This window comes from Oryctolagus cuniculus, chromosome 3 (assembly GCF_964237555.1).
Source record: "Oryctolagus cuniculus chromosome 3, mOryCun1.1, whole genome shotgun sequence".
Lineage (NCBI taxonomy): Eukaryota > Metazoa > Chordata > Mammalia > Lagomorpha > Leporidae > Oryctolagus > Oryctolagus cuniculus.
Genome location: NC_091434.1, coordinates 124,010,515 through 124,154,693, shown reverse-complemented (window position 1 = coordinate 124,154,693; position 144,179 = coordinate 124,010,515).

Below are 144,179 nucleotides of genomic sequence, written 5' to 3'. Positions count from 1 at the left end.
TTTTCTTGACTCACTATGCTAAGGGAGTAGGCTATGTCGAGAGCTTGTCATTCTTAGTAATTGTCAAAGGGATTATTTAGAGTAGCATACTTACAGGGTTTTAAGATCTGGGCTGAGTGAGTTAAGACAGGTTTGCGAGTTTGTGACTGGACAGAGTTTATGGGTGAATGCAGTGAGGCATCCTCTAAAAGAAGTCTGGGAGAACAAATTGTTAGTCTGCATTAGGTAAATTGTTTTCGTGGGTTCACAGCATGTCTTCTAGAAGAAAGTGTTTCCTGGAGCAAATAGCAAAGCTATTTTGGCCTGATCACACCCCAGTCAAGCACCAAGACAGGAAAGTATTACTGAACCTGAATTGATTGATGCAGAAACAGGAAGGCAGATCACCGTCAGTGGATGGGGTTAGTAATGGAAGTTGCACACTGCTTATAAGTGCTCTAGGAAGGAGTGAATAACACCAGAAAAGTGATGATAACTGGGAGTGCTTGAGAATGATGGCAGCAGGGGTCGGGGAGTCAGCCAGAAAAAAAGGGAAGACAATTCTATCTTCAGGAAGAGTATTTTTTAAATAAAATAAGTCAAACACCCCAAAACTGCAAAACCCGGACTTCCCTCAACCCTTTCAGTTCTCTGCCAGTTACCTTACCTCCAGATCCTGCCTCTACTTGCTACAAACAGATGGACAAAATCTTAAAACAGATAATTCACAGAAGAGGGTCTGATACAAGGACATACCCATGGTACATCCTCCATTAAATGTGAGTTTTTCTTCTGTTTTATTTGGTCTTTTTGACCATCCTGTGCCTCCTGATTACACTTCAACCGTGAGACTCAAACAAACAGACAAAAAAGGGGCAATCAGTCTATCTGGTGTTCCTCAGACTGTCTGGTGTTCTACAGCTCAGGATTTTTGGTATTTTTCCTCCTACACTCAGGTGTTTATCAGGACCCTGCAGCTTCCCTTGCCCATTGACTAGACCAAGGAGATAGCTCAGTCTCACTATGCCTTTTGCACAATGGCTTCTGATTGTCACACCAAACTCTCCCAATACACCTTACTCCTCCACCACCACTTCCTCCAAACAAACCCCACCCCTTTAAATAGATCTTCCATTCTAAAAGGTCTATTATATACTCGTATTTCCAAGACTTTCCTGAACAATTTATATCTAAGATACTCTTGACGGTTGGGAAATATAACTTAGGTTCAATCTGGAATAAATAGCTTCTTAGAACAACGAGTAATTTATTTAAAATACATTTACATTATAAAGATGTCAAAACATATAAAAGCCTTTGGGGAAAGGCAGTATGATCAGTAAAGGACGAAAATGTCACGACTCAGGCACTTGTATGAGTTAAGTCACGGCGACAGCATAGGAGAGTGGGAAGATCTAAGACGCAAGTGACATACCAGAGCCAGTGTCCTAGCTCTACCACTCATTGGTGGTATAACCTTGAAAATACTTCATAAACTGTAGGTTTCTTATCTGGAAATTTGAGTTATAATGTCTACCTTCATCTAAATTTGTCCTAGAATTTTGGGGAGAACCGAAATATATATGAAAGTGCTTTGCAATAGTCATGTTAATCAAGTAGGAGCCATTGTCAGCTATAAGAAATCTAATTGCTCAATTTCTGATTTGACATTTTTGTTACATTTACCATGTTTCTAACTGGGATAATTTAGATGGAATACAGAAAATAATGAGAATCCTGACTTGAAATTCAGATCCTGCACTTTGATCTCATGCTTGTCATTTACTAGCTGTAGGACTTGCAAAGTTGCCAAGTCCCTCTGAGACCCAATTCCTGAACAAAAAGAGAGAGAGAGAGAGAGCGACTAATAACATCTATAGAAATATTTTTGTCGGTTTAGTTATAATTTATCGCTGGCACAGATTTTTCCAACAAGTAAACAGGCACATAGAACCTGGATATAAAAGCATGTCACTGTGACTAAGAAGAAGGTGATAATCCTCCCTCTTTCACTGCTTATAAAACATCATTGATGCCTAATTAAGGTGGAAAAATTCTCAAAAGGATTTATAAGAAAAGTAAAAAGAAATCGACATTTCCTTGGTGGGTCTCATTTTGCCCTGCACATAATGATTACTTCACATATATTATTTCATTATTGTATTTCATAAAAACTCCATAGACGAGTTAGTGCCCTTGAGGTAGGCAGGTAGGTAGCTGAGAGAGGAGCTGAGGTCTGATAGTCGCAGCTAACTGGCATAGTTATGCTGCCACTTGACAGGCCCAGCTGACCTATGTGAGGGCTTTGCCCACAGTGTGACAGCTCCAGCTGAGGTGTGGAGAACCCCTGGCTGGCCAGTGTAAAAGCTGGCCAGCCCACATGGCAGCCCTGCCCAGCCTGACACAGCCCATTCTGCATAAGCCAAGCCGTGTTTCTGTGCACTGCCCAAACCTTCCTTCTATACACTGCCAGTCACCCCCTACCATCCCTTCTTGTTTAGTGGAAAACTTCAAGCCCCACAATGTTGCAAACATAGAACCAGCTCCAATTGTAAACACATAATATGGCTGCAGGCCATGTCTCAACAATGACCTTTAGGTCATTATATCATCATCATAATAAAATTCCCATGGTTGGCACTCTCCCAGCACCTGTCACCATGATACTTCTGAGATTAAAAAAAAAAGGCACAAACATGTGTGGTATGCAAGTCTTGACACTATCTCCACCTTCTTCAAATATTCAACTAATCTCCACTTCAGACTTCACTCCCCTATGATTCCCTATGGTACAAAAGGACAGCCAAATCTTGTTGGGGTTTTTTTTGTATGCTTTTTGTCATTCTCTCTCTCTCTCTCTCTCTCTCTCTTTCTCTTTCAAGCTTTCCTACACTTGTTTGTTGAGTGTGTACATTTCTTTTGATCTAAGTAAACCCTACATTCCTGTATACTTTTGCCTCACCTTCTTCAATACCTTCTTTTTGGTAGAGACAAGAACTTGTACCAAGCTTAGCCAAGAACCATCTCTACAACATCCTCACTTGACATATGAGAAAACCAGGGCATGCATAAATTAATTGTGTTATCCATAGACACAGAACTACTGAAGGGAAGAGCAAAAATTAACAGGTTAATTATTTATCTGATCAAGACTAAAGCAAATCAAAACTCATAAAAGAAAAATAAGAAATCATGAAGCAGAACAGTAAAATAGAATATATATTTTCAGAAGAGAAAACAACACTCTCAAAACCCGATCCTTTGAAAATCTAACACTAATAAACATAACAATTAATAAAAGAAACAAATGTTGAGAGAAACCAAAAATTAAAATCAGGATTAAATTGTGATGTCAAAACAGATCATTAAGACAAAAATATGAGAACATATTTTTTTAAAAATGTGATTCCAATGAAAGTGGAAATTTACAGCACATGATTAATTTCCTTGAAAAGCCACTTACTACATCTGATGAAAGAAAAGAGCAAAGATTATGAAGAATAAGTACATAAAATTGAATTTCAATCAACATCTCAACAATGGAAATCCACCAACAAACTATTTAGGGGGGAAATACAGTACATTTGCACATTTTTATAGGAATATGCCCCTCAACAGAGAATATAATCATAGTCGGTAAAATATCTAGGAATGTATCGCTAATCCTCAGGATCCTGTGCCCTCTGATTCCCAGAAACTCTGAGTACAATGATATTTTACAACAACCCTTATTGTTGTTTAATGGGATTCAAAGCTATTATCTAGGAAAGGATAGAATATCAGAGTTAGCCTAATTAATTATAAGAGTTCTAGAAAATAGTTAACTTTTTTTCACTGGGGAAAGAACAGGAAGATAAAAAGAGGAAGGCAGAAGTAGAATGCAGAAGTGGAAATCAGAGGGATAAGAAGTATGAGGAGGTGAAGGTGAAGGGGTTAGAAGGGCTGTCCTCAGAACCTGGAACAGATGTCGCTGGCTAATGGAAGGGAAGATTGGGGACCTTAGGAGTAGATTCTTCACCAGACCCTGCTGGAAGGAGCATGGCTATGGAAACCCATTGAGCCCAGTCATTGCCAGGATTGTGTTGTGTTCAGACTCTTGAGTCATGAAAGCATGCAGTGGCCAGCACCGCGGCTCACTAGGCTAATCCTCCGCCTTGCAGCACCGGCACCCTGGGTTCTAGTCCTGGTTGGGGCTCTGGATTCTGTCCCAGTTACCCCTCTTCCAGGCCAGCTCTCTGCTGTGGCCTGGGAGTACAGTGGAGGATGGCCCAAGTGCTTGGGCCCTGCACCCCATGGGAGATCAGGAGAAGCATCTGGCTGCTGCCATTGGATCAGCGGCCGCGGCGGCCATTGGAGGGTGAACCAACGGAAAAAGGAAGACCTTTCTTTCTGTCTCTCTCTCTCACTGTCCACTCTGCCTGTCAAAAAAAAAAAAAAGCATGCAGCAATCAATCTCTGTTGTTTTACACCATCAAATTTGTGGTAAGTTCCTATGAGGAAGCAGAAAAGAATATATTGCACAATTTGTCTACTTACTCTGGAATAACTTTAATTACAAAGCAAGGTAAAGGTAATATAAGAAAGGAAAATTAATACCTTTTATCACCATAAAAGTAAAAATTGAAAGCAAAATACTACCAAACCAGTGGCAGATGTTTGGCCTAATTGTTGAGATATTGCCTGCCACATCAGAGTGCTTGGGTTCTATTCCTAGTCCTAGTTCACTTCCCTAATCCAAATTCCTGATAGTGTGCATCTTAGGGAACAGCAGTGATAGCACAAGTGGTTCTGCTTCTATCACCCATGTGGGAATGTGGGAGACCTGAACTGGGTTCTTAGCTCCTAGCCTTGACTTGGCCCAGTCCTGACCATTGTAGGCATTTGGGGTAGTGAACTGGGAGATAGGAGTTCTCTGATCTCTCTCATCTGTATCATCTCTATGTTTATGTCTTTCTCTACATCTATCTCTATCTCTATGTCTCATCATCTCAAATGAAAACATATACTACTGAAAATTTTCAGTATATAGTCATACAGTGACACATCAATTAATGACAGAGAAAAGTTTTGCAGAATGAGCCACTGGACATTTTTGTCATCACAGGTGCATCAGAGTTTGTGTTTGCACTCTAGATGGTATAGGTTGGTCACCCCATGTAGCAGTTTGTGATTTAGAGCTATTATCTAGGAATTAAGGGACACAGAAAGCACAAGAGGAAGCTACTTATGTAATATAGCATGATGTTGTATAGAAAACTGGCTATTTTTATAAGTAGAGGGAGTATATCCTAAAATAATGATTAAAAGTATAGCATAGTAAATGCACAAACTGGTAACATTATCATTATCAAGGATTTTTATGTACTGTCCATGATTGTATGTGCTAGACTTATACCTGATTAGCAGCACAGTATATTTATGTCAGCATCACCACCAGCACCAGAGATGCTTTGCTCTATGATGTCACTACACTTGATCTTAGCCAAAAGGCCGAGAAGTGATTCCATGATATCATAACAGGTACTTTTGCAGTGTATGATGGGAATTCTTCAGCTCCATTTTAATCTAAAAGGACACTGTCATACATGTGATTCATCATTGACCAACATTTCATTATGAGGTCTGCTACTGTATTAAAATTATATTATCATTCATTGACTAAATTAGATATTTTCCAGAAATTCAAGTTGATATGCCATTGATTAAATAATCAGTCAATTAAACACAATTCAGAACAAAACTAAAATGTCAATCCTGAAAGACACCTGTTATCACGGGTTCTGTTCACTCTCTCAATGCTCTTTGCCAGAATATTAGGTCAAAAAAATTAAACAATGGCATAGGCCTGCAACAAAAGAGTGAAACTTCTTTATTCACAGATGACACAATTGTGTAAATGTTGAAGCTTGGAGATAAATCTGTGTTAGATAAATTATAAATAATAAGTTACTATATGTAGCAGTTTGCTGAACATAAAAATCCACATGTAAAAATTGTTTCCACATAAAAATAGCAAAATTAAAGAAAATAAGACAAAATAAAATAAAACAAAACAATATTTAAGAAATTAAAAATAAGGTGCATCTACAATATTTAAAATAATTAAACTCCAACAATAGCTCTTTGAAAGACCATAAAGCATTTTTATACAGAGTAAAATATTTTTGGAGATAATGTTAAAAGACATACATAGGGGCCGGCACTGTGGTATAGCAGGTAAATCCACCGCCTGCAGTGCCAGCATCCTATATGGGTGCTGGTTTGAGTCTCAGCTGCCCCACTTCCAATCCAGCTTCTGCTATGGCCTGGGAAGGCAGTAGAAGATGACCCAAGTCCTTGGGCCCCTGCACTCGCGTGCGAGACCTGTAAGAAGCTCCTGGCTCCTGGCTTCAGATCGGCGCAGCTCCGGCCGTTGTGGCCAATTGGGGAGTGAACCAGTGGATGGAAGACCTCTCTCTCTGTCTCTCCTTCTCTCTCTGTGTAGCTCTGAATTTCAAATAAATAACTAAAACTTTAAAAATTAAAATACATACATAAATTAATATTATACTTGATCCCTGGATTGGAAGATTCAACATTGTAACAATGCCACATATATACACATACACATATAAAAAAGAATATGCTACATACCTCTATATTGTCCCATTCTGAATAATTATGTAAATTTTAATCAAACATTGTTATTATTTTACCTTTTACATCCAGGAGATGATTTGTTGGTCTATAGTCACATTTCTAAACTTAACGTGCTGTTTATGAAAAAAAAAAAAAAAAACAAACAGCAAACGATTGTCAGAGAAGGTGTTCGACCTACAAATTAAGGGGGCAATTGGAAATCCTACAACCTATATTAGAGTACCTGGTTTTGATTCTTTAGCAATATGTAGGTCTTCTACTTTTTCTTAGGTATTTTTTTATTTATTTAAATAAAAAATCCAAGGGTATTTACCTTTTGATTTACTTGTAAAATGTGTATAGTGTTTTTTTCCCAGTAATATGCTTCTTTAATTTTTATATTTTTATCTTAAAAATGTATTTAAACAAAAAACAGAAAATATTAAATTTTTCATAAACTTTGTTTTCTTATTTATAGTGTTACATTGTGAAGAGCTGTGGTGTAATATTTCAACACATATACACAATGCAAAACAACAAATCAGGCAAACCATTTCCATACTTTTTTGCTGTGTTGTCAGTCTACCAGCTCCTCTTGTGCATTTCTTTGTACAGGATATACTGTATTACTGAGAACTGCAGTTGTCCTACTATGCTATGGAACTCTGGAACTTGATGCTTCTGTCTGTCATCTATTATCCAACCTCCTTTTAGCCCCAACCCCTCTTCTCAAACTCTAGTAATCACTATGTTAAGTTCAGATCAACTATTTTTTATTTACTTCCATACAAAAGAGAGATAATATGATATTTCTCCTTCTTTAAATTTTTATTTTTGACAGGCAGAGTGGACAGTGAGAGAGAGAGACAGAGAGAAAGGTCTTCCTTTGCCGTTGGTTCACCCTCCAATGGCCGGTGTGGCCTGCGCACTGCGGCCGGTGCACCACGCTGATCTGATGGCAGGAGCCAGGTGCTTATCCTGGTCTCCCATGGGGTGCAGGGCCCAAGCACTTGGGCCATCCTCCACTGCACTCCCTGGCCACAGCAGAGAGCTGGCCTGGAAGAGGGGCAACCAGGACAGAATCCGGCGCCCCGACCAAGACTAGAACCCGGTGTGCTGGCGCCGCAAGGCAGAGGATTAGCCTAGTGAGCCGCAGCGCCGGCCCTTTCTTTAAATTTTTAAAACATTTTCATCGATTTTTTTTTACATGTTTGAAAGGAAGACAGACAGACAAAAAATGTTCCATCTGCTGATTCACTTTCGAAATCCACACAATGGCCAGGAGCTAGAGTTTGAGAGCAAAGCCTGGGACTCAATCCAACTCTTCTCCATGGAAGTCAAGGATGCAAGTATTTGGGCCATCATCTGCCATCTCCCAGCTTGTATATGAGCTGGAAAACAGAATTGGAAGTGGAGCTGGGTCTGGAACCCAAGAATTACAAAATATTATGCTTCAAGCAGTTTCAGTCACTGCTTCACATACTTGGCCCTTTCTTACATTTTGTGTGTTTCCTTACTTCTTTTAATATTCCAACAAAGACGTCCCAAAAGGTGGTGAATCATAGAAAGGATAGCATACTTGTTATCCTCTTTTTATGTAAGAAATTTTCTAATATTTCATCAACAATAGTGATATTTGTTAAAAATGGGCACTAATAAGTCCTGAAAAGTCCATTTTATCCATCATTTGTATGAGTGGTGAGTTTTGGCTCCTAGTTTGGAATTATGCTGAATAGGCAAATTTATTGAGGTGATAATATTTTCATGTAACATCAATATATTGGGTTCCATGAATTTATTCTCTGAAATTAAATATCTTTATGGCTCTGGGAAATCTAGAACTAGTTAACTGTCCAAAGACTTCTTTTGCTGTGTATTGATTGCAACTTCCCAAGATTCTATTAAGAAATGTTGCTCTATTTGCAGTTATATTTGCCTTGTCTTTTCCTTTTCCACTGGGAATCAATATGGCATTGGCCTGATAAAATGACTTATCTTGGTGTCAGTTTCTAGGCTCTGAAATAGGACATGTAACATGAATATTGTCTGTTTCTTGATGCCAAAGTATAAACTACTAAGACAAACTCCCTGGACTCCAGATATACCAAAACACAGACCAACAGAAGATTGATTAGGCAGTTTTCTGTGATTATATTTGCTTCATTGTGTGTAAAGTACTGTAAAACTTTCATGACACTATATAAGTCTGATAAGGTGTTTTACTTCTTGAGAAAAAAGTGATTTTTTTTTATAAAATGAATGGATTTTTTTAAACTTTTATTTAACGAATATAAATTTCCAAAATACAACTTATGGATTACAATGACTTTTCCCCTCCATAACTTCCCTCCCACCTGCAACCCTCCCCTCTCCCACTACCTCTCCCCTTTCAATGGAATTTTTTGAAAATAATACTTTAGCAATTTCTAACTTTTTTTTAATTTTTTGACAGGCAGAGTAGACAGTGAGAGAGAGAGACAGAGAGAAAGGTCTTCCTTTTTCTGTTGGTTCACCCACAACGGCCACTGCGGCCCGCGCACTGCGCTGATCCGAAGCCAGGAGCCAGGTGTTTCTCCTGGTCTCCCTTGCGGGTGCAGGGCCCAAACACTTGGGCCATCTTCCACTGCACAGTAGAGAGCTGGACTGGAAGAGGAGCAACCGGGACAGAATCCGGCACCCCGACCGGGACTAGAACCCAGTGTGCCAGCGCTGCAGGTGGAAGATTAGCCTACTTAGCCGCTGTGTCGGCCAGCAATTTCTCACTTTTAATAGTTTAAGAAAATGCTGACATATGAAAGCATTTCTTTATTCAGTATTTTTCCTTTTTAATTGTTTTCTTTTCTCTTTCTCTGTATTTGTAAAATAAACCATCACACTGTACTTAACAAAATTACTATTTTTTAGATTTTGCTTTTTCTTTAAGAATTTTATTCTATCCTCTTACATGGTTTTGTTATTTAAGTATGTATCTTCTTGGATTAAATTTTAGTTCACTAATTTTTTAATGTTTATATTCATAGAATCATTGTCAGGCTATACAGTTTCCTTAGATACGTTTTAGTTGTATCTGTGAGCAGTATAGTATTTCTCATTGTTATTTTTATCCAAATATTTTTATTCGAATTCATGTTCTTCCTTTAAATTAATAATTTATTAGAAGTCTGTTAGATAATTCTGGGTCCATGGATTTTTTGCAAACTTGTGCATTTCTGATTTTAATGTATTTTGATTAGTGCTTTTGGGTTTGAGTTATATCATTTGATAGTTGTGTGTGTGTGTGTGTGTGTGTGTGTAAGATGTGGTTGCCCACCCCGTGTTTCAAATGAAGTATGCTTCCTGTTGGTACATACATTTGCCATTAAGCTTGTTAATGCTGTTAGTCAAATAATTCTGTTTTTTATTCACCATGAATGGTTTCAACGCTTTTGTTCTTTCTTATCTAATAAATAATGTTGTTTTTTGAGTTACATTTAAAAAATTACACAATATGGGCTGTATACTTATTTCTTCCTCAAAACAATTTCTTGATTTTTCAAAGTTCACAGAATACATTAACAGAACATTGCTCTCTCTCTTCGCCTCAATCCTGGATGCTCAACCGGGGGAAACACTGTTTGGTACTCTCTGCCCTTGCTCAGAGAAATGACTGCTGGATAACAACCCCAGTGTACTCTCTGTAAGGTGATAGTCCACTAAGAACATGTTGTGATGACATAAAATTGCATTAGAACCTGCAGTTTCCAACACAAGAACAAAGTCCCCCTCCAGATTAGTCAGGACTCCGCCGCAAATTCAAATTAAGTATAAAATGGCACAAGTTCCTTGTTTTACAGTGGAATTTATCTCTAAAATCTAATGTTCCTCCTTTTATTTTTTTGTTATTATTTTTTGATTTATTTGAAAGACAGTGTTACAGAGAGTGGTAGAGACAGAGAGGTCTTCCATCTGCTAGCTCACTCCCAAAATGGCCACAACAGTGGAGCTGAGCTTATCTGAAGCCAGGAGCCAGGAGCTTCTTCTAGGTCTTGCACTTAGGTGCAGGGGCCCAAGGACTTGGGCTCTCCACTGGTGCTTTCCCAGGTGCACTAGCAGGGAGCTGGATCAGAAGTGGAGCAGCCTGGAGCAAACTGGCTTCCATATGGGATGCCAGTGCTGCAAGCTGGTGGTTTAATCTAAAGTGCCACAGCAACCCCACCCCACCCCACACTTTTATTCTTAAACACACACACACACACACACAAGTGTGTGTAATTAACTAGAAGAATATATGAACTGATTGGCAATGGGTTGTTAAACCTCTTAATCTCTTTAGACTCTTTGTTGTCCTTTGCAAAAGTGAAGGAGAATTACCCTGGAGTCTGTGAATTCTATGAGGATAATGATATTTGCATCACTATTCTCTCCCAAATATTAACCCGCTACATGAAATCAGAAAAGAAATACTTCAAATAATGTAAGAATGTACAAATGGGTTTGTTAAGCATCTGCCAAGTGGCAAAGAAACCGATTAACTGGCTTCTCAACTTACCTGGCTATGATGGGATTATAACAGCTGCAATCACACCACACATGCTATCTACTATATGGCTTTTGCAGACAATTCTGAACCAGCTAGGAAACACTGAAAAAATTATCGGATATGTACATTCAACAGTCAGCCTCTGAATAACTCTTCCCACATTCTTTCCTGCCAGAAACAAACCCCTTGCTTTCTCACCTCAGTGACATCATAAGACTACTACTGGGATGACTACTTGGGGAGGCATATAATTGCCCAGATTGGCTAGCATCATGTTCTTCACCACTCTCCCTGTTCCTTTCAGATGAGAAAATTTTCCTTGCATTTCTAAATACATTGTCACTGTAACCATCATTGCTTTCCTTGCTGAATACATGCATTGCAAGAGCAACAGGTTGCTGAAATCTTGGGCACCAGCATTGCACAATGTGTAAAAGCTGGTAAGTGCTAAAGATCAACGGTTTCTCCCAAAGCAAGAAATTTTAGTTACTCCTCTTTACATTTTGTGAAGATGTTCTCCTTTCTGATTCTCTAAAATAAACCGTATTGCAATCTCACATAACTAGAACAGGCTTAAAGATTTGGATTATTACCATGTTAAATTTGAAGGGGCACACAAAAGAAAAATGTAAGTATTTAAAAGTCAGTTTTATATTCTGAGTATTAAAGAGGTTGTCAGATGCTCAATTTTCTCTCTTAGAAATCAGAGGACCATAAACTAAGAAATTTTAAAGATTTAAGAAACTGGCAATTTAGCTGCATACAAGACTTGGAATGGGAAAGCAATGGAGCATAGCCAGGCTCCTCCACTTTTGGGCAGTTCCTCTCCTGGGATCAAATGTTCTTTTTAAATCTGGAAATACAATAACATTTAGTTATCATCCTCATAATAATAACTAGAGCTTATTGATTGCTCACAATTTAATTGAAAGAATTCCCTAAGGTAGGCATTATTAAAGCTATTTTTACTTAAGAAGAATGAGAGGCACAAAGCAGGTAGTAAGATGGTCTTAGACTATGCAACTCTTAATTAGTATAGCCTACATGCACTATTTATAGTGATTATTCTCTAAGAAGGAATAGTTTCTTAACTCATGCATCTGAGAACAAAACTGAAATCTTCAACTATGTTTTCAAATTGTTAGAGTATTAATGACTATGTAGGATATCCCCTGATCTCCTAAATACACAAAAGCCATTTGTGTCAAAGCCTTCCATGCCCAGACACAGCAACCATCTCTGTGTGTGTGTTTCCATGACAATGTTGTGGTTTTATTAGGGTAGAGTTAAGCAGGTTTCCTAAGCTGGGGCAATTTGTATCTCAGAAAAGCACAGGCTAGCTACCATGGGTGGTAAGTAGTTTAGCAAAGATTTTTTTAGAGGTAATATCATACATTACGATTTGATGGGGCACAGGTTCAGATAAAACAGGATGAGTTGCCACTTAGTCTGCCTATATCCCATATCAGGCTCACTGGTCTCCTATCTAGCATTCCTGATACTGTGCAGCTTGGGAGACAGCAGATGCTAGCTCATGTATCTGGATTCTTGCACCAGTGTGGGAGACGTAAATAGAACTGTGCCTCCTGACTTCAGCTTGGCCTAGCCCTGGCTGCTGCAGGTATTTGGGGAATGAATCCGCAGATGGAAGTTTTTTTTTTGTTTGTTCGTTGTTGTTTTTTTTTTTTTTTTTTTTGGACAGGCAGAGTAGACAGTGAGAGAGAGAGAGACAGAGAGAAAGGTCTTCCTTTGCCGTTGGTTCACTCTCCAATGGCTGCCGCGGCCAGCGCGCTGCGGCTGGCGCACCGCGCTGATCCAAAGCCAGGAGCCAGGTGCTTCTCCTGGTCTCCCATGGGGTGCAGCACCCAAGCACTTGGGCCATCCTCCACTGCACTCCCGGGCCGCAGCAGAGAGCTGGCCTGGAAGAGGGGCAACCGGGACAGAATCCGGCGCCCCGACCGGGACTAGAAACCGGTGTGCCAGTGCCGCAAGGCGGAGGATTAGCCTAGTGAGCCGCGGCGCCAGCCTAGCAGATGGAAGTTTAAAAGACATTTCTCTCTCTCTCTCTCTCTCTCTCTCTCTCTCTCCCTCCCTCTCTCCCTCTCTACCTCTGCCGTTCAAGTTGTTTTTCAAAAGACTTCCTTTCATTCTCTTCTTTTAAACTGTGTATTTGTAGGAGGAGAAGTACAATTAGAAATAAATGAGTTAAAACCTCCACAGGAGTAGAATTATAAAGTTTCAGGGTTTATTTCCTCAGCAAGTTGCTCAAGATGGATCCACCAACGTGGCTCACAACTTCTCAGGTATGCAAACCAAGGAGAACAGAGCAGTTTTCCATTAAAAAACAGAATAAAACTAATAACTGCACTTCCAAACTTGAAGCCTAAGAAAACTTTCTGGACACAAATATGTGGTTTCAACAGGAATGGTTTATAACTTACATTAAAGCTGTATAGTGATTAAATTACAGCTCAGGGAAGGCTTACTAAATTTCCTTTTTTTCCATTTTTATTTTCTATTTTAACGTTTTTTTTTTTTAATTTTTTTTGACAGGCAGAGTGGACAGTGAGAGAGAGAGACAGAGAGAAAGGTCTTCCTTTGCCGTTGGTTCACCCTCCAATGGCCGCCGCGGCCAGTGCGCTGTGGCCAGCGCACTGCGCTGATCTGATGGCAGGAGCCAGGTGCTTCTCCTGGTCTCCCATGGGGTGCAGGGCCCAAGCACTTGGGCCATCCTCCACTGCCCTCCCAGGCCACAGCAGAGAGCTGGCCTGGAAGAGGGGCAACCGGGACAGAATCCGGCACTTGGACCAGGACTAGAACCCGGTGTGCCAGCGCCGCAAGGCAAAGGATTAGCATAGTGAGCCGCGGCGCCGGCCCTATTTCTAACTTTAAAAATGATAATTTTCAATGATTAAATACATTTCAGTTTCCTAAAATTTTTTTTTTAAATTTTATGTTGTATTTTCATCTTCTGACAGTTGATAAATTAATTGCTATAAGTAGTTGTGGTCTGGAGCTAAAATTTTACAAAATTAAATATAATTTTAGCAGATGCCCACACACTCAGCTTCAGCACCAACCAAACCAATACTAAATTTATGCAATTAAGTTGACTCATTACATTGTGGCAGTTTTTTTACCTGAAAGCTCAGAAATCAAATACTACCACATATCAGAGTTGTAAGTTGCTGTTGAGCTCAGCATTTCAATTTTGTTCTCTGTATACCCACTTAAGATCTCAAAGGCAGCGCCAAAATAATGCAAGTTATGTGTTCAATTTCAAATGTTCTACTGGCCACATTAACAAAGACAAAGGGAAGCACTTGATACTAATATTAATATTTTTATCTAACCCAAATTTCAAAAGAATGATCATTTCAGCAAGAACTCAAGCTGAATCGTTAATGATATATTACATGTCTTTATGCAATACCTTCAGAGTGAGGTGTGTAATTGACACTCGAGGATCAGCTCCAATTCAAAAAGAATGATTTGGAAAGGAGATGCCTTTCCCGGTGTATTTTTTTTTTCTTTCCCAAATCCATTACAGATTCCAGCACCTAGTCTTAATGTGCAAAAATAGTGTATAATTAACTTACACAAGTCTGACACACTTGTTCTCGGCTCCATGTGCAACTCGCATGCAGTGTAATTGGGAATCAGTTTTTTTTGTTTGTTTGTTTGTTTGACAGGCAGAGTGGACAGTGAGAGAGAGAGACAGAGAGAAAGGTCTTCCTTTTGCCGTTGGTTCACCCTCCAATGCCTGCCATGTCCAGCATGCCGGCATATGGAACTGATCCGAAGCCAGGAGCCAGGTGCTTCTGGTCTCCAATGCGGGTGCAGGGCCCAAGGACTTGGGCCATCCTCCACTGCACTTCCGGGCAACAGCAGAGAGCTGGCCTGGAAGAGGGGCAACCGGGACAGAATCCGGCGCCCCAACCGGGACAGAATCCGGTGCCCCGACCGGGACTAGAACCTGGTGTGCCAGTGCTGCAGGTGGAGGATTAGCCTATTGAGCCACAGCCCTGGCCGGGAATCATTAGTTCTAAATCTCATTCTGATGCTTGGATCACTTGTGGAATAGAAAGACTCTGTGGGAACATAAGAATCTGAAAAGCTCTAGAAAGAAACACAGTGTCAACAGAAAAGCATCCGTTGAAGAGTGCAGTACTCATAAAATGTTCTCACTCAATCCCATATCATTATGCTTCTGCTGTCCATCACATCAGCAATGGTGTCAAAGTATACTAATTGATACAGGCTGAAAAGATTACATAATACAATGTACATTCAGATCAACCCATAGGAAAGGTTAAATGACAAATTTACAGAAATGCTGAAGCATGCAAAATTTTTTTAAATCAAAAACAATCCATATGTATACCTATATAAATTTATCTGTATAAAATAGATGGTATAAAATAGATAGTTCAAAGAATGATAGTCATTTGACTATCATGGCATTAAAAGATATTTTTGAGGCTTGAAAATCATAAAAGTATATTGTATTGCTGATCTCTTTGGGATGTGACCTAAACAGAAATGTAACATAAAGATTGTGATAGCATGTTCTTATCTTGTAAATTTTGATCAGAAAGACTGTATACTAATGGGTTAAAACCTAATATTCTTTACTAATTCTAGTAAGTACATAGAGGGGAATTTAATTGATTTGATTAAATATTTATAAAGTTAAAATTCCTTTAATAATTCCTTTTCTTATAACTTTAGTCTCTTTTCATAACAGAGAAAGGATTATAAAACTCTGTCAAGATAGTAAAAGCCATAACACCAAATGGTTTTCTCCTTTTTAAGTTTAAGTTCTTATATTTGCAAAGGCTATGTTACTTTTTAATAGGGAAGTTGATGCTCACACGTGTGCACTTAAAAATGGTTTATATATATGAACATCTGCTCTGTTCAATTCAGAATATCAACTGGGAAAGTGCAGTAGGATATTAAGTGTTGCCCACATCATTACTGTTACAATGAATAAGATAAATATTTGAACATAATAGCACACTTTATCATAAAAACATATTGAGGTTATTTGGGGAATTCATAATGTTTCATTTAATCACAGCAAAAAGTAAAGGGATGAAGTTTGCAGAGAATGGGCTTGCTGAATTGGGAGCAATTTCCCTTGCTCTGACATTCAGTAAAAACTTATTAAGTCAGACCCTACATAATTTGGAAATTAAGGTTATCCAGATATGACACATTTGATTCTCAGTTGATAAAAATTTTAAAATAATATATTTACTTGTGAGGTACCAAATTATTGCTCATGAATACTGAGTAATCAAAGCAAGGTTCAAACAACAAGAATCGTGTCTCAGTAAAGGGTTATACAGTTCTGAATTTGGGTAATAATGTTGGTTGGGAACAGGCTTGGGCACAGAAGACAAATGCAAGGGGCTGGTCTGGGTCCTCACTGCTCTCTGCCTGTCACTAGAATCCCTCTGCATCCGCTTCCTTGCCTCTAAAGTAAAAAGGTGGAATGATGATCATTAATTTTTTTTTATTTATTTATTTGGCATGTAGAGTTACAGACAGTGAGAGATAGAGATAAAGAGAGAGAGAGAGAGAGAGAGAGAGAGAGAGAGAAAGATCTTCCTTCCATTGTTTCACACCCCTAAAGGCTGCAACAGCCAAGCTACGTCGAACCGAAGCAAGGAACAAAGTGCTTTCTCCTGGTCTCCCATTTGGATGCAGGGACCCAAGCACCTGAGCCATCCTCCACTGCCCTCCCCAGGCCACAGCAGAGAGCTGGACCTGGACCGGAAGAGGAGTAACTAGAACCAGTGCCCATATGGGATGCTGGTGCCACAGGTGGAGGATTAACCCAGTGTGCCACGGCTCTGGCCCTGATCATTAATTTTATTCCCAACTTTAAAAGTCTGTGCTCCTAATTTTTATGGTCCAAATAATATAAATGTTTGGGTTTAGTACTATGTAATAGGGAAAATTGGACATTTATTTCTACTTAATAAATCACGATCGAGGATGCAGTCTCTGTAAGCTTTGATCATCTTTTCCCATTTTTCTTCTTCTTTGCTACTGGAGATCAGCTAACAGGTGGACCTTAGTTCTGGGATTAGGAGTTTGCCTTTCTCACCACTATGGTTTTCAATAGATTTCTTCAATGAAAGATAAATATCAGGTTTCATATTAATTTAGAAATTGTGCCAATTTAATATTTATAAAAACATGTGAGATACAAGTAATATGACATTATTTGTCAACTCAACAAAATTGTTAATAAGACTGAAAAAGTACTTGTAAGTAAGCATTTTTCTTGGTTTCTGTTTCTTCATCCTGGCAATGTCATCCACATGTGGCTGTGTGGTTGTCACATACAGAGAGTTGCATATACAATTGCTTTGTATCTAAATGGGGGCACCACATGATCTACTGGAGAGCTGAGAGACAGTATTCAAATGTGTATCTCAATTTCAATTTGTCTTTTTAGATGTTATATTTTCCAAGTATTTTATAAATATACTTTCATTTCATAGATAAGTGAATTTTCATAGATAAGTGAAAAACAGTTTCAATATTTGAAAATAAATATTGAAGATTCATTTAAATGCCATTTACATAAATAGGTTCATTTTCAAAAAAGTTGAACTCTCTAAACCTGTGTTGCCTGGTAGATATGCATAAACTGTACATACATATAATTTTTATTCATATTTAAATGGCAGCCTCATTAAAAGGAAAATAATCCTATATAGTCAACATATCCAGCATACAATTAAATGTCTGCACAATATAAACTACAAACTAAATATTTTACATTCATATATATATTCACCCAATTTACTAATTTTGGTACCCCAGTGTGTATTTTATTCTTGCATTTCCATCTGGACTGGCCCCATTCCAAGGGGTCAGTAGCTGCATGTATCTAATGACTGTCCTTGCAGACTGCTCAGCTTTCAAAACTCCATAAAGCATCCTTTCCTCTACTTGATTTGGCTGTTGTTTCTCCTTGCCCTAGAATTTCTTCTTGTAGCCCCATTTCCATAGCTGTCTCTGAACCGTGGGTTTGGACTACGTTCTGACTCATGCTCTCTGTCCCTGCGTATTTGGATTTTGAAGATTGTCACAAGCTGCCTCCAAGAAATTCCATGTCTATGGGTCTTTGCTTACTGGAAGTTCGGACTCAGATTCCAAACATTTAACCCTTTCTAATCACTGGTAATCCTACTCAGCCATTGAACTCCAGCTGACTTTGTACTTTCTTAACTCAGACGTTCTGAATCTAAGTTTCTTTCAACTGGAATATGGTCTCCATTAATCAAATCCAGTAATGAAAGTCATTTTCCAATTCACAGAAAAGAAAAAGAAATCAATAGATGGAATTTCGCTAATGCAACTTCAAAATGTTACTCCTATAGCTTTTCTTTTTCATTTTATAATTTTTATTTAATTATTTGGAAAGCAAAGACAGAAAGAGACCCACATATAGAGACCTTCTACTTATTAGTTCACTCCCCAAATGCTTGCAACAGCCAGGGCTGGAGCCAGGAATCTGCAACAGCTGGCTGAGGCTGGGAGCCCAGAATTTAATATGGGTCCTCAAGTGAGTGGCAGGGATCCAAGTACATAAGCCATCACCTGATGCCTCCCAGGGAGTTCATTTGCAAGCAGATGGAATTGGAAGTGGGGCCAGGACTCAAACTCAGGCATTGGATATGGGATGCAGGTATCCCAAGCAACATCTCAACCACTGTGACAAATGCCCACCCTGTCACAATTTATGCCTTACGTCTTGCCCCCTACTAATATTTTTCTTCATCTGGTACTAGTGGCTGGTGAAATACATTTGATACAGAGCAAATAATGTTAATGTCAAATTTTAGAAATTCTATTTTAGGAACATTGAGTTTTTAATTAAGGAAGTAGTGATTTTTTTTGCATTTTATTTTTGATATGGGGTTAGAGCACATGCACTCTCATCTGCTGATTCACTCCACAGACGTCTGAAATACCCCTATTCATAAGTGAAAATGGAAGCCAGGGACTCAACCCAAATCCTCTAGCTCTGTCATGGATTTGCATTAACAGGAAGTTGGAGTTAGGAACAGAGCCAGCCACCTGATATGAGACTAATGCATCTTAATGTGCGTCTTAACTACTAGGCCAATGCCCATTCTTAGAAATGTTATTTATAATTATGTTACAGTAGTGTTTTTGGCATCTGTCACCCCACGGATTCATTCAAATGTAAAGTTCCAGACTACACATTTTTTCCTTTTTCTTTTTGTTCCTTAGTGTTCCCAAGTTCTCATAGAGTGTCTTTACACAATTGACTTGCAATTTATTTTTATTAACTAAAGTAACTTCTAGGGGCCATCTTTCCTGGTTCTATGCATGTCCATTACTATTAGGTTCTTTATAACCAGCGCAGCAAATGCATCACTTCTGAAAAGTTCCCTTCTGTCTTACAGTTCTAGAAGTGCCTCACTGCTAGAAGAAGATCTGTAGTGTCTGCCTTCCGGATAACTTTGCTCCAGCATTTGATCTTTCTTAGCTACTTTTGAGCAAGAGAACTGCTTTTGCTCATGGTATGAGTATGCTTCTACGGGCTTGTCTTGTTCATGTGAGTCACAACTCCCAGGAGCAAAAGCAGAAAGAGAAAGAAAGCAGGGTGCTAAGCTCCTTGTCTGCATGAAAAATTCAAAGAATTTTTGTTCAGCCAACACTTTTCACGATATCTTGCAGAAATCATCCTTGTTTTGTTTTTCCCCAATTTGAAGAACTTATCTAGTATATTTAGTGTTTATTCTACTAGCCAATGTAGTATTTTTTGCATTTTCCTCTGACAGATACTTTTCATTCTATCTGATTATATCAAAGTGAACTGTATATTTAGACAGAAACACAAGTTATTTCTGCATATACTTTTAAAAAATTGTGATTTTATGTTGTGTTACTCCATTTTATGTACTGGAATTTATTGTATATTAATTTGTTCACTGGCTTATAATTTAGAGAATCATTGTTTGAAAAATCAGTGACATCAGTCTGGTGAAATACTTTTTCCCGATGCCTCTTTGACTCTTTCATTATATTTATATTTATATGCTTCACACTTGAGAAGCTTATCTGATCAAAGAAATATATTAAAAACAAATTCCGTTAGAAGCCTGATAAGAAATAAATGCATCCCTGCTCTGTATTCCACTTGCACACCCCCAGAGTAACTGAAGTCAATTATTCCTGATCAGTGCTTGAGGTCAATGGGCCAGGTGGGAGTTGGGGGATATGCTGGGTAAACCTGATTGGTTTATGGTCTATTGAAACTGAAGAAAATCAAAGGCAGAATGTTTTACAAGCAATTATTTTCCAGAAAAATGAGATTATGCTCAGGGAAACTCTGAAATGTGTGTGGTGGATTAGTGGTCTTTGATTGTCTGATAAAACATGGATAATATGTTGAAAGAATTTTAAACTTTTCTAGCTCTAATTTATTATTTATTTCCTTCTCCAAGCCCAGCATTATTCCATCAAATGTCCAGAATGGAAAACAGGCCCAATTCACCAACAGAGAATGCCCAGCCACTTAATCACATGCATTTAGAGTCAAGGGGAAAATCCAGAGTAGATTTTCCTCTGGCCTCACCTTTTTGTGCCACTGGAGCCACAGATGGACTATCTCCTTTTAACCAAGCTTCCCCCTCCTGTTTCTACACCTTTATCCTAGGCTCTTTCTACTCATCTGTGTCCCCACACCTTGTTGTCTGGTTCCTCCGGCTCCCATGTCCTCAGAGTTCTCCACTGTACGTGTGAGCACACAGTTCTCCATGGAAGGAGTATTGTCTATTTAGATTGGCCACATAGATCCTCTATGAGGAAATTATCTACTTGCTAGTAGTCATTGCTTCTCATAGTTCAAATTGTCAGGCCCATTGAATTAAAACACATCTTTTTCATAATTTGAGGGAGTGGAAGGAATAAATGGGTTGTGAGACAGAAATCTCCAAGTTACCATTCAATGATTAATCTAACATTCCATGGGCCTTGCCTATTTAGCCATCACCATTCGATCCCCTACAACATTACAATGAATCTGACATTATCTCTTTTCTTAGGACTCCTCTTTCTAAAGGAGAAAGTAGATGTATGAGTACATATATGCACTGCAATGTGTCTAAGTTATATCACAGAGTCTTAAAAACAATATATAGAAGCTAAATTATTTCAATGGGAAAAACTGCAAGCCAAATATTTTAGGCAGCAATTTACCTGGGGAGTCAGGCAACAATAGAACCATCACTTTTGACTTCGACTGCCTGCATTGGTTCTACAAAACAAAATATGATAATGGATCACTGTGTCCCCAACCCACTGTTTTAAAAGTAAGTCTATAGAGACCATCTCTGAATATAGAGATGATTTTGTTAGTACTGTTACAACTTGGAAACAATTGGAGGAGTAATCACTATGTACAGAATCAGAACTAAAATATGGTAGAACCAGTAGAACACTAAACTACATTCTGTGAAGTTCTGAAATAAAGCTGTTGGTCTCCAGGAATCTTCTGGGCAAGTTTTGTTTTTTGTTTTTTGTTTGTTTGTTTGTTTGTTTTTGTTTTTGTTTTTGTTTTTTAACTATCTTGAAGGTGTGTCTTCACCCAAGATTTAAAGTAATGCTGGGTCCTACACTGTGGTGCAGTGACTGAAGCCTTAACTGTGATGCCGCATCCCCTATTAAAGCATTGGTTTGAATCATTTCTCCCTACTTCTGAGCACATGCTAGCTCAAGTATTTGGACCACTGCCAATCACATGAGAGACTGTAGTCCCTGGCTCCTGGATTTGGCCTGATGCAGTCTAGTTACTTTCCATTTGGGAAGGGAATCAATGGATGGAACATTCTCTCTCTCTTTCTCTCTTTCTTTCTCTCCTATCTATCTATCATCTATCTATCTCTTCATTACTCTGCCTAGTTAAACAACCAAATAAATGGTCTGTAAAGTAGTATCTTTGCAGAAAGAAGTGCAGGTAGCAGAGCGGAAATATAATGATCAAATAGTTTACATTATAATCAACATTTTGTTTTTTATTTAAAATAAAAACCACTCTGAGGGAAATGTTTTATTTATACTTCTCCAGCCCACTGTATTTTTAGTAAGATGATTCAAACTAAGCTAAAGACTTTGTGAAGTGTCACATAAAATGGGGAATTACATTCACCGAATTGACATCATTTAGCTCCTGGACTCTTTTAAAATACTTTACTCCCTCCCCTACAAAGTAACAAATCCACATTACCCTGATGGCACATGAAAACAGTTGTGCTAAAGCCTGGACAGTCTATGTAACATCTGTGTTCTCAAGGGTATGGTGCTGTTGATCTAATTACCCAACTTTGTGATATAGTTTTATGTTTTTATTTGTTCAAAATCAGAGTGGCAGAAAGAGGGAGCGATAGAAAGAGATGGAGATCTTCCATCTTCTGGTTCACCCCACACATAACCACAACAGCCAGATCTGGGCCAGGCTGAAGCCAGGAGCCAGGAACTCCATCTGCATCTCCCCAGTGGGTAGCAAGGAACCAAGCACTTGAACCACCACCTGCTGCTTTCCCAGAAGCAGACAGAGGGCTCCAGTCAGCACTCTGCTATGGGATACCAGCATCACAAGCAATGGCCTAACCCACTGTACAACGCTGGGGCGGATCTCCTTAAATTTATAGATGAATACTGTCTGTGAACTAGGAACTTGTAAAATACTTTTTAATTAGTTGTTTTGCAGTATCTAAATGCATTTTCAATACACTAATTCTGCAATGAAATGATGAACTATAATTATATTAGTTACTATAGTAAATGTAATGGCTGAACTCACTGGAATTACTTTGTTTTCCTTACAGGTCTTTTCTTTGTAGATAATATTTTCAATTAGAAAATCCAAGTGGATGAAGATGCAGTCTCCTATATCCTTCATGACAGGGCTCCCCATAGTGCTGCTGTCAAACTATGGGCCTGGCTTGTCCTTGCACAATTTTCTGACATGGGATGCCCGTGTCACAGGATGGAGCTTAGCCCACTGTGTCCAGCAGCAGCTCCCTTATTTGATGTGTATTATGAGGATAGATTACAGTAATCGAGGCACAGTACCAGGCTTGGAAATTATCCGAATTGCCATAATTGGTGCCCACTCCTGCTTTCTCTGTTCTCAAAAGTTTTTAAGTAGACATGCAGCTATATTGAGTGACCTGGTAGTTGACTAGCTTGGTGCTCTTCAAATATTTTAATTGCACATATCCCTTTAGAGATGTTTAGAAAAATTGAGCAAGTTGGGATGAAAATTGAACAAGTTGGGAGATGATGCATTAGCACATGTTCTGTCTCCAGCATCTGATGAAACAGGAATCATTTAATCTTGATCTGAGAGAAAAATATCCCTCTGGGACAAGGCATTTCCTGTGGACTTAAAAAAAGCTTTATTTGATTGTTTTCAATCACATGTGTTCTTCTTAGGGCCAGGCTTGTGAGTATCTCAGAGGAGCACTGGTGCAGTGACCCCCGAAAACTAAGGAGGTGAGAGGGAGATGATATTCTGGGAGGTGAGAGAAGCAGGGTGAATGTTAGTCTCTAATGAATCCAGAAACTGGGGGATTTGTGGGGAATGAGAAAAGTCAATTGGGAACATTACAGTTGCAATGTGAATTCCCACAGAAGGAACTTACTTCAGACTCGCCTCCAGTTTAAGTCCTTTCCCCGTCCATGGTCCAGTGTGACCAGCCATTGTCTGCCAGAGATTACACAAGGAATCTGCTGCTCATGCTCAGAGCTGCATCATTCACAACAGCAAAGATGCAGGACCACCAAAGCATCCATCAACAGATGAATGGATCAGAAATGTGTGATATACATACACATGGAATACTGTTCAGCCTTAAAAAGGGATGTGTGACACCATGGTCAAACTCTGAAAACATTATCTTAATGATGTCAGCCGAACACAAAATGACAAATACTGCATGATCACACTTACGTATGGTCTGAAAAAGTCCAATCCATAAAGCAAAAAGTAGATGGTAGTTACAAACAGATGGGAATGGGAATGGAATATCAGGGAGATGTTAGTAAAATGCTGTGAAATTTCTGTTGGACCGAAGGGTAAATTCATCATACATCATAGTGACTTACAGATAATCACAATGTATTTCATATTTGAAAATGACAAAGAATTTTGATTTTAAGTGTTCTCACCAAAAAATTATACATATTTGGGTTTTTTTTAAAGATTTATTTTATTTTATTTGAAAGAGTTACAGAGGGGCCGGCGCCACGGCTCAACAGGCTAATCCTCCGCCTGCGGCGCCGGCACACCGGATTCTAGTCTGGTCGGGGCGCCTGATTCTGTCCTGGTTGCCCCTCTTCCAGGCTAGCTCTCTGCTGTGGCCTGGGAGTGCAGTGGAGGATGGCCCAAGTCCTTGGGCCCTGCATCCGCATGAGGGCCCAGGAGAAGTACCTGGCTCCTGGCTTCGGATCAGCGCAGTGTGCAGGCCACAGAGCACTGGCTGTGGCGGCCATTGGGGGGTGAACCAACGGAAAAGGAAGACCTTCCTCTCTGTTTCTCTCTCTCACTGTCCACCTTGCTTATCAAAAAAAAAAAAAAAAAAAAAAAAAAAAAAGAGTTACAGAGAGAGGTAGAGAGAGGTAGAGAGAGACAGAGAGAGAGGTATTCCATTCGATGGTTCTCTCTCCAATTGGCCGCAATGGCCAGAGCTGCGCCGATCTGAAGCCAGAAGCCAGGAGCTTCCTCCAGGTCCCCCATGTGGGTGCAGGGGTCCAAGGACTTGGGCCATTTTCTACTGCTTTCCCAGGCCATAGCAGAGAGCTGGAACAGAAGAGAAGCAGCCAGGACTAGAACCAGTGCCCATATGGGATGCCAGTGCTTCAGGCCAGGGTGTTAACCAGCTGCACAACAGCAACAGCCCTGAAAATTCTACATATTTGAAGCAATGCACAAGTTAGCTTAATTTAGCCACCTGTAATGTATATATATTTTTAGACATCATAGTTTACCTCATAAAGATGTACAGTTTTTATTTGCTAACTAAAACAAATTGATAAATAATTTTTTAAAAAACTAAGTCTACTGTCCTAGTACTCCTGCTTGAGATTAGATGTGTTTTGTTTCTGGGGTTTGCTCAGAAGTTCTGTGCCATGCTTCCCCAGGGCCTGGGTGTTTCTCTGTAGGTGTCCACTGACTGCTGTCACTCCTTCTCTCCAGGTTTCACAATCTTGATCTTGCAGTAAGCTAGAATAAGTTTTGTGGGAAGCCAAATCTCCATTTTCAGATGCTGAATAAGGGATGTAAGCCAATGGTCTTAAAGTTGTTACTCTAGTATATTCTAAAGAAAATGTGCAAAAATATGAATATCCTTGTTGCATTTTAAGTGATCTAAGACATTGCTGCTTGTGTTTTCATATGACCAATGCACGTGGTATACATATTGGTCCATTGATAGACTGACATTTGAAAGCAAAGATGTTATATAACTAATAAATACATAAGGTGACTATCAATACCACAGCAATTGGACAACAATAAGTATTCATTTAAGAATGGAAAAACTCTTTCAAAAGTCACAAATTTTATATTACATAATTTTCTCCTTAGCCTTGTATGAGTATATATTATTTCTTATTTTCTCACAAAATTTAACCCTAATATAATATACTTTTATCATTGTATTTTTCTTATCACCATTTTATGTATCTCTGTAAAAAAAATCTATAAATTTAAATTTATATGTTTCTATCTCTTGGAACCACGGCCTTTAAGCATGTATCTTTTTCTTTTGGAATAAAGCTGTCATTATAATTATTAGTAATATACATGGATTAAAACAACATTATACTATAATTTTGTTAAATGACTATTAAACATTAAAAGTAAAATTTTAAATTAATTGCATACTTTAATGACATGTATTTTTTCAATTAATTCATATACTCATAAATAAACATTACTAATTGCTGAAACAAGACAGAGCTCAGTGGAAATTAGCAGGGAAAATAAAAGTGTAGATCACAGAGAATCTTAGTTAAAAAGGTGAATTAATATCTCCTGTTATTGCATTATTTACAGTAAAATGAACTACATAGTTTAATTAGTTATTCCACGTTTAATTAGTTTATGCCAGAAATGAATAAATGAGCAGATAAACACTGGAATTGATAATGTGTCAGAGATTTGATTACATGCAAAAATGAACATCAAGTAAGAAAACATGATGATCATTTGGGAAAAGTTAATGAAAACATTTCTTTCATATTTACATAAATACCAAAGAAAATATAAAAGCATTCATTTATTTATTTTTTATGTCCCTAATAGTCAGATACTTACTGTGCTAAAACAAAGCAAACATGACACAGTAGACACAAATCAAGATAAAAGTAAATTAAAACTTGCACTTGTAAGCAAAATATAAAGTTTTAGTCAAGGTACATATTCTAGCAAGCAAATAATCTTCAGCTTGTTTTTCACATTTTCGAGTGTTTTATGTTCAGACATCCTTATGTCTATATGTATATACTAATAAGGATCGAGTTGTTCCATGAATTTGTTGTGTTAAAGAAAACAATCACTGCTACCTTGAACGTTTCTGTTAATGTTGTCTTTGACTCTCCAAAGCAATAAATTCTTGGACAAATGTTAGATAATGGAAGAATTTTATTTCAACAGTGGCATCTTGATTAATGGAGATCCAGTTGATATCAACATGTGGTACAGATGATTCACTGTCTTGGTATTCCAGATTAATTACAACTTGATTTTTTCCTTGCCAGTACTTACATATTTTTCTTGTTTTATTACACCATCTAAGACTTCCTGTACTGTGTTCAATAAACAGAGTGACAATACCAATCAATGAGATTTCTCAATGGTACTTGTTCATCAATTTTGAAAATTTCTAAATATTTGTTACCATGTAGAAACTCACTATAGAACAAAAAGTTACTTTATTCCTATTTTGGTGAAAATGTGTATTTTAAGCTGAATTGGTATTACATTTTATTATGTATGTGAAGAACTATCTGTAAGTTTGTTAATAATAATAATAATAGACTATTCAATGCCAAACATATTAAACTACTTTTTCTGCATTACTTGAGATGATAAATGCTTTCCATGTTTTAGTTAATGAAATGAATCACACTGGTTCTATCTAAATGTTAAACCAACTTTTTAATCTAGGATAAGCCCAATTTGGTCATTTTTGCTATTATTTTAACTATCACTGAGATAGGCTTTTAACTATTTTACTTACAGTTGTTCATGTGAAATAATGATTTCAATTTTCAATTGTTTCATTAGAATCCATGATCATGATTGTGCTTTCATAAAATAAATTAGGAATTTTCCCTCTTGTTATTATTATAGTTATACTCCTTACAAATTGATTTTTCCGGCTGGCGCTGTGGCTCAATAGTCTAATCCTCCGCCTTGTGGCACTGGCACACCAGGTTCTAGTCCCAGTTGGGGCACCGGATTCTGTCCCGGTTGCCCTTCTTCCAGTCCAGCTCTCTGCTGTGGCCCAGGAGTGCAATGGAGGATGGCCCACGTCCTTGGGCCCTGCACCCCATGGGAGACCAGAAGTACCTGGCTCCTGGCTTCGGATCAGCACGGTGCGCCTGCTGCAGCGGCCATTGGAGGGTGAACCAACAGCAAAGGAAGACCTTTCTCTCTGTCTCTCTCTCACTGTCCACTCTGCCTGTCAAAAATTTAAAAAAAAATTAAAAAAAAGATTGATTTTTCCTTAAATATGGATATATGGAAAACATTGTTAAAAGTTACATATTTAGAAGCTAAATATCCCTGAAGTTTTTTATTTTGTTGTCTTAGCAAGCATAAAATGCTCACAAAACAGTCATTCTCATTTCTTGTGTGCAAGATATCTTGGTTTTCTTTCCTGACTCTAGCAAGTACTTCTTTTATTTTTTACTATTTGACAATATTTATAAGGATTTGGCCATTGCATTACTCTTGTTGAAGAATCATTTTGTGTGTGTGTGTTTTATTATATCTGCATGTGTTTCCCTTCTATTTAAAATCCGTTTCCACTAGTATCCTTTTTAAAGCTTTATATTAACAGTAACTGTACATATTTATGAGTGACAGTGTGACATGTCAATACACATGTTCAATATGTACTGATCCAATCAGTTATCAGCATTTTCCTTTTTGACATTACTTTATGGTTGGAGGATCAGAGCTTCTTTCTCCTAATCGTTCATGAAATGTATGAGAGCATATCATGAACTATCATCGTCCTGCTATGCTTTGTAACACAAAGGACATATTCCCTTTATCTAACCCTGATATAGCACCAACATCCGAACTCCCTCTCTTCCTTCCTGTGCCTCCTGACCTCTGTTAATCAAAACTCTGTGTCCAAATTGAGGGATTTGGGTTTTTTGTTGTTGTTGCTGTTTCCCTGTTTGTTTTCCTTCACATTTAAGGGAGAGAGCACAGTATGTGCATTTCTCTACCTGGCTAATTTAACATGATGTCCTTCAGTCTCATCAATCTTTCTGAATATGACAGAATTTTGGTTTTCAGTGGTTTATTAATATACCACTATAAGTATATACCACGTTTTCTCTATCCATTCATTGAATCATTTCTACCATGGTTCATTGCATATCTTGGCTACATGTATTGTACTGAGATAAATACAGTGAAGTCAGGAAGCTCCTTGATACAATGAGTTCATTACTTCTAGATATACACACAGAGGTGGGATTGCTGGATTATATGGCAGTTAAATATCTAGTTTTTGAAGGCAACTCCATATTACTTTCTATAGTGTCTATGCCAATTTACTAACCCACAAACAGTGCATATGAGACTCAATTTTCTCCACATCCTCACTGATGTGTTTTTGAGGTTTTTTGTTTTTGTTTTTGTGTGTTTGATGATTGACATTCTAACAGAAATGAGTTGAAATTTTATTGTGGTTTTGATTTGCATTTTCTTGAAGGCTGGTGATACTGAGCATTTTTCCATATACTTGTTGGCCATTTGTATTTTTTCTTTGGAGAACTCCCTATTCAGTTCTATTGCCCATTTCTTAACAGAATTTGCTGTTCTTTGTTGTTGAGTTGAAGAAGTGTTTCCTGTAGGCAGCATATAGTTGAGTCTTGTTTTCTTTAATCTATTCATCCAACCTGTTTCTTTTCAATGGAGAGTTTAAGCAACTTACATTCAAGGTTAACATTGTTGAATGCAAAATTAATCTTGTCAGGGGCTGGCACCACGGCGCAGTGGGTTAATGTCCTGGCCTGAAGCACCGGCATCCCATATGGGCACCGGTTCGAGATCCAGCTGCTCCACTTCTGTCCAGCTCTCTACTGTGGCCTGGGAAAGCAGTAGAAGATGGCCCAAGTCCTTGGGTCCCTACACCCACATAGGAGACCGGGAAGAAGCTCTGGCTCCTGGCTTCAGATCGGCACAGCTCCAGCTGTTGCAGCCAACTATGGAGTGAGCCAGCAGATGGAAGACCTCTCTCTTTCTGCCTCTCCTCTCTTTGTGTAACTCTGATTTTCAAATAAATAAATAAATCTAAAAAAAATCTTGTCACTTCATGATTGCTTATTGATTGTTTTATTTATTTTTTCATTTTTGAATAACCAGTTCTTTGTTTCTTTTGACCTCTCATTATTTATCTTTGTGTTTTTGTAGCTTTTTATCATGATAAGGTCAAGTTCTCTTCTCTTTCTCTCTTATGTGTTTGCTTTGTTAGTTAAGTTTGTATTGCTGTGTGTTTTTATAATATTTAGTATCATCTTTTTACTTCTAAGATTGGACACACTTAATTCTTGTAGGGCTGATCTGATGGTGATTAATTCTGTTTGTGCAAGTGTGTATGTGTCTGTGAATTACTTTATTTCTACTTCACTTCTAAAAGATGTATTTGCTTGATGTATTATTCTTGATTAGGATTTGTTTTTCTCAAGACCTTGAATACATCATCCCTCTCTCTTCTGTTCTGCAGGGTTCTGATGAGAAGTGTACTGATAGTCTAATGAGTTTTTCTTTATATGTCTCTCACTGTTTCTTTGATTCTCTTTTTGCAATTAGCATTTGACAATTGGACCATAATATACCTTGGAGAAGATCCCTTTCAGTTGAGTCTCCTTAGGATATTTTTCAGCTTCCTGTACTTGGATGTCCATATCTTTTTCAAGATCTGGGAAACTTTCCATTATTATTATTATTATTATTTTTTTTGTAAAAGAAGCAAATATTTATTTTTTTATTTTTTTGACAGGCAGAGTGGACAGTGAGAGAGAGAGAGAGACAGAAAGAAAGGTCTTCCTTTTTCCGTTGGTTCACCCTCCAATGGCTGCCGCGGCCGGTGCGCTGTGGCCGGTGCATCAACTTTTTCCTCCTCTTTATAATGCACATATTTGTTCACTTAATGAAATTCTGCATGTCTCTTAGCCCTTCTCCATTATTTTTAATTCTTTTCTCTTTATTTTTGTTTAATGCAGTTATTTCAAAGCTCTGTATTTTTTATCTTTCTATTGGATCATTCCTTTTATTATGAAGAAGTGTTGTTATTCAAATTTTCTCATAATAAAGTTTACTTTGCTGATATTATCAATTATTTTCATACAGTTTACATAAGATAGGTTTTACTATCATCTTTAGCATTTGTGTATACTTATATTTATGGTACATTTAATAGCTTATTTGTTGTAGCTGATTTTTGCTTGATTTATTGTTTATTTTATTAAATCTGATATCTTTTCAATTTATTGTAACCCATGTTTCATATAATTATTGATGTATTTGGCTTTACCTACTAATTCATTTTTCTTTTAGTCTCATTTTTCACATTCTTTCTAGTCTTTATATTGCCATATTTTTGTTTAGTATTGTTTTATTATTTACATTTTATTTTAGTATGATAGTTATATACTTTAGTTAATTTTATTACTTCAAATTGTATTCACTAGATACTATGGGGATGCTTTATTCACAGCAGCTTAAAATATGTTGAAACCTTTAATGTATTCCAGCTAATCAGAGAGCCTTCTTGTGCTTTAATTCAACTGAATTGCTCCCTGTTTTACATATTTTAATTATACAATTAATACTATATAGGAAATAAATTTAATATCTAGACATAGGTTCCTTTTTCCTTTTGTCTGACAGACTACTTGTTTCCAAAGTCACTTGAATAAGTACCGTTTTCTTCACTCCCATCAGGGAGGGTCCTCTATATATTTGTAATACAATCAGACTATTTTTGTCACATTTATATTCTATCCTGGGGCCCTTTAAATATGTGCTTATTTTTATTTTTATTTGCATTTCTCCAATAGTTAGTGATGTTGATAAGCTTTCTATGTGTTTATTGGTAATTTATCTGCTTTCTTTGAAAACTATTTTTTGCCTATTTCTAAATTGGGTTTTGTTTCTGTTGTGGTTGCATCTCAGAGAATTTTACACTGTGGATAATAAATCTTCATAAGATTTGTGATTTTATTTCTGTATGTTATCTTTCATTTTCCTAACAATATCTTTTGATGCACAAATATTCTTAATTTTGATGAAGTCTAATTGATATATTTTTCTTTGGTTTTTCATACTTTTAATATCATGTGTTAGACACATTTGCCAAACTCATGACCATAAAGATTTACTCAATTGTTTTCTTCTAAGACTTCTGTGCTATATCTCATATGTAAATTTTCTATTCATTTCATATTGAGTTTTATGCATTGTGTGAGGTTGAGGTTGATGTCCAATTTCATTCCTTCATATGTAGAAATATTGCACTATCTATTGAACAGATTATTCTTTTCTCATGAAATGGGCATATCACCATTGTAAAAACAAATAGACTAGAGAAGTGTGGGTTTCTTTCTGGAATATCAGTGCTATTACATTATCTATTTGTCTTTCTTTATGCCAATGATATGTTGTTTTGATTATTGTAGCTTCATTGCAAGTTTGATTTGGGATGTCTAAGTTGTCTCATTTTTGTTTCTCCCCTTTTTAGAAGTTTTTTATCTAGTCCAAATCCCTAGTAATTCCATATAAGTTTGAGATTCAGTTTCTTCATTTCTTCAAAAAAATCATTAAATTTTAAGAAGGATGCCAATGAAACTATGGATTTTTCAAGTAGTGCTAGTGTTTAATCAATATTACATCCTTATGCATGAATTTTGAATGTCTTTCCATTTATTTAAGTCTCATTTTTAAATTATATAAACATTGTGATTTTTAAGTTAACTTTCTGTGTAAAATTCTTTTATCTCTTTAATTAAACATTTTCTCAAATATTTCACCCTTCTGGATAACATTTAAAATGAGATGTCTTTTTAGATTTCTGCTACTGTTAGTTCTTTGGTGCTATGTAGAAATGCAACTTATTTTGGCACTTTAATCTTGTACCAGAAAACATTGCTAAATGTGCTAAAGGTTTTAGTATCTTTGGGAAAATTTTTAAAACCTTATTCTGTATAGAGTCATGCAATCTATGATTAATGATTGTTTTAATTTTTTAATTTGATTCATTTTTTCTTATTTAATTTCTATGGCTGGAACTTCTAGTTTAATGATGAATAACAGATAAAAGTGGACTTCTTGTCTTTACTTATCTTGCAGAGAAAATTTTTCACCTTCCACTATTGTACATGATGTCAAGTATTTTCTTCTTTTCCAATATGCCCTACATCATGTTAAATAATGGACATAAAATATAGAAAGACCAAAAGGAAATGCTAAGACATAAGAGTAGTGTAATAAATATCCCTTTGGTAAGAGCATCTGCAGACTGCAGACAGATGAAGAAGCAGTAAGCGAGTTTGAAGACAGGCCAATACATATCTTCCTACATTTAAATGAGGACAGAAATAAGAGTAGAAAGGAAACCAGAATAGATCGTTGAAGAACTGTGGGACGATTTCAAAAGTGAAAAATTTAGCTAGCATATGAAAGTAATGAAAAATAGGAAACCGAAAAAAGTTTAAGAAACAATAATGAAGTGTAACATTAATGATGTAAAGCAAACCACAGATCCAGGAAACTCAGAGACTATGAATCTGGTTAAATATCAAAACATATACACCTAGACACATCATGGTTAAGCTAAACATAAAGACAAACAGAAAAATATTATTTTAGAATTATTTATTTCTCCAATCAATTCTGTGAATAGTTCTCCATATTCTTTGAGACCATTGCTTACTGCACACATGTTTATAATTTTTATGTGTCCTTTATTATTAGGCTTAAGTATCAATATATAATTGCTATTTCATGGCCTATGTGATAGCTTTTTATATTAAAGCTATTTTACTTAATATCAGTGCAGGTTTTCCTACTCTCATTTATTTATTTATTGTATAGAATTCTTATGTTGATTTCCAACCTACTTTGGGATCTTAGGATAAAAATTGAATCCACTGTAAGCAGAATATAGTACAGTTGAATCACATGATGTTTTATTTTATTAATTCATTCTTTCAATTTCTTATATAAATTTCCAAAGTACAGCTTATGGATTACAAAGGCTCCCCCCCCCCATAACTTCCCTCCCACCCGCAACCCTCCCCTTTCCCTCACCCTCCCCCCTTCCATTCACATCAAGATTCATTTTCAATTCTCTTTATATACAGAAGATCAGTTTAGCATATATTAAGTAAAGATTTCAACAGTTTGCACCACCATAGAAACACAAAGTGAAAAATACTGTTTGAGTACTAGTTATAGCATTAATTCACATTGTACAATACATTAAGGACAGAGATCCTACATGAGGAGTAAGTGCACATTGACTCCTGTTGTTGACTTAACAAATTGACACTCTAGTTTATGGCGTCAGTAAACACCTGAGGCTCTTGTCATGAGTTGCCAAGGCTATGGAAGCCTTTTGAGTTCACCAGCTCTGATCGTATTTAGACAAGGTCGTAGTCAAAGTGGAAGTTCTCTCCTCCCTTCAGAGAAAGGTACCTCCTTCTTTGATGACCTGTTCTTTCCACCGGGATCTCCCTCGCGGAGATCTTTCACTTAGGTTTTTTTTTTTTTTTTTTTTTTGCCAGAGTGTTTTGGCTCAATTTCTTATGTTTGATTATATAGTTTACTTCAATTACATATAAGGCAATAATTTATAAGAAAGTTTTGCTTCAGTTATCTTCCATTTCTGTTCTGTAAACACTCTTTCTGTCCCTGATTTCCTGCATTACTGCCTTATTTTTTGCTCAGTTGATTATTTGTCATGACATGTTTCATTTCCTTCTTATTTTATATAGATTCAAGTAATATTTTATAGGGGTTGCCAGGGGATTAAATCTAGCACACTAAATGTATGACAATAAAACTTGAATTGATTTGATTGTATTGCTGTGATTTAACTTCAGTAGGGGAACGGAACTCTACATCTTTAATATCCATCCTTCCTTCACATTACAGTCGTCACATTGCATTCCATTAACTAAGATTCATTATTTTGTGCACTTTACTTTTAAATCCCGTTGGAAATACAAAATGTAATCACAAATAATAATTACAATAATACTGACTTTTACATTTGTTCATGCATTAACCTCAACTGGAAATCTTAACTTATTTATGAGGATTTGAGATTCAATTCAGATTTTTTTTATTCTAACATAGTAGAATCCACCTACTCGTTTTTCTTGGTGGGACAGTTTTAGTGAAAACAGTTTCACTCAGTTATCGTTTACCTTGGAATGTCTTAATTTACCCTTCATTTATGCGGGATGGTTTTCATAAGAGTAGGATTCCCTGTTGATAGGTTTTGTTTCAGTTTGGTTTGGTTTTTGTTTAGCACTTTAATAATCATCCCATTGCTTTCTGGTGAAAAACTGAGGATTTATTTTTAGTGAGGATTAAATGAGGGTATATGAGGATTTACTTAATGAGGAAAGTGAAGATTCATTTTTAATGAGGATCAACGAGGATCATGTGTTAAATACGCAGAGAACATTTTCTTTTTGTATGGTCAAGATGTCCTCTCATACTTGCTTTTGACATTTGACAATTTTTTGGATTTGAATCTTATGCTTTCATCCATGCCACTTGTGTTTGTTGATTCCAATCTTTCATCAAATCCATGATGTAATTATGATTTGTGATTTAATTATGCCTCCAAGTATTCTTTCTGTTTCTTTATTCCTTCCCACTACTTGTGGGATTCTGATTATATGCATGCTGATCCAATTGATCAAGTCCCCAGTGTTCTTTAAAGTCTGTTCACTTTTCTTCACTATTTCTTCATCTTGTTGACTCATTAAAGTCAATTGTCTTATATTCTAGCTCATCAATTCTTTCTCTGCTCAAAAGTGTTTTCCAGATTATTATTCCAGTCATTATGCATTTCAACTCCAGAATTTCTTTATGATTCCTTTTATAAGTTCTGTTTGTTGATATTCTTAATTTTCTTGCCATAATTTCCCTTTAGCTCTTTGTCCATATTTTCCTTTGTTCTTTGAGTATATTTAAGTTAGATTTGTCTAAAGTTTACATTTTGTGACTCTAACTTTAATAAGTCCTATATTTGATTTTGTAATTCATTTTGCTCCTTTGAGTAAACTGATTTCTTGTATCTGTGGGTGATTTGTGAATTTTGTTGTGATAGTTGTTGTAAATTGGACATTTCATTACATTTGATTATTATAATATTCTAAAATCTCATCATCAAAACTAAAGTCACATAGATTTTCTCATATGTTTTATTCCAGGTGTATTTATTTATTTGAAAAACAGGGACAGCAGACCTTCCATCCACTGCTTCACTTCCCAAATGAGTAAAATAGCCTGGATCAGGCTGCAGCCAGTAGTCAGGAACTAGATCTTGGTCTCCTACAGGGAGTGAAAGAGGCCCAAGTACTTGAATTATCTTCTGATGCCTTTCCAGCTACACTGGCAGGAATTTGGATTGGAAATGGAGCAGCCAGGATTAAACTGACACTACAATATGGGATGTCAGCATCACAAATGGTGACTTAGCCCACTGTGCCATAATGCCAACTCCTTCTAGATTGTTTACAGTTTTGTCTTTTACTGCATGTCTAAGATTTATTTAGGTTAGTTTTTGTAAACATGCACATGTTTCTAGATTTTTTGAATACAGATGTCTAATTTTTCCCTCATTATTTGATGAAAGGATTACATTTTTATTTAGATTTTCTTCACTACTATGAGAAATATTTGTTCCCTAGATTAACACAGCTTTTTTTTTCTGAGTTCTTTATTGTATATAAGAGGAAAAATTGGCTTTTGTGTATTTAATTTCTCTTCTGACTTTCCTATCCTCCTTTATTGATTTCAGGAATTTTCTTCTTTTTTTAATATGTGATGTTTTTCATGGACAATAAGCACATCATTGTACAAATATAGCTTTTTTTTTCTTTCCCAAGGTTTATATATTATATTTACTTTTTCCTTATGATTGCATTAGCTAGGATTTTTAGTACAATGCTGTGTCAAATGCTATTTCTGCATCAATTATATGATCATATAAGTTTTAAAACTTTTTTGTCTGGGTCGGTGCTGTGGCTCTCTTAGCTAATCCTCTACCTGTGGCACCGGTATCCCATATGGATGCCAGGTTCTAGTCCCAGTTGCTTCTCTTCCAGTCCAGCTCTCTGCTGTGGCCTGAGAAGGCAGTGGAGGATGGCCCAAGTGCTTGGGCACCTGCACCTGCGTGGGAGATCAGGAGGAAGCTCCTGGCTCCTAGCTTCAGATCAGCATAGCTCCGGCCATAGAGGCCATTTGTGGGGTGAACCAACGGAAGGAAGACCTTTCTCTCTGTCTCTCTCTCTCTCTCACTAACTCTATCTGTCAAATAAATAAATAAAAAAATAAAAAAATAAAACTTTCTTGTCATGGCTTAATTTAATTCATATAAATTTAACTTATCATGAAATGTTGACCAAGAATCCCAGCCTCTATTTCTAAAATAAATTTGGCTGTTGTAATGTATAATTGTTCTTTTTTTTTTTTTTTTGCAGTGTTGAATTTTGTTAAAACTTAGTGAATGATTTTCACATTCACATTATGAGTGATTTTGGCCTGTGGTTTTCTGTATTATACTGTTCTAAGATGGTTCAGTTATTAGGGTCATATTGATTTTGTGGAACTAGTTGGGATATCTTCACTCTACTTTTATTTATGGGAATAAGTTCAGGAGGGTTGGTGTTATTTCTTCATTAAATGCTTGGTAGAATTCATGAATGAAACTATTTGTGTCTGACACTCTCTTTCTTGATGGTTTATTAAGTGTTGAATTTTTATGGTTGTGGGCCTACTTAGACATATTTAGGCCTCCTTGAATGAGTTTTGATTGAAAGGAATTTTTTTATGCTTTGAAAGTTCACATTGCTACATCAACTTTTTTAGATTTGTACAGATATAGTTGCTTATATATTCCTTCATATCATTTTAATAAAATTGACTGCACTTTAATTGCTGACACTCGTAATTTGTGACATTGCTCCTAATTCCATATTATCACTTATGTACTAATTATACTTCTTTTAAAAACAATTTAGTATTTCCCTTAATATCAACATGCATTAAAATTTATCTGCCTTATGCCACCTCAACATGTACTGCAAATATTCCATAACTGAATTTTCTCATTTTCTCTCTACTATCTAGATCTTTTGACATTGTTGTCAATGATTTCAATTACCCATATGATATAATTATTAGCATATTATTAACAGTTATATTTTAAGCATTTAATTTTAAATAAATTCAGAATAAAAATAAGGATTTTGTTTTACTTTCATTACTTCTCTTATATTTTAGTCCTTTGCATAGATCTGAATTTTTGATCTACATAATTTTCTACTCCTTGGAGGATTTTTAAACAGTTTTTGCCAATGATAAAATGTTTAAGTCTTTATCTAAAAATTAGTTTTCCTTTAATTTGTAGTATAATGCAGCTAGTTATACAACTGTATATATTAGTTACAGTATTTTGAACATTTTAGTCAATTAACTTCCTGCTTCTGTGATTTCCTACAAGACATCTGTTCTTTTATTAACATCTCATTTCAGAATAATTTTCAATTTACAACACAAAAATTGTGAAGTAGGATAACCAAGTCCACATGTATCTCTGACCACATTTTTCCTATTAACACATCATATTTGTTTCTTTGTCACAATTAATGAACCCTACACAGCTTCCCTTTTTTTTTTATAATTCTGAAACCTTTTATTCTTCCCATCTTCCCAACCTCTAGCAATCAACATGCTGTGTTCTGAAGGAGTTATTTTTATTTTGTTTTAGCTCTCAAATACAAGGGAGAACATGTGATATTTGCCTTGCTGTATCTGGCTTATTTTACTTAACATAATGTTTCTTATTTATATATTTTTAAAGATTTATTTTATTTATTTGAAAGACAGAGTTACAGAGAGAGGTAGAGACACAGAGAGAGATCTTCCATCCACTGGTTCACTCCCCAAATGGTCGCAACGGCCGAAGCTGTGCCGATCCTAAGGCAGGAGCCAGGAGCTTCTTCCAGGTCTCCCACTTCGGTGCAGGGGCCCAAGGTCTTGGGCCATCTTTTATAGATTTCCCTGACTTCACACTGTGCTCATAGTGTGAGAATGGTGGGTTCCTGGAGGTAAAATTCATGAAAATCTGGATAGACAAGGGATCTTGCACTCAAATGCTAATCACAGTAAGCCTCCAGTGGTTTGTCTTTAGTGCCACTGAGCATTCCCACAAGTTTACAGCTCCAGCATCTTCTGCTCCTGGTGGATCTTGTTTGTGACTCTGGATTTGCTGTCTCTGAATGTCAGAATGACTGTCTTACAACTGCTGTTTTCTGATGAAGCTAAGGAATACTGGCTAATATTTATTTTATTTTCAATTCTCTTTTGTAAGGTAGAAACAACTTCTAAGTTCTCTGTATTTGGAACTGGAACCAGAAATAACATCTTTTTTTTTTTTAACTTTTCAATTGAAGTATCACATTTACCGATATTTCATCTAAAGTATGCATATGATGGATGACTTGAAGCCAAGAACTGAAATGCAATCTACATGTGTCCCAGTGAAGTTGTTGTTTATGTGATTTCATTCATTGATTTATTTTTTAAGATTTATTTATGTATTTGAAAGGTAGAGTTATAGGGAAAGAGGGAGAAACAGACACAGAGTACAAGAGAGAGACAGAAAGAGAGAGATCTTCCATCTACTGATTCATTCCAAAAATGACCACGGCTACCAGGGCTGGACCGGGTTGAAACCAGGAGCCTGAAACTCCATCTAGACCTCCCAGGTGCGTGCAGGAGCACAAGCACTTGAGCTGTGTTCCACTGCTCTCCCACGCACATTAGCAGTGTACTGGATTGGAAGTGGAGCAACTGGGACTGGAACTAGTGTCCATGTGAGATGCCAACATCACAGGCAGTGGCTTAACCCCCTGCACCACAACACTGGCCTCTATTTAGTGGGTAACTTTTCTCACACTGCAGCTCAACATCATCTTAAGATAATTTGAACATGACCTTTATTCAATCACCAATAAAAATATCAGCAAGTTGATGGCAAGTACTTTCTTGCTTAGTAAAGTTCTATTTAGCATATTCTGGAATTCTACCTCATTTATTAAATGACTCTATAGTTTTTGTTTAATTCTCCTCTGTCATGAGAAACCATACATGATGGAACTCAGAGACTGTGTTCCTGGTCTGCTGTATTTTTTATTTATTATCAGCTAACACTAACAGTCAAAATATTAACAGAGCCATACTTAATGCCAATTATTATCATTTGCTTTACTTTCAGTATTTCAATTCCTAGTAGCAATTAGTTAGAACAAATTCTATCTCCTGTTAAGAAAAGGGAATGAAACTCGAAGGGATAAATATCACAAAAACTGTAGCATCACTACGGCGCAGAATGGAATCTAATCATTTGTGTCAGCAAAACCTTGTGTAAAAAGCTCCTACACTGTGTCAGCACTTCCCAACATGACATCGCCAGGGGCAAAAGCATGCCAAGTGTCTAAGGGCACTCAAGAAACTTGAGTGTGGTCTGGTTAAAATGACTACTGTTGTGCAGTCAGTCCACATGAGGAGGTGTGGTGCCTCCAGACCCTTGAACATCCTCTCTGCGTCCTTGATAACTTCTCATCCAAAGACAATGCTCCCTGATCCAGTTAAAAATGCCCCAGGATTCCCCTAGCTTTTCTCCATACAAATTCACAAGACACTGGATTTTCACAAAGTCTCTGTTCATTTTAGGTTCAACATTTCAAGTCCCACAAACCTGCTTCTTTGAGTTACAGATACATTTGAGATTCATAAAAGACCCCACCGACCCCATCAACTCCTCACACTCCCTGCTATTTTGCATCCTATAAAACTGACAAGTACTAACTTCACCATTCACAAAAATAAATACGGAAAGAGAGAGCAGAGAGGCTAATCTGTGTTCCTTGATTCCTCTTGTTAGCTTGCTTTACTGTTGGAACATAGGTACACTGCTCCACCTGGCAGCCCTTCTTACATGGCTATGAATGTCATTTACTCTGGTGATACCCACAATCCCTTTTTGGTGAGAGCCACCAATCACTGCTAACCCCTGGGACCCTCAATATCCATTGTTGCTTCCTGGCTCACATTTTCCACGTCTTTCAATAAGGCATTGAATTCTTTTGACTTAAACAGGTTTGAAGGTGCTATTTAATTCCCATGTGAAATATGACACCACTTCCACAGCTTCCCATCACATTCAAAGAAAATATAATGCCTGCCTTTCACCTGAAGACCCTGCATGTCTGGTCCTGCCTGTTATATAATCCTCCTTGCCCTCTGTACCCTCTCTCCATGTCTATAATATGCCAACTTCCGTAACACCTTATTACTTGACTCTGGATAGTGGCTGACTACGATAGTGTTCTTTCTTTGAATCAATAAATGTAGTCATCTATCTGGTCTCTATTTTTAAGGTTATTTATTTATTTGTTTAAATGAAATGCAGAATGACAAGCAGAGATGAGAAGACACAGACATACACCCCCCAACACACACACACATACACAGTGGGGAGAGGGAGAGAGAGCTATCTTTCATCTACTGGTTCACTCCCCAAATGCCTACAAAGGCCAGGGCTAGACTAGGCCAAAACCAGGAGCCAGGAACTCCATCTGGTCTCTAAAATGGGTGACAAGAACCCTCATACATGGGCCATCTTCAGCTGCTGCCCTCCCAGGCACAAAAAAGGGAGCTGGATTAGAAACAGAGGAGCCAGAATTTAAACTGACACTTGATGTGGGATATGAGCACCACAACTGGCAGCTTAACCCACTGTGCCACAACACCTGCCCCAATCCTGTCATTAAAAACTTGATTTCCATCTTATCCACTAAAACAGACATTCTGATCACTCTACCCTGATAGGAAAGTAAAGAGCAAAAGAAAATGAGGTGGAAGGTTTTTAAGTGCAAACTTAATTGACCCCGCTGTTTGCAATAGGGCTGCTCCAATTTACAGACTTTGTTTTCCTACTGGTATGTGCCTCCTTGGTAAATTCAGGCTATAAAGTTTCAAAATTATAGAACAGGCGGAAGCTTTTCACAGAATCCATGAAATCTCCATTTGAAAAATGAAATTAAACAAGTGGTGTTTAACCTTTTATGACTTCCACAATCTTATTTCAACAGTGGAGGTTCATTTGCATAATCTACATATGTATATTCTGCACTTTATCTTCCCCTGGTATCTGTCTGCAGAGTAAAGAATCTACAAGGCTGGAGCTCAATGATTCATGTAGGCAGTCCCTTGGCATACAAGCAGGTATCTTGTCTTATTTGTGTTGTTTCCATCAAAACGTGTAAACATTTGCTTGATTTAATAACAATAGCAAAGGCAGGAGAAAAGACAAAGTATCTAGAAAAAATCCCATCAACCCACCATGATGATTTATATGGCACAATCTGCAACACCTTTGCAGTATGTTTGTATAAAGATAGTCTATAAAAATGAATGCCTGGGTGGAATTCATTATAGACTGGGATTTGCATGAAAGGCAAGTTTTCTGCTACATAGAGACATCGAGAAAGCTTAAGAAAACTTGGAAACATTGAGGACTGACCAATTAATTTCTGTGACTGACAAAAAGCCATAAGGTGTAAGCTCAAGGAAGATGCCCTAGAAATCTTAATTGGTAGACTAGCCTTCCAAGTCTTGGATTCAGCAACTGTGGGCGAGGACTCCGGCCTGGAATGTCAGTTTTCTCGTGGTGTAAAGGGAAGCAGTGCTAACTCACTACCTTAATGGGGAAGCTTGGACAGGAAACACAGGGCTCCATATCTGGTGGAGCAGGCATGACCATCATCTGCAGATAAGTCACTGCTCCAACCTCCCCGAGCCAAAACATTCCAGTCCCTTGGAAGCGTCTGCCATGCTGAGGAACACAAAGCTAGTGTCCAAACAATGCTTCCATACATTCTAATGCATCAAACAATGTAATAAGAACACTTGGATTGTGTATCCATCTGTAGTTTGTTTACTTATTTAGACTGTCGGCAAAAGCTAGCAGCTGCATGCTGGACTTTCTTGCTTTGCTTAAGCCCTTTCTTTCTGGCAGTTATAAACTCAAGACATCGGGGCTGGTATTGCAGTGCAACACAATAAACTGCAGCCTGCAACATTTGCATCTCATATTGGTACACTGTTTAGAGTCCTGCTTGCTCTTCATCCAGTTCAGCTCCCTGTTAATGCACTTAGGAAAGCAATGGAAGATGGCCTGAGTCCTTGGACCCTTGGTACCCATATGGGAGGCCCAGAAGGAATTCCTGACTTCCGACTTTAGCTGGTTGCAGTCATTTGGAGGATGAACCAGCAGGTGGAAGATCTTTTTCTGTCTCTTCCTCTCCCTTATCCCTCTTTAAAATAAGTAAAATAAATCTTGGAAAAGAAAAAAAAAATCAGAGCCAAAATGGACAAAGGATGCATCCTTAAAAAGTTGTGAGGAGCCGGCGCCGCAGCTCACTAGGCTAATCCTCCGCCTAGCGGCGCCGGCACACCGGGTTCTAGTCCCGGTTGGGGCGCCGGATTCTGTCCCGGCTGCCCCTCTTCCAGGCCAGCTCTCTGCTGTGGCCAGGGAGTGCAGTGGAGGATGGCCCAAGTGCTTGGGCCCTGCACCCCATGGGAGACCAGGATAAGCACCTGGCTCCTGCCATCAGATCAGCGCGGTGCGCCGGCCGCGGCGGCCATTGGAGGGTGAACCAACGGCAAAGGAAGACCTTTCTCTCTGTCTCTCTCTCTCGCTATCCACTCTGCCTGTCAAAAAATAAATAAATAAAATAAAATTAAAATAAAATAAAATAAAATAAAATAAAAAGTTGTGAGGACAGAATCCATCTGCACTCACTTTTGCTCCAGCAGAGGTTCAAAGGAGCTTGAAAGGAGAGGCAGTGTGCAGAACAAAAAGAGGAAGTCCTGACTAGCACATGTTCTCTTTGGGTGAGGTGTTGGGAGACAGGGTGTGTATCTGATTGGTCTTCAGAGACATTCGGCAGTCCATGTCCAGATGCAAAGGGCTGGTGATTTAGTGAGAACATTTTAAATGAGAAAGGATTGCAGATGTTTGGAATCAGAGGTTTCTGTGTAACTGGCCAATGTCCTGGAACAAGTGGGAGTTTACAGAAAGATTCTTTCGTATTGAAAGTGTCGTAACTGTCATTATACAAAGGTAGTGGTTACTGCCATGGTGGGAAATTCATATTGCTCAAAGGTATGCTTCTGGCAAAGCCTGAAACCTTTCACTTGGGATTTTCCTTCAAAGATGGGCCCACATTTTGTGAGCTCTCTTTCAGCATGGAGATGAGTGAATAGAACCACCATTAGCTCAGCTCATTTATCAGGCTATCCTGCTTCCATTGCATGGGGCAGGAGCACAGAGAATGGCTTAACCTCCCACACCTGGAGGGAATGTGTCTAGATCTGAACCTTCCTGTTACAGGGGGCTTTGCTTTCTCTCCAGGTCTAAAGAAAATGTCATCCTGGGACTTTCTGAGACAGAAAAGCCCATCCTTAAATTTTTGAATAAAGAATCAGTGGCCAGGAAATACAAATAGATTTGCCAAAAGGCATGCAGCTAAATAATGACAAATCACAGGGGTTGGTGCTGTGGTGTAGCGAGTGAAGTCAGTGCCTGCAGTGCCGGCATCCCACACGGGCACCAGTTCAAGTCCCAGCTGTTCTACTTCTGATCCAGCTCCGTGCAACCACATAGGAGACCCAGAAGAAGCTCCAGGCTCCTGGTTTTGGATCGGCCCAGCTCGGGCCATTACAGCCATTTCGAGAGTGAACCAGTGTGTGGAAGACCTTTCTCTCTACCTCTGCCTCTGCCTCTGCTTCTCTGTAACTCTTCCCTTCAAATAAATAAATGGCATCTTAAAAAAAAAAAAAACAAACACAGAGCTAATATTGGTGGAGATTAACATGGAGTTTTGCAGACCCCAGGCTCACACAAGGCTGTTCTTGGTTGCAAACTGTGTGATTTTGGCTGTGAACCAGACAGTCATATGGCACAACATGTTGCCTCCATGGTACAGACCAGAAGCACTGTGTGAGAGAGAGATTAAACCTGTACTGCATTGGGAACCCTTGTGTTGCCCCCTGGGGACAAGCAGACAAGAGCATAGAAGTGCTCCCAGCATGTGGTTTTGGAGGCAACTGCCTTGAAATACTGTATAGTGATTTCTCATTAACACCACTTTTTGATTTGTGGCAAACAAGAATGGTTGCTCTCCAAGTTGTACTCCACCACATCCCAGAGCCTCTATCTAGCTGTGCACTTTAAAAAATATATATCTATTTATTGATTTGAAAGGCAGAGTTGGAGAGAGAGAGAGAGAGAGAGAGAGAGAGAGAGAGAGAGGTATTTCCATCAGCTAGTTCACTTCCGAAATGGCTGAGCTGGGGTTGAGCCAAGTTAAAATCAAGAGTCAGAGGCTTCATATAGATGTCCCCCAAGGATGGCACTGACCCAAGTATTTAGGCCACCTTCTGCTGCTTTCCAGGGTGCATTAGCTGGAGCTGGATCAGAAGTGGAGCAGCCAGAACTTGAACTTGCACTCACATGGGATGCTGGCATTGCAGGCAGTGACTTATCACACTGTGTAACAAATTCAGCCCCTCCAGCTGTGCTCTGACTGTGCTTCATATCTGGATGAAATCTAAAAGTGTACAGCAGTCCGGGTAATTACAGTCTAGTAGGGAATCCCACTGTGTGTCTGCTTAGAAATGCCAGCCAATTGTTTTCAAAGTAAGGGAGACTTCTCTGCTCTGCCCAGGAGTTGGGTTTACCAGAGGGCAGTGAACCTATTTATTTAAATCATTATACATTGATTTATAGTTGATGCTTTTGTCTTTATATATTATATCCTCTTAGTAGGGTACCTTTGCTTTATTGCTTAAATTTACTAGAATGATCCAAAAGGCCATAGCTCATTTCAAATATAGGCTGAAGGTTAGGAAAGTGCTGATTTAACTCTTAGAGCAATTCACAAATGATACTAGGTTTGGTGGCTTCATTTCTGTAGTCTCTTTTCTAATGTAGGGCCTCCCAATAGGCAAACGCCCACTAATCAACCCCAGGGATTATCATCCACATCACTGAAGGTCTTTTGGATATGAAGTTATTCTGTTTCTTTCAGCTCTCCCCACCAAAGTTGTCTCCACCAAATATTTCTGACACTACAGGATCCAAAGATTCCACCAAGTAAGGTCTTCCAGAGGTGGACATCTCCCATTAACTGCTGCTACTCTGTACCTCAAAACCGAGTCCTGTTACCTGCTGACTTTTGTCTGAAGGAGGACTAGTCATTGCATGTGAAATAACTGTGTTATGGCTCTCAGTGCGTATGCAATTATTATTTTTATTATCATGTCAATATTCTGAAAATACAGAGTTAACAGATAAGTTTAGCAATGAGTTTTTAGCTCAGCAGTAAAGACTCCCACATTCCTCATCAGAGTACCAGGGTTTGATTCCTGGCAAGATTGCTTTGACCCCAGTTCTGAGTTAATGCAGATCCTGAGATGCACTGATGACAGCTTAAGTTATTGGGGTCCTCCCATCCACATGAGAGACCTGGATTGCAATATCAGCCCCTGGCTTTCATCCAGGCCAAGTCTTGGCTGTTGCAGGAATTTTGGAAATGAACCAGCAAATGGGAGCATGTTCTCTCTCTCTCATTAAATATATATATACACATACATATATATACTTATATACATACATATATATATACACATATATATATTTCTCTCTATTTCTGTCTCCCCTCTGTATATTTCGCTCTGCTCTGTATGTAGATTATATATTTCTCCCTATATACAAACACACACACACACACACACACACATATAGAGAGAGTGTCTTGTGTCTCTTTGCCTTTCAAACAAATAAATCTTCTTAAAAGTTTACACCTCGCCGGAACTGCGGCTCACTAGGCTAATCCTCTGCCTTGCGGCGCCAGCACACTGGGTTCTAGTCCTGGTCGCGGCGCCGAATTCTGTCCCGGTTGCCCCTCTTCCAGGCCAGCTCTCTGCTGTGGCCAGGGAGTGCAGTGGAGGATGGCCCAAGTTCTTGGGCCCTGCACCCCATGGGAGACCAGGAGAAGCACCTGGCTCCTGCCATCAGATCAGCGCGGTGTGCCGGCCGCAGCGTGCTGGCCATGGCGGCCATTGGAGGGTGAAGCAATGGCAAAGGAAGACCTTTCTCTCTGTCTCTCTCTCTTACTGTCCACTCTGCCTGTCAAAAAAAAAAAAGAAAAAAAAAGTTTGCACTGCAACAAACCTATCTTTTAATTCTATTTTCCACAAAGTTTTTGAAGTTCTCACATCTATACACAGTGCTTATGTATTTATGTATATATATAAACACTACATATATATTATCACATGCATATTATATGTATGAGTATATATAAATTATACACATATTTTGTTATGCATATGTACAATATGTAAACATTACATTCACACACTTATTGTATAGCATTGCTCCTGAAAACTCTTTAATGTTGGAAAAGTCTATGCAGTTTGGGGAAGAAAAGCCACTTTCCCCAAATTACCATCATACTCGTTTGTGTCATCATTTACACAAATGCAATGGTCTTCAGCAGAAACCCAGCCCAGGCTTTTTGAAGCAGTGGGAACCACATTCATGTGTCTGAGTGCAAGACGAAGCCCCGCTGTTCACCGACTGCGTGGCCTTGTCATGCTACATAATGATCCTGACCCTTGGCTTCCTCTGTAGGGACCGGGGCTGACAGGCTCCACGATAGAACTTGTTCTCCTTCCTGTAACAGTCACAACCAATGGGAGGAATGGGAGATAAGAAGGTGGGATGAGCTCACCACACAAGGAGTGGCTTTCTTAAAGGATCTTGTCCAGATTTTCCAAAAAGGTATAAAATGCCCAGATCACTCCCTTTGAACAGATTTTCCCTACTGAAGGGTCCCTTCCTGGCTGCTTTCCCAGAAGTTTTCCCTCTGCTCTTTCAATCCCTCTGCTCTTGTCAATAAAACTCCTTTTGCTAACAGTCGCCTACTTGGTTTGTTCATCTGCCTCGTACTTCATCATGGAGATATCAAGTTCTGGGGTTCATATCAGCTGAAACAATAAAAGGCGTGGGAAAATCTTCCCCACTAAACCTCTCAGCTTGAGTTTTTTTATTGGGGCAGAATGTGGCCTCTACGTCTCACTTCCTACCCCTGCCACCACCCTGTCTCTGTGCCTCACACTATGCCAGCCCCTACTACTCTTCCTGAAATGGCCCAGGCACGATTCTATTCAAGAAAACGGCGGCCACGCAGCATCTTCCAGCAGGACTGCGGGGACTGCACCCATCCTCTGACACCTCCACATCATTAACTTGCCTTTTCCTGTGGAGCTGCTTTGAGTTCACTGACAATGGCCTTGTCCTCTCAATATCAAGTATGTATAAATGACACTGGATAAACATCTGTTCGGTGGACTGGGTTAGGCCCTCTGACAGAGAGAGAAAAGAATGCCAACTTCAGTGCAGTAGAGACCCTTTCAGTTCTGTTGTTCCCGGCATTTCAAGGGTTGAGAAGTACATAGAAGACAGTGGGCTCCTAAAATATTTTGGATAAATAAATGCAACAATAAAACAAGAATTCTAACACACCTCTCTGCTTTGTAAAAGATTTAGTTATTTATTTTGCAAGTCAGAGTTATATATATAGAGAGAGACACACACACAAAGAGAGGTCTTCCACCCCCTGGTTCATTCCCCCAAATGGCAGCAACAGCAGAGGCAGGGTCAGGCCAAAGCCAAGAGCTCCTTCCGGATCTCCTACAAAGGGGCAGGGTCTCAAACACTTGTGCCACCTGATGTTGCTTTTCCCAAGCCATTGCAGGGAGCTGGATTGGCAGTGGAGCAGCTGGGACATGAACTGGTGTCCATATGGGATGCCTGCCGGCATTGCAGGCAGTACCTTAATCCACTAGACCACGATGCCGGCCCTTACCACAATTATCTTTAACAAAATATTTTACAGCTTTATTGAGTTATTGTTTCCATAGCATACACGCCTCCCACTTTAAATATAACTTGATATTTTTCTGTGATTTCACTGATAATGTGCAACTATCATCACCACAGTTTATTTTCAATCATTCTCATTGCCTCCCAAAAACTCTGTACTCTTTGGTTCCCACCAGCTTTCCCCTCAAGCCTCTCTCCAGTTTGAAGAATTAGTCATCTTGTTTCTCTATACAATTATTTACCTTAAGAATGCTGTATGCATAGAATTATACACCGTGCGAACTTTGGTGAATAGCTTTTATGACTCAACATAATGTCTTCAAGGTTCACCCATGTTGTAGCATGAATCAGTACTCTGTTCCTTTTATGGTTTATTAGTATTTCAGTGCATGGATAAACTATGTTTTATTTTACTCATTCATCAGTTGACAGACATATGGCCTGTTTTGAACATGTATTGACAAGTTTTTGTGTGAACATACATTTCCATTTCTCTTGGGTGCATGCCTGGGGGTGGTATTGTTGAGCCATGTTGTAACTCTAGGTTTAACTGTTTCAGGAACCACCAGGCTGTTTTCTGGAGCATCTGCAGCATTTAGCACTACACCCGCTGTGTATGAGGACTCCCGTTTCTTTACATTCTCACCAACACTTGTTTTTATAAACTTTTGATTCTGGCCATATGAAGTGGTGCCTCATTTGCATGATCTTTCATCGTGTCAAGCAGATTTTCTTGTTCTTTTTAGCCACTTGCATGTCTTCCTTGGACAACTATCTATTCAGATCATTTGCCAACGTCCAATTGTGTATGTGTGTTTTAATTTGAGAGGCAGAGAGACAGACTGAGAGGGAGAGCGAGAGTGACAAAGAGGGATAGGCAGACTGAGTTCTCTCTTCTGCTTATTCCCAAATCCCTACAGTGGCAAAGACTGGGGCAGGCCCAAGCCAGGAGCCAAGATGTCAATCCAGCTCAACCACATGGGCAGTGAGGATGCAGCCACTTGACCCATTGTATGCTTCCTTTCCTGGCTCCATGTAAGCTGGAATCAGGAATTGGAGCTAAAATTCAAACCCAAGTTCTCTGATATAGGAAATGGGCATCTTAACTGCTACCCAAAACACCTGCCATAACTTGTTTGCTTTAAGTAGCCAATTGCAGTAGTTTCTTACATATCACAGATATTAATACCTTATGAGATGCATGACTTGCAAATATTGTCTCCGGTCTGAGGAGTTATCTTTTCATTTTCTCAGCAGAGTCCTCCAAAGCAAACGCTTATCTCCAGTCATGAAGATAGATTCCTATGCTTTCAACTAAGAGGAGTATAATTTTAGCTCTTATGGTGTTTGACCCATTTTGAGTTAATTTTTGTGTGCAGTAGGAGATAAAAGTACAATTTTGTTCTCCTGCATAGCTATCCAGGAGTCCCAGAAAAGAATATTCTCTCCTGATTGGATGGCCTTGGCACTAGCTGAAAATCACTTAAACATAGATGGATTCTCAGTTGTGTTCTACATATCTATATGTTTATGCTTGTGCTGGGCCTACACTGTTTTTATGGTTGCTTGATAACAGTTTTTGAAATCAGAAAATGTGAAGTCACCTACATTGTTTTTAGTTTTCTAGATGACTGTTTCATGTCTCTTGTGATTCAATAGGAATTTCAAAACCAGCTTGTTGGTTTCTACAAGGAGATCACCTAAAATTCTGATGGGGATTAGAATGAATATGTAGATTAATTTATGAAATAATTGGAATCTTAATGATGCTGTCTTCCAATCTATGATCATAGGACACTTTTTCAAGATCTGTATAATTCTTTAAAGTTTTATCTATTTATTTAAAAGGCAGAGTAAGAACATAGAGGGGGCTGACAGAGAGATCTCTCATCCACTGATTCACTACTCAAATGTTTACAACAGCCAGGGCTGTGCCAGGCCAAAGCCGGGGAACCTATAATTGTATCCGGGTCTCCCAAATCGGTGGGCAGGGAGCAAAGCAGCTGAGTCATCCCCTATTGTCTCCCAGGATGTTCAGCATAGAAAGCTGAAATGGAAGCAGAGCCAGGACTCAGACCCAGAAACTCCAAAATGCAGTTACCCAAAAGGGTTTCATACTCAACAAAGCACAATTTCGGCCCCAGAATATATACTTTTTTAAAGCAAAGTCTTTCAGTTTTAAGATTAGAAATTATATACTCCTTTTATTAAATTTCTCCCTTTTTAAAGATTTTATTTATTTGAAAGGCAGAGTTACAGAGAGAGAGAGAGAGGGAGAGATAAAAAGATCTTCTACCTGCTGATTTCATTCCCCAAATGGCTGCAACAGTTAGGGCTGGACCAGGCTGAAGCCAGGAGCTTCTTCTGAGTCTCCCACATCGGTGCAAGTGTCCCAGCATTTGGGGCATCTTCAGCTGCTTTCCCAGGTACATTAGCACTGAGCTGGATCAGAAGCTGAGCAGCCAGGATTCGAACTGGCACCCATATCGGATGCTGGCATTACATGAGGCAGCTTAACCCATTATGCCACAATGCCATCCCCAGTTAAATTTCTTACCTATTTAATTTGTATGCTTCTGTACCTAAAATTACTTTCTTAATTTCATTTTCAGACTGTTCAATGAAAGTACATATCAGCAAATCTGATTTTTTCATGTTTATCATATACTCTGCAGCCTTCCTAAGAATATTAGCTCTAGGGCCGGCGCCGCGGCTCACTAGGCTAATCCTCCGCCTAGCGGCGCCGGCACACTGGGTTCTATTCCCGGTCGGGGCGCTGGATTCTGTCCCGATTGCCCCTCTTCCAGGCCAGCTCTCTGCTATGGCCAGGGAGTGCAGTGGAGGATGGCCCAGGTGCTTGGGCCCTGCACCCCATGGGAGACCAGGAAAAGCACCTGGCTCCTGGCTCCTGCCATCGGATCAGCGCAGTGCGCCGGCCGCAGCGCGCCGGCCGCGGCGGCCATTGGAGGGTGAACCAACGGCAAAGGAAGACCTTTCTCTCTGTCTCTCTCTCTCACTGTCCACTCTGCCTGTCAAAAAAATAAAAAAATAAAGAAATAAAATAAAAATTAAAAAAAGAGTATTAGCTCTAATTTTTAGTGGATTCTTATATAAAATATTATGTTGTCTTTGAATAAAGATAGTTTTAATTCATCCTTTTCAGTCTGGATGAATTTTTTCTGATGACCTGTTTTACCTGGTTATAACTAATGCAATATAGGATAGAAGTGAAGACTCTCTTATCAGGGCCCGCACTGTAGCACAGTAGATTAAGCCTCTGCCCGAGGTGCTGGCATTCCATGTGGGAGCCAACTGCTCCACTTTCACATTTGCTCCCTGCAAATGTTCCTGGGAAAGTAATAGAAGAAGATGGCCCAAGTGCTTCGTCCCTGCATCCACATGGGAGACCAGGATGAAACTTCTGGTTCCTGGCTTCAGATTGGCCCAGGTCCAGCCATTGCATCCAGTTGGGGAGAGAAACAGCAGATGGAAGACCTTTTTCTGTCTATAATACAGTTGCTTAGATACAAAAAAAAAAAAAAGAAAAAGAAAAAAATAAACTTGTTTGTCTTGTTCATTCTTAGGGAAAGTGCATTCTGTCTTTCACCATCCGTTTGTTGTTATTTGTGGGTTGTTCACAGATGTCTTGTAACAGGTTGAGGAAGTTCCTTTAAATCATGTATTTGATTATGGATTATAGACTTAATTTCAATTATGGGTTATCTTCCTTATAGTTTCTTGAGTCTTCTTATTATAATAATGTGTTGGATTTTATCAAATATTTTCCATGCAAATATTAAGAACATCATGTGAGTTTTAAAACTTTATTGATTCAATGTATTTTAATTAGTTTATTTCAGTTTACTTGAAAGGCAGGGAGAGGTTTGGCCAGGCTGAAGCCAGGCACAAGAATCTGAATCCAAGTCTCCCACATGAGTGGCACAGACACAGTACTTGAGGCATCATCTGCATCCTCTTGGACGCATATTAAACAAGAAGATGAGTAAGAAATGGAAACAGAACTGGAACCAATCACTATGCAGTGGGATGTTGGTGCCTCAAGTGGCATCTTAGCCTTTTAATCAAATGCTGGCTCCATTATAGGGTGCATTGCATAAGCTGATTTTCAAATATTGAGCCAAACATGCGGAATTTTCTCAGAAGTACCTTGTGTTTTGAAAAATATGACATATAATGTCATAGATTAAACCTGGCATTATATCTTCAAATATTCAGCAATGATCTATGTCTGTGTGTCTGTCTTCCAGCTCCTCTTCGATCTCTTATCTAGTTCCCCTTTGCCAAAATATATAATCAAATTTCCAGACTTTACACAGGTTTCCTCTTACTTATCTCAATCTATTACCTCTTTCATTTTCATCTCTGTTATTTTTCTGACTTCTTTTATTCTTGCACACCCTTTACCACTTTAATTTTACATTATGTATTTTAAAAAAATTTCTTGTAGAAAAACTTAGGAATGATCAGTAACTTATAGTATTTATCAGTCATTGCCTGCTCACAGGCACTGGACTGAGCACCAGGGAGACAAAGTTGACAAAATCAGGGCCTTGTCACAGAGGGTAGAGAATGTACACTTCTTGATGTGCCTGTGCAGCAGTAGAGTGGTCAAAGCAAGATTCAGCTCCAAAGAAAAGAGAAGCAGCTCTACCTTACGTGACTTGGCGTTTCTCTTCTCCTTGCCTCATTATCTCAGGTCTCAGAACTTCTCAGCAGAAGTCAGCTTTGATGAGAGTCTGATGGGTAGCAGGAGTGCCTGCTTTATTATCCAGTGGCCACAGCGACTCACTGCCAGGGCCACCACCTGAAGATGATGACTCTTGGCCACTAGGTGAGGGTCACCCAGTAGGAACACTGTGTGGATGTTTCAGACTGAGTCAATCCAGAAATAGTGTTTATTTAATGTTCTTAACAGCAGGTTAGGCTTAGAGAAAGCATGCACTTGGATATGAACTCATGGGCATAGATGAAGTATGGAAGTGTGAGACTTGACTGTATCCCAAAGGTGTGACCCTACAGTGACTGAACCTCTGTTTTCTCATTTGGAATATGAGAATGGTAAGGTATCCTTAACATTGCGTCCTCGTTTCACTTGAAAACATACTGATTGATTGATTGCTAATGTGCCTGGAAATGTTTGAGGCCCTTGGGGTATAACAGCAAACAATAAGATAAAGAAAGGTCTGCTTTCCTGAAGTTTATTTTCCAAAGAAAATTAGATCAGGGAAGGGAAGGAGGATCCACACGTGCAGCATTTGGCAGTGCCCTGTCCAGAGCAAGTGCTCAGGACCCTGTCCTTGTTGTTTTTGAGTTGTGATGCTGAACTAGGATGCTGATGACTTTGAAAAGAGCTGGACAGTGCTGCGGGTTAGTCCAGTGGTATCAGATACAGACGGAACCAAAGATGAAGAGCAGTTTGCTGAAAGACCTCAGAGGGAACTGTGGGTCATTCTCTGTAGGGATCCTTCCCTCTCCCCCGCCCCCGCCCCAGACGTCCAGGATAAAGCAGGGTCGGGAACTTCTATCCTCCTCCTCTCTGTGGGGTGTGGTGTCCCCAGCACTGCCACCTCCTGGGAGGGTTGCTGGGGCTGCAGAATCGTAGGCTCCACACCTGATCTACTGAAAGGAAATCCACTCTGTCACCGAGCCTGGGATTTGGGTGAATAAGAAAGATTCCTGCTTAAGAATCTGTTCCTACAGCCCCACCCAAAAGTGATCAACACACAACTTGGTTCTATTACAGCTGCCTTCCCCTGCTCATTTTTATATTAAAGAACCTAATTCCTCCACCTAGAGAATAAAGAGAAGGCACATGTAATAACATCAGTTGTTCTTCAGTCCATAACACAACCTGACTTATTTTGTAAGTGCACCTGGTTTGGCTTCCTCTTGGAAGTGCTCAATGCTGTCAATCCAGCTACCACCTACAGTTATGAAAGCTTTCAGCTGGCACCTGGGGAGGCTGCTCTGGGAGCTTCCAGAAATATCTCAGTGCAGTTAGGGTAGAGTGGAGTACAGAAGGTATCAGGGAATAAGCGGACAAGGACACTAGTTGCTTGGGGCACAAGAATCATTGTTTAACAAGGAGAATATGGGGTAGGTGTTGCAGCTGCTTGTGTGTCCAGCATCAAATATGGGAGGGGCAATTTGAATACTAACTGCTTTGCTTCCCATCCAACTCCTGGCTAATGTACCTTGGAGAACAGCAGAAGATGGTCCAAGTACTTGGGCCCCCGCTACCCATGTGGGAGACAAGAGTGGACCTTCTGGCTCCTGATTTTGGCCTGACCCAGACCTAGCTGTTGGAGGCATGTGTGAAGTGAACCTGCAGATGGAAGATTTCTCTCTTTCTCCCTCTTTAGCACTCTGTCTTTCAAGTAAATCATAAACAAATCATTGTAAAAATAAAGAATAAGGATAATATGATGGAGATTCATGGGCCACAACAGATTAGACAGGAACAGCACCCAGAAACCACCCAGACTTCTCGACTTTCCTAGAATGGACTACATCTCAACTCAGGCAACTTTGTCCAAGGATTTTAGCTTTTGTTTACAGCCATACTTCTCCACCTTTCTGTCAATCCCTCAGACCTCCAGTTTCTGTTTATCCACTTCCCTTAATAGCTTCAACCTGCCACGTAGCTTCTACTTTCTTTCCTATACTCACTGTATTCAATATATTCAATTTTAGATAGTATTTTAAATATGAGAGGACTTCAAAAAGTTCATGGAAATTTAAAAGAACAGCTTATTCTGGTTTGAACTATTTGAAATCCATGTGTGGATTTTTATAAAAATGCATTTCTATGATTTTTTAAAAGATTTATTTATTTATTTATTTGAATGACAGTTACTGAGAGAGAAAGAGATCTTCCCTCTGCTGGGCCACTTCCCAAATGGCCACAGTAGCTGGGGCTGGGCCGGGTCAAATCCAGGAGCCAGGAGCTTCTTCTGGGTCTTCCACATGGGTAGCAGGGGCCCAAGCATTTGGGCCATCTTTTGCTTCTTTCCCAGAACATTTCATCCAAAGTGGAAGTTGGATCAGAAGTGGAGTAAGTGGGACGTGAACCAGTGCCCATATAGATGGCAGGTTGCAGATGGCAGCTTAACCACAATGCTGGCCCTCTGAGATTGTTTTGAAGACCTTCATATGCTGTGTTTCAAAAGTATTTTTGCACCAAAATTAACTTATTATAGCTCAATTTTTCATGAATTTTTAAAGCACTCTTCTGTATTTATATATTATTCTCATAACTTCTATGTACAATGACTCTCATTCCTTTCCTGACTGTACTGTTCCTAGTAGACATTAATAAATTCAGTCTCTGACCTGTCCAGTCTGGCCTCAGACCCTAATTATTAAGCTCTTGTCTCTTAGAAGGTATGTCCGCTAGCTTGCCAAATCTCTCCCGCCACAGTCAATGCTAAACATCTCTCTTGGACAGTAAGATCGAATTGGAGCATTACCAAAGTTGAGGTTATGTGGTGTTAATGAAGGTCATATGATAAAAAAGATGATGAATTGAATAGATACTTCATTGGGCTTAATGGAGATAGAGAAATGTTAACATTCAACCCACTAAAAATACACCCTCAGATGTATCCACACCTGTTCCCTGAACATGCCGTATGTCTGCACCAAGGTTTCCCACAGCGAGAGTTTCTGATTTCTTGATCTTCCAAGTGAGAAGCTATGAAAAGGTTGTGTGTTATAAGACCCGTGCCCAGATTATCACAGAGCTCTTATGAAGGAATGTTTATAAGATATGCTTCACCTCGTTCTCTTTTCAACACACTGGCATTGCGTTCACCATACATTCCTCTTGAAAAAGAGTACAGTCTCACTTCATATTTTGTTCTGCTGCTACATTTCTATCCTCTTGGGTGGAGGTTACTTGCATAAATAAATGTTCATCATCTCCCAGTAGTCTTACTCATCATGCGTTAGAAGATTTCATGTTAATACAAAAGTTGAAATTTGCATTGGAAGAGTGAAACTATGCAGAAATCTCTCCCTGCTGGAGTCAGTGGTGAATGCCTCCAGAATACTCATCACCTTTCTGCCCAGATTTTACCTCCAGGATAGGAAAAGAAGTGGTTCTCTAGCCTTGATATATGAAAAGTCATGTTTCTGTGGGCATTAAAATGAGTGCAGATTTCCAAACTCTTGTGTTTCTTTATTAAGAAAACATAAGACAAAGAGCTAATATGAGCTAATTGTACTTCCGGATAAGTGTTTTTGCTCTAGTGTAGTCCTGGGATTCTCATGAAGAGGTTATCTATTGGCAAGGAGAGTGGGAAGATGATGGCAGACCCCTGCTTCAACTTTTGGGTACTCAGAAGAAACTCACAACTTATACAAATTATTACTGGAATTTCAAAAACTCTAGCTTATTCTAGGTTTATATTAGCACATCAGTAAGAAAGCCCCTTTTTCAGTTGTCAGGCAAGTTATACACACACCCCTTTTATATATAAGGTTAAATTGTGCCACAACAGTTGAAACAGAGACAAAGAGAAAAAAAGCATCGGGGGAAAGATGTTGAGCCTTAAAAATGCTGCCTGCCAAGCAGAATATCTCTGTAGGACATGAAGAAAAAGAGGAGAGCAAAACCTCCGGCCTGGAATTTTTAAACCATCTCTCTTGAACGACAGGCATGTTTTATTTTTTTTTCCAATATAAATAATTTACTTGTAAAATAGAGAAGTGATTTAAAATTATATTCAGTGCTTGGATGTTGCAGCAACATTAAATTGCTCTAAAGTCCCTAAACCATTAGGTGCAATGTTACAATGCCATTACTGAACCATAACAAAAGAAAAGGGACCGGCCCTCTTCGTTATACCACACTGTAGCCTCTCTCAGAGCTCCTCAGATTCACCATTGTGAGGTGGGCCTTTGGTCAGTAGTTAAACTACTACTTAGGATATCTGCATTTTGTATCACAGTACATGAGTTTGAGTTCTTGCTCTGCTCTTGTTAATGTGCACCCTGGGAGGCAGCAGTGTACAATGGCTCAAGTGGTTGGACCTTTGCTAACTATGTGGGAGACCTGGGTTGAGTTATTGGTTCCTGGCTTTGCCTTAGTATATCCCTGGTTGCAGCAGGCATTGAAGGAATTGTGACCAGAGGGAAGGCCGTGGAATCCTTGGGGTTCTTGTCTTCACGCAAGGAAGAATTCAGGCATGAGAGAGCAGAGTGATAAGTGTTAGGAAACTGGCGAAGTTGGCCTCTTGGCCCAGCTACCTGAGCCAGGCTCCACCCCCATCCTAATGGGATTGGCTGCTCCTGCTTCCCTGCCCGCCCTCAGGCAAAGTTTTAAAAGGGCCTGTTCCTGAACACATGCTCTCTTGGCTCTTCTCTCCTGCTCTCTCTTGGCCCTTCTCTCCTACTTTCTCTCTCGGTTCCTCTCTACAGCCTCCTCCTCTGGTCTCTTGGCTCTGCTCTCCTCTCTCCTCTTCTCTGCTTTATCTTCTCTCCTTGCTAGTTCTTCTCTCTGTCTCTCTCTCTTACAGTCTCACTCCCTTTTTTCCTTCACCGCCCCTTCACTCCAGTCTGCAGGGTGTCCCCCAATAAACCCTTTCCCTTACTCCGGTGTCCGGTGTGCTTTGCGACGGCTAACATTAAGATATAACAATAAGGCTTTATTGGGGACAGGGGAACTGAAAGGATAGAGAGAGAGGGCCCAGTCGCTCGGACTGGGGGTGAGCAAGGTTACGCGGTTGAGTGGAGAGAATACACCTGGCAGGCCTGGTGAGCGGCTCAGCTGAGAGAGGCAGAGGGTTGAGCGCACAGTCCCTTTGGACTCCCTAGGTTTTTAAGGGAAACTGATTACCACCCCCCCCCCCCACAGGACAAAAGATGGAGAGTCCCAGCAGAAGGGCTTGTTGGGTGAAAATTAGCAAATTCCTCCCAAGATTTGCTGGGAAAGTAGGGGGCTTCCCTTAGGGCATCTGAGAAGGTTTTATTGTCCAATGTTATCTGGTCAGGTAACCTATTTGGTCCTGAGGAGAGAATTCTCCTGGGACCTTTCCTTGGAGGAAGGGCTGGGACCACCTGGGAGGTTATCAGGTCTGGGCAGGACTTTGAAGTGCAAGATGCTGGGCTTCTGGAGCTTCTGCAGTAGGTGCTGGTCTTCAGGCCTTTCTCATACACACATAGGCTCAATTTCTGACTTCCTACCTAACAGTTGCAGCCAACTGGAGAGTGAACCAGTGGATGGAAGAATTCTCTCTCTCTCTCTCTCTCTCTCTCTCTCTCTCTCTCTGCCTCTCCTTTCTCTGTGTACGCTGATTTAAAATAAATGAGTAAATCTTTAAAAATAAATAAATAAAACATTCTTTTGTATTATAAGAGAGAATGAAAAACCAAATTTCTGGCATAAAAATAATTATCCAAGAAATTATAATTGAACAAATTAATGAATACTATTTGTACTGCCCTTCCCTGAATCCTTGTGCATTTTAAGCATTCAGAAATTCATTCTAATTCTTACCCATAATAGTCTTCAAACATTCATAAACAAAATCATGGTGGAAATGGGATGTACACTTACACAAACACACATGCACATATGTACACACACACACACAGAGTTGTATGCTCTTGGACAATGGGGATGATCTCCTTGTAATCATCACTGAAAATAATTCAGGGTTCCAGCTGCTGCTACCTCAGCCTCTTTGCAGTGACTGTGTGTGGTTGGCAGAAGAATTCAACACTCATCTTACCAGCCCAGATTTCCAATCTGTCCACAGTGTAGCTGATGCTCTTCCCTACATGAGAGCTACTCTCGTTTCCTTCCAATAATGAGATTTCATCGAAAATTCTGGTAAATCTGATTCAGGAGAATGACTTTCTTATAACAAGTAGAAAGGAGAAAATAAGGCATGGAGGAAAGAATTGGAAATTTTATTCAGTTGTAGGCGATCTGTATGATTTCCTGAGGAAACATAGCATATCTAATCTCTTTCCAGTTGTTTCATACCCTTAGGCGTTAGTACTTAAACCGCATTAGATATACAATTGTTATCTTTTTGTCACTGGATTACACACATTCTAGTTCAAGGTATGTTGAAAAGAACAGAAATAGACATGGTTTGTATCTATAACTAGGCTTTCTGTAATACTTACTGTTCCACTGATATGAGAGCCCTTACCATGTTCCCGAAAACATGTTAAATCTTTACCTGGGAGAAAAGGGACAAATCACTGGTCCCTAGTTCTTCACCTATTAATTCCTGACTTCACAGCAGTTGAAAATTCACATGGAACAACTAAAAAAAATGCCAACCCTTGGATGAGGGACGCTGTGGTGTAAAATTAACACAATTACTATAAGGTAGGAAAGTTGATTTACACTTGTTTGATAAGCCTACTAAGTCTCTGGAGGTCTTACAGTTAATAGGAACACACTAGAAGTTCATGAAAATTTCCCGAGTCCTTTCTTTTTTTCTTTTTTCTTTCTTTCTTTCTTTTTCTTTTCTTTTTTTCTTTTTTTTTTTTTTTTTTTTTTTTTTTTTTGACAGGCAGAGTGGACAGTGAGAGAAAGAGACAGAGAGAAAGGTCTTCCATTGCGGTTGGTTCACCCTCCAATGGCCGCCACGGCCAGCGCGCTGTGGCCGGCGCACTGCGCTGATCCGATGGCAGGAGCCGGGTACTTATCCTGGCCTCCCATGGGGTGCAGGGTCCAAGCATTTGGGCCATCTTCCACTGTACTCCCTGGCCACAGCAGAGAGCTGGCCTGGAAGAGGGGCAACTGGGACAGAATCCGGCGCCCCAACAGGAACTAGAACCTGGTGTGCTGGCGCCGCAAGGCAGAGGATTAGCCTAGTGAGCCGCAGCCCCGGCCCCGAGTCCTTTTCAAACTTCTTTTCAAACGCCTTCAGACTTGTGCTGATCTTTCCCTGACTCTGCTGTTTTCTGCTATCAACTAAATAGTATTTGATGAACATCCATTGTATTTGATACTGTCTTGCTTATTAATATTTTTTCAGTATCAATAAGCTTGTGGGTTCTTGCCACATATTCAGAGAAGAATCCTGAATACTGGCTCAAATAGATCAGACAACATGGTAGGTTTTAAGGATTTTATTCAGTGAGAGTAATGAGTAGGAGAGTGAGGGCTTTATTTAAAGGAGAAAGAGAAGTCTAGAAAGAAAGTTGAGCCCATACCAAACAGAGAGCAGGAGTCACTTGGAACAAGCATTTGGTTATGAGCAGCCACAAGTAGCGATGCAAAGGCAGAGAGTGACTTTGCTTGCTCCTCACCTTTTATATGCTTTCCAAAGGGGAGTGGTTACATAATCTGATGGGCAGGTGGGAATTCAGGTGTTCAGGTAGGGGCATGAAATCACACAGGGGGTGTGGTGGAGGGCGTGGTCTCCAGCTTACAGACCTAATAGATTTTTATTCTATCTGCCTGCTTATATCATCTTCTTCAAACATTTATTGAGCCTGAACACTTAATTATGTGCACAAAATCAAATTTTTCTCATGCATTTAGTTCAGAGAAGCCAAAAATACAACAGAACTTAATTATGAGAAAGCTCCAAAATGTATATCTTTAAAATGAAGTTGAATGGATACACAGGGGGAGACTAATCCACTGGGTCACACCAAACCTTGTGTAAAAGCTGCCTGAAGCAGCACCTGGAAGAATGAATGGAGAATTTTCTGGAAAATAAATAGTCAGTGAAAGTGGTGTCCATGCTGAATATTCTCAACCAATAACTTGGGAGCATAAGTGATTTGAATTTCAGGTTTTTGGGGCTTTGCAATATTTGCACATATTTGATGAGCTGTCTTAAGCTTATGACTCAAATCTAAACATGGAATTTGTGTTTCCTATACTTGTTATACATGTAGTCTGAAGGTAATTTTGCATGTCAGTGTGCCTGTGTTTTAGCTGTAATTGCTCATTTGAGGTCACAGGTGTATTTGTCCATTTGTGATATCATGATAGAATTCAGAAAGTTTCAAATTTGGGGACATTTCAGATTTGGAATTCTCAAAACACAGACACTCAACCTGTATTGAAGTCTGCAACTATTACTATTCATTTCTCTGTTTCTCCAATTCTATGTGTTTATTTTCCATGTTTTGTGAAATTCTGGTTAGGAATTTGCATATCTATATTATGATATTTTCTTGAAGGATTTATAATTTTTTCTCATTATAAATGTCATTCTTTGTTTAGTAAAAATTTTTATCTTAAGATTTATTTTTTCTGTTGTCAATGTAGCCATTCTGCATGGAAATTTTCTCCTTTCACTTATAATCTAGTTCTCTTTTTGAATCTTGAGTTATTTGTAGGTATTATATGAGCTAGATAAAGCTGCTTTTCTCTATTTCCACAAATTTTGTTTTCATCTGTTATGTCATTCTCTGCCATTTAATTCTGTGACTGATGCTTTTGCATTTAATGTAACTATTGATGAGGCAAGATTTGTTCTGCCATTTTGCAAGTCATGTAATACAGGTTTTAGATCTTTTTGTTGTTCTTTTCTATTCTTTCATTGTTACCTTTTTGTGCTAATTAATATTACCTATTACTTTGTCACTCTTTTACTTCAACATTTTATTTTTCAGTTATTTTCTTAGTAGTTTCCCTGGGGATTACAACTATCAACTTATAACAATCTAGTTTAAATTGAATCAACATATTTTAAATACTATACAAATATGTTGCTCCTACATCATTACATTTCTTTCGCATTTTTGTGCTTATTTTTCACAAACTAAAATAAACCTTTACTATCCATGGATTGATATTTGAAAATATTTCCACTTGCTAAAATATATTTATGACCTCCAAATCAATACAATTGGCACTTTTAGGGACATTTGGCAACATGCACATGATGATGAAAAATGAAAAATAACTTGAAAAAGCAGCTTGCACATTCCTAGCTGAAGTCAGGTAAGGTATTGCTCTGTTTTCTTGTTTTTTTTTTCCTCATACACAACTGACTGGAGAATGGAAACTAGAGAACGTGGCACAGTGCAGGAGGCTCCTGCCCTAGAGCCAGTGGATGACATTAGAATCTCAAATCTGAAAGCCTCAGGCATGTCACTTTGTATTTCTGAGCCTCAGTTTCTGCTTTGTAAAATAAGTAAAATAAAATCTACCCATATGTTTTCTACAAGTATAACCTGTGTTTATATGTGATAAATAAAACTTACTGTATGAGCAGTGGTATTGATTAGTACACACCAGGGGAGGTTCATAATGATGGTTGTAGAACATATCTATGGGGACTGGTGCTTTTGTGTAACAGGTAAAGCCACAGTGACAGCCCCATATAGGCACTGATTCAAGTCCCAGCTGCTCCATTTCCAATCCAGCTCTTTGCTATGGCCTGGGAAAGCAGAAGATGGCCCAAGTCCCTGGACCCCTGCACCCACATGGGAAACCCAGAAGAAGCTCCTGGCTCCTGGCTCCTGGCTCCAGTTGTTGTGGCCAACTGAGAAGTGAACCAGCAGATGGAAGACCTCTCTTTCTCTCTCTCTCTGGCTCTCCTCTCTCTCTGTGTAACTCTGACTTTCAAACAAAGAAATCTTAAAAACAATAATATATCTATGGTGAGTAATGAAAATGGTGCATATTTATTCCCTGTGCATCACAGATCTCTAGAGTAACACAACAATAGCATGTATTTATGTCAAGGAATTGACTCACACAATTGTAGCTACAAACAACTGGGTTTCTGTAGGGCAGGCCAACAGCCTGGAAATTTAAAATAAGCTGGGAGCAGACATTTGGTGCAGTGGTTAGGAGGCTGGAGGTATTTACATTCCATATTGGAGTGCCCAGGTATGCTTCTCATTCCAGCTTCCTGCTAATATGCACCGGGGAGGCAGCAATGAGGGATCAAGTACTTAGGTCCATGCCATTAACATAGGAGACTCAAGTTGAATGCCAGGTTCCTGGTTTAGGCCTGCCAAGCCCCAGCTGTTGTAGGCATTTGGGGAGTGAACCAGTAGGTTGAAGTTAACTCCCCCACCAAATATACACACACACACAAAGAAAAAGAGAGAGAGAGAGAGAGAGAGATTTTCCAAAGTAAAAATTTAAAATAAGTTGATGTTGGATTCCAGGGTTGAATAACTACAGGGCAGATTGACAGAATCAAATCAAAGGCAGGATTTCTGTGCTACATTTGTAATCAGTAAACCTCCGTTGTTACTCTCAAGTCCTTCATTTGGTTGCAGGTAGTTTGCTCATGATATAGAGAATGACCTCCTTTATTAAGTCAAGTGGATGAAAATCACATCTACAGAATGCCTTCACAGTAACATCCAGATAAAAGCATTATATCCTAGCCTAGCAGGCACAATTTAAGCATTATGATACACCATGGGTATACCTTTTGCAGTGTTCTTTGCATCATGTTAACTAGTATCTGGTGCTTATTTGTTTCTTCCCAAAGGACTTTTTTAATAGTTCTTGGTAAAGAAGATTTAATAGTGACAAATGTCATTTTCTTATTATCTCCACCATTTTCAAAAGAAAATTTTGATGGATATAGGAACCATGATAGCATGTTTTTCTTTCTTTTTTTTTTTATTTATTTGACAGAGTTACAGAGAGAGAGAGAGAGAGAGACAGACAGACAGACAGACAGAAAGAGATACAGAGAGAAAGGTCTTCTTTCTATTGGTTCACCCCCCCAAATGGCCGCCATGCCGATCTGAAGCCAGGAGCCAGGTGCCTCCTCCTGGTCTCCCATGTAGTACAGGGCCCAAGCACTTGGGCCATCCTCCACTGCCCTCCCGGGCCACAGCAGAGAGCTGGACTGGAAGAGGAGCAACCGGGACTAGAACCTGGCGCCCATATGGGAGGCCGGCGCCGCAGGTGGAGGATTAGCCAAGTGAGCCACGGCGCCAGGCCCGATAGCATGTTTTTCTTTCCATGCTTTGAACATATCATTCCGCTGTTTCTAGGCTCCAGTGGTTTCTGATGAGCCACCAGCAGTTAATTGTACCAAAGACCACTTTGATGTGAAGACTCTTCTGTCTGGCTACTTTTTCTCCTTGACTTCTTGTTTCAAGAGTTGCATTTCTATAGGTCAAGGCATGAATCTCTTTGAATTTAACCTATCACCAAATATCGGAAGTTTTTTTTATCTTTATTTCTTCGAATACTTTTCTTCTCTGTTTGTCTGCCTCCCTTTCTTCCCAGTCAGTGAATCCTGTTATGTGCATGTTGCTACATTCATTGTCCCACAGTTTTATGAAATTCTGTTTACATTTTTCATCAGTTTTTTTCCCTCTCTGTCAGGCAGAATAATCTCAATTCTCCTAGATCCAACTTTATTTGTTTTAGTGGCAGCTGAGATCGGCCACTGAGTTCCTCCAGTGAATATCTTATTTCAGTTGTAGTGGCCTGATTGTATCATTGTTATCACATTATTTATATTATTTATTTTCTGAGATACTAGTTTTCATATTTTCATTTTACTTTCAGACATAGTGGCTCTTATTTCTTTAGCTGTACTTAAAATGGGTGATTACAATTTTTGGCAGGGGCAGGCATTTGGCCTAGTGGTTAAGGCACTGGTTAAGATGCCTAAGCCCCATATCAGAGTGCTTGGGTTCCATGTCTAGCTCTGGCTCCAGACTCCAGATTTCTGCTAATGCAGACCCTGGGGATTGCACTGATGATCAAGTGATGGTGTTCCTGCCACCCTTGTGGGAGAACTGGATTAAATTTGCACTTCAAACTTGTCCCTGGCCTGGCCTTGGGCTCTTGTGAGAACAGAGAAATGAACTTGTGGACAAGAATATTCTCCCTCTCCTCCCCCCACTAAGAACTAGAGTTTTAAAAATAAGCATTTGCCTAAAAATTCTAAAGTGTAGACTTCCTAATGAAGAGTTTAGAATGATGGTTTTTTGTTTCTATTTTTGGCTCATATGTACTTTTTTGGTTATGTCTTGTAAATTTGTATCAAAGATAAGAGCATTGAAATAGCATAACATGGTCAATAAAGAATAACTTCTGTTACCACCTCAAGATGTATCACTGATGTTTATCACTGTGTTGTTATTGCTTACTTTGACAAATTTTCTTTTATAAAATAATTTATTTTTATTAATATAAAGAGAATATATCTCATGTAATTCATAGCTACGATTGTAAGAATATAATGAATATAAAGTTTTTTTAAAAATTTATTTGAGCCGGCACCACGGCTCAATAGGCTAATCCTCCACCTAGCGGCGCCGGCACACCAGGTTCTAGCCCCGGTCGGGGCGCCGGATTCTGTCCCGGTTGCCCCTCTTCCAGGCCAGCTCTCTGCTGTGGCCCGGGAAGGCAATGGAGGATGGCCCAAGTGCTTGGGCCCTGCACCCCATGGGAGACCAGGAGAAGCACCTGGCTCCTGCCTTCGGATCAGTGTGGTGCACCAGCCGCAGCACGCCAGCCATGGCGGCCATTGGAGGGTGAACCGACGGCAAAAGGAAGACCTTTCTCTCTGTCTCTCTCTCACTATACACTCTGCCTGTTAAAAAAAAAATTTTTTTTTAATTTATTTGAGAGGTAGAATTACAGAGAGAGGGAGAGACAGAGACAAAGGTCTTCCATCCACTGGTTCACTCCCCTAAATGGCTGTAATGGCTGGAAATGAGCTGATCCAAAGCCAGGAGCCAGGAGCTTCTTCTTGGTCTTCCACATGGATGTTGGGGCCCAAGCAGTTGGACCATCTTACACTGCTTTTCCAGGCCAGAAGAAAGGAGCTGGATAGAAGGAGGAGCAGCTGGGACATAAATAGGCACCCATATGGGAAGCCAGTGCCAAAGTTAGCCTGCTATACCACAGGAATATAATGATTCTTTTTTTTTAGTATTTATTTATTTATTTATTAGAAAGTCAGAGTTACAGAGAGAGAAGGAAAGGCAGGCAGAGAGAGAGAGAGAGAAAGGGAGAGAGAGAGAGAGGTCTTCCATCCGTTGGTTCACTCCCCAACTGGCCTTGACAGCCAGAGCTGCACCAATCCGAAGTCAGGATTTTCTTCAGGGCTTTCCACAAGGGTGCAAGGCCCAAGCACTTGGGCTATCTTCTACTGCTTTCCCAGGCCATAGCAGAGCTGGATTGGTAGTGGAGCAGCTGGGACTTGAACCGGTGCCCATATGGGAAGGCGGCTCTGCAGGTGGCAGCTTTATCCACTATGCCACAGCGCAGGCCCTAAGAATATAATGATTCTTAACTCCCTCCTTCCATCCTTCCCTTCTCCTTTCTTCCTTTTCTTTTTTAATTTTTGCAATGTCAAACTTTTACTTTTCTTAATATTCATAGGCTCAATGCTCCACTAAATAGAGCAACAAGTAGAAAGACCACTGTCCAGTAGGAATCTAGACAGGGAGTATAAACAATGATCACATCCCAGGATGTCAGAACACTCACAAACATTAAGCTTTGTACTCCATATATTAGCTATTACGAATCTGCGAAAACATGATATTTTCTTAACTAGTTCTGTGAAGTTCACATTCTTTGTCACATTTGTGTTATGAAACATCCATGTGGTTATGTTAGGAGTCAGCAGATGATTGGGTGCTATCCCTCCTTAAATGCTTGGAAACAGTAAGTTTTCCAATCTTTGTTGATAGTTTGTGCATGTGTTGACAACTTTTCCCCGTTTGGCCAGGTAGTTGGAAATTCTACCTTATCCATCACTTCCTGTTTGTTCAGAGACTCAAGGTCAGCAGCAGTGGGAGCTTGAAGTCTTCCGGTGTTTTCTGAGCACGTGCACAGCCTGTGCATGTACTGAGCCCTAAGCATGCACCTGTATGTCTACATTCCCTGGAGCATGTCAGCGATTGCCAAAGCCTCCAATGGATATCTGATTCTGAAGCTTCTCCTTATAAGCATTTTTTGGTACCTTACTTAATTTGTTCAAAGTGTTATCCTTTGCCTAAGGCAGCTGCAATGTTAAATAATTACCACTTCCTTGAATTGACAAGCAGTCCAGGGAAAAGACTGTCCATTCTGGGAGAACAACAAGTAATGACAAAGACTCTCTTTTTTTTAAAGAAATTTGTTTGGAGGGCAGAGAGAGGAGAGAGAGAGAGAGAGAGAGAGAGAGACAGAGTTTCCATCCACTGGTTGACTCCCCAAATGGCTGCAATGGTCAAATCTGGACCAACCCAAAACCAGGTGTAGGAGCTTTTTCCAGGTCTCCCACATGGGTAAATGGGCTCAAGTCCTTGGGCCATCTTTTGCTGCTTTCCGAGGAACATTAGCAGAGAGCTGTATTCAAAGTGGAGCAGCTGGGACTCCAACTGGCATCCTTACAGAATGCTGGTATCAGCAGCTTTATCCACTATGCCACAGCATTGGCCCCTACCTGCTGATTTTCAAGGTTACCAAGGAGCTGGAGATAGGGGATTGAAATGGCACAAGTTGAAATGTCACAAAGTTCATTGTTACTCTTAAGTCAACTATTTTACTGGAATAAATACGCTCTGGATTTCTGCAAGCTGCTGGTTAATTTCCAGATTACTAAAAAAAAAAAAAAAAAAAAAAAAAAAAAAAAAAAAAAAAAAAAAACAGGCCAGCGCTGCAGCTCACTAGGCTAATCCTCTGCCTTGTGGTGCCGGCACACCAGGTTCTAGTCCCGGTTGGGGCGCCGGATTCTGTCCCGGTTGCCCCTCTTCCAGGCCAGCTCTCTGCTGTGGCCAGGGAGTGCAGTGGAGGATGGCCCAAGTGCTTGGGCCCTGCACCCCATGGGAGACCAGGATAAGTACCTGGCTCCTGCCATCGGATCAGCACTGTGCGCCGGCTGCAGTGGTGAACCAAAGGCAAAAGGAAGAGCTTTCTCTCTGTCTCTCTCTCACTGTCCACTCTGCCTGTCAAAAAAAAAATAAATAAATAAATAAAATAAATAAATAAAAAATTCTGGGGCTGGCGCCATGGCTCACCATTCTTCATATGTAGTTACTCACTCCTAACACTAAACTGCCCCCATGTCTAACCCCTTACTCTTTCTTTCACATGATGTGAGCATGTGATTCTCATGAGTAACGTTGTTATGGCGTAGGAGGGCCTAAATTAATATTCCAGACTCTTGTGCTTTACTCAGAGAAAATACATGATACGGCATGATAAAGTTTATTTACAAAGTGAGAAGAATGCACAGGCACATGAAGGCTTCATCTGGGGAGAGTGGCCCAGGAAAGGTAAAAAGGGAAATTTCATAGCCTGCTCTACTTGCCCTAGGTCTTCAAGATGGAGAGAGAGAGGGCCACATCCCTTTCACCAGGCATCTCATGAGGGGAATGGTTACACAATACTGCTCCTAGGTCCCAGGTAAGGGGAGGTGCACCTTGGCAGAGGTCACCTGATTGGTGATAGGATTACTTGGGAGTGGGGTAGGTGTGGCCTCCTGCTCTCGATTTTAATCTATCTCCATGACTTTTCCCATATCAACGTGACTGACAGTTCTGACACCATGTTCTCTCTCCTACCTTTCACCTAAATAATTAATAACCGATTCATAAGGGTTCTGACCAGATTTCACTTTCTCTTTCATTAACCATTCTCAACCAGACAAGTTTCAGGAGTCTCATTCACTTCTATCGCGCCCTGTGTACCTTATTATGGGACTTGTCAAACACTACTACATTTGTCTTCATAAGTACAAAGGAAACCCACTAATAATATATTATTCAGCAAAAGAATGGCATTAACCTATCTTAAGACAACCGTACTTAATAGATGCCATGTCTGCAAACACAACAGAAAAACATAAGTAACTTGAAAATAATTTTTTTAGATGATAGGAATAATTATTTCTAATGGTGAATAATCAGTTTGCATTTTTTCTGCATTTTCTAAGCATGAGTTATAATTTTAATATTGCACTTCTTTAGAAATGTAGTCAAGAGTCAGAGAGTTATAGAGAAACACACAGAGAGAGAGAGAGAGGGAGAGAGAGATAGAGTGAGAGAGAGAGAGAGAGAGAGAGAGAGAGAGAGAGAAACTCCCATCTGCTAGTTCACTCTCCAAATCCTTGTAATATCTTGGACAGGGCTTGGACAAATCTAGGAGCTGGGAACTCAACTCAGATCTCTCAATGGGTGGCAAGGATGCAATTACTTGAGACATCACTTCTGCCTCGCAGAGTTGCCTTAGCAGGAGGCTCAAATTGAGAGCTGGAGCTGGGACTTGAACTCAGCCTTCCAATATAGAATCAGAACCTCTTAACCAACATCTTAACAATTAGCCTAAATGTATGCCTCAATATTTCACTTTTGTATGAGACATAATAAGGAGGATCCAGTGTCTTGGAAATGTGTGCATGTGTGCATGTGTGTGTGTGTGTGTGTTTCTTCAGCTGACTCATATACTTTGACAGAGTTTCACTTTCAGAAAACGAGATCAAATCCCACAGAGAGTTCACATACTCAGAGCATGACCACACAGATAATCTGGTGTGCTCTTATTTTGAAGCCATGAGATCTGTATGGTAGCCACGAGGGCGACCTTTGACTATAGCAGAGTTTCTTCATGTTGTTCTGCCAGCACAACTTAATTAATTGTTAAAATTCCCTGGCACTACCTTTATGATTAAGTCAGTCCTGACTCCAAATATTTTAGTGTCCATCATGGGAAATGACTCGGCTGACATATTTATGACACTGACTTGGTTGTGATGCTTACTGTCAGGAATCTCTGATGACTATTCATTAACACACACTTAACACCAGTGCCCACCTAGCAAAGGCAAAACAGTTTCATTTGCCATTATCTTAAGAATCTCAGTCAAATCCTATTCATTACTACCCTACAAATGATCAAGCTTCTGAAACTACCATTACTAAATAAAATATATTTGACAAGAAGGGTGATGTTTGGCACTGACTCAGGTAAGTGAGTGTCATTGCCTGTGCCAATGAGTTGGGTCTTGAACTATTTGGTGCACAATGTGTCCGTTTCTCTTCTTGATCTGGAAAAGCCCTGCATGTACTCCTGTATGTATCAAGTAGCAGTGTCTGCACCATTCTGTTTCAGTGTGATGAGTGGGTAGACCTAACTTCTGTCCAGATTTTTGAAGTTCTCATTTCTTAGTCCCTCTGGTTTTTGGATGCCAGAATTCCTTTTCAATGCAAATTGAATTAGGATCATTAAAATATTATATAACATTTTTGACCCTCCAGGCTCTGATTTCTATCTGCGTTTTCCAACATTCATAGCTCATTTCCACTCTTCAGTCCTGTGTGGCACTGTAATTCTCTTTGAGCAGATCTTCCAAAGCAATGTTTCACAAGGACTGTCTGTTTAAAGCTCAATCCACACGCACCAGGACACTATTCTTCAGACCTTGCTTGCCCTCCTGTCTACACCCTGAGAACTCTCCATGGCCCTGCTGCAGGAGGATACAGCATCCATGACAAAGGTCCCTTAATTCCACTTGCCAGAGGTAAAGTCACAAGCTCAGTAGTCAGTCAAGTAGTCAGAATTTCCCATCTGGAGCACTTCCTATGTGAAAGATTCCAACTGTGTCCCAATATCAGAAAAAAATTCACAGAGAGTTGCACAAATAAAACCAAAATCAAACTTCAGGGATCAACACATTAAGGTAGCTTACATTCTCATAACAGAGAGAGGCAGGTAGAAAGACCCCAACTCAAGACCGTACATAGACAACAAAAAACAAGTACCAACTGAGTGGTTTTTGAGTTCACATAAGAGGGTATCTCTGGACTCCAAATACTTTTAAAAAGATTTATTCATTTACTTGAAAGGCTGAGTGACAAAAAGAGATGCAGAGAAGTCTTCCATCCAATGATTCACTCTCCAAATGGCCACAACAACCAGAGCTGGTCCATGTCTAAGCCAGAAGCCAGGAACTCTATCCTGGTTGCCAAATGGGTGACATGAGCTCAGGCACTCGGGCCACCTTCTGTTGTCTTCCCAGGCACATTAGCAGGGAGTCTGCTGGGGCTTAAACCAGGCACTCTGATAATGGTATAACAGCATCAAAGTCTGAACTTCTGTGCCACAGCACTGGCCCCTGGACTCCAAATATTCTGTTTGAGAAGAAATTAAGTCCACAACACAGGTTTCCAATCATTCTATGACATTCTCCTCAGCACTCAGAACAAAGTATGTCTGGAGCCTTCTCTGAGGTGAGGGGTCAAATGATGTCAGGTCACAGGTACAAAGCAAGTCTCCCTGGCTCCCCTGGGATGAGCATGGGCCCAATCCTTTGTCCTGGCTCTGCGGAAGGCTCATCCATACCTTTCTCTAACTCCCTCCCCATGTTCATCTTATTTGCCCCTGTGCATAACACACAAGGAACCCTTCCAATTCATAAATGCAATATGCACTTTATAAGTACATGACTGGGTCTAGAGTGATCTACTCTGGTCTGCCTTGATTCCTTGTTCTTCCAAACTCAGTTCAATGTATCTGGCATACAAGAAACATTTATGGGCTCTCTTGTCAGCTTCCTGCAAATGAGCCTCTGTTTGCTGATCTTGACTGCTGATGTGGCTACTGGACATTTTAAGATATTTTAACTATTTTTTACTTCATCACATCTCTGTCTCTACCTAGAGAATGGGATCTCCTTGAGGATATACCTACACCTCTCCCTCCATATTCCTTCACAGAGGCTTATTAAAGGCATGAGGCATTGGGGCCAGTTTTGTGGCTCAGGGGATTAAGCTGTAGACTGAGATGCTGACAGTCCATATCAGAGCACCAGTTCAAGTCCCAGCTGCTCCATTATCAGTCTAGCTGCCTGCTAATGCACCTGCAAAAAGAGCACAAGATAATGACCCAGAAACTTTGACCCCAGCCACCCATGTGGGAGACCCAGATGGAGCTCCAGGTTCCTGGCTGCAGCCTGGACCAATCCTAAATGTTGCAGCCATTTGTGGAATGAAACACCAGATGGAAAATCTCAATCTCTCTCTCTCCTCTCTCATCTCTTCTTTTCTCTCTTTGTCATTATTTCCTTCAAATAAATAAAATAAATCTTTTTAAAAATGTCTGATAAGACAGCACACACACACACATCCCTGCCAGGATGCTGGGGAGAATTTTCAGTTAACTAAAAGCACCCATGAGATGTCTTCACACAAGACCTTTACTTCTCAGCAGAAGAGCTGCTTGATGCTGACCTCCGTTTACGTTCTAAACCCGTCAGCCTAGTGCCTTGTCGTCTTCACTTCCCCTGTGCAAGCAAATTGCCAGTGTTGAAAGAATACGGAGGAATGACTGTGCACAAGTGAACGATGGCTGTCTGGAGCAGCGACTGCAGTCTAAAGAGCATCTTAAATGGCAGGGCTGTGATGGATGCACTTATCCTGCTTGTCCTTGAGAACCGGCAGGGCACCCGTGTTGTGTAATAATTGCTCTGCCTTGCTTGAAGGCAGAGCGCTTGGCTTACAGGACGTTGATTCATTTGGATCTGGTGTCTATTTCAGCCCCAGGGCATTCCCCACTGTTGAAATTGACACGGAACAGGGAGAGATAAATGTGTAAAGGTGAGGGCTTGGGGGAGCCCTGAGGCTGATATTGATGAGGCGGTGGCCTTGGCAGTTTGCTTCGTGTGGCTTTTCTCCATCACAGGGAGGGCAGACGGGGCTCTGACGAGAAGCGGAACGATGCCTGTAACCAACACATTGGAAGCCATCTTTACCTCATTTGAGATAGAAAATGAAACATCCCTAGAATTAATAGATGAAAATGAGAAGTAAAAACAGCAGCAGAGACTCCATGCTCGAGTCATCTGTCTCATCTTCCCATCAACGTGTGGAAGTTTCATTGACTTAGTTCCTGCTTCTGTGTAACCTTAACACCTTGACAAACATGTATTCAAAGCCCAGTGAGTGCCAGAATGGGGAGCTGCTTTCCTGTCCCCGTGCTTACCAGTTCTGGAATGAAGACTACATTTTCCTACTAAGACAATAAATACAAGGGGAAGTCAAATGTTCTTCAGCTGTTCCCACCAACCAAAACACCTAGGGAATGAAACTTGGCTTTAGAGGGCTGAATTCATTCATGACAAGGAGCCCCTTCATATCAGTGGTGGGCCTCTCCTCATGCCCACAAACCAAAGCTTACAGAACTCTGCCCACCCACAACTAATCAACTTGCAAGGCCTGTGCTGAAACTACTCAGTCCAGGCCCTAAAGCCCCATGGATGTGTGCCCTTGGTTTCTTCCTTGGGGATACCATATTGACTCTGGCTGGGTGGTGCTGTCCTTTAGGGCTATAAGTCTAGTTATCTGCATATGGCTTCTGTTGCTCACCAGACTAAATCTGTTCTCAGTGTTGTGTTCTGCATGGCTTCTCTCAGTCCTCCAACACAATGCACGACAGCTGAGTCCCAGCCCCTCCATGTTCTGTGCTGTGTGCCCTCTCCCTTATCTCCTGAGTTCTTCAGGGGCGCCTTCCCTGCCTGCTGCTCTGACTCTTCCTACTCAGCTGCTCATTTCAGGCTTGTTCAGGATGGTCTCTAGGTCATAGCCTCTTTTTTTTAACATTTATTTTATTGTATTTGAAAGTCAGAATTGCAAAGAGGAAGAGAAAGAGAGAGAGAGAGAGAAAGTCATCCATCCACTGGTTCACTCCCCAAATGGCCACAATGACTGGAGCTGAGCCAATCTGAAGCCAGGAGCTAGGAGCTTCTTCAGGTCTTCCATATGGGTGCAGGGACCCAAGGACCTGGGCCATCTTCCACTGCCCTCCTGGACCACAGCAGAGAGCTAGATTGGAAGTGGAGCAGCTGGGATTTGAACCAGGGCCCGTATGGGATGCCAGCACTGCAGGCAGCAGCTTTACCCACTACCCCATTGCACCAGCCCCTAGATCATAGCCTTTTTACAGTTACCCTTTCCCTTATATATGAGAGCAGTATATAATTTTGAAACACATTCATATTTTTTTCATGTTATATGATTTTCATGAACTCTTTGAAGACCCTGGATATGCATGAATTTCCAACTTTTTGAACCAAAATAAATTTATCTTTCCATTTCAGTTTTTCATAAGCTTTTTGAAATATCTACACATATATAACACTATGTATTTGTGACCATGTGTGTGTGTGCACATTCACGTACACATACCTATGTATTCATATGCTTCTTCTGGCCTCCCTCTTTTCTTTCTTTTTTTTTTTTTTTTTTTTTTTGAAACTATGAACTTTCATTGACCCCTGCAATGACATTTCTCAGTAGCATTATGGGAGTGGATGAAGTGGCTTGATTCAAAATGTTTTGTAAGATTCATTGGACTGAGCAATGATGTACTTTAAAATAGAAAACTGTACTTTCCCCCTAAGTAGTGAGATGCATTGTAATAGTCAAGAATTTGTGTTAAAGTAAGTATTTAAAAATATCTGGGCCAGTGTAGTGGAGTAACAGGCTAAATCACCACTTGCAATGCTGGCCTGCCATATGGGTTCTGGTTTGAGCCACGGATGCCCCGTTTCCTAAACCAGCTCCCTGCTAATATGTCTGGAAAAGTGTTGGAAGACGACCCAAGCATTTTTTTTAAAAAATGGTCAAAGTTGACTTTAATTTGCCAACCTTGCTCTCTTGTAAAATATTTATCTAATGGCCACTAGGTACCAGAATCCCACCCTTGGTTTTAAAACTTTAACATAAATAATTTTTATTTATTTAATATTCAATTTGCATTTGGTTCGAATACAGGAACTTAAAGGCCAGTCCTAACAATGCATCAATTCAAGACTAAATTCCTGGAAACCATGAAATTTAACAAGGAGCTTTTATTTTTATGTGAGCCTAAGTGGAGCTGTGGAGACTGAGGCAAGTTTCTTTAGGTTAACCCAGATTTGTTTCATTTGTAGGCTGACTCTCTGGCAATTCTGAAAAAAAAAAATCGTAGTATTTTGAAAACACTTTTCTTTTCTAGAAGCGACATTGAGCCCCTGCTCTCTAAGATATAATCATGACATAAGGTTAGAGTATCTGTCTCTTATCCCACAGTTTCTAAGCAAAACCCAATCTTAAGAATTTGTGTTTGCCAAACTCCGAAAAATGCTTGTACAGTTATATCAACTCAAAAAAAGCTGTAGGTTTCATCACATGCCTCAGACAAATCTGCAGGGCTAGTTTCACCACTGATCTTTTAAATTTTTGTATTTCACACTTTTTACATCACTCAATGTGTTTGCAACACTGACAAATAGCTCCTTTATAAGATAAACAAAGTCACAAAAGTTGATCTACTAAAAAGGTATGCCATCACTTATTGTCTTCAAATCTTAACTCACTTTACATTGCATAATTTGACTAAGCAGTCACAGAAATGTCTGAAGACTAGTTTTAATAGACATGTAATGCCTTTATTCAGGCATGACTTTCCTAAATAGTTTATAAGGTATGGGTTTGATAAACACTGTTGATACTCATATGAGCAATAATTGTGGAGCTGGAGAGTACAGGGCCTCCTCCAAGCTGTACAGCAAAAGTGACTAATAAGGGGCTGATGTGATAGCATGGCGGGTTAAGCCAGAGTCACTTATTGGCACTGGTTCACACTGCAACTGCTCCACTTTTGATCCAATTCCCTGCCTATGGCCTGGAAAAGCACCAGAAGATGGTCCAAGTGCTTGGACCCCTGCCACTCATGTGGGAGACCTAGAAAAAGCTCTTAGCTCTGGCCTGACCCAGCCAGGGCTGTTGTGGCTATCTGGGGAATGACCAGAATGGAAGATTCTCTGTCTCTCTCTCCTCCTCATCCACTTCCTCTTCTTCCTCCCCATTTCCTCTCTCCCTTTCTGTATCTCTTTCAAAATAAATTAGTAAATCTTAAAAAAAAAGATCGCTAGTAATATGATGGAACTTGTGTCCCTTTTACACACACTTGGTGTGCAAATGTCAGCCTGTTCATGTCCCTGTACTTCTGGACTTGTTCACCAATCCATTGGGCATCAGGTTTCTTTAGTCAGGGATCAATGAGAAGAATCTGAAAGAATCTGTACGTGGAGTCTTCACAATCTTCACCAACACGTTAAGGATTCTCAAAGCTGCAGTGTCATCCAGCTTGTTCCCACTACAGACCGGACATCCTAGCAAACTTTGCCTTGTCCACACTTGATACACGGGCTTTCTGCAAGCTACACCTCAGTAACTAGGCATTGGAGGCCATGATGACACACGCATACAACTCCTGGACACAATAAGCTGGTCTCCTATGCCAGTTTGTGTGCTTTATGAGAGGAGTGGGTTACAGAGAGCACACAACACTGCCAGTGAAAGCACATTGCATTGAATTCTCCATAGCTCCTGGATGTATAAGGCTGCTTCAAAAGTCTGCAAATATGAAATTAAAAGAATTTTTTTTCTTTCGATTTAGTGAAAAAAAAATTTTTTTGAAGTCCAAGGTCTTGTATTCAGGCTAGGACTTAAGATGTCCATGTCGGCTATTGGAATTCCTGGTTCTTGAAAGTCCTATCTCTGCTCATGACTATAGCTCCCTGCTAATGCAAACCCTGGAAAACAAGGGCAATGGCTTTAGTAGTCAGATACTTGCCACTCACCTGGGACCAGGATGTGTTGCCAACTTCTAGTTTGTCTCCAACCAGGAACCATTTCGGGCAGCTAGGAAATGAACCAGCAGGTGGAAGCTCTGCATACTTCATTAGGGGATGAAGGCATTCCAAGTGAAATCTTAAGCATTGTGCCAAAAGCTTTTGGTATGCCCCAGTCAAGAAGACCAAGAACCAGTGGCTTACCTCACACTGTTCCTACTCTATCGGAACCCTACTTGTACCTCTTCTCAGATACTATCTTTAGAAACACGGAAGTTTTAAGCTTTACTTCTTAAAAGATAGGAGTTCAGGTGCTGACACTGTGGCTTAGAGGGTGGGCCTCCATCTGCAGTGCCAGAATCCCTTATGGGGACCGGTTAGAGTCCCAGCTGCTCCACTTCCAATCCAGCTCTCTGTTGTGGCCTGGGAGAGCAGTCAAGGATGACCTGGGTCCTTGGGCCTTACACCCACATGGCGAATCCAGAGGAGGCCCCTGGCTCTTGGCTTCAGATCGGTGCCATTGCAGCCATGTGGGGGAGTAAACCAGTGCATGGAAGACCTCTCTCTCTCTCTCTCTCTCTCACTCTCTGCTTCTGCCTCTCTGTAACTCTATCTTTCAAATAAATAAATCTTTAACAAATGATTGGAGTTCATCATCTTTAATCCCATGCAATTTATTTGTGCATTTTTCTTCAGAGAGGAACACACCAAAATCAAAGTGTAGAGTCTAAAGTCCCATGCAAATACAGCAAACAGCAAGTGCAATGAAGGAGTTCCAACTGAAGTGTGCTTCCTTTTGGAGGAGGGTCAATAGTTGAGTTTTGTGAGGTCAGTTGAGCAAATCCTGCTGATCCAGTGTATTTGGAAACTCCTTGCTGTGTGCGCCTAATTTGGAGAAACAAGCTGAGTGGCCTTGCTGTCTGACTCACTCAATTCAGTGATTATTGCTTCCTTGTGGAAATCCAGAGCTAAGAGGAGGAGGAGCCTTGTGGCAGGACCTGCACTGGGCATGCATATTGAGTCACAGCCTCCGCAGGGGTGACTCCTCCCAGCCTTTCCTTCCCTGGGAAGGACGAGGATTGACCAGGTTTGTCAGGCTAGGAGGCAAGGAGGACAACATGTTGATTGCCTACTATACATTCTTCATATTCCTCCAACAAGCTAAGGGTAACCCTAGGACTGACCTTCATACCTATTGCAGTCCTTGCATTGCATTTGCATGGTGCTCAGAAAGTGTTTACTCAGTAGCAATAAATCCTGGAGACTATTTTAGGTTACAACACTTGAGAACTCACATCAGGCTAACGTGTTGTTCTCATACACTGTCATACAGAAATAACTGCTTAATAAAAGTTTCCCAATGATGGTGAAGTTAAATATATATTACTAAAGGAACTTCATTCTCATGTGGCTTTTCATTGTAACTTACAATAGGGCTGTGACATTTTGTAATTGCTGGAGACAGGTTTTGCATATCAACAAGAAATATAGTTATTCATTAAAATTTCATCAGAGCAAGCTTCACTCTGATATAATAAATGAATTATTAATTGACGCTTTTAAGGAAAATAGTTCTGAACAGAAGTTGCTTTATTTCTCCTTTCCTGCTTGGGTTTGAGGTTAGCACAATATTTGCAAAAGAAACAGATGCCACAGATTTAATTATGTAAACAAGTCAGAACATCACTTTTCAGGATCCATCATATTATTTCAACATACATCAAAATTAGCACATCCACTGACAAACTAATTTAAAGGATGTGCCCTCCTGGCCTGTAGAAGAACAAACATGTCAGATGAAGATAATTTGGATCAAACCCAGAAAAACTCTGGGAAGCTTGTGTATAGAAAATCTGTCTTTTTTGTGTATGTATGTTCGGGCAACTAATTAATTTTTAAAAACAATGATAAAATCTATCACTGACTCCAGTTGATGAGTACTTTAAGAGTGATGTCCTGAGCAGCCTGCAGTGACAGAAGGGGGCACTTCCAACTATACCGCCCCTGCCCCAACTCCATATTTCCAACAATAGTCTCTGGTGCAGAACAGGCACTCAATGATGATGGTGTTTTTTTTTTTTTTTTTTAGTTTAATTATACATAATCGTTTAATAACAATCCTTTCAAAATGGAGCAGTCTGCCTAGCTGGAGAAAGGAAATTCACATCATTGAGATGTTCCAGGATGACATTAAAATGTCATTAAATGGCAAATGGCTGGCAAAGACTTTGTGTTTTCATCCATTATCAATCGACAGGGTGTGTCTGCCTGTCATAGTCTGAGCACTTTGGCGCTCACTAGAAATTCAGAATGGACTAAAACTCAGTCCTGACCCTTGAGCAAATCTCAAACTAATAGAAATAAAGTAATAATTTTACCTGCAGCACCCAGACAAAGTTCTTGGAGCGGGTTACCTGGTCCAATCACATAATTAACTTGCTAAAAACACATTTCTGGCTTTCTAGTCCCCGCAAAATCAAGCTAGCTGCCTTCTTGGGGATGTTCTCTTCAAACTCGCCTGACCTCATTCTGTGCCCAGTACTATTAGCTACTCCCGTTCCCATCACTGCCGTGCTTCACCTCAGTACCATTGGCCTCTGGGAATTCTAGTGCATGCTGTCTGCATGGACACTTTACCTCCCATATTAGACACCCATCTCTCCATCTCGTCAAAGTAGTTCATTGTTTGTCTATTGATAGTCCCTGGTTCCTGTTAGCCTTTCAGACCAGCCGAGGTGTGACTGATTACAGGATTCAGTATTGATACTGCAAGGGTGAAGGATAGGTGGCAAAGCCTACAATTTGGAATGATAATGTAGGTGGTTAAATATGCATAGCCCAAATGGAAGGAAAGAAGATAGAGGTACAGCTAAAGTGAGTAGATATTGCACCACAGAAGTGGCTGTGAAAAAAAAAAAAAAAAAAGAAAAAGAAAAACATAACAGGCCAGCGCCGTGGCTCACTAGGCTAATCCTCCGCCTGTGGCACCTGCACCCCGGGTTCTAGTCCTGGTCGGGGCACCGGATTCTGTCCCGGTTGCTCCTCTTCCAGTCCAGCTCTCTGCTGTGGCCGGGGAGTGCAGTGGAGGATGGCCCAAGTGCTTGGGCCCTGCACCCGGATGGGAGACCAGGAGGAAGCACCTGGCTCCTGGCTTTGGGTTGGCGCAGCATGCCAGCCATTTGGGGGGTGAACCAAAAGAAAAAGAAGACCTTGCTCTCTGTCTCTCTCTCTCACTCTCTAACTCTGCATGTTAAAAAAAAGAAAGAAAGAAAGAAAAAAAGAAAAAAAAGTAACAATGTTGCTGATGAAAAGGAATGTGCTGCCCTTGATTAAGATAAAAAAGAATATGGAAAATTTAAAAACAAATTATGTTTTCAAAGGTACTGTTATGGATCCCAGCTTCACTGGTACACTTGCAAATGGAAATTGACAAGAGACCAATGTGCAACCCAGAAAAGGCTTATTAAGGGCTTATCTTATAGCACAAGGAAGACAGCATGATGGAAAGATTCTGCAGACTGGATCCCTGACAGGGGCTGAACTGGGGATTTTATGGGGGTTGGAAAGGGTGGCACCTCCCCTGGTACACAGCACTTCCATCTGCACACAGTCTGGAGTGTTGGCTCATCTCACTTCAGTTTGCACCCAGCTTGGTGTTCTGCATAGGCACAGTTGCCTTTTTTCTACACGACACACTCAAAATGGCTGTGTTGCCCCCAAACTCCACCCAGGTCACATTAGGTTGTTCTGAGCATGTGTGGATGTTTGTTAAGTCCATAACAGGACATAAGAGGGTCTTTTGTGCTTAGGGTCCAGATGATCCTAGTCCCTGATTGGTTTGAAACTGGAGATGAATATTGTGTCAGGTTTCAGACAGATGCATGTCAGATCAGGAAGTGTTTGATTGAGTGGCTCTGTTTCCATCCTGTCTCAGTACCACTGTTAATAGAAATAGGAAAATTGAATGTGAAAGGAATGCCAGGAGAAGTTAATAAATCCAAGTGAAATGCACCATACTTAAAATGATTCTAACACAGATAAAAATAAAGGAGTGTTTGAAATGTGGTCCTTCTCCTCTGTTTTTTAAATATTTATTTATTTACTTGAAAGACAGAGTATCAGAGAGGAAAAAGAGAGAGAGAGAAGGAGAGAGAGATATTGAAAGATCCACTCCCCAAGGCCTTGGCAGGCCAAAGCCAGGAACTCTAACGGGGTCTCCCACATGGGTGGTGGGGTCCGCAGCACTTTGGCTGTCTTCTTCTGTTACTTTTCCAAGCACATTAGCAGAAAGCTGGATTAGAAGAGTTATAGTCTGGACTTGAACCACCTCTCCAATATGGGATGCCAGTGTTGCAAGCTGAAGCTTAACCCACTTCACTATTACAGTGGTGCCAGCATGTGGACCTTCACATATAGAGAAAGCCTTGAAGCAAAAATGGTGGCTTCCAGGTTGCCATTCATATCAATGCAGCATTTATGCAAATGGTATGTACCTGTTATAGGTCTATTTCTCCACTAGACTGTCAGCTCTGCAGGATAGGGACATGATTTATGTCCTTCCTTTCTCAAAACCAAGGGGAAAGAGACAGTGTTGGGTATATAATACTGGATAGTTTACAGTGAGAAAGAAAGAAATCTACTTCATGGACAAGAACCATGACATAGCATAACGTGGATGGCTTCCTATATGTTGTCATAGTAATGCTTTCTGGCTTAAAGTAGTTACTGTTGTAAGAAAATAAAATAACATTCACAATAAGCTATAGACAACTAAAGCAAATAATTGGGTCATAGCTATAAAACACATGGGCAAATCAGAGGAAGTTTCTTCTGGTATTGGAAAGGCATACAAGGGAAAAAAGGGCCATTATAGAGAACTCCCACTTGCCTGGGCTTTCCACAAAGGACATGAACACAGAGGACTTCCTAGGCTCACAAAGTGTTATGATTTTGCAGTTTACCTAGATTTCACCCACGTAAGAGTAGAGTGATGCTCTTTTTTTAGTGTCTGTAGAAAGTTTGTTAATTCATTTTAATAATATGCCCTTTTTTGATAATTTTGAATTTATTTGTTCTCAGTGGACAAAAAAGTTGAAAGTAAGAAAAAAGAAAAGCAAAGCAAAGTGAAGCAAAAGCTCAACTTTGCTTTTGGAGCTGTGTTGCTGGTTGGTGGAGAAAGAAGGATGGGGTGGGGAGAAAAGCAATAAGACCAGTGCCTGAGATTTAGGGTAGAGCTTTTTCAATCATTCCTTGTTTTATTTTTTTAAGATTTGTTTATTTATTTAAAAAGAAGAGTTATAGATGGGAAGAAGCAGACAGAGAGAGGGAGAGAGAGAGAGAAAGAAATAGAGAGAGAGAGAGAGGGGTCTTCCATCCGTTGATTCACTGCCCAAATGAGTGCTCCTCTAACACTGGAAAACCCCTGGCATACTGCTTCTGGGGGAGCTGGTCTCTTTATGCAACTCCACCTTCCTACTGTCTTTCTCTTGTGTTCATCTTATTTAATCATGCTGCTTTGACTCAGCAGTTTTTCCTGTTCACTTAAGTGGAGAAGGAGGGGGGTGGAGAGAGAGAGAGAGAGAGAGAGAGAGAGAGAGAGAGAGAGAGAGAGAATCCTCCCTTTTGCTGGCTTACTCCTCAAATGTCTGCAATAGCCAGGGCTGGACCAAGCAGAAGGTTGGAACCAGGAACTCAATACGGGTCTCCCATGCAGATAGCAAGAAATGAATTATTTGAGTCATCATTTACTATCTCCTAACATGGGCAAGAGCAGGAAGCTAGAATCAGGAACAGACGTGAGCCTCCAATCCAGGCACTCTTGATATGAGATGTGTGCATCCTGACATTGTAAATACCAGACCAAAAACTCACTCCAGACAAGACAATTTTGATGATTAGGATATTAATTTTCAAATAATGAAGAGTTGAAAATCAAAGTGCCAAAATCAATTATTTTCAGCTTTGGGGTGTATAATTCCAGGGCATCCACAAATATCAGATTCATTTGTAACTATTCAAATATTAGCTTGATGTTACACCTAAAGTCTGTGAACTGTAATTGATTTTATATGATGTTAACATTTTATGTGCAATTCCATATTACTTCCCTTTTAAAAAATTGTACATTTTCAGTATAACATTTCCATCAAGTTGTGTGTATAGACACACACACATACAAACATACACACGGAGTTATGGATTATGTGTTCTGTTATAATCTATGTTTTTCTAAACACCCTCTCATCACAATAACCAAAGTTAGGAGGCCAGAAAATCTTCCTGCCTTTCATTAGTATGTGTTAGGGGTTACTATTGGTTTTATTAGTATGAGGTCAAAAGTTATTCCATAAATATCCAGGTGCAGGCAAAAGAGGAGAACAAAATGGAAGGTGTAGCCCTAGATATGCATCCATTGAGCCACATGAGAATGAAGCAGAGTGAGGAACAGACCAAAGCTGCTGCAGATCACTGCTGCTGAGGATGGGAGCTCAGGGCAGCTAAGAAGGTCATGGGCCTGAGCAAAGGGATCTCTCACATGTATTGATCACCAGACTATGGCATGAATTGAACTCCTCTCCCTGTAACCCCCACCTCTGATTATGGATACCACATCAAGTAAAGAGAGGAGAACATGCCTTTGTCGAGGGGAGCTGCTCCCATAATATCAGGCATGATCGAACTTTAAATTTCTTCCTGGAGAACCCAGGAGAGGACATCAATTCCTCTGATGGAAAACCTTGCCCATTAATGTCTATCTATAATGATGTTATACAAGATACCCATACAATGCTTCCATGTTTGTTGTCTAAGTCTGTCATTGAAATCTGAGATCTTTCTCTATGGAGGCAGGTGTGCAACTAAGCCCTCAGGACTAGAGAGCCCCCATCCTGATGTGGGGGCACCAAGAAGAGCTAAACAAATGGCAGACTTCAGAATCAGGTGGGGTATTTAAATCAGTAGTAATCAGTCAGACTGTGCTGCTTTTGGGTCTCTACATGGAGATCCAGCTCAGAGGTGTCATGGGATTTGAATGATCCTGCCTGAATTTTCTGCTTCCAACAGAAGAGGCAGGTAGTCTTGTGGGATTTACAATGTCAGCACACAAAGGCAATAGGAATGAAGTCAGGCATCCATTCACTGCTTTTTGTTGTTTTTTATTTTATGTTTGCACTGATATAATCATGTACATTTTTATGGAGTACCATGTGATGTTTAATATGCATGCATTATGAATCACAGTGTGCTAACCATATCGAGGTAATAAGCATATCTATCACCTTAAACATTTATTATTTCTCTGTGGTAAGAACATTTAAAATCCCCTCTTCCAGGTCTGTTGAACTGTACTTTACATTATTAACTATAGTCACCCTACTGTGTAACAAAACACTAGAATTTATTCTTCCTGTCTAACTGTAACATGGTCTCCATTCACCAACCTCTGTTGTCCCTCCCTTCTCTCTTCTCATCCCAGCTTCTGGAAACCACTAATGCAGTCACTTCTGTGACATCAGCTTTTATAGATTCCACACATGACTGGCTTTTTCACCTAACATAATGTCCTCCTTATTCATCCATATTTGCAAGTGTCAGGATTTCTTTTTTGTGTGGCTGAATAGTATTCTCTTGTGTGTATAACACCACATTGTCTTTAACCATTCATCCAATGGTTCACAGTTAGGTTGATTACATAACTTTGCTACTATGAATTGTATTGTAATAAACCTGGAAATGTAGGGGCCGGCATCGTAACCCAGTGGTGTAAGCCACTGGTTGTGATATCAGAATCGCATATCAGCATGTCAGCTCCTTGTTGGTGTACTGAGGATAGCAGCAGATGATGGGCCAAATTCTTAAGCCCCTGCCTCCCACATGGGCAACCTAGATATGGTCCCGGGTTCCTGGCTTCAGCCTAGGTTGTGGTGACCATTGTCCTTAAGATTTTGAGGTGGGGGGACTCATCCATCTGCTGGTTCACTTGCCAAATGGCCACAATAGCCAGAGCTGAGCCAGGATGAATCCAAGAGCCAGGAGCTCCTTCCAGATCTCCCACACAGGTGCAAGAGGTCCAAGCACTTGGGCCATCTTCTGCTGCTCTCCCAGGTGCATTAACAAGGAGCTGGATTGGAGGTGGAGCAGCCAGGACTTGAACTAGTGCCCATATGGGATGTTGGCATTAAAATCAGGGGCTTTACCTACTATGACACAGAGCCAACCCCTGCTATCATCATTTGTGGAGTGAATCAGCAAGTGGAGGACCTATCTTTCTCTTTTTCTCTCATGCTCTGTTTTCAAATAAATAAACCTTAAAATATGAGTTTTGATATCGCTTCAACATACTGATTTCATTTTTTGAATATATATCTAGTACTAGAGTTGCTCTGTAATATAATAATTGTAATCTTAATTTTTTTGAGCAACCTCCACACTGTTCTCCATTTCAACTATACTAATTTATATTCCCACCAACTGTGTGCAAGGGTTTCCTTTTCTCCACATCCTGACCATTATTTGTTATCCTTTGTCTTTTTTCCCCATTTTATTCCCAAGGTTTTATGTTAAATTTCAAAATTACACTTTAAGGTCAAAAACAATAATAATTCTGGACATTGAGTAGTGTACAGATTTTCTCATTGTGTAAAAGCAATGGCTCTGACAATATAGTTGGGACTGCTTTAATTTTTTCCCCAAAGAAACCTTTTATTTAAGGAGTGCAAATTTCATAAGTACAACTTTAGTTTAGTTCCATAAGTACAACAACAATACCTGCCCTTCCACCCCCACCTCCACCCCTCCTCCTCCTCCCTCTCCCATTCCCAGTTCCATTCTCCATTAAGATTCATTTTCAATTAACTTTATACACAGAAGACCAACTCTATATAAGTAAGGAGTTGAACAATTTGCACACACACACACACACACACAAACTGAGAACAAGTTTTACAGTTAATTCTCATAATACAACTCATACATAAGGGTGCTAATTGTTAAATTAACAACAGGAATCCCTGTGCACTTACTTCCCAGGAAGGACCTCTACCCTTTGTCATTTGATAACAACCATTCTGACTGGAGTGAGGTGATTCCCCCTTGTTCTGAAGCTGTCTAGAAGCTGTCAAGCTTTCTTCTTAAACCTCCACCACCTGTCTTAACTCCCAGCAATCTCTTCACCCCTAAATGGGACTCCACACTATCCTATACGACATCCATGTAATAAGGGCAACTGCTGACTTTTCCAGGGGATAAATCTATCTTGCTGATGTAACCTCATGTTTTCCTCCCTGAAAGAAACAATTCCCTCCTGCTCCAAGAAGCAGCAACTGAGATGAAACAAACTAGCTGAGTGCCATTCCTAGAGGAGCCACAGAAAGAAGGCAGAGAGACGCCACCTGGAGACAAGTTCCCCAAGGTCCACCCAAGGTGTGGAGTGACGAGTGATTTATATGAAAGTTTGGCATTATTTTGTTATATGCATATAAAATTGTGGATTCAAGTTTTTTTTTACCTAATCTTCACATATTGACAAACATTATGTGTGTAGATAGTGGGTTGCATAACTGGTTGAAGAGCTGAGTATCATTCCTTCTGCTCTGTTAATGTTTGAAGAAAATATGTCATCCATTCCATAGAAAAGCTCCCAAAGTTGTTCTATAGTTTTTTCACTTTGTATCAATGATGAGCAAAATCATTGGCAATTAGGCCAAGTCCAAATTTGTGAACTTTCAACTTACATCCCACCGGGACTCAAGCAAGAAGTCCTAGCTAATTCGTCCTTCAGGTCTGGAATGAAACAAGCAGTGCCCATTATTTCCTGGACTAACATGGAAAATGAAAGCAAAATAGCCTGGCTGTTTCCCTGTGTTTCATAGTGTTAAGCTAACTTGGGAAAATCCTTTTGCTTCATTATCTTTTTGTATTTTACTCTGGATTATAAAGGGGAGTGGAACAGCAATGGATGGAGATCAAAATAGTGATACTTTGAATTCAACTAAGGCCAAAGAGCTTTTTTAAGATCTTCCTTTTTTTAAGAATTTATTTTATTTATTTGAAATACAGAGTTACAGAGAGAGGTAGAGACAGAGAGAGAGGTCTTCCATCTGCTGGTTCGCCCCCAGATGGGCTCAATGGCCAGAGCTGTGCCGATCCAAAGCCAGGAGCCAGGAGCTTCTTTCTGGCCTCCCACGTGGGTGTAGGAGCCCAAGGACTTGGGCCATCTTCCACTGCTTTCCAAGGCCACAGCAGAGAGCTGGATCAGAAGAGGAACAGCCAGGACTAGAACTGGTGCCCATATGGGATTCCGGTGCTTCAGGCCAGGGCTTTAACCCACTGTGCCACAGTGCCAGCCCCAGAAGTGAGTTTCTATAGGAACTTCCTATAGTGGGGGAAGATAAATCTCTCTTCTCTAGAGGAGCCAGGTGTTAACAAGAAATATTCTTTTGGGGTTGGTGTTGCAAACACAATTAGGAGCCAAAGGTTGTAACCCATCACAATCAGAATCTAGCATAGAGAATAAGAACAAATAAAGCCTGCAATGCCAGCATACCATAGGGGCACCAGTTTGAGTTCTGGCTGCTTCACCTCTGATCCAACACCTTCCTAATGTGCCTAACAAAGCAGGAGAGAATGGCCCAAATGCCTGGGCCCTGCATCCACCTGGGAGAGCAGGAAGAAAATTCTGGCTCCTGGATTTGGCCTGGCCCGGTCCTGGCTGTTGCATCCACGTGGGGAGTAAACCAGTAGATGGAAGACCTCTTTCTCTGCCTCATCCTCCAACCCCCCGCCGCCCCAAACTCTGCTTTTAGAAAAAAAGTAGGATTCTCCATACAGAGAAGCAGGACACCAAGGTTCTTAACAGGGAAGCAGCTTTTATTCTTGCTGGCAGGCCTAGAGGAGAGTTTGTCTCCACATTCTGGGCCCTGAACAAAGCAGGCGGCTGTCTTATATACTCTGGCACAAACAACGGTAAGTTTCCCAATACTTATTCAGGTACACAACTTCTGATTGGATATCTTTGAGCTACAGCACTACTTACACAACCATCATACAAAGTCACACCTGCATGTACCCAAATTGTTGCAGTTGACCTTAGTTGCATTGTGGTATTTCTCAGAAAGCCCTTCTCTCTACTCCTCACACACCCCTCCCCTGCTGTTCCCAGAAGAGAAACACCTCTAATGTTTTTGCTTTTAGCCAGATCCTTTTCTCGCTCGAGGGGAGGGCTCCCTGCCGCATTCCCCTCTATGATGCTCAGACCCTCTCAGGGTCAGAGAGCATTGTCTTCTTCATCTTGTAGTGATGATGTACAGACTTGTATTCCCACATCATCATGACACCAGCAGCTGTTTTTCTCTCAACCATTGCCTTGATGAGACTGGAAGCCAATCTTGTTATCAGGGGTGCCAGGCAAGGAAGAATCAGGCAACTCCCAACATTAACATCACAGTGCCTATTAGGCATATGACCCCTTTTTTCCTGGAAAAGATGAAAGCCATTCTCTAAATCAACTGCTGGGGGTCCAGTCTACCCAGGTTTGGACAGGAACATGGGCAATTTTTACTCAGGTTCAAAAAGAAGGAAGGGTGAGTGGTACCCATTACACGTGCTGCTGAGCAGTGCTGGGGCAGCTTAACATGTATTGTTTCCCTCTCCCCTCCCCCCCAGGGCTTGATGTTGCCTTGAAGTTGGCAAATGGAATAAGTAGTTCCATTGTCACATTGTAAGTACAGACCCCTGAAACAGTTCCCCCACAGGAATGATGGGTATAGTAAAGCAAGGTGGAAGTGATTCCCTCTCCAGATCTGACTGTACAGAGGCACAAGTTACAACAGTCTGGGGTCACAGTAAGCACCCAAATTAGAAACCGTAAGTAACATCCAAGTACCCTGACCAAAACAGATAAAGAATTGTCAGCAAAATATTTTTTCCCCAAGTCCCTTCAACAGTAGTAGTCTCCACTAGGGCTAAGTTAGAGAGCAGGGCAAGGGTTGCAAACACAATTAGGAGCCAAAGGTTGTAACCCATCACAATCAGAATCTAGCATAGAGAATAAGAACAAGCCACACAGTTTTTCTGAGTGTTGGCTCCTCAGTCTTCTGCCCTGTGTGAATCAGTCAGCTTCCAAAGCGACTAAAGCAGGGCTGTCATCCTCAGGAACTCTTCTGGAGTAGTTGCTATCAGGGATCCCTCAGAATACAGCTTGTTTATTCTGGACACTCAGGTTGCATGATGGTGTTGGGTCACAGGCTAATGACTTCACAGTGGTGTGGTGGATCCAGGGTGCTATCAGGTAGCAAGACACCTCAAAATTTAGAAATAACAACCAAAGCTTAGTAACAGATGTGATTGTTGTGAAAGTGTACAATCTAAGCTGCTATATTTGTCATCAAAACTGTATATTGAGGTCACTGACCACAGAATATATTGGCATAGTAGAAATGTAGTGTGAGGACATAGTGTGAACCTCCTTAGGGAATACACCCCATTAACTCCCATCAACACGTTGGGAAGATAGATTACCTGAAAAGAAGGTTAGCACAGAATAAGCAGCATCTTTCAAAGAAAAATTTACAGGGGCCAGCATTGTAGTGTTAAGCCATCACCTGCAATGCTGACATCCCATATGGCTACCAGTGTGAGTCCCAGCTGCTCCAATTTTGATCCAGCTCCCTGCTAATGTGCTTGGAAAAGCAGCAGAGGTTGGCCCAAGTGCTTGGGCCCCTGCACCCACTTGCATGATCCAGATAAAGGTCCTGGCTCCTGGCTTTGGCCTGGTCCAGCCCTGGTCATCACAGCCTTTTGGGGAGTGAACCTGTGGATGGAAAATCTCTCTCTGTCTATCCCACTGTCTCTATAATTCTGCCTTTCAAATAAATAAATAAACCTTAAAAAATAAATAAAAGGGAACTTATAATCCTACCTGTAATTTTACTGACCCAAGGCTGTCCGCTCATTAACAGTGATTACTTTGGAAGCTGGGCATAGTGAAGGGCCTTTTCACCCTAGGGTTGGTGGGGACAACAGGGTCTGCAGTCCTGACCAGGGAGTCCTTCGACCCCGGGACAGTTCTGTTTTCTGTGGTTTGGCTCTTGGCAGAGGTTGGCTTTTGTTATGACTGTTGCTTTCCCAAAGTCCTGGCTGTCCATTTCGAAAACCAATGCCATTTGGGGTGGACTGGCCTTGTTGGGTCTTCTTGATGGCAGATCATGGTGTAAGGCTGTTACTGACTTACCTGTCACTCATCATTATATTGTTCCTACTGCCTAACTCACTCCTTTTCCTCCTAGTCTTGGTTAAAGCAGACCACAGTGGCAGCCTTTAGGGTGTCAGCCAAGGGGCTGTTTAGTACCATGTCTAATCTTTAGTGGAGCTAGAAATCTGTAGTCCCAGGCATGTTTGACAGTGTTTTTCCCGTGAGATAAGACGACGTACATGAATAGAGCTATTTCCTTTTAGACAGGATCAAAACATGATGACCACTTTACCTGACATGTTAATAAATTTTGAAGCCATTAAGAAAGCTTTTGATCTCTTTTTTCTTTTAGTTTGGCTCAAAATGGGGAGATGTCTGTTTAAATTTAGCTCTGAAACCATGTCATAATTACGCTTTTATTTATTGACAGAGCTGTTTCAAGGTAACGAATACAATGGAAGTCACAGAGAAAGTTCTTAGGAACCTAGAAGAAGAAACATTTATGGAATCAGCAAAATTTTAGTTTTCAGGAGCAGTTTGCTTTTGTGTTGGTTTTCCATAGCTTTGGAGCCTCTTACGTAATTCATTGGTGTTAAAGTTGTCAGAAAACCTGGGTTTAAGAACATTTGCTAGGGTCCTTTTTTTTTTTTTTTTTAATCTGATTGGAAATATTTTTAGAGGAGGACACAAAACTGGATGACAAGAGGCTTTAGGTAGCCATGGTTAAATTATAAAAGTTATTAATTGACATGAAGAAGCACCAGTTACTCCACACAGTATTTTAAGAAAGCACCTGTAGGGTTTTATAAACATGTATCCCTTTTAGGCCTCTGAGTCTTTTTAATTATATAACCGTCATGACTAATAACATAACAAGATCATTAGACTTTTGCAGCCTTTGGACATTTGTATTAGTAACATTTTATATTATCGTAACTTAAAGCTTAGCACCACTTTACATCTTGACATTACCTTTAATATAATCCAAATAGCATAACTAGCTGATGTCTCCACAAGATGAGAGATACATCCTTTGACATTTCTAGGAGCCCAACTGGAAATACCAAAGTTCAAAGAATTTAGAACTTTGATTTTTAGGAAGCCTATCAAAGATGCCAGGAGGGCTTAATAGTCAAAATAAGATTTCACATTGTGAAGTCGTATCCATCTATTTAGTCAGGATGGTTTAACCAGTTGTAGATCAGATATACTCATAGCTATAAATAAAATGATTTAGTCAAATATTTTAAAATAAGTAAATATCCAAAAACAACTTTTACTTGTTTAAAACTCAACCCTTTTCCAATAGTCAGAATCAGAAAAGAGCTTCTAAGATCTGTGTAGAAAATTGATAGAGAATAACCAATTAAGAAGAAAGTCATTAAAACAAAAACAGATTTTAAAATTTATGATCAAATCTACTGTTGGGTATTTGTTAACATACTAATATACAAACATTTTAAAACCTCATTGCTTTAACAGATTAGTCTTTATTTTTGATTAAATATTTAATTTTTAAAGAATCTTGTAAGTAATATTTTTTAAAAATTATATTTAGTTGTATTTTATGTTTTAAAGATTTATTTTATTTATTTGAAAGGCAGAGGTACGTACACACAGAGAGAAGGTGAAACAGAGAGATAGAGAGAGACCTTCCATCTGCTGGTTTACTCCCCAAATGGCTGCCATGACCAAGGCTGGGCCAGGCTGAAATCAAGAACCAGTGGTTTCCTTTAGGTCTCTCACATAGGTACAGGGGTCCAAGCACTTGGGCCATCCTCTGCTGCTTTCCCAGGCACATCAGCAGGGAGCTGGATCAGAAATGGAGCAGCCAGGACTCCAACCACTGCTCATTTGGGATGCTGGCCTCGCAGGCAGCGGTTTAACCTGCTACACCACACTGCTGGCCCCTATAGTTAATTTTATTTATACAGAAATATTTGTGTCTCTCACATCTCTCATGACTTAGTCACGGCTTTTGTATCTTATTGAAACCCTCAGGTATTTTTACATGTTAAAATAATCTTTTAAAAAATCTCTAAATTAAGATAACATTTTTAATAAAATAGCATATCATATCTTAACCTAACATATGGGAGACCTTTAAGTGCCAATAATCCAGGCTGAGACAACTGGCCTTCTTCTTCCCCTATCCTAGCAAGCATACTACAAACCAGGCAAAAAAAATGCTTAATCTCTCCATCCATCTCTCTCCCTTTCTCTCTCAAGAAATTGCAGCTGCAGAGTGGTGAGGAAGTGAGGTTAACCCTCTAGGCTCCTCTTTTGGTCCTTATGCAGGCACAACAGAAGTTTGGCTTTGTAACCTGATAGTGAGTTTTAAGGTAAGAAAACCATGATGCCAATTTCATGCCCTATATTAGTTTCATAGTTTGAGATTTCCAGGAATCCAGCTGGAAGTCCCAAGGTCAGACACTCAGTTTAGAGCGGAGACAGTCCTTTTAATATTTTAGAGGTAAATTCCATAAGATTCAATTTTATTTTATTTTTTTTTTTGACAGGCAGAGTGGACAGTGAGAGAGAGAGAGAGAGAGACAGAGAGACAGAGAGAGAGAGAGAAAGATCTTCCTTTTCCGTTGGTTCACCCTCCAATGGCTGCTGTGGCTGCCACGCTGCGGCCAGTGCACTGCACTGATCTGAAGCCAGGAGTCAGGTGCTTCCTCCTGGTCTCCCATGCGGCTGCAGGGCCCAAGGACTTGGGCCATCATCCACTGCACTCCTGGGCCACAGCAGAGATCTAGACTGGAAGAGGAGCAACTGGGACAGAATCCGGCGCCCCGACCAGGACAGAATCCAGTGTGCCAGCACTGCAGACGGAGGATTTGCCTATGGAGCTGAGGTGCCCGCCATTGATGTTTGAATCAAGGTCTGAAGGTCAAAGGAATTGCTAACATCTTGGTGGGCATACTAAGGGTGCCCTTTTCTTATTGGAAATTTTCAAGCCCTGGGCTGTGGGAAGTGTGGGAGGTAGTGGAAGCCACAGTGGTGGAAAGGTGGGGGAAACTTCCCTTGTCTCCTAGATAAAATGAGCACGATTTTTTAGGCTGTGGTTGGCATTTTGAAGGTTGATTGACAAGCAAACCCAAACATAAACATGTTATTTTCTTTTGGAACAAATTTAAAACAGTCTATTTTCACATGAATCAAAAAGATGTTTTAGTCATGAGTTGCCAAGGCTATGGAAGCCTTTTGAGTTCGCTGACTTCGATCTTATTCCGACAGGATCATAGTCAAAGTGGAAGTTCTCTCCTTCCTTCAGAGAAAGGTACCTCCTTCTTTGATGACCCCGTTCTTTCCACTGGGATCTCACTCGCAGAGATCTTCCATTTAGGTCTTCCCTTTTTTTTTTTTTTCAGTGACTAGAGTCTAGGGAGATTACTGACGCCATAAACAAGAGTGTCAAATTGTTAAGTCAACAACAGGAGTCACTGTGTACTTACTTCTCATGTGGGATCTGTCCTTAGTGTGTTGTCCAATGTGAAGTAATTCTATAACTAGTACTGAAACAGTATTTTACACTTTGTGTTTCTGTGTGGGTGCAAAATGATGAAATCTTTACTTAATATATACTGAATTGATCTTTGGTATATAAAGATAATTGAAAATGAATCTTGATGTGAATGGAATGGGAGAGGGAGTGGGAGATGGGAGGGGTGTGAGTGGGAGGGAAATTATGGGGGTGGGGAAGCCATTGTAATCCATTAACTGTACTTTGAAAATTTATATTTACTAAATAAAAAATTAAAAAAAGATGTTTTAGGTTAATTGAACAGTTTTGATATGAATGAGCACCCTTGTATCTATTAGCCAATATAAACAGAGCTCCTAACAAAATTTTCCTCATAGGCATACAACATATATGTACATATGACACATACATAGCACACATGGCCCAGGAGTCATTTTAATATAATAGTTTCCTAAATTTCTTTTTGAAATGTTTATTATAGACTCAGCCAACATCTCCAACTCACCAGCCCATTCCTAAGAATTGTGGGTGTTGTCTCAGAAGAACCTTCCCAGCACCTTGGTACTTCCTGCAACCTTCTGCTACTACTTGCAATTCTGGGAAGTGAGGCGGTGGGCGGTGGTTAGGCTCCCCTTCTGCCTCGTAGGAGGCACATCCTCTACCTTCTGAACCTGAGTACCTATCATTTCTGATGGGTGATGCTTCCTGAGCTGATCCCTGCCCACCCTGGATCCCATTGTGCTCCTAGGGTGTGCTTTCTGAATCCCCAGAAATGTAGCCGGGATCTTGGACAGAAACTTGGGACACTGAGGCTCCTAACAGGAAAACACCTTTTATTCTTGCCAGTAGGCCCGAGCAGAGTTTTGTCTCCAAATTCCAGGCCCTGAACAAAGCAGGGTGTTGTCTTGTATTCCCCGGCATAAACACCTGTAAGTTCTGTAAGACATGTTCAGCTATACAACTTCTGATGGGGTATCCTAGAGCTACAGCACTGCTTACACAACCGTCACACAAAGTCACACGTGCATGCACCCATCTTGCTGCAGTTGACCTAGCTGCATTGCTTCAGTTGACTTGGTTGCATGGCAGTGTTTCTAAGGAAGCCCTGCTACCACCCTGTTCCCAGAAGGCCCCTGCTTGAAAGCTTCCACTGATTGTACCTTTAGCCAGTTTTTTTCCCTTTTTCTATGGGAGGGATACCCACTACAAAATAAATAAAATAATTTAAAGAAAAGAAAACCTTCTTTTGATCATGAAACATACAGGGCACAACAGTTTATATAGATGACTTGGAAGCCAGCCTCTTACATGAGAGCTGGTTCAAGTCCCGAGTGCTCTACTTCTGATCCAGCTCCCTGCTAATAAGTCTGGGTAAATAGCAGAAGATGGTCCAGGTACTTGAGCCCCTGCCACCCATGTGAGAGACCTGAAAGAAGCTCCTGGTTCCTGGCTTGGCCTAGCCCAGCCCTAGTTGTTGTGGACACCTGAAGAGTGATGGAAGATGGAAGATTTTCTCTCTCTCTCTCTCTCTCTCTCCCTCTCTCCCCATCTCCCTCCCTTCCTCCCTTTCTCTCTCCCTCCACAAACCCCCCCTTTCTGTCACACTATCTTTCAAATATATATTTTTTAAGAAGAGAAATCTAGTAGAATGAATACAAGCAACGAGCAGCTAAGTCCAGAGGATTTGGCTTTTCTGGGATGATTGAAACATATTTTAAGACTTAAGGTGGGAAGAGTTAACTTGATGCTTCTTCCACTGATGTGATGGAAATTATTCCTCTGTTCTCCAAAATTTTCGGTGAAAGGAGGCATTCCTATCCTATATTTGATTAATTTTATTATTTTGAGCTAATCACTGAATGGATTTTAATGTGGCTGAGATTTCAGGCAAAAAAAAAATAGGACTTGAATATATGAAAAAATGAGAAAACCAACCTTGGAGTCAAAGGTTTTTGGTGGGGCAGGGGATCTCCATATATTTTGAAGGCAGGGAAATGCAGATGGGGAAGAAAGTGCTCGCATCTCACACTGCTGCCTAGACTTCAGACTGCCCATCAGTTCTCCAGGGAAAGTCCCCCTCTTACTCCATCCTACAGATTGCTAAATCCCTACAGATCTAACAGTTTCCTGCATTCCTTTACTCGAATCTTTTTTTCCCTCATTTATGTGGCAGCTCAGCTCCATGTAAAACCTTTTAAAATTGCTCATCTAAAAGAAGTGTCTAAACTTTCTATTATTTTATCTTGTTTTGGGGTGAAACTTTGGCATAGCTTTTCTGCTGTCAGTTGGGATGCCCACATCCCATATTCCTCTGCTTGGTTTGAGTTTCAGCTCCTCTGCTTCTAATCCAGCATCCATTGTGCACTCTGGAAGCAGCAGATGATATTTCAAACATCTGGGTCCCTATCACCCATGTGGGAGACCCATATGGAATTCCTAACCCTTGGTTTAGTCTTGCCCACCCCTGCTGTTGAGTGTATTCTGAGGCTGAACCAGTGGATGAGAGACTGCTCTCTGTCTGTCTCTCTACCTTTCAAATAAAATGAAAATACATGAATACTACCTTTAAGAAAATACTCCATGTTTGAACTCTGCATGATCCTTTGCTCCCTGATAATTATCCTTCTTGTGTGTGTTTGTTTCTCACTGAAATGTACATTGTAAAATCAAATAGCTTGTCTCTCTATTTTCGTTGCATTGACCTCTGCTCAGTACATGGTAGGGCCAGCAAATGAAAATTTGCAGAAGGAATGTTTGTTTTACTTTGCTCACATAGACATATCTGACATGCACCAATCACTTCTGCATCTAATGTTTGAAAGCCCCATAAGAAATAATACCTGTAAACTCACATAGGCAGCAAGGAACACTAAGACACACAAGACACACTAAGAAACTGAAACTTGATTTCATATTTCATGACAATGTAGTAAATTAGTTAAAACCCATGGAGGAGGGGCCAGCGCTATGGCACAGTCGGCTAATCCTCAGCCTGCGGCACCAGCAATCCATATGGGCACTGGTTCTAGTCCCAACTGTTCCTCTTCAATACAGCTCTCTGTTGTGGCCTGGGAAAGCAGTAGAAGATGCCCCAAGTGATTTGGCCCTTGCATCCACATGGGAGACCTAGAAGAAGCTTCTGGCTCCGGCCATTGAAACTATTTGGGTAGTGAACCAGCAGATGGAAGACCTTTGTCTGTCTCTCCCTCTCACTGTCTGTAACTCTACCTTTAAAATAAATAAATAAAATCTTTTTTAAAAAATAAAGTAAAACAAATAGAGATACAGAGCTTTTTTTAAGATTTCTTAATTTGAAAGTTATAGAGAGAGGTAGAGATAGAGAGGAGAAGGAGAGAGAGAGAGAGAGAGAGAGAGAGAGAGAGAGAGAAAGATTTTCCATTTTCCTTCCACTGATTCACTCCCCAGATGGCCACAACCTGAGCTGAGCCAGGCTGCAGGACCTTCATTCAGGGTATCCCAGGTGGATGGCAGGAAGAGTTCAAGTGCTTAGGCCATCTTTGCTGCTTTTCCCAGGCCATTAGCAGGAAGCTGGATCAGAAAGTACAGGACAGGAACCAGCACCCATATGGGTTGCCTGGGACACCTGTGATGCAGCCATCTCAGGCAGTGGCTTTACTTGTTACCTGCTAAGTGACAATATTGGCCTGCAGAACTTTTAAGAAAAGAGAAAAAAACACAAAAATTTTTGTGGTATGACCTTCAAAAATAAAAACCAATTAAACATTTTTGACCAGTATATTAATTAAGCTGTGTGAAAATCATACTAATGCGATGACTTAAAATATATTACTGCTGATATCATTCAGAATATTCTCTTATTTTGACTTCCTGTTAGTAAAAGACAATAGAAAATGTGAAGACTTTAGAAAAATGAATAAATTCGCATGTCAGGAAGTACAATCAATCTTTTGTTATTTTTATTTTTAGGTTTATTTGTTTGTAAGGCAGAGCAGCAAAAAGGGACAGGCAGGGAGAGATCTCCTTCTGTTGATTCACTGCACAGCCAGATCTGGACCAGACTGAAATCAGGAACCAGGCACCCCATCCTGGTCTCTCACGTAGGTGGCGGGGCAAAAATACTTGGGCCATCATCTGCTGCTTTCCCAGGTGCACTGGCAAGAGGCTGTACAGGAAGCAGAGCAGCCAAGACCCAAACTGGCACTCTGATATGGCTTGAATGACAAGTGGTGACTTCACTGCTGCCTCACAATATGGGTTCCTAGTCATTTTTCATATGACTGAGGGAAATTTAACTTAAAGCTTTTTTTTTTATTTGACAGGTAGAGTTATAGAAAGTGAGAGAGAGACAGAGAGAAAGGTTTTCCTTCTGTTGGTTCACTCCCCAAATGGCCACTACGGCCGGCACTGTGCCCATCTGAAGCCAGGAGCCAGGTGCTTCCTCCTGGTCTCCCATGCAGGTGTAGGAGCCCAAGGACTTGGGCCATCCTCCTGGGCCACAGCAGAGAGCTGGTCTGAAAAGAGGAGCAGCCGAGAATAGAACCTGACACCCATATGGGATGCCAGTGCCACAGGCGGAGGATTAACCAAGTGAGCCATGGCACCGGACCCGGGAAATTTAGTTTAAAGGGTGCGGTTGTTGATTGGCCATAGCTAGTTAGTGGCAAATATTACACCACCTGAAGGTGATTAATTAACTTCCTGACTAAATCAGGCCTTTGGAATTATCCAGAACCAGATCTTTGAAACCTCTGTCATTTTCCATTTTTAAGAATTAATTGTTTGCTCCAGCACACCGGGTTCTAGTCCCGGTCAGGGCGCCGGATTCTGTCCCGGTTGCTCCTCTTCCAGTCCAGCTCTCTGTTGTGACCCAGGAGTGCAGTGGAGGATGGCCCAAGTCCTTGGGCCTTGCAGCCGCATGGGAGACCAGGAGAAGCACCTGGCTCCTGGCTTCGGATCAGCGCGGTATGCAGGCCACAACGCGCCGGCCACAGTGGCCATTGGGGGGTGAACCAACAGAAAAGGAAGACCTTTCTCTCTGTCTCTCTGTCTCTGTCTCTGTCTCTCTCTCTCTCTCTCACTGTCCACTCTGCCTGTCAAATAATAATAATAATAAAATAATTAATTGTTTGAGGGGGCTGGCTCTGTGGTGTGGTAGGTTAACTCTGCCTGCAGCTCTGGCATCCCATATGGGTGCCCATTCTTGTCCTGGCTGCCTGGCTGCTTCTCTTTGGATCCAGCTCTCTACTCATGGCCTGGGAAAGCAGTGGAGGATGGCCCAAGTGCTTGGACTCTTGCATCCACATGGAAGGCCTGGAGGAAGCTCCTGGCTCCTGGTTTCAGATCAGCACACCTCTAGCTGTTGTGGCCATTTGGGATGTGAATCAGCAGATGGAAGAACTCTTTCTCCTCTCTCTCTCTCTCTCTTCCTCTCTCTACCTCTTTGTAACTTTGCCAATAAAAAAAATAAATATTTTTAAAAAGAATTAATTATTTGAGAGAGATGGAAATTAGATAGATAATAGATAAATAGATAGATAGGCAGACAGACAGACAGATAGTGCTCCTGCCTGCTGGTTCACTCCCCAAATGCCTGCAATGACCAGGCTTGGGCCAGCCCAAAATCAGGGGCTGGAAACTCAGTATAGGCTTCCTACAGGAGTAGCTGAGACTCAAATACTTGAGTCATCTCCACTGTCTGCTAGGATACGCATTAGGAGGAAGCTGGAATGGAGAGTGGGGCCAGGACTCAAACCAGAGCACAGCCATCTTAACCAGAGTCTTAACCATTAGACAAAAATCTTGTCTCTCCATTTGTTTAAAAAATTCAACTTTTCTTATATAAACACATATCTGTGTTTGAGGAACTCAGGATCTCAAAGTAGGTAGATAGCTGCAGGTTTGTATGTGGAAATGAAGAAGAAAACATCCATCAGTTTAGGATAGGCCTTAGGAGCAAAATACTTTTGTATGTATGTATTATGTTTTATTGGTCATAAGAGACACTATTAGTTATCCATCATTTTTGTTCTAAGAGACAATATTACCTCATGTCACTGGCAGTGCTATTTCGCTGCTGACAAGGATGAGGCAGAAGTTCCCATCTCAGCATTTATTCCTGTAAAGTACACTGACACATGATCCGAGCTTAGCACTGAGTCTGCAGATGGCATCGCCCAATCTCCTACAGTGGTTAGAATTTGCGTGTTTTGCACACAGCTAGTACAGGAGCTAGAGGCAAAAAAAAGTCTCCAGTGTCTCCTTTCAGTCATCAAATCTATTATGTTCCATCCTATCCTTGGGAAAGACTATCATGTACTTTATGTCACAAAATAGACTCTCAAGGCTAAGGGCATTGAGTGCCACTCAGACTAGCAAGAAGTGAGATGTATGTGTGCATGCGTGTGCAGTAGGTGAATTGTGTGTATATGCATGTGTGTTTCTATGTGTGCTTCTTTTAGGATAGTAGGACTCACCTTTGATCTACTACTTGGACCAAACTCTAGCAACTTGGAAGTTAACTTTTATATCTTCCCCTGAAAAGTATCAATAGTGTGTTTACAAAGGAAAGGAAAAAAATCTATCTCTAGTCCCAGTTCTTTGAAGTCTGCAGAGGGAAAAAAGAAACCATCCTATTAATGATCATAAAGAATTTTTTTTCCTCTGGGCATCCACTTCTTCCACAAATTCAGGTCTGTATGTATGCCCTGAACATAGATTTATTGATAGCTTGATGCATCTGATTTTATCCCAGGCTAAGGGATAAAGAAATATAGAAGATGGACATTTTGCTACAAAGATCTTCATTGGTAATCTACCACCTGATGCATTGACTCACATGCCAGGAGAAGTTTCCACTTCTGGAAAGCCAAAAGATAGCACAAATTTGAGTTTAGATTAGCTTTAGATAAAATCCAATGCCACCAGGACAGTGTTACAGCACAGTGGGTTAAGATACTGCTTCTGACACATCCCGTATCAGAGCACCAGTATGAGTCCCTGCTGCTCTGCTTCCAACTCATTCCCATGTTACCATGTCTGGGAGGGTACCAGATGATGGGTCAAGTACTTGGATCCCTGCCATCCATGTGAGCAATTTGGATGGAGTTCCAGGTTCCTAGTTTCCACCTGGCCTAGCCCTGTCCATTACGGGGAATGAACCAGAGGATGGATGATTTTCTCTCTCTCTTTCTCTCTCTCTCTCACTCTCACTCTTGCTCTGTGTGTGTGTGTGAGTTTGTGTGTGTCTTCCTCTCTCTATCACTCCATATTTCAAATAATAAATCAACAGTTAATTAAATAAAGATTCCAATGCCTTCCACACTGACATACATAGGCAGCAATCACTAACCAAGCTTTAGTCACTCTGTGTCCTTGATTATATTACTTTTTTTCTCACCTGCAGGATGGGGCTCCAGAAATCGGCAGCCACTCTCTTTGGATTCTCTGGTTCTTCATCTCTTATTCTACCAAAGGGTTGGTCTTCTGTTCACCTACTGCCAGCCTGGCAGTGTGAAAGGCGCAGCACAGGTAATGACTCCAATCCTAGGCAATTCTAGTGCTGATCATGAAACTGTTCTAGTTGCTCCTGGGACTGGTAGGGTTGAGTACCAAGCCACCTGGGCTCTCCTCTTTATAAACACCAATTGCCAAAGAGCTAATTTCTGCACAGGTTTGACTTGGAGCAGTACTGGTGTTTTCCAGCCAAGAAAGAATTGACACTGATTGCTGTGCTTTGTTGGAAGTGGGTAGGAAATGCTGTTAGCTCCAGAGGGAGGATTATGTTAAAGTCTTCTCCCTGTTTTACTGTTTTGTCCAGTCTTGTTGGCCCCACTGTTGCTCAGTTCCACACCTTTATTGATTCATTTAAGAGATGTTGGTGAGTGAGTTTTGTACACAAATTGTAGGGCAGTGCAATGAGATAAACACAATGAGGATATTGTAAATAGAATAGAGAAATTTATATGAGTGAACTTTAACATCTTTTCACATTATCATTGTTTATAATCCTTGCCTGTTTCTTGCTGGACTATGGCCTTTACTTTCAATTTGTTGAACTCAGTCGAGTCAGTAAGCCTTTGACTACAATGTAAACAAAAATATGTTATCTCAAAAGTAATAAATAAAATATTCATTTGAAAAATTCTAATGTTTTAAAATACTCATTAAATTTATCCCTAACATGCTCTAAAGGAACATTGTAAACAAGAGGTGGTTGAGATACAAAGACAAACATAAGGACTTGAAGAATCATGAAAGCTTCACTGAGGAAGAGTCTGCAAGAAAACGAGAAACACTACAGAAATGTGTGTCTTATCTAGACACTCTTTTATAAGAAATAGCAGCATCAGATGCCTTCAGGAGAGACAGGAATGGCTATGTCAGCTTCTAGGCTTTGGTCTTCAACAAAGGATTCTGCCTTTGTGATCAAAGAAATAAATGACACTGACGCCTCTTAGGTATTGAACATATGTGGCTTGGGACAGCCCTGCATGCTCCTGGAATGATATGAAGGAATGAGAGAGACTGCAGAGTTGAATGGTGTCAGAAGAAGGACACTTTGGCGCAGTCACTTTGACCCGATATGCAGCAACAATACACTCCTCTCCAACAAAATGCCATTATCCTATAGCTGAGGAGGCGGAGGCCAGTGAAGTTTCAGTGACTTGTCCTGGTCTGGGAATAAGTTTCCTTGCTGCAAATATCTCCCACAACGTCCAGCCCCCAAGTCCATTCTGATTTTCTGTTTTGTTTGGAGACTGCAACAATTTCTTCAAGCATCTGCACCATTGACAAAATCGCGGATATGTGCAGACCCAATCTGTAGTTTCATTTTTTTCCCTCCTTTGTAAATCAGATGATGTCTCTGACTAAAGCGAAAGCATGCTCTTTTCGATAACATTTCCCACTGAGACTGTTAGAGACAACATATTCTTGGGTGCTGGCATTTCAGCATTGTTCCTATATGTTCTGCCTTTCATTTATGAAGCAATCTCAATTTTTAAAAAAGCAATGACGATTTATCTGGGCAATAATTTATTGTCAAGATAAGGCAATGCAGCTTTATCTCACCCAGCTGAGTATGCAGAGTATTTAAACAGTGCTCCACTTGGCTTCTCACTGTTCATGTTTAATTCAGTTTGACTTAACCTTTAATTCTCTTTTCTATCATGCATTTGCTAGGGACAAAAAGGTCCTATAGTTTCCCTTCTTTCATCAGTTCACAATTTATGAACCAACTATTTCTCTCCCTTTGCAAATCCTATCAAATTTCCTGTTCCTTTCATGACAATGTCTTCTAATATTTCAGGAAGAGGCCTATATTGGGAGACTCTAAAATCTTGACCCCAAGAGCAAGTCTTCTAAAATTGGATCAAATTGAGAAGCACATGAATTGTTGTTACCAGATACCTACGGAATTGGGAGCGGCTGAAATATGAGAATCATGTGATTTCAGGTGCTGTTTGCTTGCCCTGTGGTGTTTGCTTATTCATTTGCTCAAGACAAAAAAAATCATCCTACATAGCCATCAGTAAGGGTAGATTACGTAAGGAGATGGATACTCATCAACGGATGAGTACGTGGCTGCCATGCCTCTCCTTCACTTCAAATTTCTCGATTCAGACACTTGGCAAATAATAGTTGCAGTACAAAGTAGGCCCACAAACAAGGGTGGGATGCCTTAGATTCAATGAGAAGAGATTTATGGCTTCATGTTAAATTCTCTTATCCAGATTTCTTTTCCTTTCCTTTGTTCTCCTTTCCTAAATTGAAATTCTTGTAGAAACTTATAAATGCTGATGAAGATTCAGAGAGAAATGACTGATCACATTACCTAAGTGGAATAGAAATAAATCACCAACATAAAATTCTTGGATGCGTAACTGTTCTAGAGATGAAAGTGGGCTTTACTACAAAGAAGATGAATACAATGAAGTTCTTGCTCAAAAAGTGCATCCAGAGGCAGCCCTGGCATCTCAAGAAGTGAGAAATTTGGACAATTCAGAAGACTTGAAGATATGCGATCGGCATGCCCTTTTAAAGTTTTCAAAGCTAAAAACATTTGAGTTAATCTGTGGAGAAACTCATGAGTCCATAAGACCCAAGGGAAAGCACATAGAGAGGAAGCACTTTGTTGAGCATCAGCGCGTCAGCTCTCTGAGCCTTAGCTTCTGATCTGTAAAGTGGAGATAACACTATCTCTTTTCGCCAACACACAGAATTCTTATACTGATCAATTGGGATTATATTTGTTAAATTACTTGGTGTGCTGCCCTCACTGTAACATGCCAGCGGTTTGTATAGAGAGTAAGCAATGTCTTACTTAATGTTTTAAGGCAGAGGTGAAGAGCAGCATCTAAAATGCATTGAACAGAATTCACAAAGGAAGGGAGACCAAGACACCTCAAGGCCAAGGAAGAGCAGAGCACAGGGATTTCTTGAGCAGAGCACAGGGACTTCTCAAGAAACAGGAGTGTGGCAGAGGGGTCATCCTGGAGGTCCAGGAGCTGTGTAATGAAATAGGGTGTGGCTAGGGGAAGTTGACAAAACAGAGTGCTCAAGTCTTCTGAGAAGCAACTCAGGATAAGGGAAAGGACGCATGGTGAGAGACAATAAAACCAGGGTAAGGAAACAGGCTTTGTCTTTACTTCATCCTCTTCATCTTTCAGATTCATGGGTTGTGATGTGATGTTTCGATGCATTCATACATTGTGTAATGATTCAACCAATGCTACAGTTAGAAGGAGGGACCAGGTTCTTGGAGTTAGAATGACTATAAACAACTATGACACATTGTATGCTTCAAATTGCTGGAAGAATGGATTTTTCAATGTTCTCACAGAAAATGATAAATTTGTAAGGTGATAATATACTAATTTAATTTTTAGAATGTTTTACTTTTAGATAATTAAGGGCCCGTTAGCATAGCCTGGGCTTATAGGAAAGAAGTAGTGAATAAAAGATAAAATTTTGCAACTGAGAGCAAGCCTAGCATCAAAATAAATATCCAGCATTTGTTTATATAAGCTACACTCTGTGTTCGGAATTGTTTAAAATGCCTTGTTTATATAAAATCACTACATTTCGTAAAGAAAGCTTACAAAGCAAAAACAATCATCATGAAAATGTTGAGTGAAAAACCATAGGCACATTTAGTAAACACCGGTTAAGCGATGCCTAAGCCACATACCTAAGGCATGGCGGAGCTACAGATGAAAACTGTAACTTCTGTGTCTGTGATGCCCAAACTGAGGGCCCAGGTGCCTCAAAACACCATGTTGACCACACATGGGCTTCATGGGTGGCTTTTTTCTTGCTGTTAGGTACACATTTCCCACAGTGGAATACACCCTAAGCTCCTGTTGGCGTGAGGCTTTGTTCTAAGTATTTTCCAGGCTATCTATCTATCTATCTATCTATCTATAAATTCCTGTGAAAATTCCTGTGAAACCAGATGTGATCATGGTGATATCCAGTCTGATTTCATGGCTAAAGAAGTCACGGATTGGGGCTGGCATTGTGGCACAACAGGGTCAGGCACCACCTGCTATGGCATTTCAAGTTTCAGATGTTCTACTTCCAGTCCATATTCCTGCTAATGCCCTGGGAAGTTAGCAGAAGATGGGCCCAAATACTTGGTTCTCTGTCAGCCATTGTGGGAAAACCAGATGGAATTCCTGGCTCCTCACTTTAGCCTGGCCAAGCTGTGGCTGTTGCAGACATTTAGGGAGTGAACCAGTGCATGGCAGTTCCTCTCTCTCTCTCTCCCTTTCTCTCCCCACCCCTTTTGCTCAGTAACTAAGACTTTCAAATAAACAAAAAAAGATTCTTAAAATGTTGTGAACTGCATGATCATCATACCTACCAAATGATAAGTAATTAGGGTTTTGAGAATAAATAACATATAGCATTTTTTTCTAGCAGATACAAAGGTATTGAGGCATATTCATTGATTTTTTTTCAGCTTAGTGACTTAACAAAAGGAACTTTTGAGACCACCAACAATATGATGACAAACATTTAGAAGCATCTGCCCTCCAACAGGTTTTCTGTGCAGTAATTGGGATGGTGCTTGGGATGCCCACATCACATACTGGAGTACCTGGGTTCAAATTCTGGCTCTGTTCTCAATTTTGACTAATGTACTCCCTGAGAGGCAGCAGGTGATGGCTTAAATTGTTGGTTCACTGCCACCCATATAAGAGAACTATGTTGAGTTCCTGACTCCTGTCTTTGGCCTGGCTCAGCCCTGGCTGTATAGGCATTTGGGTAGTAAAGCAGCAGGTGGGATGTCACTCCCTCTCTCCCCTCCTCTCTTTTTCTCCCTTTTTGTCTCTCTCTCCCTCTCTCTGAGTATATGCATGTTTATTCCATTTAACTAAATCAAAAATTAATTTAAATTAAGCATGTTTGTCCTGTGATGAAAATGGAAAAGAAGAGAAAATACCCAGATACTTGTATTCTTGGAATAGAAAAGGACACACCCAAATGCATGTAAAACCAGTAGTAGCCCATTCATGCAGGTGGAACCTGCATAATATAAATGCATGCACAAATTTGTATATTTACATTTAAAAATGAAGAAAGAAGAAGGCAAAATAAGTTTGTTCATTTGGTAAGGTTCTACTCAGCAGGAGGAAGTAAGGTGAACTGCTGAATTTGGGAGGTTGGGGTTTATAAGCCTGCAAAGCATCTCAAGGTTTAAGAGCATCAATAATCTCTACCCTGATTATGAGAAAGCACATAGTAAGCATTTAACAAATTCTTATTTACTGATTTAATCTAATATTCTAAGTTTTATTTACTTATTTTTGGATAAGGGCATTGGGCCTTTGGAAAATATATAGAAGAGAGGAAAAATGAAACCAATCATGTTTGTAGCTTGTCACTGTGTATCTGATAAGCAGTAGTTCTTGCGCTGCATGAGATGTGAGTTTTCTGTATAAATACACACACACGCACATTTATTCTGTTCAGATCAATAAGCACAAAGTAGCTGGAATCTGGGAGATGGATGCATGTTAGAGCTTTCAAGTGGCAGTCACAGCTGCTGTGGTGAGATGTGCTGGGTAAATAATATTTTAAAGTTGTTTTAATTGGGCAGCTCTGTCAAAATACCTCTTGGCCCCCTCTTCACCCACCCTCTCTGCCTGAGACTGATGGTAACCCGACAAGGTGCAGACTTCTTCCTCCACTCCATATATTTTGAGGTTTGAAAAATGCCAGTGAGACTTAGAAGCATAAGCCAAAAATAGCTTTTCAACCCAAAAGATAGCCACTGTTCAGAAGAGATTGTATGAGGACACTGAAAATAAAATGTCTTATACTTAGAAGGATTAAGTTTCATTTCAAAGAGAAACTTTAGCTGAATGGCTTGGTCACAGGCTCTTCCTGGCTCTTCTAAATTGTTTTTCAATATTTTCTCGACATTTTTAGAAGAAAACCTGTGATCTTTAAGCAAGAGTTTAACATATTCAAGTATTTGACTCTAAACTATTGGACTTAGGAAAAATGGGAAGGGGTCATGCAATTGAATACCCCATCAACTGGATGAATAGATTTTTAAGCTTCAGTAGATTGCTTAACTTCTCTGTATCTCACCTAATTTATGAAAAAAAAAGGAAGTAGGATATCTGTCTCCAGGAAGTTGGATTTTACATACGTGAGATGATTTGTACATCCTTTGTCCCTGGAAACTTTCATGTGCTGAAGCATGCTGCCCCATGTGTGATGTCAAAGGATGAGGGAAGCTTTAAGAGACAGGCCCTAATGGGGTGTGGTTGGGTCATGGGGGCTCCACCTGCATGAATGAACTACTGCTGGTTTTACAGCACTACATGATTTTGGCAAAAACTGTCCTGGAGAGAATGGGTTGTGATAAATGCCTCTGCCTCTCCCTCTCCCTCTCCCTCTCCCTCTCTCCCTCTCTCCCCTTCAACTAAATAAATATATTAAAAAAATGGACACAGCCCATGAAAAGCCATTTTTAAGGTTGCAATAAGGGTGTCCAACAGACCCATGAAAAAAAATGCTCAGGATCACTAGCTATCAAGGGATGCAAATCAAAACAACAATGAGTTTTCACCTCTCCCAAGTTAGAATGGTTGTCATATAGAACACAGCAAACAACAAACACTGATGAGAATGTTGGAAAAAGGTACCCTAATCCACTGTTGTTGGGAATGTAAACTAGTACAGTCATTGTGGAAGACAATATGGAAATTCCTCAGAAACCTGAAAATAGATCAACCATCCCACTGTTGGAAATTTACCCAGGTGAAATGAAATCATCATATGAAGGAGTTTTTAGTACCCACATGTTTATAGCAGTTCAACCCACAACAGCCAATTATGGAATCAACCAGGTTTCTATCAACTGATGACTAGATATAGAAAATGTGTACATATAAATGATGGTATATTATTTAGCAATAAAAAAGGAATGAAATTTTGTCTTTTGCAATAAAGTGGATGTTACTAAAGACCATTATGCTTAGTGAGATTAGCCAGATCCCAAAAGACAAATATCATGTTTTTTTAAATTTGTAGCTAATATATACAAAAATGTAATATATATGAGTGAAATTGACATCTTGAGATATGATTATTTTCATAGTCTTCATCTTTAGTTCTAAAGAAGTGTTATCTTTCCACTTTCTACTGTTGAATTCTTTATTTAGTGGAGGATTAATCCTGTGACTATAAAGTACATTTAAAGTATGCTATTACAAAAAATTAAAAGAAAAAAGAAAGGAAAGAGGTGGAATGGAGGATGAGAAATACCATTATGAATTTAAATTTGTATATATGAAATACATGAAATACATGAAACCTATTCTGTTTTTTATTTAAGCTTAAAAAATAAAATTAAAATTCAATGAAAGTGATATGATACTGAAAAAAGTGCCTCCTTTTTAAAGATGAGCATGCATTTGTGGGTGAGTATCAATGTGAAGTATAAATGCTTCATTTCAGAAATTATGGTTTTATTATTTGTCTTTGCCCAAATACCAATAATAATTTAAAGTGACTATATCAGCTCCCCATCAAAAGCAGAAATATTAATTTTGACTTTGCAAGCCAGAAAAGTTCCCACAGTGAGAATATGGAAAGCATAATGGGGCATAAAAGGAAAGTTTCTATATTTCATTTGAACAGGCAAATGTTGACACCAGCAGAGTCTGTATGTGGGTTGTGTGTGTATGTGTTTTCCTGAAAGAAGCTATTAAAAACTATTCAACATGTTATACTAAAAAAAAAAAAATCAACCACAAATAAAGGAAATAGAATTCTAAAAAAATGTTTAAGCAGCCCAAGGGGACAAGAAAGAAAAGAGAAGAAAAAGATCAAATATAAAACAAACAAAACTGATTGATTTTATAATACATATACGAATAACTACATTAAAGGTACACAATATTAAATATAAATTAAAGACAGTTAGTGGAAGGAGGGATTGAAAAACTTAGTGCCCCTAAATCTATGTGCACTGAACAATGAAACTGTGACTTGTTTGTAAGAGAAAATAATGGAACTGAAAGAAAACATAGACAAATCAATGATTATTATTGGCGAGTTCAAATTTCCATTGCCATAAATGATAAAAGACATGGAAAATCAATATATATATATATATATATGTATGTATGAACACATATGAATACAAACATCAGGAACAGATTAACATTTAGAGAACTCTCCACCCAACAACTACAAGAGACAGAGTATTTTAATGCACTCACAGGACACACGACAAACTAGACTGTATTCAGAGCCACAAAGCAAATCTCAACAAATTAATAGCACTGAACTCCTTCAGAGTATGTTTTCTGAAACCAAGAGGAACAAATAGAAATCAATAATGTAAATAATATGAAAAATAGCCAAACATTTGGAAGCTAAACAACATTGAGAAAAAATAATCCAGGGGCAAAAGAAGTCCCAAGGGACTCTAAAGCTCTTTTGAACAGATTGAAGATGAAAAAGAATATTGAAATTTGTATGACACAGCTAAAGCAGTGCAGAAAAGAAAATTATAGCACTATACTTTTATAGTAGAAAATCGGAAATGTCTTAAATAAGTAACCTAAACTCCCACATTGATCTTAAGCAATGAAAGAATAGAAAACCAATAATCTCACACTAAGAAGAATAGAAATATGATACAAAAAAATAAACAAAATAGAAAACAATAGAATAATCCATAGAAAAAAATCTGCTGTCACAAAAGGCCAGTGAGGTTAACAAACATGTACCAAGAATGCAAAAAAGATAAAAAAGAGGTAATGCACACATTGCCAGTATCAGGAAATAAAACAGCAGATATCACTTTAGAAATCAAAATTATAATAAAAGAATAGCATATGCATCGTCATATACATAAATTTGACAGGTTAGACAACATAAGCAACTTATTCCACAACAACAACAAACTATTACTCCTTATTCAATATAAAATACATGTGTTGAACATCCTTCTACTAAGGAATGATTTATTTATTTACTTACTTGAAAGTCAGAGATATGCTGCTTGTCACGGGGCAGCAGGTCCGATAGAGCTCCTCAGGGCCAGCCTGGGGAGCTCGGGGGCCGAGACGGATGATGAGTGTTGGCGGCAAAGGAACCACACCAGAGCCAGGAGATCAATCAACACCCAGGGCGCAGCCGGGTTCTCGACTTTATTGGGAGGGGGAAAAGCTTTTATAGACACAGAAAGGGGGCTGTCCAGGGCACAAGGGAACCGAGCCAACCAGCTGAAAGTCAGGCAGGACATGAACTGGGCACACCCTCAAGGGCCTATCACAGCCGAGGACACATACTGTTCAGGAGTATGGAAGTCTCCTGTCAGGCTAGGTACCTCCCCCGGGGGCCATATTGGGTTGTTGTAAACGCTGAGTCACTAGAATGCAGAAGTGTGGCAAACTCGAGCAAACGAGCAAATGCTCAGCGGCCTTGTTTCCTTTTTAATTGGAGTCTTGGAGTCCCCCCCACCCCCTGGCAGAGATACAGAGAGGGAGAGGCAGAGGCAGAGAGAGAGAGAGATTTTCCATCCACTGGTTCCATCCCCACATGGTTGCAACAGCTGGAGGCATGCTGATCCAAAACCAGGAGCCAGGGGCTTCATTTGCATCTCCCACAAGGATGCGGGGGCACAAGGACTTGGGCCATCGTTTGCTGCTTTCCCATATATGCATTAGCAGGGAGCTGGATTGGAAATGGAGCTTGAACTGGAACTAAAGGCCATATGGGCTGCCGACATTGCAGCTTTACCCGGTATAGAACAGCACAGGTGCCTTAGAAATTGAATTTGTAACTTAAAAACACCCCTCAAAGAAATGTCAAGGCACAGAGGATATCACTACAAAATTCTGCCAAACATTTAGGTAATTGAGACCACTTCTATAAATTCTTTTTAGGAAAATTGAAAAGAATAAAAGAATGTGCAATATTTTTATGTTCTAATATTATTTTATAATAAAATCAGGCAAATAAAGAAGAAAGAAAAGAAAAATCAAAGAAAAAAGAAAGGATAGATGAAAATAAAAGGGGTAGAGGGAGAAATGTATTGGTTAACACCAATATCCTCATAAATCTGGATGCAACTATTGTTGAACATACACAAAAAACTAAGAAACTTATGAAAATAATCATATACCTTGATCAAATGGGGTTTATTTCAGTAATGAAAGCATTGTTCCATGGTTAAAAATCAATATAATGGAAAGAGAAGAAAGGACGTTACCATATCAATTGATACACAAAAAGCATGTGTTGTAATTTATCCCCTCCTCATAATAAATACTTTCAGATAGGTGATCATAAAATAGAATTTACCTGACTTAATAAATGACATTTACAAAAAGGAAAACTGCAGCTAATCTTACACTTAAAGGTTTAGGACTGAATGCTTTTCCTGCAAGATTAAAGTTTGCTTTCACCATTCTAATTCATCATGTTACTGGCAATTTTAATTAGTGTGCAAAAAGCTAAGACACTAAAATAAAATCATGAAGTAAATGAGAGGTAATAAGAAAACTTAGAAACTCTGCCTATTGCCAGATGGCACTTAGAAAATCCCCAAATTAAAAATGTGTCTTCAAAATAAAAATTGATTTAATCAAGGTAACACAAAGGACACAAAGGACATGAAATAAACATACAGAAAATAATTTTTATTCTATGAGGGGTTTTCAAAAAATTTGTGGAAATATGCATAGTATTTTAATTCTGTTTTCCATCATTTTTAATATGATTTATTTTAATAATATTTATTGATTTATTTGAAAGGGAAAAATACAGAGAGAAAAGGGGAGAGAGAGAGAGAGAGAGAAAGTTTCTATCTGCTGGATCACTCCCCATATGGCTGCAATGGCACAGGCTGGGCCAGGCTGAAGCCAGGATCCAGGAGATTCTTCTGGGTCTTGCACATGGCTGCAGGAATGCTTCTGCTGAACCATCTCCCACTGCTTTCCCAGGCACATTAGCAGGGAGCTGGATCAGAAGTGGAGCAGCCAGGTCTCGAACTGGCACCCATGTGGGATGCCAGCACTGCAGGGGGAAGCTTAACCTTCTGTACCACAGCACTGGCCCTCTATTTTCCATTAAGTATTTGAAGTACTCTTGTAGACTTTTGAACAATACATTACATGAGTACTGAAAATAAACATAAAATATGTTCTCAGTTGATCAAATAAGTATTTGGGTGTAAATGTAGAAAATGATTTGAAGATTTGTATCCTGAAAACTATAACACCATGATGAAACAAATAAAAAAGTTCCAAATAAATGGAGAGATATTCTTTGTTCAGGATTAGACTAGTTGCTAAAAAAAGATTCATATTCTCCTAAAATTGATGCAAATTTAATACAATTCTTATCAAAATTGAAGAAAGATTTATGTATATGTACAATTATATTACGTAGGAAGGCAAAGGAACTAGACTAGTTAAAACAATTTTGAAAATAGAGAAGGGAATGGAGGAATGTTTAACATATGAAAGAGCAATCAAGAATGTGTAATATTGGTGGGCAAACACACAAGTGTTGTGCAGAAGGAGAATTCAGAAATAGAGCTTGTCAAATAGACCCAAATGATTGTAGATAAAAGTACAAAGGCAATTTAACACAGGAAGTTGGGCTTTTTTCTACAAATGGTGCTAGAGAAATACCACAGACAACAAAACAATGAATCTTTACCAAAATATCATATTATGCAGCAATGAACGCAAATGGGAAAGAAACTACTCTGTAGAACAAGATATATAATTTTCAGGGAAAAATACAAGAGAAAAATTTCTATGAACTGGAGCCAAGCAAATAATTATTATATTGACAACAAAAACAAAAACAAAATCATTTAAATTTCATTAAAATTAATTTTAAAAAATGTTTGCTGGGAGAGATCTTATTAAGAGAATGAAAAGACCAAATACAGACTTGCAGAAGATATTTACAAACCATACATTGTGTCAAAACTAGCATCTAGAATATATAAACATCTCTTAAACCTAAATAGTGAAAACAAACCCTCAGGTAGAAAATAGGCCAACTATTCACTAAAGAGGCTGTTTGGAACTGAAAAACACATCAAGCATATTCAACATCATTAACCATTTATGAAAAGAGACTTTGACTACAATGGTACACGTGTAAGAATAGATTTCATATATACATATATATATTTAATATTGGCAATACCAAATGTTGACAAAGATGCAGAGAAAGAGCCACTCAAATATTTTGGTTGCAAAGTAGAAACATATATCCACTCTGCAAAACAGCTTGGCATTTTCTTAAAAAGCTATATGCAATTACCTACCATATGACTCAACAGTTGTTCTCCTGAGAATGTTTATCCCAGTTAAAACTTGTGGCCACAAAAAGATTAAGCAGATGTTATTTGTAATAGCCTAACCTTCGAAACAATCTAGATATTCTTTTAGTGAATGAATGGTTAAAAAAAAAGTGATACATCCACAGCAAAAATAAGATGAATTTCTAAGAAACTGCTGAGTAAAAAACTCAACCCTCAAAATGTTACAAAGTCTATGATTGCATTCACACACACAAAAACTAAGTATTTAAATAATAAGAAGAAAAATTTAAATAAAATAAATGGAAAATTACAACACAAGGAAAAATGAGAATGTCACTATCATATATTAGGGACGAGATGGTTGTGCAAGGGAGTGCAGTTATAAAAGAGAGCATCTGGGATCCTTATAGGGACATATTTGTTCTGTATTTTGATTGTGTTCTATCCCAACTGTGTGGTACAGTATTGGTTTGCAGATTGCTGCAAACAGTAATGAATACATGTAATATCTATATTATATCTCACAAGTACATCCAGTCCTACAATTAAAACAAAACTTAAAAATTTTAAGAAGGGGGCCGATGCTGTGGCACAGTGGGTTAATGCCCTGGACTGAAGTGCTGGCATCCCATATGAGCGCTGTTCCAGCTTTCTGCTATGGCCTAGGAAAGCAGTAGAAAATGGCTCAAGTCCTTGGGCCCCTGCACCCGCATGGGAGACCTGGAAGCAGCTCCTGGCTCCTGGCTTCGGATTGGCGCAGTTCCAGTCATTGCATCTGCTTCTCCTCTCTGTGTGTAACTCTGACTTTCAAATAAATAAATAAATCTTAAAAAAAATAAAAATTTTAAGAAGGTAATGTCTACTTTAAATTTGTTCTCAGGAGGGAATATTCTATTGGAAAGCACCTGTTTGTCTGTATGGAGCCTAGTCCTTAGTAAACACTCAGTTTATCTTTTTCCCCTTTTTGCCTTTCTCCTGTGCAGCTACCCTTGCTTTCTTGTAAACAAAGGTTTTCCTTCCAATGGCTAACCCATGCCCTTCCTAACTTGTCAACTTTGATGAACTTGGCAGCCCAGACTCCTTCAGAAGGAGGATCTGATTTGTTCAAGTTTGGATGCCTCAGGAGCAGATCTGGTGCATAGATGTGTACTGTACGTGGAGAGAACAGGCAATTCCCTAACATCATTCAAGACTAAAGGTTAGATTTTGATGACATCTTTGGAATCAAAGGGAAGGAAGTAAAAAATGCCTGAATGCCGGCTGGCGCTGCGGCTCACTAGGCTAATCCTCGGCCTGCGGCACCGACACAGGGTTCTAGTCCCGGTCGGGGCGCCGGATTCTGTCCCGGTTGCTCTTCTTCCAGGCCAGTTCTCTGTTGTGGCCTGGGATGGCAGTGGAAGATGGCCCAAGTCCTTGGCCCCCTGCACCCATGTGGGAGACCCAGAAGAAGCTCTTGGCTCTTGGCTTCAGATCGGCACAGCTCCAGCCATTGAAGCCAACTGGGGAGTGAACCAGAGGATGGAAGACCTCTCTCTCTCTCTACCTCTCTCCGCAACTCCATCTTTCAAATAAAGAAAATAAATCTTAAAAAAGAAGAAAAAGGGAAAAAAAGTGCATCTACATTTATTCCTCATCAGATATACCGGGTGCACTTATCTGATGTTTTATGTAATTTTTAAGTAAACAAAATTTAGTTTCTTTATTCCACCAGTAAGTGAGCATGTCCACAGAAATCCAGATTCACAAATGCAAAATGAAAATAAAGCATAAATAATATTTCTGTCCTTCCTAAGCTTAGAAGAGAAGCAAGATGAGTGGTATCAAGGGAAGATTAAGGCTACAGTCCCTACCACTCCAGTCAATGCACACCTGTGTCGGATACAGGTGGAGAACAGGGAGTGAGGCTCAGTATACAACCAGTGGTCCCTCTATCTGGAGAGAAAAATGCAAACAGAGCTTGAACCAGAGAATCCCAACTTGTGTCATGACTAGAAATGAAAGACAGCCAGCAGAAAATTCCAGGTTTGGGACTCACATGGGTGGAATCTTGAGATTTTCTGGCTATCAACCATTCCAGAATCTAGTTGCCTCATCAATGGTAACCCATCAATCCTCTAAGATCACTGCTAAACCTCAAACCTGCTTTCATCCTCCCCATTAAGTTTTCCTACCTAAAAAGAAACCATTGGATTACAATCAGGTGTAATCAGACTGGCCTACTAGCTTACATTATTTTAGGAAATCATGTCCATTCATAACTCAGTTAGCTTTTAGCCTCAGAATAGAGAAGTCCACTAGGAAGTAAAGGAGAGGACATCACAGAGGGTGGCAGCCATTCAGCCGTGACTGACCCTAGGGGAACCGTGGTGCTTCAGATGACGGAGACCAGACTCAGCCAAAGTGACTGCTATGATACAGACGGCAGTGCTGCACAGCCCCCTCCTGCTTTTCAGAGACCATGATGGTGACGAGCAGCTTCTGTGAGAGGGAGGAGAGGCTTTGAGATCCTGCTCTCATCACAGCTCTCTACCAGATGCTTGTGGTTACTGGAGTAAGGTGCAGATTGGAGCCCACTCTCAAATCCCTGGGACCTCCCCTTGTTACATAGGCAGGTTCCAATCTGTCAAACTGAGTGAAGTTTGATTTAAACCCTTCTCCATACTTGGAAAACAAAATTTGGACCATACATAGTGAACTGCACCCTAACTGGTTATGTAAACAAGCTGCAACCTGGTAACTTCGCAACAGAGTCTCAGCCAATCATAGCAGTCAAGCCTTCGGTCACTCCAGGCTGAAAGCTGGTAAATCATGATCACTTATGTGCAAATGCCAACAGCACTTTGTCACTTCCCTTTTTAATGGCTATGAATGGCTATGAATGGAACCCACGCAGTGGTGGCCTAGGGCATGATGGACTAACTTGGTGTCTGGAATATTACCTGGTTCTGGAAACTTCTTGCCCAAATGAACTTAGTTAAATTTAACTCATGTCAGATTTTTTTTAGCAAGTGGATTCATGAGTATGTGTGTGTGTCGGTGTGTGTGTGTGCATTTCAACATATTCACAAGGCCAGCACCATGGCACAGTAGGTTAATCCTCCACCTGCAGTGCTGGCATCCCATATGGGTGCTGGTTCTAGTCCTGGCTGCCCCTCTTCCAATCCAGCTCTCTGCTATGGCCTGGGAGAGCAGCAGGAGATAGCCCAAGTGCTTGGGCCCCTGCCCAAGCATGGGAGACCAGGAAGAAGCACCTGGCTCCTGGGTTCAGACCAGCACAGCTCCAGCCGTTGCAGCCATCTGGGAGTGAAACAATGGAAGGAAGACCGTTTTCTCTCTCTCTCCCTCTCACTATCTGTAATGCTACCTCTCAAATAAATAAATAAAATCTTTGTTAAAAAACATATCCATAGGCTCTCCAAGCTAATGCTCCTTTTGTTGTTTGGAACACAGAAGCTTTGAGCAGCCTCATCTTAGTCAATTATCTTTGCCCTCATGAGAAACCTATAGATGCTTTTTTTTAATTCTCAAGAATAATAATGCTAAACATGATGTTAGTCATGAAACAATAATTGTATTACTCAACCTTTACTCAGTCACTTCATATATCAGAACATTTTGTGCCCACAAGCCTTATGAACTGAATACTATTTTTTATGTGTTCACACATGAAGAGATTGAGTCTGAGAAGCCATAAGATGTTATCCAGGGTCGTCAAGTTAGTGGTAAATTATAACCCAGGACAGATTTGAGCAAATAAGATTTAATGTTTTAAAACCTAGGTTACATTTTCTCTGTGCCCCTTTGCACCAAGGCCAATCAATTCGTTTCTTCATCTTGATCTCTGTTCAAAGGGCAGAATGAGGCAGCTACACTTGCACACAGGGTGTATAGAGCCCCTCTCTGTGTTGTAGAGCAGTTTGTCTCTCCTGTCTAATCTAATATTTCTTTTTCTGAACCTGTTTCAGGGCCCAAAGATAGGATAATCCATGTCACTAAAGCCAGGCAGTCATATACCAGGGCAGGTATCTCCTCCCATATAAATGGATTTCTCCCTTTCCATCCCACCCCAGGAAGGCAGCACTGATCATTGTCTCTAAGTAGGGTAGCAATGGGAGATCTGTATAGCAGCAGTTGACTGAGCAAACAGTTGGGACCTCCCCAAATTGAGTGATGTGGAGAGACGTAAAGCAACTTGATGTCCAGTTGGAATAGTCACTTCTGTTGGGCAATACACAGCTTTTTTGCCAGCCAATGGGAGATGCAGCATTCTGCTGTGGTTCTGTGTGCCTCAGACATGGGCAAAGCCAAACAGGAGACAGAATAAGTACAGGGACAGGCCAGTGTACTCTGTGCCCCCACTTCAACCACCCATTCAAATATCCTTTCGCAGACAATGACACATATGTTTCTTTTGATGCTGGGAGGAGAAGTCATCAAACTCCCATTTATTAATAGAGGACAGCTTCATGTGTTGCCCAGGGCTTTTGTGTTGATGTTTGCTTACATTTCAAAGTAATAGAGTCATTTATTTGCATTATAGCTGACCAGCAGTTTTAGTAACACTTTTATATCTTCTCCTTTGTGAAGAGATCAGAGCTTTTATTCAGTCTACGCCAAATCTCCGGAAGGCAGGCAGCGCCGATAGAGCAACCAGTGGCGACATCACTGATTTTGATAGATTCGAGTCCTTTTCTCCATCTTCTCTTCAGACTTTGTAACTGCAAAGAAAGCTTAGGCATGTCTTCCACATCAGCTAGGAACATAGGAATGTCAGAGAACGAGAGAAGCAGTAAATCTCTCGATGTAAATGAGCAGACCCTTGAGAAGGAAGTTCTAATTCACAATGGAAGAAATGTGCATGATACCAGTGTATTCCACCTTCCTCGCCATATCTTCCCCCCATGGAATCTTTCCTAAGGGATTCCTAAGTGAGACTTCCAAAAATTCTAATTTTGCATGTTAGCTGAAAGCCACAACTGTTAGCATGGCACTCGAGGTTGCTCCTCTCCTGGCACCTGGGGGCTTTCCCAGCCATTTCCTCATGCATTCACTCTTGATGCTGACATTTCAATGATGAATTGGCCCGAATAGAACAGGCCCCTCACAGTATTGTGTCTGCATGGTTGCAGACATGCTGTTATTTCCTTGAACATGTCATGCTTACCTCTGTCTTCCTGAGCTTAGAAGTGAAATCTGACATTCTGACAGCGTTCTTTTCCATGTATACACTCAGCATGAGTGGTCTTTATTTGTGGGATTGTTTGCAGGCTCGGCCCAGCCACCTTACTATCAGTCTTGGGCTACTACTCTAGATCTAGACTTCTCTTTCCTGAGGAATTTTCTTGTAGGATGAATGTGAATGTGTGAAGCAACATGCTGGAAGTTATTATGCTACGAAAAATCAAAACCATCCAAACACCAGAGGAAGTAAGTACTCGCACGCGCACACACACACACACACTCAGTCGTCTCAATTCATTCAATGATGTTTACTGAGAGCTTACTTTGTTCTCTAAGTCGTTTGGCTGTCGTGGGTGGAGTTATCAACTTAGCAGGATAGATGAATTGTTACTCTGAAGAAGGTTTCATTTGATCAGCAGAATGAAGATAATCCAACAAACAAATGCATTTTTCATAATGCAACATAATCAATAGAAGTACAACAATGTTTAGAATTAATCAGGTGTGGATCTGGGAAGCTTGCTGGCCATTGTTTTGACTCCAAAACATGTCCCATAGGATACTCACTAAAGTGCCTTGTGAACTTCTACAGTGCCTGCCACAGTATTCCCTATCTTTAACCTTTATTCCTTCTGCCACAATTTAAATCATCACTGTGGGCACTTTCTTTTTAGTACCTGAATTCTGAGAGACTCAAAGTCTCAAAAGACTCCTAAAAAGTTCAGGGAAAAGGTTGAGGAATGGCACTTGTCCAATTTAAACTGTAGCAGGATTTCAGAGTAAGTAGAAAGCAATTATATAGTTGGCAAGGTTCCCGGGTGAGGAGGTCAGCACCTCCACCCCACTCCTCCGGCAGCTTCTCTGATCATTTACCAATGATTGATTGTAACATTGCTATTTACAGACCTAATTTTTGCACACGTGGCATTCTATTGAATAAAAAATTACATGAAGAACACCTGCTAATCATCTGCTTCAGCTAATTGAAAAGGAAAAAAAATCAGTAGTACTTTTATATTCTCTAATTAGGTAAGGATTCCGAGTTTTAATTAATGTCTTAATTAAATGCCATTTTCTAATCCTGGCATGGTGCATTATTTGGAATCAGCCCTTGATTGCTGTATTGAATATGTGTTCTGTTATTTTATTATTGAACCCCCCCTCAGATAAATAGCTAGGTTTTTAAAAAAATATTACTTGGGAAAAGCCTCTATACTGCTTGCCAGGGTTACTTCTCAGGAACATTTTCCAAGTTGTGAGTTCACGGAGGCCCAGATGTTCTTTTCTCTGCACAACTCCTTTGAAATCCTGACCCTGGAAGTCCATTTAGACACTACGTCTTCCCACTGTGCTGCAGATTCAGTCTCTCATTAGGCATCTGCTGAACACATGTCAGATTCTGAATGGGCTATGAGGATAGACAAAGGGGATATAGACAGAATCTGAACTATGGCAAATACCTATGGAAATCAACTAGGTCAACCACAACAGGGCAAAGCTTCAGAATGCAGAAATTGTCATCTGGCTCAACACTGAAAACTCATTTGCAATATTATTCTTGACACCACCATGAACAGAGTGAGCCTGAGAAGCAGGTGGTGGTAGAATCTTGCAGTGGTGCCCTTGCACATTCTTTATGGGAGGTCTGGAATGTAACATCCTGCTGATTTTCATGTTTATGACTTTACTCTTCAAATAAACAAAACAAAAAAAAAAAGAAAAAAAAACTGTGTGTTTTGTAAAAGCATTTAGAATAAGATAAAAGTTCAGTTTGTAAAGTGAACAGAGGAATCAGATTGGGGCTAGAAAGAGGAAGGAGGAGGAGAAAGATGACCAGAGAGCTGCTTTCGGAAATGGGCACAGGAAGGCTCTTGGGATAGATGCGGCTGTCTGAATGCTCACTTGAGGGCTGTCCTCTGTGTAGTGTGACATCTAGGGTCAGCATGGCGGGGAAGCTAAAATCCCAGGCTATTTCTTTAGTTGGAGATCCAGATTTGGCCAAGCAGATAGACTTGGATATAGATGGCAACAGACATGGTGTGTTCTGCTGGAACTGGCTTCCTGACAGGGGCAATATCTCAAGTGTGGAGACATTCTGACTGCACAACTTTTCTCATAATAGAAGGCAACTTTGGAAGCGCAGCCCAGGTTTGTGTGTGTGTTTGGGTGTAACCCTTAGAAACTCCATTTAGTGTGTACTTCGAACACTCTTAGCTCTCTGTAGGCAATGTAATTCCTTATATTAAACCCCTTCCAGCTTAAATCTATTCTCTATAACTGGGCTATTGCACAAACATTTCTAAATTCACTCTCATACAAAAGTTTGTTTCCATTACCGATTACAACTGGCAGCTCTCTAGAGGTTAGGAATGTGGGGAATATTAGTTCTTTGATACTCTTGGGGGATGTTTTTTAACTCTAACAATGTGTTTTGGAGATAGAAGCAATAAACCTAACAGAAAAATATGTAGACAGTAAGTACCTGGTCAGCTGGAAAGGGAGCACTTTCCATCTAGGAACCATTATTTGACTTCTGTTCATACTATTTCATGAGCTAATTATTTGATTCACATTAAAGAAAATTTAAAGTGCTAAGCAGTGATACAATGGCAATTTTCATTGTGAAATATTCCAACCACAAAATCAGTATGAATAGTATAATAAGCCATCAAACACCCAGAAGTGACAGTCATAATTTCAAGTTATTGTCAGTCTCGTTTTAACTTCATTGACACTCAATATCCCAAAATTTGGTCATTTAGAAGGAAATTGTTGCTCACATCACTTTACCTGTAAAACTGCCCAGGTATTTCTGGAAGATAAAGGAATTTTGTTTGTTTGTTTTGTTTTGTTTTTAACTTTTATTTAATGAATATAAATTTCCAAAGTACAGAATACGGATTACAATGGCTTCCCCCCCATAACGTCCCTCCAACCCGCAACTCTCCCCTTATTCACTCCCCCTCCCCTTCCATTCACATCAAGATTCATTTTCGATTCTCTTTATATACAGAAGATCAGTTTAGCATATATTAAGTACAGGCAGAGTGGACAGTGAGAGAGAGACAGAGAAAAAGGTCTTGCTTTTCCGTTGGTTCACCCCCAGTGGCTGCTGTGGTCGGCGAGCTGCGGCCGGCGCACTGTGCTGATCTGAAGCGAAGAGCCAGGTGCTTCTCCTGGTCTCCCATGGGGTGCAGGGCCCAAGCACTTGGGCCATCCTCCACTGCACTCCCGGACCACAGCAGAGAGCTGGACAGGAAGAGGAGTGACCAGGACAGAATCCGGTGCCCCGACCAGGACTAGAATCTGGTGTGCTGGCGCCACAGGTGGAGGATTGGCTTATTGAGCCACAGCGCTGGCCAAGGATTTTTTTTTTTTTTTCAAAGTAGCCTCATGACCTAGATAAAACCTATAAGAAAATTAACAGCATTACAGGGCCGGCACTGTGGCATTGTGGGTAAAGCCACCACCTGCAGTGCGGCATCCCATACGGGTGCCAGTTCAAGTCCTGGCTGCTCCACTTTCGATCCAGCTCTCTGCTATGGCCTGGAAAAGCAGTAGAAGTTGGCCCACATCCTTGGGCCCCTGCACTCACACGGGCTCCTGGCTCCTGGCTTTGGATCGGCACAGCTACTGCCATTGCAGCCAATTGGGGAGTGAATTGGAGGATGGAAGACCTCTCTCTCTCTCTGTCTCTCTCTTTCTTTCTCTGTAACTCTTTCAAATAAATAAATAAAAATCTTTAAAAATAGAAATAAAATCAACAGTATTTTAAAAAGAATCAGTGACATATGTAGTCTGTGTATTAGCAGGAAGCTGGAATTTGGAAGGGACCCGAGAATTGAACCCAGGCACCCTGCTCCACGGTGCAGGTGTCCAAAGTGTTATCTTAACCCCAGCACAAGATGTTGGCTCCTCTTTTCTCTCCTTGTGTTTCCCTGCCAACTGTTTATTGAAGAAATTAGATATTTTTTGAGCAGTTTGGATAGTGATTTCTCTGATCTCATTCAACATGTTCTCTGCTCCTGCTATTAACTTTCAAATGATTTTTACATTTTGTTGGCCTTAAATTTTTTGGTAGGAATACTTCATAGTTTGGTTTTGTTGCTGCTTTTTTTTTTTCCTTCAGAAAACACACATCATCTAACTGACTCTTTGAAGTGATATTGGGAGTTACTGATGTTTAAATGAACTAATTGATTCAGAGTTGAGAGTGACACGTCCTAATGTCACTTTTTGTCATTAACTTGAGCATTTCTATTGGAAAAACTCTTCTTCCATTATTTTCTATCTTGAAGAACAGTTATTGTAGGAAAGGAAGAATGCATTTATTATCCCTTTATATTTCAATTTTATGTTACGATTCATTTTCTTGGTCATCAAATTAATTGTTGATTTCATTATATGTAATGTGTGCCAATTATCCCTAGTAATTACCATTCATGATGCTCAGATTCCCTCATCTTCTGTCAGTAGTTGATTGCTTGGTTATGCTAATAAGATCTGTTTGGTGTATGACAGCTTTGCTGGTCATTGGTTGGAATACAGAATCTAAGTTCATCTTTTTTTCTTCTTCCAAATTATCCATTTCTCCAAAGAGTCTTGCTTCTTTTTTGTAAGAAATGGCATTTAATATTATAAGGTATGTATTGGGGGTACTCGTTATTTCTGCCTAGGCTAGAGACTATGTAATTTTTTAGAGCTAAAATGCACCACAGGTTCACACTTGCACTCTCAATCCAAGTTTCATGACTGTGTAGCCTTTACTCCATCTTGACCTCACTCTTGCTTTATTCCGACACTCTGTGACACCAGGACAAGTACTCATTGGGTCACCCCATAGTGCACATTCAATATCCTGGGATAGACACATCAACATCACATTCAGCAAGAGAATCAAACAACTGAAATAGTCAAAATTGTGTTTTATTTTGTTTTACCATTCTTTTGTTTCACATGTTATTATCTAGTAGGACAATAATGATATATTGTGTTTTACAAATGTTGAAATAATTCCCCTTGCATAAATTATGTCACCAACTTGAATACACACTTAGGTACCTTTATTTCATTGTCCTGGATTTGGGAATATTGTTTTATTTCATAGTTGTACAAAGGAGTCAAACACCAAGTCAAATCAATAAAACATCCCATATTCATAGACACTCAGCTTCTATTCATGATTTCTCCAACTGTTCAACTTCTTGCCCACAAATATAATTTTAAATTTTATTTTATTTTCTGTACTTCCACTGTTTTTGTAGTAAGTGTAAGCATGTTGTATGTATGTGTGTACATGTCCACTTAGATAAACAATAATGAATTATCTTATTTATAGTAAATTTTGTTTATCTTCACATTGCTTTTCCTCATTTATCTTTTATTCAAGATGTTGTTTACAAAATATACAGAAATATACTCTATTCTTTTTATGACTATCTATGCTCATTTCTGCAAATTTACCAGAGTTCACTCCATTTTTTCCTCCAACAGACATCAGTTACTTTTATTTTTTGCTAGTACCAATAAATTTTCTTTGCATAAGTGCATTGCACATGTGCCTGGCAACAGATTTTAGGAATGTGAATTATTTGTATCAAAAGGAAAATGGCCATGAAACCCTGACATATATTCCAATCCATAGGTACTGTATCATTTTGCATTTTCATTGATGTTGTTTTCCTATAGCCGTGATAACAAAGTATATTATCAACTTTGGATTTTCCTATGTGCCAGATAAGATATCACTGGATTTCACATTTTCCTTTTTCTCCTTATATCATAATTTCAGAATTTTTTGATTTAAAGCATGTGGTCCTTGTTTTTCTGTAAAATACACGTTTGTATGTCTAATCAGAATTTCTACAGATGTGTTATTTTTAAAAAATTCTCTCTTTCTAGATTATGTTTGTATATTAGGCATATCAGTCCCTTGTCAGCAATACAAGTGATAAATCATATTGAAGCATAATTACCATATAACAGTCACAATTATCTTTTTTTTTTCTATTTAGGCCTGGGATGATGTTTACATTTTAACAGGGTGAGCCGGGCCTGGGAGCTAGAAGAGAACGTGCCTACTACACACAGGTCATTGCCAACTGTAGATTTTGGCACAACTTGTGATTTTGCTGTCTAATTAAAAATAACAGGAAATCAACTTTGATGCAAAAAAATTCACATTGATTGTAAAAAAGCAGAGTGCAAACAGTGTCTGAGGGTGTGATTCCACCACGAAAATTTACGATGAACCGATGAACTGTGTTTGTGACGTTGCCATGGTTTGATGCTAAAAGTAGGAACACGTAAAAAAGCCAAGTCTCATTTCCATTTTTAAACCTTGGACTTCCTCTCATCCTCAAAATAGGAAAGAAGCATGGAAGGTAAGGACTAATGGAACACATGAAAAGGAAACCTGGACTTGATTTAAGTCTTGGAGATCTACTGAAGTGAGGGGGAAAATTGGTAGGTTGTCATTCACAACTAACCGTAGGAACATGTTGGAAATGGTCCAAACTGCTCACTTCTGGACACACCACTCACACAACATCAAGGAGCCCACAGGTCATCTCGTGTTGCATATGTTCATGGAAATGGGTGCATGGATATTTGTTGCCCTGCTGTGTCAGCTTCCCTTCGACTTCTGGGTTCACCCTGGTGTTGCCTCTGGTGCTGACACTGGGTAGGGAGGGAGCTGAATCATCTAGGAAGGCTCTGGTGCTTTGTGATTAATGTGGGGCTCAGCAGGAGAGGGTGGGGTGAAGTTGGCTAAGCTGAGCAATGCTAACAGTGCAGAGAGGGACACTTGGGTAGAGAGGTGACCTTCTACTCCTAGAATGTCTAAGGAGTTGGAGGAGGAGTTGTCAGTGAGAAGGCAAAAACAGTCACAATTATCAATGTTCCTGAGAAGCAGAGGAATGCAAAGAGAGAAGGACATTCATTTTAGGAGAACATAAGCTAACGAACAGCACAATAGTGAAAAACTGTTGATACAAAGCCTTAGTTTTGGTGGCTATTTAAATTTATAAATCACAGCAGGGGTAGTTTTCTCAGTATAGCAGAAATTACAAAGGGAGAGTCCAAATTATTACCATTTATATTTTTATGTGTTTTTTAAACTTTACTTATCTGTTTGAAAGGCAGGGTGATAGAGAGAGAGTGACAGAGACAGAGACAGAGACAGAGAGAGAGGTGTTCCATCTGCTGTTTCACTCTCCAAACTTAGAACTGGGAGCTAGGTCAGGCTAAAGCTTTGAGCCTGGAACTCTATCCTGGTCTCCCATTTGAGTGGCAGGGGCCCATATATTCTGCCATCTTCTTCTGCCTTTCCAGGCACATTACCAGGAAGCTGTATCAGAACATGAAATATTTGGGATTCATTCAGGATGCCTGCATTGTAGACTCATTACAATGCTTAACTCACTGTGTCATAAAAATGTTCCCTCTTTCCATTGAAAGTTGAATATGATGGTAGATCATAGAGAAGACAATAAAGTGCTTGTAAAATGAGAGGTTCATTGACAAATACTGAAGTATCTACAGTCTGCCCTAAGTACCAGGGAGACAAAAAAGCAGAAAAAATCCAGTGAAATACAATTCATCATTGAGTAGTCAAACACGCACTGGAAGTTTCCTAACTCATTAACACGGGAAGGATTTTTAAAAGGCATATAGAAATTTTGATTCATGACTGGAAATACAAAGCCCAGTTATAATATTTAATGTTGGTTCTGCCAGGAGTTTATTCTTATTTCATTAATTTTAGCATAGGATATTTCCTCCCCTGGGGCATGCATCATGGCATAGCAGGTCAAGTAACACCAGAATTCTGTACCTGAGTGCCAGTTTGAGTCTTGGCTGCTTCACTTCTGGTCCAGCTTCCTGTTGATATGCTTGTGAAGGCAGAGGAAGATGGTCCAATTACATAGACCCTCTACCACCTTTGAGTGAGAGACCAGAATAGAGTTCCTAGCTCCTAGCTTCAACCTGTTCCAGACCTGGCTACTGTGGCCAGTTGGGTAGTGAACCAACAGCTAGAAGATATCATCTCTCTATCTCTATCTCTATCTCTATCTCTATCTCTATCTCTATCTCTATCTATCTCTATATCATCATTTCTCACTATCTCTTGCACTTTTTCTATTGCTCTACCTTTCAAATAAATAATCTTTAAAGGATTTTTTTCTTGCTTTATCAAAATTAGAGGAAAACATAATCTGGGCTACATATGAAAGTATGACTAAATTTTTCTGATAACCTTAGGAAAAGCTACAAATTAAATCTAAAAAGGTATTTAGGTTGGGAAATGTATATAATCTTTGAGAAACTTAATGTCTTTTCTATTTTTTAAGATTTATTTTTATTTTATTACAAAGGCAGAATTACAGATAGAGAGGAATATACAGAGAAAGAGATCTTTCATCTGCTGGTTCAATCCCCAAAATGCCGCAATGGCTAGAGCTGGGCCAGACCAAAGCCAGAAGCCAGGAGCTTCTTCTAGGTCTCCCCTATGGGTGCATGGGCCAAAGTACTTGGACCATCTTCCACTGCTTTCCCAGGCACCTTATCAGGAAGTTGGATTGCTGAGAACAAAACTGGCTCCTGTAGGAACACTGACCCTAAAGGCAGCACCTTAACACTTTACAGCACAGCACCATCTCCCCAGTGTCGATGTTTATTCCATTGTGTTGGATATGTGTGATGGACAGAATTTCATACCTTCCAAAGAGCTTCAGCCTGCTTCTCCTATAAATCACAAATGCCAGTATATACAAATACAGAAAAAAATCAGAGGTTTTTTTTTCTGAAAGGGAAGTTGGAAAATTCTGCTCCAAATTTCTAATTAGGAGTTCACAAATAAAATAATACCCATGTATTATAGTATATACAACTAGGCACAATCCTGTTTATTGGAGTATCAAAGGTATAATTCAGCTCTTTTGGTTCCAATACCTTTTGAATTTTCTTCTCCTCCAAGTCCTTCTCCCAAATCATGTGATTTTAATCAGAAAATATACACATTGGTTACTCTTTGCCACCAATACATATCAGATTATATTAATATATGTAATGTGGACTACCAAAGGTTTTGTGTTAAACTTTGGAGTTAAGTGATGCAGACTATTGCATTAATAGGTGGGACTCAGAGGGATCCATCATTGGAAACTTGTCCATGCTGGCCAAGTCTTCGCCCCACCTGAAACCTCATCATTCTAATGAAATTTCCCTTGTAGTCTTGAGGTTCCAAGACAGCAGAGGAAAGGGCACAGATAGAAGCAGTCACCATGGCAATGGTAAGGCAGACTTGACCAAAGGTACTCTGCGATTGGGCAGTCTGATGAGCTGTCACAAGTTGTGCTACAGAGGCTCTCCCTCCATTTGTCTTCATTAGTTGTTCATAACACCTGAAAATAATTTTGAAAATGCTACAGTTGCCTTAAAAGACAGACATGAACGGGAACTTTTCACCAGTCTCGGCTTCAAAAGCATCATGCTGATGGCTTGACAATGGCTTTGTGTGTCGAAGTGACATATGAGTTCTGGCATTTTCACATCATTGTGGATATTCATGCATCCAACAGTACACGCTCCTCTATCCCCACATGATAGATAATGAGGGTCTGACCACAGCTCTGAAGCAGTACAAAAGTCAGTGCTTCTCTGAGGCACCCTGTCCACAGTAGTGCTGTATCAGAGATTCTATGTTAGCTCCATTGCTACAAAGAGCCTTCAGAATCACACTGTTTATTTGAAACATTCAAAATTAGAAACTAGATTCTACCTTCACTATTGTGTGCATCTAGCTGCTCTTTCTCTTATAGAATGTGCTAACACAGTATAGGGATATATGGACCATAGCTGCATGGGTCAGTCTACAGAAAGCTGTGGTGTGCTTTTATAGTGGTTGGACACCTTACATAATTAGGACATGAAATGTTAGTATACAAGATACAGCACAGATCTGTAGGAGCATCTACTTGGCAAAAAGGTAGACTCCCTTTGACATCAGGAAGCTAGTTTAACATCTTAGGACGATATTTTCCTCATGCTGGAACTTGGGGAGGGCTCCCTCTCCTGGAACAGTATTCTCCCTCTGTCCTCGCAGTTTACTGTGCCACCTCCTTCAGGTCTCAGCTCATGGGGCGTAGTACCAAGGAAATCTTCACAGTCTCTCCAGGAAGAATAGCACGTAGTCCTCATACGGCCTTCTGCAGTCTGCTTCCCTGATTTGTTTTCTGTGTCACTTATCATCGTACTATGCATTCACATGATTATGTTTTCCCCTGACCAGAAGGTAGACTGTACGAAGGAAAAGTCTTGTTCATCTGGATCATTGTTTCATCCTCAAGGCTTAAATTAGTCCGTACTAAGTACCAGCCCACTCTATTACCCTGTGGAATGAATCAATTAGAATGACATAGAATAGGGCAAATAATTTCTATCTCCAAAGGATGTTTAGAGCACGAAATTAAATAATTTATTCAACAAACACAAAGTACTAATTTATATGTGTAAGAATCTACACAGTCACGGGTGACACAGAAGTCAATTAGGTTTTTTGGTCCCAGCCGTCATTAACCTTACAATTTAGCTTGTGTAATGAGACATTCAGACACAAATTATACAATGCATTATTTAATTATTTTCACAACTACAATAAGGTAGAAACAATTGATAGAATGAAAGTATATGGCAAAAAAAATCATTGGCAGACTGGGGTGAGGGAAAATTTCACAGAGAAGCAGTGTTTGGCTTGAGACATGAAGGACAATACATTTCTGGAATCCGGGAGGGCAGAGTCATTCCATGATTTCACACAGAGAACAGCATGTGTAAAGGTCCTGAGGTAGAAAGAACTGTGTGTGCTTCATAGCCTGAAATAAAGCCAGTATGCCAGGTACAGAGAGAGAGAGGGTAACTGGTCCTTATGGCTGAGGAGGCAGGAAGCTGGGGACATTCCACATCAATGTCTGATACTCAGTGCAGCTTAATAAAAGCCAGCATTAATCCATATGCATACCCAAGATTCTCCTTTGCTATATATTCAGAGGAAAGAGATGGTGCCTGGGCAGCTGTGGGATGTGACACAACCAACCAGTGCATGTGTTGGGGTGTAATTGGGGAAATAGAAGCCAGGCTAAGTATCTCCCACAGAAGAAGCAGGATGCAGAAAATTGGTCATACAGTGATGGAAGACCCGAAAAAGCAAAGAGGAAGCTAGCAATGACCAAACCAGGAAACCCCTGACACTAACAATGGAGGAACACCAAGAGGAAACAGGATTCAGGACCAGCTGATGGATGCTGGCCTACAAGAGGGCCATGGAACGCAGTGCATGGTACATGACCCCTTCTACCAAAGAGGGACTGGGAGAAGGATATGAAGTGCTCCTTCCTTGGCCTTCCAGTCACCCTCCAGTGCCTCCCATTGGCTGAACCTCCAGGAAAATATAATGGCAAAGCACCCTGTGAAATGTAGTTTCTGTGTTAGGGAACAGTGTAGGAGAGGCGAAAAATGGAGAGCATGCCTTACCTCCTGCCACAGCCCACCCAAAAAAAAGTATCCTACACAATCCTTTTGAATAGCAACAAGGAATTCCTCTCTGGCTTCCTGCTTGTCAGGTGCTGCAACCACACTTTGCAGGCTGCATCCACTCTCAAAAATGGTCACTTGAAACACATTATACTGCACATCGCTGATGCCATGGGTTTCACATTTTGTACTCAATGCAATCTTACCCATGTATGTGTTAACATCAGACTGAAGAGTTTCTTACACATAATGAATTATTAAATTAATTATTACATTAATTAAAATATAAGGTGTTTGATTTATTAAATTGAATTATTAAATTATTTTTACATTAATTAAAATAGAAAGTCTTTCGGGATTTAAAATTTTTCTTTTCACATGATTCTGTTTAAATCAAATTAATCATTAAATTCTGGAAAACTCATAATGGTAGCAGAAAGGAAATTTTATCATCCATTGTTCCAGTGCTCACAGATATTTATTGTTACATTAGTGTAGAGGATGTACTTGAAATTTATAAAATTGCATGATTTTCACCACTCTGATAGCATAACAAAATTTTCCTGACTTAGAATTTTTCATGGCCATAAGTTTGAATTGTGCTGGCATTTGGGAACACGGTTTTCTTTCTCATGAATTCTGGGCCAATTCCACAGCGTGCTTATTTCATTGAAAGTGAAACGCTGTAATTGTACTTTCATAAATTGAAGAAAAATAAAGTCTACTTTCTTTGTGAAAAATACAGCGATTTAGTATGTGATATAATTTGAATGAAAGTTTTTAAGTTGGCTCATGCTGTATGAGAAACAAAAGAAACAAAAGCTATTAATAAAAATGCGTCTTGAGACTAAGCCGAGACCTTGTTTAAATGCTTCTTTAGGAATTGAGAACGCCACAAAATCATCCTGATGAAGGTGAGAGTGTGAAATGTTTTCCAATCATTTTCATTTATATTTTTAAAAAGATATATTTATTTCAATGGTAGTGTGACAGAGAAAGAGAGAGAGAGAGGGGGGAGAGAGAGAGAGAGGAGAGAGGAGAGAGGAGAGAGAGAGAGAGAGATTCCATCTGTTGATTCACTTCCCAAATGCCAGCAATAGTCAGGACTGGTCAGGCAGAAACCAGGAACCTGGCACTCAATCCAGGTACACCATGTGGGCGGCAGAGACTTAACTACCTGAGCCATCATCTGCTTCCTCCCAGGATACATCAGCAGGAAGCTGGATAGTTGGGACTTAAATCAAGCATTAATATGCGATACCTGGTGGGCACAGGGTTCATCCCATTATATTAATTACTAACTTATATTGGTGCTTAATATTTTAATGATTTATTTGTTTATTTGAAAGGCAGTGTTACAGAGATACCGAAGGACAGACAGAGAGACAGTTTGACCTTCCATCTGCTGGTTCACTACCCAAATGAACACAGTGGCCAAAATTGGGCCACACAGAAACCAGGAGCAAGGAACTTCTTCCCGGTCTCCCAAATGGGTGCAGGGCCATCTTGGCACTTGGGCCATCTTCTATAGCTTTTCCATGCATATTAGCAGGGAGTTTGGTGAGAGCGGAAAAGTCAGACTCAAATTGGTACCTATATGGAATGCTGGAGCTACAGGCCATGGCTTAACCTTCTGTGCCACAGTACTGGCCCCTTGGTGCTTAATACTAACTATCATTTTATACTTGTATTAATATGATAGGAACATGATATATTTTCTTCTAAATTTGTATTATTGGTATTTTTCTTTTTTGAAGATTTATTTCTTTGAAGTATAGAGAAACATAGAAAAGGGAGACAACAGAGTGGGCGAAAGACATATCTTCCAAAGACTTATTCAGTTCCCAAGTGGCCACATAGGTAGGGCTGAGCCAGGCTGAAACCAAGAGCCAGGATTTCCATTCGAGTCTCCCATTTGAATGGCAGGGACTCAAGCAGTTGAGCCATCATCTGCTGCCGTCCCAGGAGCATTATCAGGAAGCTGAATTGGAAGCGGAGCAGCCAGGATTCGAACTGGCTCTATGATATGGGATGCTGGCATCGCAACCAGCAACTTAACATTCTTTGCAACACCATTGGTCTTCCTTAATTTTCTGTTCTTTTTCATTTATTTACATATTTATTTGAGATGAAGAGAGACAGGGAAATATAGTAGATATTTGGTTGATAGATACTAGATAGATAATAAAAAGATAGAAAGATAGATAGAAAGATAGATAGATAGATAGATAGATAGGTAGATAGATAGAGGGTGGGGGCATGCCGCATATAGTGATTCACTCCCAAATGCTTGTATTGACCCCAAAATGGGCTAGACTGAAGTCAGGAGCCAGGATTCGAACCAAATCCTCCCCCCTCCACTGCCAGCCAGGACACTCCGTGTAGATGACAGGAACCCAGTTGTTTTCAGATATCACTGCTACCTCCTAGGATCTGCATTATCAGGAAGCTGGAATCAGGAGTCAGGAGCTGAAGCCAGTTATTGAACCCAGGATGCAACTGTCTTAACAAGTGTCTTAATCAGTAGGCTAAATGCCTTCCCTTCCTAGTATTTTTATATATATTTTCCCTTTAGGTCTTCAGATGAATACTTAAAACTAATGGCTCCAAATCAATTTTGAGAATGAGTTCCATGACCCAAAATATTTTCTACTTGAAAAGGAGAAAACAAGATCTTGCTGAAGGCTAAGCTTTCTTTTCAGCTAAGTGAGAAAACATTTCACAGACTATTTACTGAAAACAATCAATAAGTCCCTAGAAGGTGTAAGTCAATATATATCAAGTCAAAAGTACACTCTTACTCAGAAATCAATATGTTTTGCCAAACATATGGAGAATTTACATTAAAACAGTCATGGACATTTTCAATTCCGGGCACTCTTTCCAGCTTGGGTAGTATAATGTACAACAGCTTGGCCAAATCATGCACCTAAGTAAATCACTCAGTAAAAATTGCATTTAGCCAACTTTCAAGAAAATAATATTTATTTCATCTGCTCTGAAACTCTTCCTCATTGGCACACTGGAGAGTTCCCCTATGTTCTCCTCCTAACACCAGCAATGATCAGGGAAAAGATAAGATGACCAAGAAAGATTGTAGAACCGTGCACTTGGATTCCAAACTCCATTTTGGCATTGACTGAATCTGTGAGCTCAGGGAAATTATTCAGCCTTTCGAACTCCACTCTTTGTTAGCCCCTCCCTCCATTAACCCAGCACTGATAAAAATGAAGTTCTCAACAAAATCTAGGTTATACTTCTTTACTAACTTCATTTCTTTGGATGTAGTCCATTTAAAGAGAGAGAAGAGAGAGAGAGAGAAAGAGAGAGAGAGAGAGAGATTTGACAGCTGAATGACAGGCATCTCTTTTTTGTCTTACAGGTGGTCTCTCCTTCAGAGATCTTGATGTTGCTGTGTTAACCTAGCATCTCAATGGCAGGTGCATGAACTTGCATGTCTTTTCTGGCCTTTTTCTGAAACTGTTGCTGGACCAGAGAGTCATCACATAGCGATGACAGAAACCAAGGTTCCTAGATTATCAGCAGACTTGGTTGGCCAATCATTAACTTGACCTCATGAAATCTAATGACCTATCACATTCCTATATTGTTGCAGCTTGTGTTTAAAGCACACTAAAACATGACTTTGATTTACGTAGAGCATTGAGATTTTGGGTGTTTGGACAAGGAAAAGAAATCAAGGCCTCCGCAGGGCAGGTGAGAGCTTGCATTACCCTAGAGGCATGGCTCACTACAAATCAGTCAGAATAGGTAAAGGAGCCTGTGACCCCCGGGATGAGGACAATAGCAGCAGGTGGGCTGTGAATCAGGGCATTGTGATGCTTGCTCATTTACTCCACCTCTTTAAAGGGACAATAGACTAAGACAGTAAAAGCACTAGTGAGTGAGATAGAATATGCTGTATTGTTAAAGGGAAGACTAAACTGGGTATATGGATACACAGAAGGAAGTGCTACATGAGTTTCTACAGGGATTCTGTTTTTAAAAAAATTGATTTATTTGAAAGTCAGAGTTAGAGAGAGAGAGAGGGAAGGAGAGAGAGAGTAAAGGAGAGAGAGAGAGAGATCTTGTATCCCCTGGTTCACTCCCTATATAGCCCCAACAGCTGGCCCTGAGGCAACTGAAACTGGGAACCTAGAATTTGGGCCGTCTTCCGCTTTTCCCAGTCCATAATCAGGGAGCTGGATTGGAAGTGGAGCAGTCAGGACACAAACTGACATCTATATGGGATATCAGCATTGCAGGCAGCAGCTTTACCCACTACACCACAACACTGACCTTCTCTACCTGGATTTTAACAGATATGAAGTCCCCAGGGGCCAAGACAGACAAAGGAAATAATCCAGTGGCCAACATCAAGGGTACAGAGACTCTGTGGGAACAGCAGACAAAACCATGCCTCTGAGTTTAAGCGATCAAGGAAGTAGTAGTTCAAAAAGCTGGGAAAGTCATTCTGATAAGAAATAGAAACCCAAGAAGACTGTCATCAGGACTTACTTTAAAATGATAGGCTCTGGAGGATTTTTTTCTATGTAGTTGACTTGAAATTTTACACAATTAAATGTGTATCTTTGTATACTTCAAACATTTCATAGAAAAGGAATTTAAAATGAATTTTTTAGGTAAAACAGTATTTTGAGATTCATATGTAATGGGTCTTCAAAAAGTTCATGGAAAAGTGTGCTATTGAATGATTGTGCAAGGATTTCAATTTAAAGTTTTATCTATTTATTTTATTTGTGGTGCAAAAAGAGAGAGAGAAATGAGCAAAGACACAGGCACAGACAGATGAAGAGATCTCCCCTCTGCTGTTTCACTCCCCAAATGCTCACAATGACTGAGCCAGGTCAAAGCTAGGCACTGAGAACTCAGCCCAGGACTTCCATGTGGGGACTTCCACGTAAGGACTCAACTACTTGAGCCAACACTGGCTACCTCCCCGAGTACACACGGGGAGGAAGCTGGAGTCAAGAAATGGAGTTGGGAATTGAACTCAAGTTCTTCTGTAGGGGATGCAGGCATACCAAGTAGTGGCTTACCAACAATTTTTGCTCCCTAAAATTTGTTTGCACCAAAGTGAATGCATCTTTTAATTCCATATCCCATTAACTTTTTAAAATTCTCTCATAGACAGACATAAATATATATCATCATTTTCATAATCTGGAAATTTTGAAATGAACAATCTTGGACAATAGTCTAAGGCACTGTTTGGACAAGGGAGGAAGTGGGTAGAAGGTTGGTTATTAGGCTGTGAAAATAGTTCAGACTACTATTTCCTAAAATGTGTTTGAAGGAACTTGAATTTCATAGAATGTCACTGAGTGCTGCATGGAGGGAAAATGAAAGCTTCTGTAGTCATAAGTTTCTTGTTTTGTTAATCTAGAGCTAAATAAAGCAAGCAGATTTCATCACCACGGTATATCTAATAAGCAAATAATCACAACAAATGCCAAAGACGAGCTAATAGCACATAGCATTTCTCACCGTGCTGGGCTGTAATGATCCCCTTTAAAGAGGCATCCTGCAGAACCATGGTTCACAGATCATGTTTTACAGCACATTGCTCTCTGCAATGAGTTCTTCACTGTATTGTTAGCTTCTCTTGGAAGTACATCCTATGTTGTTCAGCCCTGCACAGTCAGTTTGGGCACAGGGTGAGTCCAGAAATACTTACTGTGTGAAGCTGAAAAAGGAATAAATTAGGAGAAAACCTCATAGGTGGAGAATAGGGTAGGAAACTTGCACTTGCCTAGTTTTTTCTACCCTCAGTTACTCTGAAATCTTTGCTTTTCAGGCTTATTTAAAAATCCATATTTAAAAGTTAGAATCATAGGAAACAGACTGGACATGGTAAATTTTGGGCTGGCATAATCTCCTCAAGTACTATTCTGTTCATCTAGAACTTAAACTGATTTATCATTAAAAAAAAACAAAAGCCAGTGTTGTGGCATGAAAAGCAGGTAAAGCCATCACCTGCAAGGCCAGCATCCCATAGGGGTGCTGATTCATGTCCTAGATGCTCTAATTCCAATCCAGCTCCCTGCTAATGGCCTGAGTAAATCAATAGGAGATGACCCAAATGTTTGGGCTCCTGCCACACGTATGGGTGACCTGGATGAAGCTCCTGGCTCCTGGCTTTGGCTTCATCTAACCTTGGTCATTGCTGCCATCTGGGGAGTGAACCAGCAGATGGAAGATCTCGCTCTTTCTCTCTCACCCCTTTTCTCTCTCTGTCTCTCCCTCCCTCTCTGTAACACCTTCAGATAAATAAATAAATAAATCCTTAAACAAAATAAAGACATCATCATATCAAGATAGCCCCTTCTTATCGAGCATGGGTGAGTTGGAACTCATCAGTGCCAGATAGAGGGATGGCAAGTAGTGTGATAAAGAAAGACATTATAATTTACAGTACAAACATGATTCTAAACTTCCAAAGGCTTGATCTGAATGATAGATTATCTTCTTATTGTGTGGTAATTGGGACTTTACTTTTTTCATTTGTACTTTGCCCCATTTTTAAAAACAGGCAATTAATCATACTTACAGAGTATATAGTATTTGAATATATTAAATGAGGTGATGTTCTTTAAGTTCTCTGTGCTATTGGGTCTTAGTAGTCTTTTAACACAAAGACAAGGGGCAGTTATTTGGGTTAGCTGTTGGAACACCGGACTCCCATGTTGGAGTTATAGGATTCATATGCCAGGTCTACCCCCTATTACAGATTTTGTGAATGCTTTGAACTCTGGCAGGCAGAAGGTCGTGGCCCAAGTTGTTGAGTCCTTACTACCCACATAGGATATCTGAATCCAGTTCCTGGATCCTGGCTTCAGCCTGGCCCAGCTCTGGCTTTTGTGGACATTTTGGAACTAAATCAATAAATGAGAAAGATCTCTCTCTCTCTCTCTTTCTGCCAAATAAATATTAAACACATAAAATATCGACAGTTCAGAGAACCTGAGAAAAACTTTTGACTCAGTCAAGAGATAAAGTGACATGGCTATTCTCAGCCTCTGAGCAGATAAGAAAGCCATCAGTGCAAGAAACCAAATCAAACATTCTAGGTTTAAAACAAGGATATTTAGTCTGAATTCTCTGAATTCTCTACTTATTTCCAATATAAAATATCTCTGTACAAAACCACCTTGATTTCTAAAAAAAAATATATATATTAATTTGCTGGAAAGGCAGAACAATACAGAGATGGACAGACAGAATCAGAGATCTTCCATCTGCTGGTTCATTCCCCAAATGGCTGTGTCAACTGGGCTGGGCCAGGCCAAAGTGGGGAGCCTGGAAATCCATCCAGGTCTGCCACACGCATGGCAGGAGCCCAAGTATCTGGACCATCATCTCCTGATTTCCAAGATTCAGTAGAGAGAAGCTGGATTGGAAGCAGAGCAGCTAGGATTTTAACAGGAGCTTCTATATGGGATACCAGTGATGTAAGCGATGTGTTAACCTGCTGAGCCACACAATCAGCCCTCAAGAGATCTTACTGGTGGACTACAGTCGTGTGCTGGAGAGTGTGTTACATGTATCTTCTCAGCCAGTCCTCAGAACAAATCTGTGAACAAGGTAATGCTTCTGCCCACCATGGTGCTGGCCCAGGTCATGAAACCTTTGGGACGTAGAAATGCATGTGTACTGTTTGTGAGAGAAGTATTCACCATTTATGACAGTGAATGATTAACATTCCCGTAAGTGCTTTTGTATGGATAGTGATTCTGTGTTTCAGGAGCAGAGATTCTGAAGAGGCAGTGCAGGGAGAGATGAGAAACTAGAGATAAGTGAATCTAAAAGTGGCCCCCAGATTGTGGAGGGAATCTAACCAAGTTCACACATGGAGAAGGCACTGCTATTAAATAATTCTGAACTGAAGAACAACAATATGTGAACAGTTTCCATTAAAAATTTGGTAATGGTTGTGTGTGTGTCAGAAGTGATTCAATCAAATGAATGGTGTATATTTCCCAGATTCCTATGAGATTGTGATGCCAAGTTCAGGAGCTTTTCTTCTTCAATTTGTCACATTTTGCAATGTGTATTGGAAGCTAGGTGCAATCCATACTCATTCAAAGCAGATGGTTTCCCTCCAGGTTATCAACTCTGCAACTGACCTATGTCATCCAGTTCAAGTTATTGAATCTTAGTTCTGCATTATTCTCATCTGTGAAATGGGAAAATTAATGGTATATATATGAAAGACTAATGGTATTATAAGAGATTAAGTTTACTATTTGTGCTATAACTGGGGACATAATAAATACTCAAAGGTAGTTCACTTGTACAACTTTAATTGGTACCCTGGAAATTTTCTAGTCAACCGTTCACATTTTTATAAAGGTTTTCTCTCATGAATGCTTTGGATTTAAAATTCACTCCTTTCCTCTAGCTCTCATAATTAGTTTTTTGAGAAGGGGTGTATTTCTGGAAATGTCAGTTTAATTGTTTAAATGTCACTTCAATAACTTTGTAGTGTTTGATGTCCTTTATCTCAATACCTTCACTTCCCCTAGGTGCATGCATTTTACCAAATTGTCTCCACTTCTCTCTCATAGCTTCACAAATCTGCTGATATTGAGAATTAACTCAGCAGTCATACCCCCAGTGTCATGCGAAAGCACAAAAACCATGCAACCAGTCTTTATGTTCTGACCCTAGAACCAAAGAACCATAATTTGACTATTTTCTTTGATCCAAGACACGGAACTTGCAACAATTCTTTTGGCTCCTGTTCACACTACCATTCATGATGACTGAGATCAAGACATCACACCAGGTCCCCTTCAGGGAGGCAATGATTCTGTGGTGGCATCTCAACCTGTGCCTAGCTAACTGCCGCCTCTGCTCCAGGTACAGCAGAGTGAGTGGTACTGCCTGGGAAGCAGGGCCCCTCATTGTGTTGTTTCGATGCCTAGGGTCAAGACGAAGAAAGCAGGTCATGTGTCGCTGCTCAGCTGAGCTGTGTTATTGCCATGTTTATCTGGAAGTGCCTAAGCAAGCTTCGGTTTGAATTTTTTTGATGGAAATGTGCTTCACTTGAATAATATAAGACATCTCACTGCTTTCATGGACACCCTCCAATCTTTGCCAGAAGATTGTGACCCTTAGAATTATCTTTCTTCTTCTCCATTCTGATTGTATTGACAGAATAAGTGCTAAGGGGCAACTGATGTGTATTCAGAGTTCCTGGGTGTTGCTCCCCCTCTTCGTGGAGGAACGACACAGGACCCTGCGTTGTTCTTTTGTCTGCTTGGCCCTCCCCGGGTTTGATGCTGGTTCTTCCCGGGTTGGCTACCGTCCCTTCCACCTCCGTGGAAGGGCGGTTCCCCCTGCCACTTTCCCCACTTCCGCGGGGGAGCGGCACACCGCCGGCCGGCTCTCTCGGGGGCTGCACAGGTGTTCCTTCAGATAGATGTTCCTGGTGCATGTTGTCTCTCTCCTCCTTTATAGTCCTCTTCCACCAATCCCAACTCTGCTACCCACACGCTGAGTACGCTGCTCTCCTCCAATCAGGAGCAGATCCTGCAGCTTGTTGGTTGAACTGGAGGCAGCTGTGTAGAAGCTGTTTCCTCCTCTCCCAGCGCCATACTGTGGGAGAGCAGATGCATAGAATAAGTCTTAATTCCAGTAACAGTCTAGTCCGAGTTGCTCCCCACACCTGGGTATGATTTTTTTTTTTTGCATCTTTGTTTGTTTTTCTCTCTCTCACCATCAGATTTTCCTTTTAGTTTCCCTTTCTTGTATTTAGCTGGGCTGCCAATAATTGATGTTTACCCTATGCGCATTCCTACAGACTTTTAATCTGTGACTCAGTAGCCAATCGTCAGAATTATATCAAACTGGAAAACCAGTCCAAATAAAGGCTTTATTTATATAAGAATTCTAGTTTAAGAACTAGACAATTCTCTCTTACACTTGGCTCCTTTAGTCAATTCTCGTCACCTCCCTCCTGGACTACTGAGATTCCTTCCCATCTGATCTCCTCATTCCTCTTGCTCTTGTTGAATTTCTTCCTCCACATGTTGAAAATTCACATATGATCATGTCACTTTGCTATTTAAAATCATGTAAAAATTTTCTACCAACAAATGGTAAAATCCAACCTCCCTTGCAAGATCTTGAGGACCCTGCGTGCTCCGTCTTCATACCTTTTAGATTTGGTTTCCTCGCCACTTCCCCTCTACCCCATATACAAGAGACACTAGGAAGTTCTGGTTTTTTCCTAAAAAAATGGAGCTTTTACTAACCTCTATCTCTCTGTGTGGAATATTCCCCCTTTCCCTTCACTTTCATGTCCATATATGCTTGAGTTACAGCTGGAGTCTCCTTGCTGGGTCTTGGCCCCCCACAAGGCTCCCACATCCTGTGCTGACATCTGTGAGTGTTTTGTTGTTTGTGTTGTGCTTGCTGTTGCACTGTGCAGCCTCTTCTGTCTGTCTGTGTGCTTTCTGAGAGCAGAGGTTGTCCTTGTAGGGTAGATGCCGTGCCCTGCTTTGTAGTACCCAGAATTTACATGTTCTTTAGTATTACTGAGCAGCTCACTTGGAAACTGCTCTAGAGTCTTTGGTCCTATGGATAACAACGACTCCTAGCCTCGCAGAGCTTATAATGTAATGAGAAAGAAAAACTGGTAAAAAGATTCATGTATAAATTATTTTATTTTATGAAACATTTATGTATCCAATTAATTAGAAGGAAGAGAGAGAGAGAGAGAGAAAGAGAGAGAGTAATTCTTTCTGCTTCTTCACTGACCAAATGGCCAAAATGGCTAGGCCTGGACTAGGTCAAAGCCTGGAACTCCATCTGGGTCTCCCACATAGGTGGCAGGGGCCAGCTATTGGACCATTTTCTGCTACTTTCCCAAGCACATTAACATGGAGCTGGATCAGAAATGGAAATGCTGGGACTTGAACCTGCCCTCCCACACAGGATGCCGAAATCACACCGTACCACAAACAATGGTTCCCATAATATAAATTCTCACACATTTAGGTGAGTGTCAAGGAAAGCATATTGAAAGCTCTGACTTTGGCAATAAGAAAGGAAGACAAGACCTACCTTTTAACTAATGCTTGAATGGCACAATTGCACCCACCATGGGATTAACAGGGCAGGAGTGTTTTAAATAACATTCAGAATACAAACAAGTCCCTGAGTTAGAGAAGAACCTGTCCCGATGGGAAAGTGCCATGTGGCAAGGTGGGCAGGGGCCAGCAGACACAGAAGAGTTGGTCTAACCCAGCAGGACAGACCACATGAGCACAGAAGGAACTGCTTTCAAAACTTCTTCAGGAAGAGGGATGCTGGCGATGAAACCTGGTCTGTCCTGGTCCTTTTGAGATAGGGCCAAACTCAGAAGAGCAACAATAACCCTTTAAACTCATGTGCAATTTACATGTACTTCTTAGTTTCTAGAAACATGATTTATGCCATAAAAAGGATAATACTAATAAGTGTTTTCACTTTCAGTCATGTTTTGCATTTTTTTTTTCATTTACCTTTACCATCAATGAAGAAAGATATTTGGGAGTGGTGTGTTAAATATCCTGTACCTTCTTGTGAAGCATGGAATGATTTTCTCTAGACCAGGCATTTACAAGTTATTGCAAATGTGCCAGAGTCTCCATTGTATGCCATGTTCCAGGGCCCGGAGAGAGTAATCAATGAAAAGGAACAAGGTGGAGGCCGGTGCTGTGGCTCACTAGGCTAATCCTCCACCTGCGGCGCTGGCACACTGGGTTCTAGTCCTTGGGCCCTGTACCCTCATGGGAGACCAGGAGAAGCTCCTGGCTCCTGGCTTTGGATCAGCGCGGTGCAACGGCCTCAACGCTCCAGCCACAGCTGCCATTGCGGGGTGAACCAATGGCAAAGGAAGACATTTCTCTCTCTCTCTCTCTCTCTCTCTCTCTCTCACTGTCCACTCTCTGCCTGTCCAAAAAAAAGTAGATGCCTTTTTTTTTTAGATTTATTGTATGTATTTGAAAGACAGAGTAACAGAGAGAGGTAGAGACAGAGAGAGAGGTCTTCTATTTGCTGGTTCATTCCCCAGATGGACGCAACTGCAGGGGCTGCGCCCATCTGAAGCCAGCAGCCAGGAGCTTCTTCTAGATCTCCCACCCATGTGCAAGGGCCCAAGGACTTGGGCCATCTTCTCCTGCTTTCCCAGGCCATAGCAGAGAGCTAGATTGGAAGAGGAACAGCCGGGATTAGAACTGGTGCCCATATGGGATCCGGCGCTCCAAGCCAGTGCTTTAACCCTCTGCACCACAGTGCTGGCCCCAGTGGATGCCTCTTCTACTAACTTCTTGGCCCTTTATTTACTTTAAACATCGTGTGGAGGAAATCTCAAGGTCCAAAATCATTTATAGTCCACTTTTGAAGGCAAGAGAAATATGTGAAAAGTATATCTGTTGATATATACTATATATAACTTATATGGGCATAATTTATGTATATATATACATGTTGCATAAACATATACATGTAGATATACAAATGTATGTACAGACATATCACACACATATACATTGAATGATGTAAAAATGGCAAATTTACTATGAATATAAAGTTTCAGAATTCCAGCAAGTCAGTCAATTTATTTATTAAATGAATTATTGTAGCCGATTAGCTTTATTCCTAAGTGTTCTCCCTGACGCCCCTCTCCTTCACACAGGGTTCCATGGCCAATGCTATGAGCTCAGAGGCTGGTCTCCAACCATTTACAGTAGCTTCAGTCACAAGGGTTTACACAGAAGCATCCAGAATGCTCGTGTCACAGAGCTATCCTGTGCAAAACCTGGAGGCTTGCTCAACTCATGGTATTTGGTTGAAACATTTGTTTTACCTTTGTACCTTGGAAGCTCATTAACTTTTCAGCAGTTCTAGTTGTTGTTGTTGTTGTTGTTGTTGTTGTTTGACAGGCAGAGTTAGACAGTGAGAGAGAGAGACAGAAAGAAAGGTCTTCCTCTTCCTTTGGTTCACCCCCCAAATGCCGCTATGGCTGGCGCACTGCAGCTGGCGCACTGCACCGATCTGAAGCCAGGAGCCTCCTGGTCTCCCATGTGGGTGCAGGGCCCAAGCACTTGGGCCATCCTCTACTGCTTTCCCGGGCCACAGCAGAGAGCTGGCCTGGAAGAGGGGGCAACCGGGACAGAATCCGGTGCCCCAACAGGGACTAGAACCCGAGGTGCCGGTGCCACAGGCGGAAGATTAGCCAAGTGAGCTGCAGCACCGGCCCAGTTCTAGTTGTGAAATAAATATGTCTTCTTCATTTTTATATTATTATTCCTCTCTGCAGAAAAACTTGCAACTGTCACCATTTATAAATAAAAGAGATACTCATCAAGCTTAGCTGTTTAGTGGGCCGTTATAGTAACCACTGTGGTTCATTCACAGAACCTCAGAGCTGCAGACCTTCAGTCCCTGGTCTCGCCCACGCAGATGGCAAGTGGAACTCCCAGGTCCTGATTCTTTCAGTTTTTCCCCTTCTTTGTAAGCATTTCCAGAGCCCCCTTCCTTTAAAAACTCAGATCACCATAATCTTGATTCAAAAATACGGCCCAAATTGGGATATCAGTAGTAATTTTGTCAATCAACACAATGTGCAATTTGCTTCTGATAAAGCTCTCCAGAGTTCTCAAAATGTGTTTATTTGGAAAACTGTTTTCTAAATAGTCTGGTATTTTTCCACTACAAGTCATTTTAACCAACATTACAACAAAAAGGAATTTCTATGTATCTTGAAAT